The sequence below is a fragment of the Glycine soja genome, chromosome 2 (genome assembly GCF_004193775.1).
Source record: "Glycine soja cultivar W05 chromosome 2, ASM419377v2, whole genome shotgun sequence".
NCBI lineage: Eukaryota > Viridiplantae > Streptophyta > Magnoliopsida > Fabales > Fabaceae > Glycine > Glycine soja.
In genome coordinates, this window is record NC_041003.1 from 15,868,435 (window position 1) to 16,012,613 (window position 144,179).

The following is a 144,179-nucleotide window of genomic DNA, read 5'->3' on the forward strand; positions in this document are numbered from 1 at the left end:
GAGATATATATGGTTGAGAAAATAGGTTACATTGACGGAAGAAAAATTATTCTTAGGGTCTGTTCGTTAGAGCAGAAAAAAAGGAAACAGAATGAAATGAGATGAAAGTTTTAAACTTAAGGAGAGTATAAAAGTATAAGTCCCACATGATTTTACTCTTCATTTCTCTTCTTTTTTATTCTGTTTCTTTGCAAACGAACAGGTCTTAAACAAATGTTATCTCGCTTTGTGTCTATGCATGGAAGGAGACGAAAAAAGATGAGAGAAGAATGATTGTTATAATTAGTAATGTGATGTGATAAGGAAAAATATATAAAAAAATAAAATATTAATGGAGTGTTTCATGAAATACCGGCGAACATTATTTAATTATAACAAGTTTTTTTCATTTTTTGCTGTAGTAGAAAAACGGGTAGGCACGCTAGTACTACTAATAGTATACCACCAGGCAGAACATTAATTAATGACATATTATCTGATAAATGAGGTAATAGTACGAATTTAACCAGAGTTAGATAGATATGTTTTGGCGTTTCTGGTATTAGCATGATAAATGGTAACTTTAAGATTAATGAGATTGAATATATGCATAAATGAAGTACATGTCAAGATGCACTAGCTAGGTACGTAGCATGCACCATATATAAGACCCTTTTCCTTTTGTATAACGCAAATATGACAAGCAAAGAATCATCTGATAGATACGATTATCATCTGTTTTTTATTTTATAAAAAAAAATTAAATATAATTAAACGTAACACCGATGCATGGTAATGGCCCCTCCACCCGCCTACTTTTATGAATAGTTGTCACGCCATATCTTTTTCATTTGGCCGTATACTTCGAATGGAGAATCACAACCCAAGCGTGATGGCATCAAACACAACAAAGAATCAAGTTGCTAAGCAGCAAAATCAAGCGAGTGCTCTCTAAGCTTCAACCGTGTTGAAATTTTAGATGACTACCGTTGATGAATGAACATTGAAATATTAATTCTAATGCAACAAGGTGTGTGACTAATTAATATATAGGATTTTAAGTGCGCATAATCAAGGCCAAGAAGAAATAAAAATATGTGGGGATGTTACGATTATTATTAACTGGTTTATGATTGGCGTGATAAGATTGTACACAAAAGTACGGCGTTCTAGATCTTCCGCAATTGATGGCATCATTTTAGGCTCTCCAGATGATGTCCCTGAACTGCACATATATACCATAATATATGATTAAGATTGTTGAGATAAAATACTAGAAACTTATAATAAAGGAATGAATGAACAATTTATATACTAGTGGTTGCAGAAAGTTATGTATAGCACCTGCATAACATTTCTGTTATTGGGTGACTAGTGATGAGAGAAGAGTCTTCCCCATTAGCAATCCTCTGGATATATGGGAAGATTCTTTCATAAGTGGTGACCGGAACACACCTCTTAAACTCTGCTATGTCCGTTGTATTTTTTTCTCCCCTCATATACTTATTCAAATACTCAGTTTCCCTATTCTGAGTTAAGATCTGTTTCAAAAGGCCTTCTTGAACTTCAGCAGCCTTCATTGTCAACCTCTCTATCTCCTTCAGTGCTTCCTCACCTTTGTACTCTAACTTCTTTCCATCCATGGCCACAGAAAGGAACAGAAGAACTCACGCAAGAGTAGTGTAGTGTATAACACTTGATGTTCACTTGGTGTGAAATGCATTTAGTGTGTTTATTTATAGATAGGGATGTGTATATTATAACATAAAGTTTGTTTGGTGCATGTAATGTTATTTTTCAATAAAAACATGTGCATTATTTTTTAGTTACTTTTTTTTTTGTATGAATCATGATATCTCCGTCCGAATGTGTGACTAATCTGAAGTACTGAGATCTATTTTTTTATCACTTTATATATCCTTCATTTTAATGGTCCCAAAATTGAGGGTCAATAATATAATACACATATTTTTTTTATTGGAGTATAATACCATAAGTACCTTAGAATCTTTTTTGCTAGTTTTGTCCTATTATTGATATGACCAGATACAACTCTTAAAAAATATTCTCTTTTAATTTTTTTTTTTGTTTAATCCATCTTTCCTCTCTTCTTGTCACCACATCAGTGCAACCCGGTTGGAAACAATTAATGTTGATGCCATTCATTGTGTGGTCCCCATAAAACATTTACTTGATTTCAGCTTAATGATTTCAGAATTGAGGTTCTACGAAAACAATTTTTTTGGGTACATTCTATGAAAACAATCATGCAAAATGTTGCATAATGGATAACACAACTTCCAAAAGCTTAGCTGTGCCAAGTAACAATGAGAATTAGACACAGCACATGATCTGAAAAATTTTATGGTTTTATGATTATGATGCTCCCTACATCACTCGTTTCCATTGGTGTGTGAAAACATCTTGTACACGGTACTATTGTCTTCCTAGATGTTCCATGTTAGTCAGATTAGAATAAACACCGTAGCCGGTTCAATAGAATAATTTCATTGGTACATTGTCATAACTGACACCCACAATTATGTCAGGGACTTTTGTAACTTTGCATAATTTGAGTGAAAGACAAATACAACGCAAAGAATAAGCTAAAGCATAAGCGATCAGCTCATTTCTGAATAATCTACAGTACAAGGATGCGGGGTTCGATTTTACAGCTTTGATACTGCATTGGTGGTTAAACAAGGAAGTTATTATGTCTATTACTTAAGATGGTGGTATGTGTGTATAACAAAAGTATCTGGTTCTAGTTCATGATTGGGCACGTATATATTCTTCTCTACACTTTTAAAATTACGATATATTCGTGTTCTCTCCGTGTTTCAAATTGAACGTTGGTCTACAGAAATTGAAACCATTAAGTAATTTTCTTTCTATAACTAAGCTTGTTTTTAACTTGATGCTAGTCCTAAAAAGATCACTTAGGCAAAATAAGTTGCAAGCATCAAAAGATCATTGATAGCGTCCATTAATTAAAACATAAAAAAGTTATTCTTGATAGCTTACAAACATATATAGAGTGAAATACAATAAGTAGTTAGTTGGAGTGTTATTGAATTTGATTTCTTTTAACAAGGTTTTGTGTTTGAATTTTATGAATGAAAAAAAAATATAATTAGAAAAAAAGATTTCATAAAAAGTAATCAATCAAGTTACCTGATTAAAACTAATAAATATTCCGTAAAAATATGATACTGTCAAAAAAGAAATACACTTAAATGTTAGACTTGATAGGGTGAATTAAACATCACAAAAGAAATGTAGAGCACCAAACCTAGCCGACTAGAATGAAGCACGCACATATCCTTATCCACAAGGAGAACAACTAATGTCACTGTCCCAAGATGTCATCAAGGAAAAGTGTCACAACACTCTTTGCACGTCATGTCAATGCCTTTACTCATTTGTGTTTTAGTTACTTAATGAGTGTATAGTTGCTCTGCTTGTTATCCACATGAAAATTCTAGCGAGACAATATAAGGTGGTAAAATTTTCTTTCCTATTTCTAGTAAGTGTTGATGGTGCAAGGGAAAGTGATGGGGTTTAGGGGTCGGTTTTGCATGACTAGGTGAGCACATAACTTCACCATCACAAAGGATTTGTGTGTCCTCCAAAAGCTTATTAGAAATATTCTATTTGACAAACGCTTCAATGCAAAATGAAAAACAATCCGTAACCTGATGAGTGGGTTAGCATTCTTGTCCACAACTATAGCTTAGTGGATGAAACCTTTAAGATAGAGTGATGAAAGGGAAACAAGTGCCAAACGAGGAGTGTGGTGTGGCCATCTTTAATGAGAAAAGTAAGGCATCTTTAATTTGTTTTTGAATTATGGGTGTCATGCGACGTATACCATTACTTAATATGTGATACATATATGCTTACTCTTTTCTCTATCATGGAAGGTGTTTGATATTGTTGGTAAGACATGAAATGCTACGGTATATCCTTAACATCTATGACTATGATATGATATGGGTTTAGTGGAATTCATTATTTTGGGTGAAATCCTTAGAAAATACGTCTCTAGCCTTCACCAATAAATGCGGCGAACAAAGACTGTCACAAATACAACTTGTATGGACTATGAGGCTTATAACATATAAAATATTATATTATACAATTATATAGATAGGATGGAATATTAGAAACAAAAATTAAGATATTTGGTAAAACTCTTCATAAAAATATCTTTGTACGAAGATCGTCTCTGCTCTTGAATATCGTCTTCAATGTCACTCACAAAAGCATAAATGTGTTCTCCTGCAACTTTTTGTTTGAGACGTTGCCTTTTTTTTTCCGGCTTTGAATTAACGTGTATTTTTTGTCGCTAACAAAAGCATATATAAAATGTGTTCTCCGACCACGGGTAAGTTTCAAGTCATTTAGACCCATAAAGCCAGCAAGTTGCAGTTGAGAATTGAGATGCTTCCTTATAAAATTAAATATTATTTAAACTAAAAAATATAAATAAAATCAAAGGTATCAACTTTTAACATTTAAGTTGAGTTTTTTAGCAGCTCAGTAAATGGAAGATGAACCAACGCTAAGAAACAAAAAGAACATGTTAATTGAAGCAATTAATTAATATTTGCTTGTGATCTAAGGCATAGATGAATGAATTGAATATGATTCATCTAATTTGATTTAAGCAACTAGCGTCAATACGAATCTATGAAAGTTTCAATTCCAGACGCCAAGGTTTAAGAAAAGCAACTTCTAGTTTCAGCTAGCATTGTATTTGTTCAACAAAAATACCTCGGTCTCTCAAGCCCTGTTTAGTATGATTATCAGTTCTAAATTTTGAAAATTTTAGAAACGAAAATCAATTTTTAATTTCAATCTATAGTTTTTAATGTTTCAAATTCTGGTTGCAATTTTCCTAGTTTGTATTTGAAAACTAAGAATTTAAATTTGCAATCAGCAAATCACCACGGTGTGATCTTAAATAAATGATTATTGAATTAGTCCTAAAATTTAGGTGTTTGAAAAAGATTGTGCTTTCGGCCTGAAAGATTAGTCTTTAGTGATAATAGTGATGGGAAATAAATAAATAATAAAAAAAAACGTAGTTGCATAAGGGAGCACTCTACAACAAGACCGTCACCTTCAAAATGGCGAAAAATGAAGGTCCAAATCATTACTTGTCAAGGGTTGCCCTGCGCCTGCAATTCCTTTGCTTCTCAATCAAATAGGAGAACTAGAATAAGACCATCACTTAATTCCTTTCTTTCACTTCAGCAAAAAGGTTGAATTTTTACTCGCTCCACGCTCTTCTCAGACCCCAGCTGTTATAGAAACGGCAGAATCTCACGTTAATTTGGGTTTCCTAAGGACAACTGCTGACTACATATGTTTCATGCATATGCTTTGCTTAGATGGATGAGGGATGAACCATAATAACCTATACAAAATGCGTGTTGAAGCTAAGGATTTTTACCTGAATTGGGTACTATAACAGTATTGTTTATTTTTTTTAAGAGGAATATTAGCTCTCCCTATCTTTCAATAGGGCTACCTTTTTACGATTTCACTCCGGTCACTAGTCCTGTTTTCAGCATCCCCTCCTAGCATTGTTTCATAATGAACACATTTACAACCATAGGATTCAGGTTAAAAATGTTTTAACTCATCTTTAGAATACCACTTTCCTCAGATCTCAAACTAACGTAGGAAGTAAGACCTTACCCTCATCAAATATTAGAAGAGTCGGCTGCCCCTTCATTTTCGTAGTTGGCAGAATCTCACATGGTAAAATCCCACATTATATGAATGAACGCAGCGTTTTCCTCGGCAGTTGGAAAACTTCGAACATGAAACTGTGTATTATAGCAGTCGGGAATAAAATCTCATTAGCTAAGACACTTATTTTGAAGTTTATACATCAAATTTTGTCAGAGAATGAATAATTCGGCTTTGCACCATAGGGGTTGAAAGGTCAAAGAATGGCAACATATTTGAGTGACAGTGCAAGAGGGGCAGGGGTTTATCATGAAGGTGGAGCTGAACTTAAATACAGAATCGCAAATCCCGCAATGCCATTGGTAAATTGGTTTTACAATGTCTTACATAGGGGCATATTGCATACATACGTGCGTCTTTAGTCTTAGCTTTCTTTCAAAAGTTTGGAAAAGAACAAGGCTAGAAAAAATTTAAAAAAGTGAGTACAGCAACCCCTGGAATTGGGGCCGTGGATTCGTCCAACCAGAGCATGCTGAGGAAAAAACGGACATGATGGCAACAAGTAATTGCAACATAAAAGTATAGGTGTACCCATAAATCATAAAAACAATACGAGTTAGCTACAAATAATCAGATACACTCATAGCTATACAGCACATCTGTTTTCTGAACCACTACAGCAGACAAAAGTAGATGCAGAATATCAATCCTTGTGCAATACAATGCATGAATAATGAGCAACTGAAATCAGAATGCCACTTAAGCTGAACCCTCTTCTTTGGTTATCTCCTCCGTTAGCTTAGCAGGGGCTGCAGGTGATGGAGAGGACTCCACTCCCATCTCTGCTCTCAGGTCATTGATGCTTTGTTCCAACTCATTTATGCGACTTCCCATATCATCAAGTGCAGTGACGTCAAGAAAAACATTTTTTCAGAGTTTAAGTATTTTTGCAAGTCTACAATTCCCATGCAATAAACAGGAAGCAATGCCCACCCTGCCTCAGCCAATAACATGACACCACATATACACAGACCAGATATAAATTGAACTATGTCATGAGTCACAAATTGTACACGACTACATAGGTGGTTGCATTGTGTTCACGAGAAGTGGTCAAGATGCAGTTGCGCACAGTTGTAATTTATCACCCATGCTGTTGTGTATGCCAGGGAATTATCCTCCCAACAGCTTAAGTTATTAGGTGAAGGCACATAAGATGGACACTACACTGTATGCATGCCATCATGTTATTGCCTTGAGTATTGATGACATGAACCCATTTTTATGGGCATTGGAGCATAGCCAGTGAGTTACAAACAGAAATAGATTCATATATTGGTAACAAAACAGAAATAATAAAATGAAACAATGTGAACTGAAACCAAAAATAGATTATAGTTTCAACATCATACAACCAAACTTCAAGGTTCCATTTCATTCCTTAACTAAATGTCCAAATTGATTCCTAGCACAACCGTTAAGTAAAATACAGGTTAACAGAATGCAAGTGAGCTTAGGGCATTTTGTTTTAAGAAAGGTTTTCTTCTCACTTTTAGTTACAAAATCTATCTTATTTTCCCTCTGTTTCTTGTATTCAAAAATATGATCAGGAAATTATGAGAATAGAAAATAAAACAATTAAAAATTGTTTTCACTGTTTCTTATTCAAACTTTGGAAAATAGAAACAAAAAGCATTTTCTCAAACCAAATACCCCCTTAGATCTCCTATCATCCAACCATACTAACACTTTTAATCAAATATTATTTTTGGAGGGGATAAAAAAAACACACACACAAATTACCATTAACATATTTTAAGAACTTGAAGGGCAAACCAAAACAAAAGGATATTCTTTGTAACAATGGAGTCGGACATTGTCTGGAACCTATTTTGCTGGAAACAAAATTCTCCAGTTAGCAACAGTGAAACATATTATAAAAGTCAGAAATGCAGCTCTAAGAACCTATGCTACACAACTCACCATCTGCTGAAGAAGATTTTGCACCTGGAAAAAAAAAGAAATTGGGGTAGAGAAATGTCAGAAAACGATTAACATTAATTAAATCACCACGAAACTAAAGCAAAGTGCAGCAAATTGGGATAAATTATGTAAAGTGGTGACATTGACAACTTCAAGAGAAACCAGTCACATCGAGGATCAAAATTAAAAAACAGCAGAATTGAAGGGAACAGTTGCAACAAAATAAGACCAACAAGAATTAATTGATTTGTGAAAACGAAGATCAACATACAAAGGCAGTCATGTCAGCAGGGCTCTGCTTTGGGTCTTGTGGATCGTGTCCGTCCTGCAATAATGAAGGAAACCAATGAGCATAATGCGCAATGGCTCTCCTAGCTTAACAACAAGATTTATTGATGGACGAGATCCAAGATTTGGAAAACCCTAATATCAAAACTATGGAGTACGACAAGAGAAAAACATTGCATTGTATGATAGAGCCACAAAACGAAGGAGAAAAACAGATTAATGACAATAGGGGAAGGGAATCGGAGAAAAAACCCTAACCATGAGGTGATGATGATCGATGTAGCAGCAAACTCTCCGCGGTTTCAATTCAAAATGAAATGAAAATGCGAATATGACCCGTTTAAATTCGATCTGATATTCTGATCTCACGAGTCTCCATATAATTACAAAAGTACCCTTCCGATTTTTTGAAGTCTTCTTTTTTTGGATTTGGATCGCGCCAAATCCATTCTTTTAGATTTTTATTTATTTTCAATCCAAACTTGAATGTGAGCAGGAGGAAAAACACTCTCTTCTGACCTAGGCTACTTCCTCGGCCCATGGTCTCCCGTTCGGGCCTCTTCATGAAAAACAGGTCCAAAATGAACTTGTGTCTTCTAAGAAATTAAGGAAAATGTTATACTGTACAACATGCACATACTTAATGTTTAGATCGGGGTTGTGTGAATCTTATTTAATCAGGTCTTCACATGTGTTAGATCCAATTAAACATGACAATGATTGGACCTAATCCAAAAGCATAGATGATTAGGAGTCAGCGTGGTTACTTCTTTTTTTTTTTTGAAAAAATGAATATTATGTTAAATTCAAAATGATATAACAATAAACGAGACATACCCGATAAAAGGTCTATATCAAGATATTAAAATAGATGTAACAGATGCACTTGTCTATAAGAAACTTAAATTTACTAATAACTCTGTTAAAAAAAAATTAATAATCTTAAAAAATGGGCGTGATTACTTCTTTACCTTTACCTCTTTATAGCGGGGTGCATATCACACGATTTAGCAAATGGAGTTGTGTCGGTATTAGGTATTAGGTGATTTAGCAAATGTTGTACGGAAGAGGTTTAGGGAATATTGTGGAAATGGACGCACAGACATTTTTAAATTATTTTTCAGTAAATTTACTCAAACCAAATTATTTTTGATTAATAATTAATTATACAAATAATTATTAAAATAATGTAATTTTTGCAACTTTTCCAAACACACCCCATAATACGTATTTGGACACACGTTTCATAGTGATATACATGTGTTGAAGCAAGACAAAACTGCTTCTGTATTAACCTGTGCAAGTACGAAACGTAACACCAAACACATTATATTTGAGTGTGTTTTTCACAATTGATTGTCTACTCATGACAGTCGCTTGTCTTAGCAATGATAAATTATCGGTCTAGTGTAGTAATCGATTGTTGAAATTCTTCTTTTACACCGGATGTTAAAGACAATTGATTTGTCCATTGGAAATTTATTTTTAAAAGTAATTTAAAAATATTAATATGATTTTTTTTTATTGTTGTTTAAATTTTTTATGTTTTTTACAAAAATAAATTTTAAATCTTAATCTGATTTTTATCTTTGTTTCTATTCCAATACTATAAATATACAAAATAATCTTAAAAGAAATCTTTTGATTAGGTGAAAATTTGGAAACATACCTGCATAAGCTAAATAAAAGTAAAACAAAAAATCATGTATCTTAAGAAATTTTATATCAGCTTCTTTTGTTGTTATCGTTATTTTAAAATGTATATTAAAAACTAATTTATCTTCTTTATTCATTTATAATTGTTAAAAAAATATAAAAAATGATTTACTTTTACTCCCTACAAAGTACGTACGAACACTTCCGCGATTCAAAACACCTCACTAAAGTAAAAATTAAAGAATAATCAATTCCAAAAAATACCATATTAACATTATTAAAATCCAGAAACATATTTAAACTATAAAATAGTTATAATATTAATATTTTATATATGCTCTATAATAACGTATATGTGCGCGTGTGTATCAAAAAAAGACAAATCATGATAATAAAAAAATCAAAATAAAAAAAAATAAAAATTAAATGACTAATTTTTTAAAGCAATGATGATACAAAGGAACGTTATAATTCAATATGCATGTCATCATGTTTATGCAAAACCTCTAGACAGTGGGCATGCATATATGAAGAGTGCGCTTAAGGCCCCTCCTATTTTGTCCAATAAATGAACCTCATGTATTTTGTCTTTCTCATTACATACTTGACTCACTGACTCTCTTGGGAAGATCATGGACATTGAAAAGAAACAAAACAAACACGGAACCGTAAATAACTTTTTTAATGGTGGGTTTGTATTAGCACTACAAACATATATAGAACACCACACAACCAAGACAAGGGAGGGAAAACTGATTAAGTTGCTGCAAACTCTACAATGGCACTATCCATAACAAATAAAAATCACTATCCTCTTCTAACTTGTCGCAAATCCTTCCTTCTTTCCTCAAGAAGAGAAAAAATACAGTTAAGAGACTCATTAAACCATTTTTAAAGATTACATGATGTAATTAAATATTTTAATAATAAGATGATGTAATTGAACTTAATAAATAAATTGAATGACTAAAATAGTAATTAAACATTAATTTTATAAGAAACATGAGTAAAAAATTAACTAATATGACATAAAAAATTAAAATAATAATTATTTTAAATTTTATTTTTTCTTATATCATAATTATTATAAGTATTAAGAGAGCACATTTTTCTATTTGATTAGTTCAACGTTTGTCAACATTTTTCATTACTTCCTATTTATTTTTCGAATCATACAATTATGTTGCTTTGAATTTTGAGTATATAAATATCTCTTACCAGCCTTCTCAAAATAATCGGTCAAGTTTTAAAACATTTTTTTTAGGAACTAAAGGTAGAATTTCACAGTAAAGATTTTAAAATGCAAAGTTTATACAAGTATAACGATTAAATAAATAGTGAAACTTGAAAAGAATATATGTTTGTCATTAGGATGCGATTGAAATTCATTAACTAGTTATCTATTGACTACTAGACTCCATCTTCAACCGCCGCTGAATCACTGCATCTGCATGGTTGGCTGCTTGTCGTTTCCTTTCACACACTCTCTACAGTAAACACCAAACCAATCTCACTACTTACGTAAATTTTCATCTAACCATTCACTAATTCACGTTTTCAAATTGCAATTTCGATTTGTCGATCGACCTGCAAATTGCGGTTCCCATTTGCCAAATTGCAAAGTTGCAGCCTCCCGTACAACTAGCTTCTTTTTATACTCTCTCTGTATTTAAATTATTAAACTTTTGTTTATCTCTTCTTCTCTACTCCTGTACAAACACCAACGCACAAAACTTTACAACATTTGCATGATCTGACTGACCAATCATCCTCTTCATCTCTCTTCGCACGCACAACAACAGAGACCGGACCCCACCTTCCCACAGCCACCATGGTCGAAACCAGACGCGGCGCCTCTTCTTCCAAGTGTTCTCTCTCTTCTCCTTCTGCGCCCAACACCAAACGATCCAAGGTACAAACTTTCCTCACCTTCTTCGCTACCCACCTCTCGTTTCGATGCGGATTCCGTTGTTCCTCATCTGGGTGTTCGATTTCAAGCTCAATTCGAGATGGGTAGGTCTTGAAATAGAAATTGATCGATTGTTTGTTTGTGGTGACGTAGGTGTCCAAGGATTCCTTTGTGGCGGCTCCGGTCAACAAATCTGGGGAACCGGAGCTACGGCCCTCTGATCTGCCAGATACGGCGTCGTTGAAGGCCGTGGATGTTTGTGACGCGGTGTTGCCCGATAAGTCTCCTTCTGAAGGCGAGGCTTTGGTGCCTCCACGGTGTGCAGGTGCGTGTTTTTATTTTTTTATGTGCACGCATGCGGTTTTTGCACTGGTTGGATTTATTAATGTGTGGAAACCTCAGGTGAAACTGCGGAGAAATCGAAGGTGGCTGGTCTTCCCCCAAGGAGCGTGAAGAAACGTGCTGCGAAATCGTGCCCCAAGACTGCGTGGGGAAAGCTCCTCTCTCAGTGTTCTAAGGAATGACACTGTTTTGCTTTTTACAGTTTGTTTTACCGTTGATTGAGTATTTTCTGGGAATGGGATGCATGGTCTAATCGGATCCTGGTTTTAGTTTTTATGAAGTCTAGGTTTTAAACTTTGGTTGCGTCGATATCAATGGAATCATGGAAAATTAGAGGCCAAAGCTGCTGAGGCCTTCGAAACGTTAATGTTGTTGGGTAAAGGCTGTTTCCAAGGTTTGAATCTATGGCCCGAGAGTGCAAAACAGCAAACTTTCTGTTGCCCCAAGGCTCGCTCACCTTCAAATTGATGATCTTAGTATTGACAGATAGCTAATGCTTTCTGCATGATGGGCTCTCTGAAATTCTTCGAGCTAACTAAATTTGCTAAAAGCATTCTTGGATAGTTGCCTTAATTGCAGTTACCCCTAGCCTGCCTTAAGTGCAGTATCTTTGGGCTGCCTAATTTCAGTATCGAGAGGTTGTGTTTAGTTCCACATCAATTAGTGATATAGTCAATATAATTCTTGTAAAAGGCTTTGACAATCTTCCCCTTACAAGCCAATTTGTTGGGTTAAGTTAACCCTAAGCGCAAATTATAAGGGGCATTGTTTGCATTGCCAAGTGCAGTGTAAATATAAGCTGACGTTAAGTGTTTTTTTTTTGTGGAAACCTGACATTAGTGTTTATTACACTCTACATTGGTATCCTTTCTTGTTTTGAATTTTTTTGTTGTGTTGTTTTCTAGAAGTGGAAATGGTGAGGAAGTGTACAAAAAAGTGTCGTATCTGAGAAGAATATACATTAAGCAAGTCATGCAGGTTAATTCCCCAGATATTTGTAACATCTTTGCTTGTTGACGTCTTGACAACTCACACACTACAGCACTTTACACGGTGACACTTCACTCAATGTTCTTTTTGGTTAGAATCCTCTACCGGTCAAAACTCTTCGTAAGTAGCCCCTTCTGAAACTTCGACAATTTGCTTCGACAGCTTCCAGGATCAATGATTGTCACCACAAATCAACATGAGATTTCCTAGCGTGTTTTGTCCTCATTCACATGTTTTCCAGGAAACTTCCCAGAAAGTCATGCATCACATAATTGCTCTAAGTCAAACACGCTTGATTGTGGAGCTCTTAAATGATAGGCTACCGAAAAATAGATGCATCTTGTGGGTATAGGTAGATACTAATTAATTCTTTTAAGTCATCCTCAATCGTACAGTTCTACATCTGCACAATCTTTGGATCCTCTCATTCCGATGTGATTCGCCTGGAGTATTATATGCCCACCAGCTTTCATGGTGTTGTGGCATAATAAACACAAAACTTGGGAAGTTAGTGTGAGTTACCCTAAGTTGTGTTTGTTTTAACTTTTAAGGTATCAAAAAGGATTCCTCAAAAAGTGAACTTGGGAGTATCACATTTCCATGTTTGGTACAAGTCTTGAATAAATATTTTCTAGAGTTATTGATGCCTAGAATATAAAATGTTCATATTTCCCTCGCTTCTTATTCCCATGGTGAAAGTTGGGTATCTTAGAGTGGGAATGAAATTTATTTTCTACAAAAACTACCTATCCTCACTCCATTCTTCCTTCCTTTTTTTAAAAAAAAAAAAAATTAAAATTAATTAAATGTCAACCGAACATGTTCATGTGAATAATATTTCTGGGCACAATATTCCTAAGAATACAATATTATACCTTGAAACGAATACCCCCTAAGTTATAAGATTGGAATCACAGGCCTAAGTTGTCCAAGTCTTTTACTCTTCAGTGGAATAAGATGATTAGTTGAATTAGTCACATCTGTTTGGAGCTTAGCTGTAATAATGCCAATCTATGTTGGAGAAGAAAACCTAGTGGGATAAGGATTTTTTTTTTGTTGTTGTTGTTGTATGTAAGAGAAGCAAATTGGTGAGAACTGATTAACAAAATTATGTGACACAACACAGCAGTCTCAACATCCTTTTAATTTGGGGTTAAATTTTATAACTTTGGTAAATTTGGATTTCTTATTGTGCATAGACAACAAGATAAAATCTCGTTTTATGCCATATAACATGTTGCATTCACTACCAGATTATAGGATACATCATCAATGGTGCACAGCAGCACATAAGATTTGGTGCCGCTCAATGAAAACAAATGTTATATTTGATTTTAGTAAAACAAAAAACATAATGATGTTTTGTAATAATGCTCTATTTGTCAGTGGCTTAAAATGGGGAGAAGAGAACTGTGAGCTGATTTATGCTTCTGTTTTCTTATTAACTCTTACATTTCTGATGGTATTGCTGTAGGTTTGGAATTAATCTTTTTGTTATTCATGCTTCTCCAGAATCCTCATGTGTGCATGACTGAACCTATCTTCACCGTTGGTCAAGGTCAACATTGTAATTTATGGCTTAAAGATCCCACCATTGGTAGTGTTTTGTGCAAGTTGAGCCACATAGAGGTAGTGTTTCCTCATAAATTTTTTGAAACTTAAAATGATCAGCTAAATAACTATAGGTCCATCTTATTTTAGCTTTGTTATAACTGAGAAATCATTTGCCAAGTAAAAAACAAATCTATTTTAGATGTTTTGTGAAAGATATTAATGAAAAGTGTTGGAAAAGCCACCTAAATTGCGGTCATTCTTAGATAGAGAGGGTGTGTTGAAAGTCCCACATGACGGGTAACCATGGGCAAAAGGGGGGACATGTTGAAGTCTCACATTGACTAAAGATAGTGCCGAGATAAATTATAAAAGTGGGGAACAATCCTCACCTTACAAGTAGGTTTTGTAGGGTTGAGTTAGGCTCAAATTCACTTTCTGACAAAAAGAATGAAATTTTATCCCAATATTGTAGATGCTTCCCAAAATATTCCCAACCGAAGAAAATTGCTGTTAAGAATTTCTGTTTTTTTAGATTATTGACCACAGTTATCATTTGAACTCTGCACAGCGTGGAAGTTCATCGGGTGCATTACTGGAAATCACAGGGAGCAAAGGTTCTATTCACGTTAATGGGAAGACTTATAGAAAGAATGCCTGTCTAATTTTAAGTGGAGGTGATGAGGTTGTCTTTGGTTCTTCTGCCAAGTATGCTTATGTATCCTTTATTTACATATGATTCCTTGGGAAGAATTTATCTGTTTTCGCATTTAGTTCTTGCTTCCTCCTTCCATCTTTCTTGGCATGCATCCGTGGTCACTTTAACGAGGATATTAGTTAGTAATATGCTTCATGTATTTACATTATAAACTACTATATTTTTTCAATTCTAAACTTTGTTCATTGATATATTATGGGTTCCTTAGCATGGAATTTAGATCTTTCAGCAGCTGACGAATAGTATCATTAGTACTGCTGATATAGCTTCTTCTGTGAGTATCTTGGAAGCCCAGAGTGCTCCAATAAATGGAATGCAAGTTGAAGCCAGATCTGGAGACCTTTCTGCTGTTGCTGAAGCATCTATATTGGCATCTTTATCTAATAATATTTGTAAAGAATTATCTCTCCTACCACCTGCTGCTAAAACTGGCAAGAATGTGCAGCAGAACACTGACATTTCATCACTACATTCTGGCTGCGGGGATGATATCACAGACAATGAAATGAGTGATACCACCAATAATGATGAACCAGCTGGAGATTTTTCTGCTGATAAAACTGTTCTTGGATCCTCTACCACTGTTAACGAAAATCCTAACCTTGGCTCAGCAGAAGTCGATACCAATATTGATGCAGATGTTGGGAAGATGACTACTGCTACATATGAGTTGAGGCCATTACTGCGCATGCTTACTGGATCATGTCCTGAATTTGATTTAAGTGGTAGCATTTCCAAGATATTGGAAGGGCAAAGGGAATTAAGAGAACTTCTTAAAGATGTTGATACCCCAACAGTATTGGCATCAACCAAGCGACTAGCATTTAAGGACAGTTTACAACAGAGAATTCTCAAAGCTGAGAAGATTGATGTCTCATTTGAAACTTTCCCATATTATCTAAGGTTCAAACAAGTACTTCTTATTAATTTATCTCTTGATTATGCTACCTGAACTATGCTACCTTGAATTATGGTCACAAATAGCTACATTTATATTCTCTGTTGCAATATTGTTGGCTTGAATAGCTTGTAGTTACTGTTATGAGATAGATAAGAGATAATTTATAGCAACTTGATTATGATGTTTTGTATAATTGCAGTGATACAACAAAGAACGTTTTGATTGCTTCTACATTTATTCATTTGAAGTGCAAAGGCTTTGGAAAATATGCTTCAGACCTCCCATCAGTGTCTCCACGAATAGTGTTATCTGGTCCTGCAGGTAGTTCCATAATTCTTGTTTATGCTTCTACTTTCCCATTCTTGTAATAGACAAGTGATATAATTTTACATGATTCTTGTGTAGGTTCGGAAATATATCAGGAGACTTTGTCCAAGGCACTTGTGAAGCATTTTGGTGCCAGGCTACTAATTGTGGATTCTCTTTCACTGCCTGGTGTATGTTTTCTTAGATATTCTGCTTTTGTTACAATTATAGAGGTTTTGTAGAATTTTTCCTTACTAGTTCTTTGTTGCTTCAGATCTTTCTTGGCATAGTGACATTGTTTGCTTGCTTCTGTAGATTGTTTGTTGCTAAATTAGGATTTAGGATTAATATACACACAGTTGTTCTCATTGTGCAATTGGTTTTTCAGGGATCACCATCAAAGGAAGTTGATTCTGCCAAAGAAAGTTCTGGGGCTGAAAAACCATCTGTGTTTTCTAGGAAGAGAAATTTCCAGACTGCCATGTTACAGCATAAAAAACCAGCCTCTAGTGTTAATGCTGAAATTATTGGTGGACCCATGCTAATTTCTAGTGCATCATCGAAAGGCGCTACTCTTAGAAAGGGTATTCTGTTATGCCCTAAAAAATGAGCACCTATCTGCAATTTTACTTTCTATTTTCTTGTTATTTTATTTAATGTTAGGTAGCATTTTGAAGGCTTTCATGGCATGATGCTTGATTAATGTGCAGGTGATCGAGTAAAATTTATTGGTAGCTTTCCTTCGGCTGTCTCATCACTACCAAATTATATTTCAAGGTAACTTGTTGTGGCTGAATTATACTTCATCATAATATTTTTACAGTTTGAATAATATTTTGTAGTTTTTTTGTGTGTAGAATATACATGAAAGTTCTTTAAATATGGCTTTAAGAATCGTTGTGAATATTCTACAAAGAGTAATATGATTTAGTGACTGAAGTGTCCTCATTTGCAGAGTTTATAACTTTTGAAAAAAATAACTCTGGAGCCCTCTTGGTTCAGTTCAGATGTTTGGTTATATTATGATTTTTTTTTCAATTCTCCTGTGTATTTCATTGGGGCAGAACGCAATGATCTCTTCATTTACTTTCGGTTAAAATTGTTTGTGCCTTCTCTAGTGCATTGCTTGGCTGTTTCAAAGAAACTTCAATTTCTGTTATGTGGAGAGACTAGACAGCTTTGGTGTTTGTTTATTTATTTATTCTTTTTTTACATTTTTTAGTTACTTGTTTTGGTGGATATTTTATTCTCCCACTAATTGTTCTTTTCTTCTGTTCTTTATGATAACTCTTCTTTCTATTTCAAATCCATTAGTTTAATTTTTTTTTCTGGGAAATGGATTTTATTCTTCTTCTATATTGTGCAGGGGACCAAGTTATGGCTCCCGGGGCAAAGTTCTCCTAGCTTTTGAAGATAACGGGTCTTCAAAAATTGGGGTTAGGTTTGATAAATCAATTCCAGATGGAAATGATCTTGGTGGCCTTTGCGAAGATGACCATGGGTTCTTCTGTTCTGGTAATTCACTGTATTTGATTGAACTTTTGTTTCTTTAGCTGCATATTAGTACATTGTATGCTATAATTTTGGCACGAATAATCCTGATGATTTATAATGCAGCAAATCATTTACTACAAGTAGACGGCTCTGGAGGGGATGATCTTGACAAAGTTGCAATTAATGAAATCTTTGAGGTTGTCTCAGTTCTATACTTGTCCAAAAGTTGTCTCTATTCCTAAAGAAATATTTAACACCCTTCTCTGTTATAGGTTGCCTCTAATCAGAGTAAAAGTGGTGCACTCGTGTTGTTCATTAAAGATATAGGGAAGGCAATGATTGGCAACTACGAAATTTTAAAAAGTAAATTTGAAAGCTTGCCACCAAATGTTGTGGTAGTTGGTTCTCACACCCAGTTGGATAATCAAAAGGAGAAGGTACTGTTTCATTATTATAATTTGTTAGGTAGCATTTGGTTGTAGTTATCTCATTATTAGAGAAAGTTTTGTATTTGATGACTGCAATTTTATGCTTACAGGCTCAACCTGGCAGTCTTCTGTTTACCAAGTTTGGAAGCAATCAGACAGCACTACTTGATCTTGCTTTTCCGGTACAAGAATCATATCTGTTGCTCTTCATACTTTGATTTATATTAGGAAAAACCCAAGTCTCACATTGGCTAGAGATAAGGAAAAGATAGAATATGTAAGTTGGGGGCAACCCTCACCCTGTGAGTTAGCTTTTGGAGTTGAGTTAGCTCAAGCCCACATTCTAAGATGGTATCAGAATCTATCCTAGATCCATTCAAAGGGTCATCTATCATGTTATCCACACACCAAACCCAAAAGTGTTGGACGTGATGAGGTGTATTGGGAAAAACCCAAGTCTCACATTGGTTAAAGATAAAGAAAAAGTAGAATATGTAAGTGGGGGGGGGGGGGGTGTGGCGTCCCTAAATTAATGACTGGTTTAATAGTAATAATTTAAATAACAAAAAACCATGATAATTTATTTTTCTTCGTTTTCTTTTTCATTTCTTTCTCTTTTCACCATAACTAGGTTTAGAAGGAAAATCCTCACTATAAAGTCCTGAATGGCCAGTTCACAACTCTACTCGGAGTCATTTCTTTCTTACCGCTCATAATTCTCTAAATTATTTTGCTGTTTCAAAAAGAAGAATATACCAGCCATTACTTTAGGTCGTCACGTGAAAATAAAAGGATAAAGTACAGTCGGTAAATTCTTTTACAAATAAAGTTGCTAATGCTTTCTTTTCAAATAACAAGATCGATCATAAATGCAATCATCATTTAAAGCTGTCCAAAATATGGGAGTTTTACAAAATATATAGTGTCATCCAGAGCAAAGGTGTCCATAGTGGTGGCTTCAGCCACATGTATACAATCATCAAATGCCTATACATCAGGTCTACCCATACAAAAACAAAAGAGTAAACCTAACAGTTAGTCCTAGATACACCCACCCTCAAAAGTATACAAAACTAATCCAAAAAAAGCTGTCCACTAGGATGAAGAGCCCCCGCTGATCGCCATCTCCCTCGGGCCGCTATCCTCCGTAGAGTCTGCCTCAGATGCCGACATGACTTCCTCGGGAGAATCCACCTCGAGAAGTGGATCCTCATCACCCTCTAGAAAGTCAAGGGCATCCACAGCAGGCTCAGGAGGTAGCTCCTCCAGGTCCTCCTCAGGGTCTTCCTCGGATGACGTTACCTCGATCACTTGAACGGGCTCCACTAGACGATATGGTGTAGGCGTGGGTAATATCCACTCCACAGTGCGCTGAAGCGTCCGTGCAGGTTCATCTGGATGCACCAAAGAAGTAGCCGTGAATCGAATGGTGCCCCGAAATCGGCACCTCGTGTTGCCTTCGAGGGTCTCCCAAGCTCCCTCTAGGCACTCCATCTCTACTCGATCACGGATTAGCTGCGCCGCCATCACGATCTACAATAAAGAAGAGAAAGGGGTAGACTCTTTCACAAGAATCTAACTGCGCTGCACACAATGCATCTCATAACCACTACATGACGTTAAAAGGAGTATCTTAAGGCTTTTCATCTCTGGTAATCGATTACACAACCTTGGTAATCGATTACCAGAGGCTAAACTTGAATTACACAGCCTCAGGACATGAAATATGCAATAATACACTGTGTAATCGATTACACATGCCTGGTAATCGATTACCAGTGACCCATTCCTCTGTGTAATCGATTACACAGGCTGGTAATCGATTACCAGAGGCTCCCTAAGTTTCCTGACTTCGTTTTCAAGCCTGGTAATCGATTACACCCCTTGGTAATCGATTACCAGAGACCATCTTAGCCTCCTGTCCTCAATTTTAAGCCTTGTAATCGATTACCCACCCTTGGTAATCGATTACCAGAGGCCACAATCCACATATTACACAAAATTCACAGCTGGCCAGCCACCACAAGCCTCCTTGCTTTGTGGTCTTGTTTTCCTTTTATCTGTTGACTGCCAGGAGCTCGCCTGCTTAGGTACATCACAGGTTCTCACTGACCGACTATGCCCGGGTTGGGTCGGGATTGGTCAAGCTTGGTTTTGGGCAATAGCACCCCACCTGACGTCCCCAAGGTCTCCTGACCCCCGCGACATATCTCCAGGTACCACTCTGTGGTCAACAATAAAAGCAGGAAGTTTCACCCTTCAACACTTCCTCATCTCAAGCTTGTAGGATTATGGGGTACCCATCACATGTGGTACTAGGTGGCGGTCGGGCGATGGTGCACAACAAGTTTTTCACATCCACAAAGCGCGCATAAACCCACCATCCCCTGTTGCCCACCTCCAACTGAGCTCACGTACTCCCACGTAGCCCATATCCTCGTTTCTCTCAACACCGGGTCCCCATCAATCCTCCCAAGCTTCCACAACATCCAAGCAAAACAACATACACACAGCACAAGCTATCACAGCCAAGCAAAACAGAGCAAAGGCAGAGAACTCTGCTTCAACACATCAACCAAAATCACAGCTTTTCTCACTTAAAGACCACAGTAACAACTCCTTCGATCCAATTCGTTAACCGTTGGATCGACTCCAAATTTTTACTGGAAGTCTCTAGTACATAAGCCTACATTTTGACCGTCGGGATATACTAGCAAACATCCAGAACTCATTCTGCACTAGACTTTCCACAGCCAACCACACACAAGCATTTTTCTGCACTTGTGCAAAATTCTGCTGCACAATTTCACAGCAAAACTCTGCATAAATGCAGATTTTGAAAATCCCACTTCCCCTCATCCAATCTTGCTCAAATCAAATCCTACAAGTCCCAAATCATGTATCAAACATGTCTAAACCAAAGCTAAGCTTTAAACCACAGCAACACAAAATCTAGGTGTTCAAAACCCCTCAATCCAATGGGTTTTCTAGGTTTGAAAAGGTGGAATTTAGAATGAGGTAAATTTGGAGCAAACTCTCACCTCACACAAGTCTATAACATCAATCTAAACTTGCTCAAACTGGATTTACACCTAAATTTCCACCGAATCAAAATTTGACTCCTCAACACCCAATTTGGCCCTAGAAATGGCTCTTGGTTCACTTTGGTCATTTGTTTTTCTCTCTAGCTCAGCCTAACCTTTCTCACATGTCCTAAATGACATTTCAAGCTATTATTAACTCACTTTAACCTCCATTTACCACAGAATTCAGACTTAGCCTTCCAACTCTCAAAGTCTCACTCTTTTTCCACTCATAACATCACATTCTCACTTTCTAACCTTGGGTTAGTTCTACCCTTCATCTCTAACAGATTTCCATCAGCAATTTCAGCATATAAACATCACAAACATCATCACCAAAAACCCTAAAACAGAATGGGTATGTCTAACTCATCCAAACATGGCGATTTCAACAAGTTTTCAGCAAATGCCTTCACAAATAATCATCACACAGCAGAAAACTAACAAAACCACCCATCATATCTCCCAAAACCCCATACCCACGAAATTTAAGAGAGAAAGAAGTCCACCCAAACCTGGATTTTCGAAGTCCCACTCGTAGCCACGCACTTCACGACCCCGAAAATGCTCTCCTTTCACGATTTGGGGCAAAAATGATGGCCAAAGGTTGAAGCTTTGTGTGGAGCTTCAATGGAGAATGAGGGAGGAAGAAAAGCAACGTGAGGGAGAGAGAAAGCTGTCTGAAAAAATGAGGGCTGAGTGAAGAGAGAGAAAAGCTTTTTGGTTTTAAATAAAAGGTTTTCCTCTTTTTCTATTATTTTATTCAAGCTCTGCCACATGTCCCTATTTGATTGGAGCAAAAGGGCCCACTTTCTCTTTTTGACTGTGACCCATACTCAGTCACAAAAGTGAGAAAAAAATCTGACCTTTGAAACGCTAAAATCCTGCCTCGGTTTGCGTGCCGTTTCTCTGGTTCCAGTTTCTCGCGTTTCTCTGCGTCCGCCGGGGCCAGTTTTCGAAAGCAAGCAATATATATATCAAAACGCACAGAATAAAACCCCGAGCGTGGTTTAGAGGTTGGTTTCGTTAACTTTTAAGTCGCACGCAAAACGATGATTTTTAAACTAATTAATTAGGAATTAACCCATAACCTCCCAGTTATGGATTTCTCTTCCTTAATTAGTCTAACCCGCGTATCTTGCCCCTAGTATTCCTACCCTTACCAAGAACATATAGGCATAGACACTGAATAATACTTATATATATAATCATTCAAAATACATCGTTTCCAAAAATTCCGGGTAGAAATTTCCAGGGTGTTACAGGGGGGGCAACCCTCACTCCACGAGCTAGCTTTTCAAATTGAGTTAGGCCCAAACCCACATTCTAAGAATTTAAAGCATGGTAAAGTTCTAGCATGGAAGTTCCAGTGCTTTTCTTTGCCTGTACCTTTTTTTTTGGCTGAATTGGATATCTGAATATTTGTTAATACCATTATATGCATCATAGCTTGGTTTATTTCTGGTTCAATCAATTATCAATCTACTACAATTTGGTCCTTTTGTCCTCTGTTTAGGATAACTTTAGTAGACTGCATGATAGAAGCAAAGAAACCTCAAAAGTTATGAAGCAACTTAATCGCCTTTTTCCAAACAAAGTGACCATACAGTTGCCTCAGGTATCGTGTTATATTAATTTGATTTTGCAATTTATAATGTTGCTAACTTGCTATTTACAATTCATATATCTGTTTCGGTTCCAAACTTGTACAGGACGAGGCTTTACTCTCTGACTGGAAGCAGCAGTTAGATCGTGACATTGAAACTATGAAAGCTCAGTCCAATGTTGTCAGCATTCGCTTAGTGAGTCTGGCAACATCTCTTTGATAATATTCAATGCTTTATCTTGCTGCACTTTTTGTGTATATTTTCAGTTTTTGTGATTGTTCTTGGATGAGAATAGTTGTGCCTTTGGAGCATGTGACATCACATGCATTTGATTTGTGGTTATTTCGCCACTGGGTTTAACAAATTGTCTTTTTAAAGATTGTTCATGTGGGTAAAGTTCTTTTCTGTTTCTTGGTTTTCAAAGCTGCCCATCCTGGCCTCCATAATCAATTGTTGTTTGGTTCATATTCATAGTCCCTTTCTACTAGGGCCTGTTACTGCTATCATATATGTGATGTTCTATTTAAACAATAAAAAAGCTACTTATGCACATTTTTTGACAAAATGCTCCATTCTTTCATGCACATTTTTGTCTAACATTTGATGAGATTCTTCTATTGATTCAGGTTCTCAACAGAATTGGATTGGATTGCCCTGACCTTGAGACTCTCTGCATCAAAGACCACACCCTAACGACTGAGAGTCAGTTCCTTTTTGTTTAATGTTTTAAATGATTTGTCCTGCTAATTATGGGATCTCAAGCTTTGCTGTAATATTACTGATGATATTCTGTCAACCTAGGTGTGGAGAAGATCATTGGATGGGCTTTAAGTTACCATTTTATGCATTCATCTGAAGCTTCAATCAGAGATTCTAAGCTTGTAATATCTGCAGAAAGGTTGTCCTCAGAACAAATATAGCAAACTTATCTTCCCTTTATTATTAATTTTAACACTACTTTTGTTGGTGCAGCATTAAGTATGGACATAAAATTCTACAGGGCATTCAAAATGAGAACAAGAACATGAAAAAATCACTTAAGGTAATTTAACAAAAGCTATTTGACATGTTTTAAAAATTTAGAGCTAATACCTTTGTATATACTAATCATAATCCAAATCTTGATAAGATAATGAAATATGGTAATCAATCCTAATGAGATGATGAGGAAAATAAGGAAGTTACTCCTAGAGGTTAATCTAAGATTAAGATATTTTTGTATATTCTAACACAAGTATTCAGCATGCTGGTTTCTCTGGTTTATTTACACTGGAATGGTTTGAATTGAATTGTTTGCCCAGGACGTGGTTACTGAGAATGAATTTGAGAAAAAACTACTTACTGATGTTATTCCACCGACTGATATTGGGGTCACATTTGACGATATTGGAGCTTTAGAAAATGTTAAGGAAACCTTGAAGGAATTGGTCATGCTTCCTCTTCAAAGGCCTGAATTGTTTGGCAAAGGACAGCTGGCCAAGGTGAAAAATATTTTCATTTTAGTTGTTTAAATGACTTGTGAAAGACATTGTTAAGTAGATCATGCCATGCGTGTAGCACCTAATTGTAATTACTTTGGGTATAGCCTTGCAAGGGAATATTGCTTTTTGGCCCCCCTGGCACAGGAAAAACAATGCTTGCAAAGGCTGTGGCAACTGAAGCTGGAGCAAATTTTATTAACATTTCAATGTCCAGCATTACATCCAAGGTATTAGTTGCAAATTTAAACTGTTTTGCTCTACTCTGTATTTTCCTTTCATTCATTAAGTGACAGGATATTGTTTTTTTGTTGCAGTGGTTTGGTGAAGGAGAAAAATATGTCAAAGCAGTCTTTTCTCTGGCCAGCAAAATTGCTCCAAGTGTTATTTTTGTTGATGAGGTTGGTATATAACATATATCTTCCTTTTTTTTCTTGGTTTTAAATATTCTAAATTTCTTTACATTTTGACCGTTTTATAATATCCATTTGTGTTGTCGGATCAGTCAATAATTTTTTGTTTTGTCATTCTCACTATTTAAAGGGTGGTTTTATGCTCGTGTAAGTTGTAACTTGTGGGCTTGTGGCTGTTGACATGTCATGCTAATGCAGCATATCAACTCAGCATGACGAAGATGTAATAGCTGTGGATGCTCAATGGTTTAGATGATGTATATATGACCCTATTTTTGCAATTTCCCTTCATTTGACTGCTTTCTTTGTTTGGCTTTTGAAGGGGCAGCTTGCTGTATAATATATCTTGGTAGAAATACCAATGTAAACTCCTTAACATGAACATGCAACTTGGATTGTTGCTGGTGTAATTAACATACCTGATTGGTTGAGGCTCGTGATTATGGGGAAAAAATTCCCCCACTCTTTGAAGTTCCAACTGTTTTCTATACAATTCACTAATTTCACAATGTCCCAGATTTAGGTGGAGTTTCCTTGGCCTTCCAAATATATGTATTAACCACTGCAAAGACTAGATTTTACATAACAGTTTCTACTTTTCTCATATATCTTACATAAACTGTTAACCATTATGATAAGCAGCTAAGCACTTGGGGAACCCACCCTTAAAAGATAGTTGTTCAGGGAGGAGAACCAAGCACTTAAATACTCCACCAAGCACTTGGGGAATCCCATACTACTCGATATGGGGATTAGGTGCCCCATAATACCCAAGTCCCTATCAACTTATTTAAAGATCCAATTGATAACAATGAGAACACAAATGCAAATTGATACGATTTTGCCAATGGAGCCAGAGTTTTCATGTCTTCGAGGAAGAAATTAAGAAAATCACTTCAGGCAAACCATTGATGGGTTGGTTGAGAGGATATATATGACAATCAAATGCAGAGAAACTGGGTAAAGCAATCCGCAGAAGGCATTCATGGCTTGCAATGAGATAGGGAAAATAATAGAAGGCTTTGGAGTGGTAAATTAGGTTTAGCATTTGTTAATACATTGTGGGCTAAAAGAAGGGCTTAGCTGCTTAGGGAATTGTGAAGCTGATGGAGGCAATGGTACATCTAACAGTGTTTGTTATAAATTGGGTTAAAAGAGCTGGTGGGTTGTGATTTGAAATAAATTCTGAATAGTGAAGCTGATTTTTTTGCTGAATACCATAGACATGTAGTTTGTGATTGTTATCTACAAAGGTGCTTGTTTAAATCAGCTCCAAATTTTCAATTTTCCAGCACTATCTACTGAAAAGCTTAAATGAGCATTCAGAATCTAGTGTTTTTCTTTGGTAGCTTCTACAGATATTCTTGCTTTCAATTATCTGTGTTTGATTTGTTTTGTGACATTGGTGGCAGGTTGATAGTATGTTAGGAAGACGTGAAAATCCTGGTGAACATGAGGCTATGCGTAAAATGAAGAATGAATTCATGGTTAATTGGGATGGTTTGAGAACAAAAGATAAAGAGCGTATACTTGTTCTTGCTGCTACAAATAGACCTTTTGATCTTGATGAGGCTGTTATTAGGAGACTTCCACGAAGGTAAACTCGTTATGTTTGATGTTAACTTCTTTTATTTCGTGTTTTACAAATGAGATCTATGCTAATTCGTGTTCTTTGTTGAAAAATATTGTAGATTGATGGTTAATTTGCCAGATGCTCCAAATAGAGGAAAAATTGTCAGAGTTATTTTAGCAAAAGAAGATTTGGCACCTGATGTTGATTTTGAAGCAATAGCAAATATGACTGATGGATATTCAGGAAGTGACCTAAAGGTTGTATTTCTATATATCTTTTACTTCAATTCTTGATCACTGGGGAAGATGACATGAAATACTCATTGACTCATTGTTATCTTTTGACTGCAGAATCTCTGTGTCACAGCAGCTCAATGTCCAATAAGACAGATCTTGGAGAAGGAAAAGAAGGTTAGTGATATGTTTGTATGAGGGTATATCTAGTGAGAAGTGAGAGGAGTTGCTATTGGTTATACAACCATATATGGATGATTAAGATTTATTTTTCTTAAATCTAATATTGACTGTTGACTTTGGTTATACAGTCAAGATTAGTTCTTTTCACACATACATTGGGGGGGGGGGGGGGGGAGGATTTGCTTACGTTTACTCATTTTTTAAGAGGAGTATTTAGGAAAGCTACATCTTGAGTGTATTTTAAGAAAACCAAAGGTATACTTGCATAATAGTTCTGAGCTTGGCAATCTCTTGCTCACTTTGACATGAAATGTATTTCAGGAGAGAAGCTTAGCATTGGCTGAGAACCAACCTTTACCTCAGTTGTGTAGTAGTACTGACGTTCGTCCCTTAAAGATGGAGGATTTTAGATATGCACATGAGCAGGTATATTAATTCTATTTCATTATCCATGGATTTTCTGTATAATTTATTCTCTTTGGAATAGTGGCTGAGCCATTGCATAGCACAACGATAAGATTGCTGCCTTGTGACCTGACTGGTCTAGGTTTAAGTCTTGGAAACATTTTCGGGTCAATAGGGCAAGGTTGCCTATATATAACATGTGACTCTGCTTTAACCCCACGGCAGAGGGAGCCTCATTCACTGTTCCACATCTTTTTATCCTAGAAGAAGCAAGGTGACTATTACACATGTACACTACAAAAAACTGCTGAATATAATAAATAAAAACAATATCTGTCAAGTACAATAAATAAAATTAACCTAAAGTAACAACAACTTGAAGGATAATATCACAGCCTCATAAGGTCACTTGAAATTAGAAACTATTGAGTAACAATAAATTGACTCAAAACAAGACAAAGCTAAATTAAAAATCTAATCCTCTTACTACTTTTTCTCCCTAATGTAGTCATTCGCATTGTCATCTAGTGACGTATATCCTTCATTCTTCTCCTTTCACATGGACTAAAAATATATGTTGGACATTATCCGTGTCCCGATATTCGTGTCAGAGTCGGTGCTTCATAGCAAGCCACATGCATTGGGGGATGATGTTGGCTAGTTCATCTGTTATCATTGATTGTAAGCACATCTTTTTTCTTTTGACGTTGTTGAACAACTTCAGATTCTTAACATTAACTGTTTCTTGCCTTATCGATTTCTTAAAAAATTTAAGACATAGCTGGTTCTTTGTCACCATTAATTGGTTGACTCACTCGAATAAGAGGAGCTAACTTTGTATAAATCACACCAAAATGAATGATAAGTAACAAATAGAGTGATTGCATGCTTTTCCAATTCCTTCTTGTTTGTTAAGTGCCTCAACAAGCCCAAGGTATTTAAATGACTCTAGCTAAAGAATAAAGCCAACAAGAGCGATTCCCCTTTGAATTGTCTTCTTTATCAAAGGAAGCTTTTCACTGTCTGCAAGGATTAAGTGTATGGAGTATGGACTATGGAATGGACTGCACAAGGAACCGACTAATGATGTATTTTACCATCCAACATTTACTGACTAAAACATAGTTGCTTCCATCATTATGATACCTTGAAATTTTTTTCCTCCTTCAATCTTCTCCAGAAGAGAATCAAGCAGCACAAACTGTTTTTTGCCAGTCTTCACGAGTTTAGATCCATCAATCCATAATTGCTTAAAAATATTGTTCCAATGGGAGAGTTTACCAAGAAATTGATCAAACATCTTTCCTTCCCATCAGTCCATATATCTAACATAAGGGAGCAGCATTATTTTTCCCACTAATCCTTCTACAAATTTAGAGTACTCCAACTCCTTGTTGAGAATTGGAACTTGATACAGGGATCTTTTCGAGTTAGGGGGAACTCCATAGAAAATTAGGAAGAGGAAGGGAAATAGGAATCTAAACTGAATTCATTCATTTTCTACTTTTTATAGAACAATACAAGGGATATATAGCTGCATGATGCGATAACGGAATCCTAGCAAACTCAATTCTAGAAACTACCTCTCATAATTAAAAGACAACACTATTAATACTCTATTGGGCCTAACATAAGAATTGGGTCACAACAGAACTCTTATGACGTAATATCTTGTAGCTTTTGCAAATTTGACCAAAGCTTCCAACAGTTGTAAACTTTTCTTCAAAGCTCTTCAATTTGATAATATTTAATGGTATGGTAACCAAGATATATATTGACGGACCCTAGCTCTTTCTCATTTGTTGCATGCCTTTCTTATGTTAGTTTCCCTTAACCTCCGTTTTCCTTCTAGGACCGTTGCTGGTTTTCTAAGAAACAAATTCATTGGCTTTTTCTGGGCAACATTTGTACACCCCCCCCCCCACCCCCCCCCCCCTCCTTTACAATACCATTAGGTGCTTTAATTTCCGTTAGTTCCCCTTCAGTTTAACCACATCCCGACTTTTCAAGGTTGAGATCCGTCACAACTGGAATCTCTACGCAATTTGCTTCTTTTTCTTGCTCACTCACATATGTTCACAAATCACAACCCCTCTCTAACTGGTGCAAGTTGCAACATTACTTATCTTCCCCATTAGTAGTTGTTTGGCTTCTGCTTTCGTAATCCCTCTTTAATTTTTTCCACAATTTTAATTGTACACAATAGTTTTCATGTCATTTTCTTCCATTAGTGTCAATGTTGGACTCTGGATCTGTCTTGCCACCAGTCCCAGAACTCTGATTATCAACACCTTGATTTGCCATTATTCTAGAATCACTGGGTGCAAACAGAAAAGTGAGTCACTGGGAGCAAATAAAAAAAATGAGGGAGAGAGTGAACAAAAACAAATAGAATCACATAGACACAGTAAATAATGGAAAACATGAAGGAAAAAAATGGAAACAGAAAGGTTGAGAAGAACAGGCAGGAACAAAGAAAACAAGGAAGAGAAGGAACTCAGAAACAAGGAAACACATGAAGGCACAAGTGGTCAGAGAGGTTGCTAAGAAATCAATGACAGAGAAAAATTTGATGGGTTGTTTGCCATAGATGGAACTCAAACTCTGGATTATGGATATTGTTGTTTGGTTTTTTGTAGTGCACAAATTGTGGTATAGGTTGTTCCAGTTCCTTTAAAATACAGTGAATGGTTGGGATGCTTAAGTGTGTGTGTGTTTGCAATACATTCATTAAGAAAATCTAAACCTTTTCACCATTGCATAATTCAAAACGTACAATTCCAATGATACCTGGGAGTTAATTTCATGATAGTCCATTTTATGGCTAGCAAAGGTAATGTATAATGTTTCTTATGTATACTTTTATGCAGGTTTGTGCTAGTGTGTCATCGGAGTCAACAAATATGAGTGAACTACTCCAATGGAACGACCTTTACGGAGAAGGTGGATCAAGAAAAATGAGATCTTTGAGCTATTTCATGTAAAGCTTCCTGTATAGCATTTATTGGTTAGGCAATTCTTCTATCACCTAAATGGTGTGTGTAACAAGGTCAGAAGTGACCAATTGATGTGAAAATCCCATCATTGGCAATGCCTTTATTGTGTCGTGGGTTTTCCCTTTTTCCCCTCCCTCCAACCCTCACCATCCCCTGCTCTACCTCCAATTTTTTTCAAAGTATAATTTGTTTGACAATTTCACTGAGATAAAGCTTAATTTTAGGTCCCCTTCTGATCCACCTCTTTTCCTCTCCCATTACTTTTTCTCCCCATACCGGGCTTTCGGCTTGTAAATACCCAGTTAGTTTTTAAAAACAAGTCTGATTTTTTCTAATTCCATAAACAAATCCTACGACCTTGTATTTTGATTTGCAGTGTAAAAACCCCTTCGGGATAAAGAAGTGTATAACTGGAAATTATATGCACACTTTTCTGCACATCCATCATGGAAAGTGAATATGCTGTCTTTGTTCAGTCTGATTTTAAATTACCTTGATCATTGCTTTTCTATTGTCTTCTGGAAATGGAAAGCCTAGTTATACTTGATTGAGTTCATGGTCGAATATCCTGCTCCTCTTATTAGACATGGTCATTTTCCCGCAGTGGGTCTGTTCTGTCTGTCCATGAAATTGTCATTGATGATTGTGAAATACTATGTTTTTAAGTCAGTTTGATTCTGTCTCGTTTATGACTGGATTCCTCTGCTTGCTGTTTATGTCCACATGATGTTTCTAAACTTGAATTTCGGCAAGATGGTATTTGTGTTGAAATATGTGCTAAGGCAGATTCTATATCAACAATTAATGTTTGTAGTGAATTCATCATTAATGTTGTTGCCTTTGATTATGTTCTTAAGAGGCTTTTTGAGTCTACTTTAGTACTTTACTGCTTTGTGAGGTGCGTGGAATTTAGATTGCCCATCTGTGTGTGGAATCAGATTCGCTTGGGCTGAGGTTAAGCATTCTGTCTATGATGGATTGATTGGATTCTGATTAGTGATTTCCATGTGTTATGAAGTGATTTCCATGTGTTATGATGTGATTTCCATATTGTGTCCAAGTAAGAAAAATGTTAGAAAGTAGAAACACACTCTTTTGAATTTTTTAATATAGTTTCTTTCTCATTGGTTAAAATTGATAGAAAATGGGTTTCATATTATATTTAATTTGTTCTCTTTCGTATCCCTTTATGACGTACAATTTTTTTCTTTCCTAATTATGTGCTTTTTAATAAATTTTAATCAATTAAAAAAAGTGTTTGAAAAAGAGTGTTAAAGAAAATAGTTTTATTTGATTATGTTGATGTTTGAACACATTTGTTATACATGTATAATATTAATTATTGATTTTTAATTAATTATTGAGATCTATTTTGCATTTCTTAATGAGTGGACAAAATTAATATGCCTCTAAATTGAAATACTAAACAAAATCGATACCTCTCTAAGTGAAATTAATTACTAAGTACATGCATGGAAAAGTCTTTTTTTTAATTAAAAAAACTAGGAAAGGCTTTAAATAAATAGAATTAAAATCTCAAAATGGCTTTTAAAAAATAATATAATTTTAAATTAGAATACGAAATAGTATTTAAGAATCCCTTCAAAATTTTAATTTCAGAACCGAGTTTAATACATTTTGAAGAAAAAAAAAGTTGAGGGAGTAGTGTCATTAATTTGCAAATAAGGTAGTGCAACATTAACTTGAAGACAAAGTTGTACTCTCTAACACAAAAACAACTTTGGTTCTACTTTAAGCAGCCAAGTATCCACTATTACACAAAACACATTTTACGTCACCTTTACTACATCATTTCGATAGTTTACAAAATTGATGTAGTAAACTGTGTTGTGGTATTTTCATAATTAAATGCAACTTTATAATATTGATAGTTTACAAAATGATGAAGAAAACAATTTTTTATTTTAGTTCAAATTTGATCTAATGTTAAAACTATGATTTTCTTTCTTATACTAATTTAAACTCTCACTTGCCTCCTATCTTAACTCTCCACAAACCATAATTTTTCTCTTGATCCTGTCATTACCACCACGACCATGTCGTCACTATGAACTCAAATCCACCACTTCCACCTCGCCTCCACGACAAACCCATACCACTACCACAAACACAAACCCCCTATCTCCATTCTTTACTTTCTCGTTTTCTCTTGAAATATCTTGAATCTTGCATCCACAATCACAAACACGATCAAGTCACCTCAATCAATGTTGTTGTCATCATCATCAAACTTTCATTGTCATGCCACCACAACTTCACCACCATGGCACTAGAAAGTACCTTCTCATTCTCACCACTATTTCATTCTTCGTTCACTTTATCTCACTTCTTTCTCTATGGATGACTTTGTGCCAACCAAAGTTGGTGTTTTATGTTGCTCAGTTATTATATTAGAGTAACTGGTTTTTTTAACTCACTACTTGAGCTTGATTTCATCTATTTTATTATGTGATTGCAATCTTTATTATTGAAACTTTGTGTTACTATATCTATGCCTAAATATTCTTTATTTTAAAACCTAATTGGTGTTGTTAATCTAAGTTTGTTGTATTTTAAAGCACTTTTAATTCTAGTTCTCATTATGAGTGAATATAGATGCTTTGGTTTGGTGTACTTTCATTTGTGGTTTGCTGCAATTTATATGAGATAATGATTTTTGAATTTAAAACCTTTATGGTTTAATGCTTGGAGTTAGTTTCGGTTGCTTCCAATTTAGGAATGTTATATTACTTTCAGGCTTGCTCTATGATTGCTTTTCAAATTTTATGTCAGTCAAGTATAATGTTATTTGTGTATGTTTTTCAATGCATGATTTAATAGGAAAATGACATGTAACTATTGGTACTTAATATAGAAATTGTTGGTTGAGAAAAAAAGGAGATCAACTGGATTGATTTGATATGTTAAAATTTATGAAAATGCCATTTTCTGCTAATTAAGATTTGAAATGGTGCTTAAAAGTTCCTATTTTTGTATAATGCCTAATGTTTTGCTTATTTTTTTAGTATCGTACCTGGTGTTGAAATATTAATGTGGTGTTAGGGTTTTTTTTGTCATACATGTAGGGATTGTAACTAAAAAGAAAGAATGGACTTGTCATGTAGGAGGTGGAAGTAAGTAAGACACACTAGACAAGAAATGAAGGTTCGGCTAGTGGTTAGAAATGGAGGCTTAAGGGTTAAAAGAGAAGGAAGGGAAGAGGTTGTGGGTTCAAATCCCCATCATTGACATTGACATTATTAATTTTCTCACTCATATTGACCATAATTGAATCTTTTGTTTTTTTTTTCTGCAATAATGCACTTTGATGACCTCTATCTCTTTATTTCCTATGTTCTAGTGCTTTAGCTACAAAGGGCATACAGCAACTTGAACTTTCCTAGTAATCACCAAAAGACTTAGTATTAGCATTGACACTTTCCACCAATTTTGCTTTATGTTTTTGTGTTGCTTTCCAAGGTTCCTCCTTATAATATCAGAATTATTCAAGTCATAATCTTTCTTAAGTGCATCATCATCTACATGAAAATCTTTGTCGCTAGTCATACCATTCTCACCCTCTGACACCATCACTCTACTACTATTTGATTTCAATTTTGCAATGGATAGGTATGTTAAATCTCTTTTTGTTTCTTATCAAGAGCTTTGACTGTGATAATTTTTAAGTTATTTATATTTTGTCAAGTAGGATAAGCGACAAGATCATGTGTTAAATCAATTGCTTGAATCGTCGTTCGGATCAAAGGTTCAGAGAAGGAAACACTTGTTCATAGTATAGGCTATGTTGTGGGTTTTTTTTTTTTATGTTGTTGTATGTTTGTCATTTTATAATAAAGCTTTGTATTTGACTTGGTATTGTGCATTTGGAGACTCTTTTTCTATTGTGTATTGGTAATAATGAAGTTGTTTCTATTGTGCCTAGTGAGCTTTTAACTTTCAATCTAAATCTGATAGCATATAGGTCATTGTGTATAAAAAGATAACATACATAATTATAAATATAACATATGAGACAATGAATACAAAATAAAATACAATTTTTCTTCTTTAAAAGATTACATTCTACACCGATTATTAATAAAACTGGTGCAATAAGAGAAATTTTCAACACCAATTATGTTAATAACCAATATAGAAAGTGACTAGACTCATTAAAAATGTCTTATTTCCTATATCAAGTTCAAGAGAAATTAATGTTAAATGTGTGGATTCTACGTCAATTTGAAATTAATGTTAAATATGTCTACCGTTAACATTGTGTCAAATAACATTAATTCTGAAATGTGCATTGTTTATTGTAGTAGTGACAAAAAGAGGAAGATAAGATGTATGTGCTATCACTTTAGAGCATAAGCTGGTGATATGTATTTACTGTTGTAGTAAATGTTATCTAAAGCACTATCTCCCGGTTGCATGAAGAAATTCAGAAACATAGACAAACACAAAGCTATTAAAGCTCTCACAACAATCGCTCACAAGATCTCACCAACTAATTTATGAAAGGGCCTATAAATACATAAGACTTTTCTATAAAGATATAATCTTTGCTAAACAAGTGCCTAATCTTTCGAAGAAGATAGTTGTAGGGTTCTGGACTAGACACTAAGTGTAACTATCCATTTGTTAGGACGCTACTAACTAGTTAGTGAACTTTTTATTCTTACTTTAAGTGTGTGTTATATGTAGTGTATGAAGAGGTTTGTTGACAATAATACTTGAGAGTTTTGTTTGGAGAGACAACTAAAATACTAATTGAGTAAAGTAAAAAATATGATATTGATAGCTTAAAAATATTTATTAGTATTATTTTTTTTAAATGATGAAAAGGTTAACGAAAAATTAATTTGTCTTATCAATCTCTTTTTTGATAAAGTTAAGATTTAGAATTAGTTTTAGGACGATCCCAATATAGAAAATATATAACCCCACTATAAATTAAAGAAAAAACAAAAGAATTTACTAAAAAAATATATATTTTTTACTAGACATTTAGGATTTTTAAAATCATGAAGTTATAGTTTTTTTTTTTTTGTTATTTTAACATGTATCTTTTAGAAAAATAAAATTTCTAACAATGATTTTGGTATAACAAAAAAAACATTTAATGTTTAAAGTTTTATAAATTGTTTAATATTTTTTTACTCCCAGATTCATCTTAACCCAGTAAGCCAAAAGCTTATCTCGCTCATGGTACTGTGATGTCGTTAAATCAAAAGATTTTTGTAAGAATTAAACATAAGATTTCTGACTAAATAAATTGTTTAATTTTCCAGAACATGCAAACCTAAGATATCTAACAACTATGTCAATCCATTGGCTTAAAAAATGTTTATTATTCTTATTCATTAAATAGGATGTAAATCTTAATTTTTTTCAGGCGTAACAGTATATTTAATCGCCTTGAGCATTCTTCCTCTTTTTTTTAAGGCTTTGAACATTCTTCTGGTAACAGTAGATTAATTTTTTCAAAGTGTAAATACTGCTAAAATATCCTTAAAAAAAAGATTACTAGAATAAATTGTATATCTCGTAATAAAGTATTTTGTCAATACATAATCATAAATTAAATTATCATAAATTGCTTAAAAAATAAACTATTTACTAATGATTGTGTTTGACTTAATTGGTGTAAATTTATTTTCATTCCTGATCACGTTATTTAATTATAACATTAACTTAATCATTTCATTTATTTAATTATAACATTAATTTAATCATTTCATTTCTAACTATAAGATGATTTTCAAAAATTTATTTATTTTTTATAAGATTATTTAAAAAAATTCAGATGTATTAATTATTTTTTTTACATATCTTTATTTAATTATTCTCACTTTAAATATTAATAAAAAATAACTAAGTGAATAAAAGGATAAAAAAATAATAATTATGGAATAATAGTATAAATAATTGATAAATTTAATATTTTAAATTAAATAATTTTTTTAAGGAAGTTGAATTAATTTGAAAGAGTTTTACGTTTAAGGAAAGAGAGAGAATAATTATTTAAATTTTTTTGAAGAAAAATAAACACAAGAAACATAGCTATACCATATTAAAAATAAAAAACACAAGAAAAACGTGCGTGAAAGCTCTAAAATAATTTTTGAATAGTAATATTTAACGGACTTAGCCTTGGTTATCGTGAGTGCGGGTTACAATGAAAATTAAATTTGGATTAGACGCTGACCGCCAGATTAGACTCATCCTAAAACTGCCACCACCGCCTGGTTGCCTGCATGCCCTCTTTTTCATCAGTTCTCTCTCTCTCTCTCTCTCTCTTAATATGATTGTAGGAAAAACAAATTTTGACATAATTTTAAGGAATTAAAATGTATTAATATAATATGATATGATTATAAGTAGTTTTGTTTCTTAAGTATAGGGTCAAATATTAGATTATTAAAATCTGTTAAAATAATTCAGTCTCTTTAATTAAATTAAAATATTTAAAAAATAATCTTTGACTCAAAACATACTAATACAATATGATTATAGGCAACTTTATTTTTTAAGTATATACAAAATATTTATAAAAAAAGTCAATCCCTTTAAACAATTAATTTTTAATATCTCATGATTAGTCCTTGACTCTTCACTTAAATATAAGTTCATAGTATATATAATTTTTATGATAACCATTATAAAGGTGAACAACCTATAATATTACTCCCATTTATAATTGGATGATAAAATAAAATTCTATCAATGTGTTATTATTGTTATTTTATATATTATATCTTGTATTATTTTGTATTGATTGATTATCCCAACAATAACAATTACATAAAAGCAGCAACTCACAAACCTTCACAACATATACATGATCTGCCTCCATCATTCTTATTCATAAACTGCGTTTTTCTCATCTTCCCCGAAAAGGACCGGCTCCAGAACCCACCACCATGGTCGAAACCAGACGCAGCAGCTCCTCCTCTTCCAAGCGCTCTCTCTCTTCGCCCTCTCCCCCCAACAACACCAAACGATCCAAGGTACAATCTTTTCCATCCCAATTACCCTTTTCCTCATCTGGGTATCCGATTCTAATCTCAATTCGATACGTTGTTGATCGATTCTCTCTCTCTCTCTGATGACGTAGGTGTCCGAGGATTCCTCATCCACCACCGTGCCTTCGGTTGCTCCGGTCAACGAATCTGGAACCGCTAATGAATCCGCCGAACCGGAGCTGAGACCCTCTGATCTGCCTGATACGGCGTCGTTGAAGGCTGTTGATGGCTGTGATGCGATGTCGCCCGATAGGTCTCCCTCTGCGCCCGTTGAAGGCGAGGCCTTGGTGTCCCCTCAGTGTCAAGGTGAGAAAATTGACACCTTTATTCGTCGTGGTTTTCATTGGGGGTTGTTGTTCCTGTGCATGCATGTGATTTTTGGATTGGTGGGATTTATGAATTTGTGGGAAATTCAGGTGACACCGCGGAGAAATTGAAGGGGGTGCCGATGGCGGCGGCGGGTGGTCGGTCGAAGAAACGCCCTTCCAAATTGAGCCCCAAGGTTGCGTGGGGAAAGCTTCTCTCTCAGTGTTCTCAGGTTTGATTTATTGTTCTTAGTTTGTGTTTTTTGCATGCTTGGTTTGGGTTGGGTTTGTGTGCATCTGAGTACTCTGTTTTCAAATTTTGCAAGAGGAATGCATGCCAATTTTAATCCTTGAAGTTTACTACTATACTTTTGTTAGGCTAGTGATTTTGATGACTCAGGAGCTGTTGTGTTTGTGCTTTTGTACTCTTGTATTGGTAGATACTTAATACTCTCAACATTCCGCGCTTAGTTCTCAATTCCAAATAGCGGGGCGGAGTGACTGCCCCCTATCTGCTGTATAGTGGGATAGTGGAAAGCAGGATCACTGCTTAATACTAGCGAAATAGTTTATACCGCACGTATGTAATTGCTGAAAGAATTTTTTTTACCAGAAACTAAAAAGCATATTCATAATTAGTAAGAGTTGTCTTAGGCTATAGCACTATTGCATTGCGGAATTTCTTGCATCTGCATTTGCAACTCCATCTGCTATTGTGGGCGCTGTGAGTGTTGTGATTGTGGCATATATCCTGCATCCTCTTGTCATCTCTAACGAGTCTCTGGCCAATTGAATTTTTGAGTTAATATTATGCCAATTTTTATGCATTTTTATTTTTATTTGCACACAACTTAAAAATGCAACTGCAAACTTTTGATGACAAATTTGTCACAAAAAGAGGGGAGAGCACTCACTGTTTCATTGCTGGAAACCCAGTTAGGTATCTTGCCAGATAGATTGTCTTAGAGTTTACTGTGAAAATGGGTCCAACCCAAACAGCAGAGAGCTTCTGTGCCCTTTATAATAAGGGTTTGGTTAAAAGGGCTCTACCTTGGTTTTTGCTATTGATTTCCATTGTGGACCTTTTCTACCACTAGAAGCTCATCCTGTCAAGGGTGGTGGAAACCAAGACAGAGTTCAGATGGTTCTGGTGCTCACTGTTCTGGAGTCTGGGTGACACCCATTTGAGGCCAAACCACTCTTCTAGTTTTAAGTGGCTGCTGCAATGGAGGAAACTGGAAGGGGAGAAGGGAACTCAAACTTTTGGGTTTGGTAAAATATGGTGAATTCTTCTGCTTCTTCCAATGATTGAGAAGGGATGCCTTTGGGTTGTAAACAGTGTTTCTCTTTTTCACTGTTATGGGCTGCTATGCAGCTTTGCATTAGTCTCAATCAAACCCTCACACAGTTTACATGCATACGTGCAAGAGAAAGGAAAAAGAGGGTTTAGAGGTGAGGGGATTGAGAAAAGGATATGGAAAATGATCAGAGAGAAAAAAAGGAAAGGAAAAGAGAGTAGGCTGAGAGTCAGAGACAGATAGGTCCACAACTACAGAAATGAAAAAGGTGGAAGATGCTACTACTTTAACCAATCTATGGCCTACTTGTATTGCAGTTCAAACTGAGCACCACCATGTAGGAAAGTCCCTTTGCACGTGATTGTTGACAGCCTTAACAGCAATGTTACTGGAGGAGGAAGGGAGAGCACAGATAGTGATGGACCTTAGGAGGAGTGTGCTGTGAACATTTGAGCTGGAAGTCAGTGTCAGTGCACGGGCACTGGCTGAGCGTGTAGAGGTGCTGATGTGGTTTGTAACAGTAGGAGGCAGCAGAAATAAGGGGTTCGGCATTGCAGGTGCAGCTTTGCAGTAGGCATTGGAGGGAGGGAAGTGAGTTTGCAGATTGAGAAGAACATGGATGGGTGTTGTTTCACAAGATGCAGGTGAGGGAAGTGGTGATGCTGTTTTAAAGGCTGTGGGGAAAGAATGATGATGAGTGCTGTTTGGCGTAATAAGTACTAATGTCATGGGAGGTTTGTGTAAGTAGCCGTAAGTTATAAGATTGGAATGACAGGCCTTAGTCGTCAAAGGCCCATGCTTATTTGTATAATAGTGAGAGCTAATTACTTGATTTAGTCTATTTGAAACTTATCGTTGCACTGTCTTAAACTATGACATAATCCATGCAGGATAAGCAAATTAGTGGGATCTAATTAACATAATAACACAACAAAGTGTCTTGACATCATTTTTGGGGGTTGAATCTAGTAACTTTGGGAAATTTAAGCTTCTTGTGCATTACCAAAACAGAAGATTTTATTTTATTCTATATCTCACACTGTGAGTTTGGTAGAGGTGTAATAATATGACACCACGGGACATGCGGTTCTGTTGCAATTAAATTTTCCAATTATAAGATTTCTCATCAACTATGCAGAGAAGATTTGAAGTTGCTTGGTGAAAACAAATATTGTGTTTGATTTCGTTGGAAAAAAATACTATTGGTGGTATAATTGAGTAATATTCACATATTTTGAAGTTTGTCCTATTTGTTGTTGGCCTACCACGGGGAGGGGGGAGACTGTGGGCTCATTTATTTTTGTCTTATTAACTCTTCTATTTCTGATTGTACTATTGTAGGTTTGGAATTGATCATTTTGTTATTCATCTTTCTGCAGAATCCTCATGTATCCATGAGTGATCTTATTTTCACTGTTGGTCAAGGTCGTAATTGTAATTTATGGCTTAAAGATCCCACTGTTGGTAATGTTTTGTGCAAGTTGAGCCACATAGAGGTAGACTTTCCTCTTTTATCTTTTGAAACTTAAAATAAATAACTAATGATCCATCTGCTTTCCAGCTTTATTATGACAGGATAGTGATTTCTCAAATAAAAAACTATTTTAGATGTTTGATTAAAGATATTATTGAAAAGAATTAATTTTTGTTCAGTTATGGTAGATGCTTCCTAAAAAAAACTATTTTAGATGTTTGATTAAAGATATTACTGAAGAAAATTACAGTTGAGCATTTCCATGTCTTTCAATATTACTGACCAGTTGTTATTTGGATTCTGTTCAGCGTGGAGGCTCGTCTGTTGCATTACTTGAAATCACAGGGGGCAAAGGTTCTATTCAAGTTAATGGCAAGACATATCGAAAGAATGCCCGTCTGATTTTAAGTGGAGGTGATGAGGTGGTCTTTGGTTCTTCTGGCAAGCATGCTTATGTATCCTTTACATATGGTTCACTGGGAAGACTTCATCTCTTTCCCCTTTTAGTTCCTGTTGCTCTTTCCTTCTTTTTTTGCATGCATATGTGGTCACTTTTACATATTACAAGGATATTAGCTAGTCATGTGTTCTGTGTATTCATTATAAATTGCTGTTTTTTTTTCATTCCTAAATTTCTTTTTATTGATGTATTATGGGTTTCTTAACATTGAATTCAGATCTTTCAGCAGCTCACAAATAATAATATTAATCCTGCTGATATACCTTCTTCTGTGAGTATTTTAGAAGCCCAAAGTGCTCCAATAAATGGAACGCAAGTCGAAGCTAGATCTGGTGACCCTTCTGCCGTTGCTGGAGCATCGATATTGGCCTCTTTATCTAATCTTCCTAAAGATTTATCTCTCCTTTCACCTCCTGCTAAAACTGGAAAGAATGTGCAACAGAATGCTGACATTTCATCACTACCTTCTGGCAACGGGGATGATATGCCAGACAGTGAAATGAAGGATGCCACCAATGATGTAGCATCTGAAGTTTTCTCTGCTGATAAAACTGTTAATAAAAATCCTAACCTTGACACAGCTGAAGTCAACATCAATGTGGATCCCGATGTTGGGAAGGTTACTGCTGCTACCTATGAATTGAGGCCATTATTGCGCATGCTTGCTGGGTCATGTCCTGAAGTTGATTTAAGTTGTGGCATTACCAAGATATTGGAGGAGCGAAGGGAATTAAGAGAGCTCCTTAAAGATGTTGATACCCCGACAATATTGGCATCAACCAGGCGACAAGCATTTAAGGACAGTTTACAACAGAGAATTCTCAAATCTGAGAATATTGATGTCTCTTTTGAAACTTTCCCTTATTATCTAAGGTGCATACAATTACTTATTATTTTATCTCTTGATTATGCTGCCTGAACTACATGTGAACTATAGCTATGTTGATATTCTTTGCTGGTATTTTGCTGGGTTGAGATAGAAAAGAGATAATTATGGCTACTTGCTTATGATGTTTTGTATTATACAGTGATACAACAAAGAATGTTTTGATTGCTTCTACATTTATTCATTTGAAGTGCATTGGCTTTGGAAAATATGCTTCTGACCTCCCATCAGTGTCTCCACGAATATTGTTATCTGGTCCTCCAGGTAGTTACATAATTCTTGCTTATGCTTCCACTTTTCCCTTTTTGTAATAGAGAAGTGATATTTTATATGATTCTTGTGTAGGTTCGGAAATATATCAGGAGACTTTGTGCAAGGCACTTGCAAAGCATTTTGGTGCCAGGCTACTGATTGTCGATTCTCTCTCATTGCCTGGTGTATGTTTTTTTAGATATTCTTATTTTTTTTTATGGTTATAGAGGTTTTGCAGAATTGCCTTACTAGTCTAAATTGTTTCATGTTCATGGTCTTTGCTGGGATTGTTTGCCTGCTTCTGTTGAGATGGTTTCTTGCTAAATCAGGAATAGTATACACTCAATTGTTCTTAACTGTGCCATTGTTTTTAGGGAGCATCATCAAAGGAAGTTGATTCTGCCAAAGAAAGTTCCAGACCTGAAAGACCATCATCTGTGTTTGCTAAGAGAAGTTCCCAGACTACCACATTACAACATAAGAAACCAGCTTCTAGTGTTGATGCTGAAATTGTAGGTGGATCCACGTTAAGTTCTCAGGCTATGCTGAAGCAAGAGGTTTCTACTGCATCGTCAAAAGGCACTACTCTTAAAGAGGGTATGCTGTTGTGACCCAGAAATGAACACTCATCTGCAATTTACCTTCCTGTTGCCTTGTTTTATTATGAACGCTAGGTGACATTTTTTAAGGCTTCAATGACATGATGCTTTCTTAATTTGCAGGTGATCGAGTAAAATTTGTTGGTAACTTTCCTTCTGCTGTCTCATCACTACCAAATTATCCTTCAAGGTAATTTTTGTAATGGAATAATTATACTTATACTTAATAATATTTTTACAGTTCATGAGTAATAGAGGTTGATCTGTTCTTGTTGAGATATACAATTTGTATTTTACTTTTTTTTATTGAGGAGGATGTACATGAAAATTCCTTTAATATGGCTTTAAAAAGCATGGTGAACTTTTAGTAAATAGTAATGAGATTTTAATGGCAGTTCTCTTTTGCAGAGGTTATAACTTCTGAAGACTTCGCACTTTTGGACCAAAAAAAAGAAATAATTCCCCTTTTGAGCCGTTTCTTAGTACTTCAGTTCAGATATTTTTGTGTTTTTATCATTCTCCTTTGTATTTAACTAAACCTAAATGCACTTAAGCTCTAGATTTACTGTGTTATGTGTTTTTATGGTTTTTCTCTGGTGCATTGCTCATAGCTATTCAAAAGGTGTTTCAATTTCTGTTATGCAGACTGACTAGAAAGCTTTGCAGTTTATTTATTTCAGTTTCACATATTTTAAGTATCTGTTTATGTTGATATTTTATCCTCCTGCTAATTTTTTGATATCTAATCATTTAGTTTATATTTTTTTCTTATTCTGGAAAATTAAGATATTATTCTTCTTCTATATTGATCAGGGGACCAAGCTATGGCTCCCGGGGCAAAGTTCTGCTTGCTTTTGAAGATAATAGGTCTTCAAAAATTGGGGTTAGGTTTGATAAATCAATTCCAGATGGCAATGATCTTGGAGGCCTTTGTGAGGATGATCGTGGGTTCTTTTGTTCTGGTAATTCACTGGGTTTTATTGAAATTTTGTTGCCTTAGCCGCATGTTAGCATATTGAATGCTATAATTTTAGCATGTATAACTTGTTGAGGATTTATACTGCAGCAAATCATTTACTACGGGTAGATGGTTCTGGAGGGGATGACGCAGACAAAGTTGCAATTAATGATATCTTTGAGGTTGTGCCAGTTCTTTACCGGTCCAAAAGATGCCTCTATTCCTGAAGAAGTATATCTAACACCCTTCTCTGCTTTGTGCATAGGTTACCTCTAATCAGAGTAAAAGTGGTTCACTAGTTTTGTTCATTAAAGATATAGAGAAGGCAATGGTTGGGAACTATGAAGTTTTGAAAAATAAATTTGAAAGCTTGCCACCAAATGTTGTAGTAATTGGCTCTCATACTCTGCTTGACAATCGGAAGGAGAAGGTACTGTCTCATTATTAGATCGTAGTGATCTCATGATTGGAGGAATGTTTTTACTGCTGTATTTACTGACTGCATGATTATGTTTCCAGACCCAACCTGGTGGCCTTCTGTTTACCAAGTTTGGGAGCAATCAGACAGCACTACTTGATCTTGCTTTTCCGGTATAAGAACCACTGCCATTGCTCTTCTTACCTTGATTTAAAGCTTGTGTATTTCTAGCATGGAAGTTACAGTTCTTGTCTTTTTCTGTACCTTCACACTATTCATAGCTTTTAGATCTAAATCATTGTTAATATTGTTATATATAAATTGTAGCTTGGCTGCTTCTGGTTCCTTAAGGAGTTAATTATCAATCCACTATTATTTGTTCTTTTTTAGGATAACTTTGGTAGACTGCATGATCGGAGCAAAGAAACCCCTAAAGTAATGAAGCAACTTGGTCGTCTTTTCCCAAACAAAGTGACAATACAGTTGCCTCAGGTTTGATGTTAGATTAACTTCAATATGAAATTTATTCCATTGGTATATACAGTTCATGTATCCATTTTAAATCAACTTGTACAGGACGAGGCTTTACTTTCTGATTGGAAGCAACAATTAGAACGTGATATTGAAACTATGAAAGCTCAGTCCAATATTGTCAGTGTTTGCACAGTGAGTCCGGAAACATCTGATAGTTTTTATGTGCCTTTTTTGCTTTTATTATCCTATGCTTCCTCTTGTTGCATTTTTTCTGCATGTTTCAATTTTTTTCACTTGCTGTGCATTAGTGTGATTTGCCTTTGGAATATGTGGAATCTCATGCATTGGCTTTGTGAAATTTTCCTAACTGCGCTTAGCAATGCTCAATGTCATTTTAGAAGTTGTTTCTGTGGGTAAAATTCTATTTTGCTTTCTGCTTTTTCAAGCCTACCCATCCTGGCCATCCATATCCATTGTTTGATTTACACTGCCTTTCGAATATGGCCAATTACTGCTAACAAAGTGATTACTTGATTTTCATTTTTCAAATAATATAGAGCTCCATTCTGACCTGTACCTGACTTAAGTTTCATTTCTTAAATATTAAAATTCATTTTTGCCATACCATTTATCAAACATCTGATAAGATTCTTCTAATGATTCAGGTTCTCAACAGGATTGGATTGGATTGCCCTGACCTTGAGACTCTTTGCATCAACGACCAAACCCTCACAACTGAAAGTCAGTTCCTTTTTTCTTTTTTAATATTATGTATGAAATTATTTTTCCAGCTAAATATAAGATGTTTAGATTTGCTGCCTTATTGCTGATAAAATCCTATGAACTCGATTTCCTAGGTGTGGAGAAGATCATTGGCTGGGCTATAAGTTACCATTTTATGCATTCATCTGAAGCTTCTATCAAAGATTCCAAGCTTGTGATATCTGCAAAAAGGTTGTGTTTGTCATTTTTGGGCATGTTGATAATCTCAACCCTAAAAATTTAAGCAATGTCGATAATTTTATTAACACTACTTTTCATTTCACTGGTGCAGCATTAATTATGGGCTTAACATTCTACAGGGCATTCAAAATGAGAACAAAAACTTAAAAAAATCACTGAAGGTAATTTAATATTAGATGTTACAATTATAAACCTTTCTCCATCATATTTTGTGGAGATATTTTGCATTACTACTGGTATCCATCTAGTTTCTTTACCTTGTCATGATTTGAATTGTGGAATTGTCACCTGTATTCTTTGAATTGTTTTTCCAGGATGTGGTTACTGAGAATGAATTTGAGAAAAAACTTCTTGCTGATGTTATTCCGCCAACCGATATTGGGGTCACATTTGATGATATTGGAGCTTTAGAAAATGTGAAGGACACCTTGAAGGAATTGGTTATGCTTCCTCTTCAGAGGCCTGAGTTGTTTTGCAAAGGACAGCTGACCAAGGTTGATAGATTTTCTTTTTAGTTGCTTTAAATGACTTGTGGAACACATTTTTTAGTAGATCATATTCGAATCATGTGTGTAGCACCTCATTGTAATTACTTTGGATATAGCCTTGCAAGGGAATATTGCTTTTTGGGCCCCCTGGCACAGGAAAAACAATGCTTGCAAAGGCTGTAGCAACTGAAGCTGGAGCAAATTTCATTAACATTTCAATGTCCAGCATTACTTCAAAGGTATCAATATTGTAAATTACTTTTTTTGTTGTGTATTTCCTTGTATGCTTCAGTTACAAGAAAAACATGGTTTTGTTTGTTGCAGTGGTTTGGTGAAGGAGAGAAATATGTCAAAGCAGTCTTTTCTCTGGCCAGCAAAATTGCTCCAAGTGTTATTTTTGTTGACGAGGTTGCTTTATTATGTCATTTGTTTATCTTCCTTTGAATTTTTCTTTTCCTTTATTTTAAATATTTTTTTTAAAACTTTTTACCCTTCATATGAGCCATTTCTGGACTAGTTTGAGAGGATAGTATGCCCATCAAATGGGGAAAGCATAGTCATGTTTTATATAATGATGTTTATGGGATGAAAAAAGGTGTTTGTGGCTTACAATGTGATGGGGACAATAATAGATTGCTATGAAGTGCTTTTTAGGTTTACTGAAGTTATAGATTGTAGATTATAAAATGGGCTAGACCTCTTAGGGTTTTGCTAAGCTGAAGGAGAATGGCAATGGTGCCTGGAAGTCTGGAACAGTGTTTATGAAGGGTTGAACGAATTTCTAGTAGATTTGAACCAAAAGTTCTAAGGCTGGTTTTTTTACTGAATTCCTCAGTTATATTATTTCTGTGATTATTTTCTTTAAGGCAAGTGAAAAACTGTCTGAATTGAAGAACTAAACATTTAAATCTCATATTTTTTATGGTAGCTACTATGGATTTTCTTAGTTTCAATTATCTGTGTTGATTTGTTGTGGCAATTGTGGCAGGTTGATAGTATGCTTGGGAGACGTGAAAACCCTAGTGAGCATGAGGCTATGCGAAAAATGAAAAATGAGTTTATGGTAAATTGGGATGGTCTGCGTACAAAAGATAAAGAGCGTGTACTTGTTCTTGCTGCTACAAACAGGCCTTTTGATCTTGATGAGGCTGTTATTAGGAGGCTTCCTCGACGGTGAGCATGTTATGTTTAATGTTAACTTGTATTTTCATGTTTTACAGATGACATCTATTCTAATGCATGGTCTGTCTTCAATTTTTTTTTGTAGATTAATGGTTAATTTGCCAGATGCTCCAAACAGAGAAAAAATTCTCAGTGTCATTTTGGCGAAAGAAGATTTGGCACCTGACATTGATTTTGAAGCAATAGCTAATATGACAGATGGATATTCTGGGAGTGACTTAAAGGTTGTATATCTATGTATTTTTCACTTCCTCTCTTGGTTGCTTGAGAAGGTAGCATCTCTTTCTACATAAAATATTCTTATTGTTATCGTTTGATTGCAGAATCTGTGTGTCACAGCAGCTCACTGTCCAATACGAGAGATCTTGGAGAAGGAAAAGAAGGTTAGTGAATCTCTCTCTCTCTCTCTCTCTCTATATATATATATATATATATATATTACTCATGCAGAAATCTCAGTTCAGTGCTAAATATAAATCTGTTCACTTGAATGTGCTTGCATTATAGTCCTAGGATTGGTGATCTCTTACTCACTTTGATATGAAATGTCTTTCAGGAGAGAAGCTTAGCATTGTCTGAGAACAAACCTTTACCTGGATTGTGTAGCAGCGGTGACATTCGTCCCTTAAAGATGGATGATTTTAGATATGCACATGAGCAGGTATATCAATTTATTTCTGTTGTTTTCTTCTTAAAATAATGTGTTCATTTTGGAGTATAGGGTGTCCTCAAAAGTAAGATAGCTGCCTTGTGACACCTAGTTTAGGAAAATCCTTTGGACCCTGGGGAAAGGGTGTTTAAAATAAATATGACATGACCCCCCTTTTCCCAACTTACCTGCATTTTATTAATTTATTTTCGAGGAAAGGCCTTATTGGTGGAGGGCATTTGTAATCCCTGCCTGGCTTGTGAAACCATCCAAGCAATGAAATTTGGAGGTTGGGTTGGGGGTGGTGTAAAAAGCATTGTTGTCCTCCTTCAGTCCTGGGGTTTGGCTTTATAGGATGGACACTTCTTATTGTCACAGATGAAGGACTAAAGTGTAAACCTAATACTGTCACAAGCATTTTCAGCTTCTTGTTTAAACATGAGGCTTCATTATAGTTTGCTAGCTTACAAGAAATTGAAGTTTGCAAGGCTTGACTGGCTATATTGATGAGATCTTTTGGAGGGGGTAGTCTTGACTCTTGGTGCAATTGCTTCATAAAATTGGCTCAGTGAGCTTTAAATTTGTTGGGGGAATATTACTATACATGTTTAACACAGTTCAAAGATGAGCTAGCAAATGGAAGTTCAAATGGAATTATAAGATGTGTCTGGTGGATGGATGGAAGTTTTAGCCAAATAATGCTGAATCTGGCTCAGCTCAAAGAATTAGTAAAATAGTGTTACTTCATTGAACATTAAGCTACTACCTTTGTAGACAAAATTGGTTGTTTTTCATGGTGATCATGTAATTGCTCAAAGAGTCCTTTTCGTGGTAATTACATTGCTTGATGTATTTTTGTGCAGGTGTGTGCAAGTGTGTCATCAGAGTCAACAAATATGAATGAGCTACTCCAATGGAATGACCTCTATGGAGAAGGAGGATCAAGAAAAATGAGATCTCTGAGCTATTTCATGTAAAGCTCTCTCTCTCTCTCTCTCTCTCTCTCTCTGTATAGCATTTCTTGCTTAGGCTATTCTTCTATCACCACCTAAAGGGTGCAGCAAGGTCAGCAGTGACCTGTTTGATGTGGAAATCCCATCTTTGGTTCTGCCTCTAGTGTATTATATCATCATAGGTTTTCTTTCCCCTTTTTCCAACCCTCACCATCCTCTCCAAATTTTTTCAGATATTAGTAGAATTTGTTGACTATTTCAATTGAGATAAAAAAGTTTAATTTAGGTTCCCAGCTGATCCAACTCTCCCTCCCCTTATTCTTGCTTGTATATACTGAGTTTTTTTTTTTCTCGTAAAAATAAAATAATTCTTAATTATTTCTTGTATAACCTGTGGCTAAATGGCATTGTATTTCTGATTTTCAGTTTGTGTTGTGTATGATTATATATGACCGCTAGTGTATCATGTAAATGAGCCCGCGGGCACTCGGTTCCGAGGATTTAGTTTATGCTCGAATATACCTATTTTTTGTGATGAGACTCTTTTTAGTTATATTCACTTGAGTTGAGGAATGAAATTTACTTGTGATGAGGTTAAGCATCTTGGGTATGATGGATACGGATTTCCTAGTGTTATGTAAGTGTAGATAGTGAACCTAAAAATTGCAGATATCTAAGGCAAATGCATACATTGGCAAATAATATTTTTAACATTTTTAGGGATTCAAATTTAATTTCACTCAAACCAAGGACAGGTTGGTGTCTTGAGTTGAAAATGATAAAAGATTGAAAAACACAAATCATAAGGTTTTAAAAAAGTTACATAACTTTTTTAAAATAATTATATGACATTAAATATTGACTTTTTTTTATAGGTATGGTTATATAGTTTAAATTTAATCTTTTTTTTTTTTTACATATAAACTCTTTCATCGGATATGTCAGGCAAATATATATATTTATGGTTGATATTAATTAACCTAAATTCGTTATGTGTGTATTTAATTTTTATCACAATTTTAACTATATAAATTTTAATCAATGACTCTAAACGTACTTTATTATTTAAAGTGTACCCTTATCTTTAGAAGGATCATTTTTTTAAAATGTTGATAACGTTGGCATATTGTAAATGTTATCGATTTAAATAAAATTATTTTCTATAAAAAAATATTTGTAGTCATGGAAAAACATAATCATATTAAAAAAAAGATATTAGTTTAAGTTTAAATATGTTATTATTTATAACTTCAATTGTATGACATTCAATCAGGGTGAACAATTAAAATTGTAATTGGACCTAGAAATCAGATGGGAACAAACCAAAACGTGTGCCATGTTTGAAAGAAATAAAAAAACTCCAAACTTTATTTTACCTAGATTGTGTAAGATTTTAATCCTTTGATTTTTTTTATAACTTAACTCAATTTCTTTATTTTTATAATTTAGTGAATCCTAGTCCTCTCAACAATTTTTTTACACCTAAAATCTTTTAAAAAAATTATCAGTAATTTTTGCTTTGTTTTCTACTTATAAATTGAGATGATTGAATTGTGTTTTACTCAAAATTTAGTAATCAAAATATAAATTTCACCTAAAAGAAATCTTATTTTTCTTTAAAAAAAATCCTTTTCATACTCTAATATCTTTTGTAAAATCTTTTAAAGATCATAAAGTTTTTATTAATTTTCTTGTTTTTAAACTTATAAAGTTAATTTATATTTCAAAGTTGTCATAAATTTTCCAAATATATAGATAGAAAATATTAATTTAGAAGTTTTGAGTAAAAAAATGAAAAAATAACAAAGTTGCAGCGTTTTTAAAAATAAAAAATTAATTAACTTAATAAAATATTTGAAATATAACTAAGTATGAAATTGAAGATTGATTTTATAACTAACTGGACGATTGAAGTTTGTGAAAATATATGTCTCACCAAAGAATAAATATTATAATTACCGCGATTAAAAAAATCAAAATCCAATGAATAATCAATTGATTTTTATTCAATTCAATCATATCTAAAAGAATCAAATCAAGAGCGATACAAAGGTTTATATCTATTTCCCTTTCCCGTTTCTGCACGCTTTTGTTGCCGTTGCCGCTTCAGTTTTGGCGGCAAAATTTGCAGGTTTTGTGCGTCGATTTGTATGGTAGTTTGGGTAATCGATTGTGTGAAGAAGCTCCGAAGCAGCAATGGTAGTCGAAGCTCAAATCATCAAGCCTATCGGCAAGGGCATCGTTCACAGAATCTGCGCCGGTCAAGTCATCCTCGACCTCTCTTCCGCCGTCAAGGAACTCGTCGAAAACAGCTTGGACGCCGGCGCCACCAGCATCGAAATCTCCCTCAAAGACTTCGGCGAACAGTGGTTTCAAGTCATCGACAACGGTTGCGGCATTTCCCCAAACAATTTCAAGGTATTTATTTATCACTCAAAACGCCGAGAACATCGTTATTAGGGTTCAGTAGGGTTTAGCTTCTTTTTTTAACCGTTTTTTTTATTTTGCAGGTTCTTGCGCTGAAGCATCATACGTCAAAGTTATCGGAATTTCACGATCTTCAGTCTCTGACGACTTTTGGATTCCGAGGGGAGGCGCTGAGTTCGCTCTGCGCGTTGGGGAACTTGACCGTTGAAACGAGAACGGCGAGCGAACCGGTCGCAACGCACTTGACTTTTGATAATTCCGGTGTTCTTGTGGCGGAAAGGAAAACGGCACGGCAAATTGGCACCACTGTTATGGTTAAGAAGTTGTTCTCCAATTTGCCTGTGAGAAGCAAGGAGTTTAGTCGTAACATACGTAGGGAATATGGCAAGTTGGTTTCTCTATTGAATGTGAGTCTCTATTTTCTGTGTGATAATGTTTAGGCCCTATTTGGATGAATTTTTGAATAAGCACTTAGGAGAAGAAAATAACAATTAACAAGGTTAGATAAGTTAAGTTTATCCCATAAACTAAAAATAACTTATGCATAAGTTAAAATCAGCGTTTGGAAAACAATGACAGAGCTTCTACAAATTAGCTTATGCATAAGCTAATTTTAACTTATGGGAAATTTCTTTATCCCTTTTCTTGTAATTTTAGTTATTGAATGTTTCTTTAATTTGTTAATGTGAACTCTTACTTTCTTCAGGCTTATGCCCTTATAGCGAAAGGAGTTCGTTTTGTTTGCACCAATACAACTGGTAAAAATGTGAGGTCTGTTGTTCTTAAGACGCAAGGAAGTGGTTCTCTTAAGGATAACGTCATAACAGTGCTTGGCATGAACACTTTCAGCTGCTTAGAGCCCGTGACATTGTCTATATCTGATTCTTGTAAGGTTGAAGGATTTCTTTCCAAGTCTGGACAGGGTAATGGACGCAATTTGGGGGATAGACAGTATTTTTTTGTGAATGGTAGACCGGTAGATATGCCTAAAGTTAGCAAACTTGTGAATGAGTTGTACAAGGGTGCAAACTCCAAACAGTATCCCATTGCTATTTTGAATTTTACGGTTCCTACTAGAGTGTATGATGTCAATGTGACTCCCGACAAGAGGAAAATATTTTTTTCTGAAGAAAATGCCATATTGCAAGCCCTGAGAGAGGGATTGCAACAAATTTATTCTGCTAGTAATGTCTGTTACTCTGTTAATGAAGTTATGTTGCCTGCTGAAAAAGAAGAGTGTGTTGAGTTGTGTTCCTCTCATGGGAAGTCTCCTATTGTAAGGAAACTATATTCCCCAAATGCCAGTTGTCCTCAGAAAGAGCAATGTAGTGAAAGTAACAATGGTAGTGTTTCTTTAGATGAAATTGATACTGAGTGCAACAATGATACCATTTCTCAGGATGAGCATGAGGAGAAACATATTACTGATTCCAAAAATGCTTCTGAATCTATTAATGAATATCGGTACACACATATTGATGAAGGGTTAATTTGTGAAAATGATGGGAGTTTAATGAACCAGGAGTTTACACTCAGAGCACATAGCGCTTCAAAGGATGACGATAGTGGAAGTCGGTCAGCGTGTCCTAGTAGTATTATACCTGATCAAGCTACCCTTGTCTCAAGGACAGTTGAGAGTGGCAGCACTTCTAGTAAATATTCATTTAACCATTCAAGACATGTTCAGTCCACTCTTAACAACTTTGTTTCTGTAAATAAAAGAAATCGTGATAGTGTCATTAGAGCCTTATCTGAAGTGCCTGTTCTTAGAAATCAAGCTCCTCATTGTCAATTGAAGACTGCAAATACTGAAACACAGGACTTGATTACAAGATCATCACTTTGTTTTGACCAAAGTGATGAACCTGCTAGGGCGAGTGAGATTGAATCTTTGAAGCAACTTAATCCTGATAATGTCTTCTACAAAAATGAAAATGCAGTTTCTTTTAAGGGTGACTCCTCTGTTAGAGAACCTAAATCTAATATGGTAAGTGGTTTGAACTGCAAAAAATTTCATATATTCATACTTTTAGTTCTTGAAGTATAATATTGCATGTAATTGTACTATATGTCGATATTGGTTTATAAAAATATTTGATATTTTATCATTAATGACATTTCCAGAAGATTTAATTACTCATTTGGTTCTTATAGTTCAAAAAACCTTTTAGTCCCTACAAATACTATTCTTGATCCCATTTAGTCCTTGCTGTAGGGATTAAAATAATATGTATAGGGACTAAAAGGACATAAAATTATATGTCTAGTCTAGGAACTAAAAGGGTTTAAAAATGGTATGTGTGAACTAAAAGGAAATGCTTTAAGTATAAGGACTAAGAAATAGGTTTTGTAACTATAGGGACCAAATTAGTGATAAACCTTTCCAGAGATTTCTGTTTTTGAACATCGGATACCAATAAAAGAAATAACTAAATGCAGTATAATGTCTTTACCTCATTTGTTGTACATTTTTATGTTGCTTTGTCTAAGGAGAAGACCAATCCTCCTTTCCTTTATACTGCTTCATTCTTTCCAATAAATTTTCTACCTTTATCCAAAAGAAATGGAAAATTAAATAAACTTAAAAGCAGCTTCCTTTGTGCTGATTTACAGGAATTAGATCTAAAGAATAATACACCTCTAGGGGATACAGCATCAATTACTCCTTCTAGCATTGATATGATCACTACGGATGTTTTGGCCTCAGACCCTCCATTACATTCATCACCTGTGTGGTTAAATTCTTGCAAGTCTTCCAGTAACAAGATATGTTCCAACATGCAATTTTCTTTTCAAGAGCTTAAGAAAAGGAGAGAGAAGAGGCTTTCTCTGTTGCAATCCAGTAAATTTGGATGTGGAAAAGCTAAAGTCAAAAGGTTTTTATTTCTGTACCCTTTGTTTGAAATAAGAAAATATTTTTGATTACTTTTTCTCATAATTATTTTTAGTCACTATTCGGCTGCAACTTTGGAGATTTTACAATCAGAAATTGGAGAGCAGAAAGAAAGGGCCTTGGCAGCAGCAGCTACCGAACTTGAAAGATTTTTCAAGAAGGAAGACTTCAGCAGAATGAAGGTCCTTACTTAGTATGCTTCATATTGTTTTTTACTTTTTTTATAAACATGTAAGGCTTGGCTTTGCACAAATGTCAATAGTTGATGATATTTTGTAAATGTTTATTGTGGTGCGGTTTGGTTGTTTGCTATCTCAGTAATGGTGTGTTTGTTTGGTCGAAATGGAGTGGAGTGGAAAGGAAGGGAAATTTTTAAAAATCAGTCTGGACCCCACATCTTCACCACACTACTTTAATTTAAATATTTCTTCTCAATTTTATTCCATTCTACTCCACTCTACTAAGCACACCATAAATGGTCAAGCTAAGCTGTTTAGGGTTTTTTTGGGGTCCTCCATAAAACCCTAGTCATTTTTGTTTTTGCATTTGGAATAAATTGCCAGATATCTACTTTATCATGCCAAAATTAAAACATATTCTTTAACAGCTCAATCATTTCTGCACGTTCAGATTACATGTATACTGTATTTACTGATGATTACTGAGATAACATGTATGAACAGGTGATTGGGCAATTCAATCTTGGATTTATCATTTGTAAATTGGATCAAGATTTATTCATTGTGGACCAGGTAATTTCCAATATACTTTTGGAACTATTGAATATGAAGTTTCTTCCACCATTCCCTTGGAATGATTAATTCACATAGATGCATCCTTTTGCTAAATTTAATTGTTTCTTTTACCAAAACACAATTTGTATGACCATTTTCAGCATGCTGCTGATGAGAAGTATAATTTTGAGCGTTTATCACAGTCAACCATCTTGAACCAACAACCTCTTCTTAGGTGAGGAGTTTATATCATTATTCACTAACCATCATTATAAATATTATTCCTGTTTTTTTGTCTGGATTGGAGGGGAGTTTCAATAACCCGGTACAAGGAAATTGCTTATTCTGATGCAAACTTCCAGAGAAGGTAAAAGGGTCTTGTTGAGTTCAAAAAATTACAGAGTATGCTTAGAGCAGAAACCAATTGTTTATGTACAATTGCTGTAAATGGATGATATATTTCCTACATTGCTCAGATAGCACATGACAGAGCAATTTATCTCTTCTCTTTGGTTCATGATCTAAATTCTACCAATAAAATTTCATATGTAGGCCAATAAAATTGGAGTTATCCCCTGAAGAAGAAATAGTTGCTTCGATGCACATGGACATAATCAGGTAAAACTAGAGCCATGTTGATTAAGTAGTGATATGGTGATCTTACTTCCAGTTATTACTAGAAACTGGATTTCCTTAACAGGATCCTGCTGTCAATCCTGCATCGATCAAACAATTTATGTTTCCTGTTTGCTGTTGCCAGGACAGAAATGAGCTGCAACAGTATCTCTTATTTACCTTCTCATATAGTTGATTTGATTGTAATAACAAATTGCCTCAGATGGTCAACTTTGAAACTGACCAGTTTGATTATCTTTGTGTATTTAAGAATCTTTTATAGTAGCTGTGATCTAATGTCACCTTAGCAAATCATTTCCTGATGTACCAGTCATAAATTTCTCTGCTATATAAAAATCAATAACCAGATATCACTTATGGCCCACATGAAATTTGTGCTCAAAATACTGCACTATGTTAATGCTAAGTCAATTCAATAGGTGACCTGGACTACCTTAATTGGTAATAAATAGATAGTTTGAGCATTTATATCTATCTATCAAAGCTTAAACAGCTTGTATGAACAGAAATCACAGCTGTAAACTGTGGCTTGACATCTTCCAAATTATTGTTGCATGCATATTAGAAATTTTAACTTTTTCATAATTGCTGAAAGATTGTCTTGCTTAGGGGTACGCCATCGGTCCATTATGCTTGATCTAGTGCATCTTGTAGTGTTGGTTACTTTTGTCTATGGAAGTTTCAATGAAATTATGTTCAGTTTTGTAGTTACAAGGTTTCATCATGCTAAACTTTTGTCTTGTTTTAGCTTCTATAAAATTTAGTGTGGTTAGTAACTTGCATTTGCATTATCCACATTTTCAGGAAGAATGGATTTACCTTGGAAGAGGATCCAAATGCACCGCCTGGATGCCGTTTTAAATTAAAGTCTGTCCCCTTCAGTAAAAACACTATGTTTGGAATTGAAGGCAGGTGGTTTTGTAGATTTTATCCATGATTAGTTTAAGGATTTTGTTGAATGATATGATCATATCACTTTAGGTGAAGGAAAAGCATCTGCATTGGTCCTTGATACTCGACTTATTTTTTAATTTTATATTTGAAGTGGAAGATAACTCAGGCCAAAGCTGGATGTCTAGCTTAGTAAACATGGTTTAAGTTGGTATATGATGCAAGCAATATCAAGAAGACAATTTAGTATCTTAACAATTGTGTAGGTTTTTCATCTTCTGATGGCTTTGGTACTTAAAAACAGTAACTGAGTTATTGGAAACATCCTGAACTGACTTATGATACATGTTAAACCTACAATATTCTGCATGAACATACTTTAGGATGCATAAATGACGCTCACATTGAGGTTAAGCTTTAGAAAGCCCTCAACCCTTGTAAGGATCTGTTGAGCCTGGCCTACTTCACCTTGTAAATCATTATGATGCACTAACTAGTATCCTTTGAATTGAGATTTTTTCCATTCCAAATACAAGTTATATTTTCATATTTATTTATACCCCAGGGTCTAAGCTATGGTCTACAGATTGGCACATATTTGAATCTTGTGAATGTCTAGATCCCTTGTGCATAATCATTCTATTTAGAATTTCTGTTCAATCAATGCGAATTACTTGCTTGTTTGCAATGATGTATTGAAGACTCTCATTAAGGTTAAAAAAATGATGTATTGACGTTATTAATGATAAACATTTTCCCCCAATCCAACAGATGTTAAGGAGCTGATCTCTATCTTGTCTGATGGTGATGGTCATGTGGAATGTTCCATAGTTGGTAGCTATAAACTGGACACCTCAGATTCTGTTTGCCCTTCAAGAGTTCGTGCAATGTTGGCATCACGAGCATGTCGATCATCTATTATGGTTGGTGATGCACTTGGAAGAAATGAAATGCAGAAGGTAGTAAAGCACAATACTTTTAGCACCTGCCCTCCCCTTCATTAATATAAGTAACAACACACGATAAACAATGCAGGAATGGAATGATAAACATCTGTTGTTTTGGGAACTATATCTGAACAAATTGAATTCCAAATATTTCACCCTTACAGACTGATTTGTAGCTTACACTAATTGTTTCAGATACTTGAGCATATGGCTGAGCTGAAATCCCCATGGAATTGTCCCCATGGCAGACCAACCATGCGCCATTTAGTCGACTTAACAAAAATTCACAAGAGCTATGAACTTACAATGCAGATGTAATTAATAATGGACTTTTTTCCCTAATCCCCATCGTTAACTTAGAAGTTCAGGGAATTATGTAACTTTTTTGTACGAATGCCTGTAAAAATATTTGTTCTCAAATGTTACTATAAATTTAATTTAATGAGCCTAGATATCTTGACTGTCTTTACATAAGCATGCTTGATGCGCTGAAGTCTGAACTTGTTGGACAGTCTTCCTGCTTTACTTTGGTAATGGTCTTTGCATAATGCTATAGCTGCACTTTGGATTTGGATTAGGGTTATTTTAGGGAGTGGGAAAATTTGTATGGAGGGGTAGGTTTTTGTTTCTGTAAAAAAGTTTAAATAAGGGATTCATCTATGTTATGCAATTCAAAATAAAGATGATATATAGTATTTAAAATTAGAGGATATCGTAATGTATTTTTTTTTTTTCAAATCTCAGGAAGTTGAGAATTTGAGATGAATACTGGAGAAACCCAAGATTCTCTTGCAGACAATGTCCCTCTTTTTAGGTGTAATTGGTGGCAAATTTCCCCATCTGGGGTACTTTTAAAAAGTATTTCCCCAGATGGGGTTCTTTTGGTTTTATTTCCGGCAGGGGGTACTTTCGTACGTGAATAGTGTGCCATGCAGGACCCAAACCGCCATTGCCAATGGCGAGTTTGGTGTCACTGAGCAAGTTGCAAATGGCACTGGCGATACGTGCCTAAACCGCCATTACAGCTGGCGATTTGTACAATCCATAGGGAACCGCCAGTCAAACTGGCGAGTTCCATTGTCTGACGGCAGTTAGTTGCTAGGTTGCAGGGTTGCAGGAGGTGACAGAGCTTTAAAGGGGAGTTGCAACTGCCATTGGCGAGTTGTCTGGAAGTTGCAACTCCCATTGGCGATTTAGGGCACAAAATAGCCATCACCAGTGGCGATTTTATGCTTATATATACGTTTCAGCTGTGTGTTTTCTGAATGCATAAGGAGTAGCAGAAATAGCTTAGACGAAGAAAGGCTTTGAGTTTTCTGAATGCACAAAGGAGTTTTGAGTTTTTTGAGTGTTTAGGGTATAGTTTTTGAGTTTTCTGAGTGCTTAAATTTCTGTCAGTGCAGGCTTTGAGTTTTGAGTTTTAGAAGGTATAGTTTTTAATAATTCTTTAATTAAATTAGTTTTATATTTTTATTTCGTAATGTCCTGTAAAATAATTTGTATTATTATGTTTTTAAAGTAATTTTTTGTAACAGTTTCAATGTATAGTTTTTATGAAATTTTTAATTAAATTAGTTTTATATTTTATATGATTGTTTGTGTGTAAAAAATAGAAAAAATTTGTCATCATATTTTTAATTGGTTTGAAATTTGGTTCTTGAGGGTTAAATTTGTGAATGAGGTTCCTAAATTTTTTAGACTAGTTTGAATTTATAGTTGTTAATAATTTTTTAATTAAATTAGTTTTATATTTTATATCCTTTTTTATGTGTATCAAATAAAAGAAATATGTCATGATATTTATTTAAAGAAAATTTTTGAGTCATGAAAAAATTTTGTAAATATGAAATTTTTAGTATATTTTTAATTAGATTAGGTTGGTGTTGATAGTTTGTTAAAAATAACATGTTCTTATATATATTAAAAAAAATTGTAATTGATAATACGTTACTTTTCTGGAAGTCAAAATAATACGTTCCTTTTTCGAAATTAATAATTTGTGTTATAATTTTATGTAAGTAATTATTTATAGCAGTTTGAATGTATAGTTTTTATTAATTTTATAATTAAATTAGATTTATAATTTATTTTGTAGTTTCCCGTAAAATAATTTATATGATAATTTTTTTAAGTAATCTTTAATTAGAAGTAGATTTTTGCTTTAAAGTAATTTTTTTTAAGTAATTTTATTATTTATTAGTTTGCAGTAAAATAATTTGTATCATAATTTTTTTGTAGTTATTTTTAATTAAAACTAGATTTCAGCTTTAAGAAATTTTTTGTAAGTAATTTTTTTTTATTTCTTAGTTTCCAGTAAAATAATTTGTATTTGTATTATAATTTTTTAAAGTAATTTTTAATTAAAACTAGATTTCAGCTTTCAAGTTATTTTTTGTAAGTAATTTTTTTTATTTGTTAGTTTCCAGTAAAATAATTTGTATGATAATTTTTTTTAAGTAATTTTTAATTAAAAGTGAATTTAAGCTTTCAAGTAATTTTTTTATTTCTTAGTTTCCAGTAAAATAATTTGTATGATAATTTGTTTGAAGTAAATTTTTAAATAAAAGTAGATTTCAGCTTTAAAGTAAATTTTTTGAAGATTTTTTTTTTATTTCTTAGTTTGCAGTAAAATAATTTGTATCATAATTTTTTTAAGTAATTTTTAATTAAAACTACATTTGAGCTTTCAAGTAATTTTTTTTATTTGTTAGTTTGCAGTAAAATAATTTGTATTATAAGTATTTTAAGTAATTTTTAATTAAAACTAGATTTCAAGAAGTAAATTTTTTTTAAGTAATTTTTTTTATTTGTTAGTTTGCAGTAAAATAATTTGTATTATAAATTTTTTAAGTAATTTTTAATTAAAACTAGATTTCAACTTTGAAGTAAATTTATTTAAGTATTTTTTTTTATTTCTTAGTTTGGAGTAAAATAATTTGTATTATCATTTTTTTATTTCTTACATTTTACTATTTTGAATTTGTTATGAATAATTAATTAAAATATTGTTTTTGTAGGTACATGATGAATTCGGTTATAACAGTATTGTATTTCAATGGAAAGGTATATGAAGATAATGATGGTGTAATATTTGAAGGCAGCAAAAAAGCGATTCAGATTAAACGTGGAATTAGTCTCAATGCTTTGAAGAAAAAAATTGGAGACAAGGTAAAGTTAGAAAATAATGAAATTATTTCTGCTATCAGTTGTAGGTTTTTAGTGTCAGGAAAATATATTGCCTTGTAAATTTGCGATGATGAAGACGTTGAAACGATGCTGGAAAGTTTTAAACAACAACAAGAAATGTCAGTTCTAGAATTGTACATAGAAAAGGATGTGGCTGGTGGTTCAATGTTTCATTCTGCAAATTCCCTTACATCATGTGGAAATTATGTATCTAATGATGACACACAACCGCCAACAAATATGAGCAATTTAAATCTTGACGAAGATGATGATCATGATGATTATCTTGTGTCTAACTCATACGTTGAAGAATCGTTAGACGAAGATGACAGTGTTGACGGTATATCAGATACAGACAATGAAGTCCCCGAGATGATTCCACCAGTAAGAATTGTTCACCCAGCAGAATGTATGATTTCCTCTTAAAAAATACTTCACTCAATACATTTATTATTTCACGACAATTGTATTTAATGCCAAATAAGTATGATTTGAATTTTTTTTGGACTATAAGGTGTACAAGGAATTCAGAATCCATTTTGGAATGATGCTTTGCATTATAATAATATCAACTGGAGCCATCCTGATGAGGAGGACATTTGTGGTTTGGAGATGCCATCCACTTTTAATGTTGGCCAAGAATTATATGTTGGCATGGAATTTGATAGTAAAGATGCGGTCAAGAATGCGGTCAAACAATATGTTATGAGGGTGCATCAAAGTTTCAAAGTGGTTGAAAGCAAATGGGACAAGTATGTGATTTGTTGCTTGAATAGAAATGCATATTGTCCTTGCCTTTTCTACATGAGGGCAATTCTATCTAAAAAAACTGATTCATGGAAAGTCACTCAATGGGGTGGACCACACACATGTCTCAATATGACCATGACCACACTGCCTTGGGGAACTTTACTGCTGCTTTTGTCAACAAATAGAACTCCTCCTATGAATCTGAGGATCCATGCATGGGTAAACCTTTGTAATTGTTCTACGTTCTCGTCATGGATATTTATTTTTGAAAAATGGTGAGCCAGCCAACTTAATTTGACCACACTGCCTTGAAGTTCACCTTCCTGTGGTCTGACTCCCAATAATTCTTCACACAATTCAGCCCAATCAAGATTAGTCTGACCAATTAATGGTGCCCCCTCAGTATGAAGACCTAACAAGACTGACACATCTTGAAGAGTAATCGTAGCCTCTTCGCATCTCAAGTGAAACGTGTGTGTCTCGGGCCTCCATCTTTCAATCAAGGCTGTAATTAATGAAGAATTAATTTTCAGGTACCCCATTTTCATTATCCAATAGAATCCTGATTGGCGAAGCAGAGGAATAATTTCCTCTGGTATTTCTTCTTGTCCTTGATAGATGGGTACAGCTCGCCTGATATGTAGTTTTCTGTCTGCTTCCCCATTCCAAACATGTTCGGAAACATGTTTAGGTTGCAGCCATAAGACGTCTCCTTCTATTGGACCAGACTTAATGTGTATACTAGATGAAGATGATGACGAAGATGCCATTGATGCTGTAAAGTTCAATATAATACAAAAAATTGACAACAAAAATTTTACATTAAAAAAATTAACAAATTTAATAGCTACACAAATTTAAATAAATGTTCTAAAATACTATACAAATAACAAAATTACAAATTTAATAGCTACACAAATTAAAATACATGACCAAATTAAAATACATAGATTTGTTACACATACAAAAATTTAACACAAAAAAACATAAAATACTACCTAAAATAGTCTACAAATAAAAATATTAAAATTTACATACCTACACAAATTTAAATAAATTACCAAATTTAAATAGATAACAAAATTAAAAACTTAAACACATACATAAATTGAACACAAATAAAGTTAAAATAGTCTACAAATAACAAAATTACAAATTAAATAACTACAAAAATTTAAATAAATGACCAAATTAAAATACATAAGAAAATTAAAAATTTAAACACGTACATAAATTGTACACAAATAAACTTAAAATACTATCTAAAATAATCTAGAAATAACAAAATTAAAAATTAAATAGCTACAAAAATTTAAATAAATGACCAAATTAAAATACGTAACAAAATTAAAAATTTAAACACGTACATAAATTATACACAAATAAACTTAAAATACTACCTAAAATAATCTACAAATAACAAAATTAAAAATTAAATAGCTACAAAAATTTAAATAAATTAACATATTAAAATACATAATAAAATTATAAATTGTTACACGTACATAAATTTTACACAAAAAAAACTTTATTTACTAACTAAAATACTCTATACATAACAAATTTAAATATTAAAATACGTACATAAATAAATTTAATTAAATGACCATATTTTTTTTACAATTATTAAAATTTAAATTAAATAACAAATATTATACATAAAAAAATGGTATTAAATCAAAAAAATTTCATGGAATAAAAAATTTAAAGAACATATATATAAAATTAATAAAGTATCATATATTTCAATAAAAACTATAATTCAATAAACTAAATAATATTCACATTCTAACTAAAATTAACGTACAAATAATTTTATCACAAATAATAACATACAAATTTTAAAAATCTTAACAAAATTATATTAATAAATCACTAACGTACAAATAATAATATACCAACTAAATCATATTTAAACATACTACTTAAAATTTAAAAGTTTTACCATACATCAACAAACTTAGCATATCTAAAACAATTAATAAAACTAACCTAACCTAACAATTAATAAAACTAACCTAACCTAACTTACCATATCTATAATTAATTTACAAAATTATAAATAAATTATATTATCAAATTAACTAAAACTAACCTAACTAATATTATCAAAATTATATTTATAAATCAACTAAAACTAACCTAACTAATATTCTTAAAATTATATTTATAAATCAACTAAAACTAACCAAACTAATATTATCAAAATTATATTTATAAATCAACTAAAACTAACCTAACTAATATTCTTAAAATTATATTTATAAATGAACTAAAACTAACCTAACATAAACCTAACCTAAACAATATTAATATGTGAACTGAAATTATTTTAACACATGTATATATAACAGAAAAATATAGGGCAAACAACATTAAAAAAAAATTAACTTACCGGAAGCACGTATTAAGAATAGCAATCCAAAGCACGTATGGAGAATACACAGTGTAGTGTTAGGACAGCGGAACTAAGATTCAAAACTTCACCTACAATAGATAAAAAATTTCTCAATTAAAACTGAAATATAAATTAAACTTAACTTAATATATATAACACAAAAAATTTTAAAATTTTCAGTTAACATAATACTTACAAAAACACCTAATACCAACAGAAGAAGAAACAATGCAATGGAAGCTCAATATCTCGTGTGAGGAAGATAAGCAGAAGAAGATAACTAATGAGGAAGATAAGCAGAAGAAGAAGAAGAAAGCATGCATACGAAGAAGAAGAAAGCATGCATACGAAGCTCGCGTTTTATAAAAAATTTTTTGAATCCCTGCACCTGCAAATCGCCTGCACCAATGGCGATTTCCTCTCTGCTGCACTGCTGCACTGCCATGGCAGGAACTAGGCCTGTTGCCCTCAGCTATTGGAACTCGCCAGTTTGACTGGCGATTCCCTATGGCTTGTGCATATCGCCAGCTCTAATGGCGGTTTAGGCACGTATCGCCAGTGCCATTTGCAACTTGCTCAGTGACACCAAACTCGTCATTGGCAATGGCGGTTTGGGTCCTGCATGGCACACTATTCACGTACAAAACTACCCCTTGCCGGAAATAAAACCAAAAGAACCCCATCTGGGAAAATACTTTTTAAAAGTACCCCAGATGGGGAAATTTGCCGTAATTGGTTGATACTTCAATTAGTTCCGGGTTCTTTTAGCTCTTCCAGATTTAGGTTTAAGTTTTCCAAACTTTCATAGTTGTACCAAAAAGAATGTTTTATACCGTCTTATTGTCGGTATAAGTCTAGCGTTTTCTAGTCCAACACTCTGGATGCTCGAACATTGATTTGTGCAACCGAGCAAGTTAGTTCCTACCAATTTCTAATAACTTTTCACTTTTTTTTTTCTTTCAATTGAGTTTCTAAGCCTTGTATTTATTTTTAATTAAGTACCTAAAGTTATATTTGTTTTTAATTAGGTTCTTGTATTAGGGACCTAATTAAAAAAAAACCTAATATAAATAAATGAGAAACCTAATTAAAAATTTATTGTTCAAGGACTGCAGGTTAATTTTACCTAATTTTTATTTATCATAATAAAAAATTGCCATTTCATATGTACTATTTTTATAAGATTTTTTATCCCGTATACACAAGTTAAACCCCGTTAATGATTAGGACTAACTAACAAATGATTTTTTTTTCTTCTGAATATTATTATCGATTTGTTTCTCTCAATCTTTTTTTTTTTTTAATAAAAGACATTTAAGGTATTTCATTCATAATGAAAGAGGAAATACAATAAGGTATTTATGAAAAACATGACTATTAATATATAATCTTGACACTCTTGTTAAGTTATGAACTACATAATTAATTTATCGTTTTATAAAACTCATCACCGAGTTTGAGTAAAGAGAAATAATCACTTTCATAATCTTTTATCTTTCTTTAGTTTCTTATAATTTTTCTCCTCTTATTTATGGGATTTTTGTGTGCAGTACATAAAGAAAATATTTACTATCTTTTCAAAAAAGTATTTATTGTTTTATAAAAAAGAAAATATTTATCATAAATTTTAATTATAAAAACAATTATTTATCATTACAATACAAAAAAATTAAACTACTAATTTAACAAAATTTCACTCGATATTTTTTTTCTCTTTTTTGACCTTATAAAATTTTTCTTCAATTTATATAACATAATAATATATCCTTGTTAAGATTTCTCTGATTTTTTTATTTAATTATGTAAATCAAAGAAAGTCAACGTTAAAAAGAAAAGAAATCAAGCATTATAAATGTATAATTTTGTTGAACTTTAAAAAAAATGAGCGTGATTAAAAAAACAGCTGAAATTACTGGTGAATAAATAATAAATACGCTAATATATATAACTAATTTGATAAACGAAATAGGAGTAGAGTCGCCTAAGATTCAAAAAGGAAGTTGGAACACAAGAGAGGTCTGATTAATACTAGTTTTCTGTAAAATCGCGAAGAAACACACAGTTAGCACCGTCAACCTCTGCAACCACCGATTCCAACCATGGTAGTAGTTCTCTCTCTCTCTCTCTAAGTTCGTTCCTTTCAGCAATGGATACAAAGATCTCGTCAATTCATTCCTTTTCCTCATATATATTGTTTTTAACCTAAAACCTTAAAACCCAATAACAGGTTTCAACTTCTCCCTGACTAATCATGCACACCAATGCCCTATTTGTTACTATTAGGGTTGCATTCTCTCACTGTTTACTCTTTTTTTGCTGCAGCTTCCCCTTTCCCTTCTCAAGACTGCCCAAGGCCACCCCATGGTGAGTCAAACCCCCTGTGCTTTATTTTTACCCTCTTTTTTTTTAGGGTTACCTTATTGTTATTATATGTGTAGAACTTGTGTTAATACTGTTTGATTTGTAACAGCTGGTGGAACTGAAAAATGGGGAGACTTATAACGGGCACTTGGTTAATTGTGATACATGGATGAACATCCATCTCCGAGAAGTCATTTGTACCTCTAAAGTAACGATCTTTTTTCACTGCTCTCCCTGCATTCAATCTCAAATATTGTCTTCTCATGTGTGAATGTTTGTTGCTACTTAACTTACAACTTGAAATTGGCAATTCAGGATGGAGATAGATTTTGGCGTATGCCTGAGTGCTACATTCGTGGCAATACCATTAAGTACCTTCGGGTTCCTGATGAGGTGTGTGCTGCTGCTTCAGTATTTTTGTTTTTTGCTCTTTCAGTGAATAAGGTTCAGAACTTCTTAGGGAATGTCGTAAGCTCTCGGTGATGCATGCATTTATCCACTGATTTAAATTTACTTCCTGTTCATTTAGGTTATTGACAAAGTCCAGGAAGAAACAAAGAGCCGTACTGGTAAGCCTTGTTTTTTTTTTTTTACAACTAACTGTTATTCATATTGATAAAAGAGCATTTTTCTAACTCTGTTGCGGCCACATCATCAAGACATGTGATTTTTCTTCACTCTGAAATATTAATCCATTTCGGTATCATTGTGTTTTGTTGTGGCCTTTTTTTGTGTTTTTGAATGATTTTTAAAACCTTTTTATGTTGAAGATGCATATGGTTTTATGCTTGAACCTAACAGTTTCAGAGTCAGACTTATCTCTTACTCTTATATAAATCAGCAATGGAAGTTTCATCACTGTGAACAAGTTATTTTTGTGCATATAGCATGAGCTGTTATGTGTATTCTTATTCAGTTACCAAAAAACTAGAAAGTTCTTTGATTAATGTGACCTTTTTTCAGATCGCAAACCCCCTGGTGTGGGACGTGGAAGGGGAAGAGGTAGGGATGATGGTCCTGGTGGACGTCAACCAAAAGGAATTGGGCGAGGTATTGATGAGGGTGGAGCTAAAGGACAAGGAGGACGAGGCCGGGGTGGTCCAGGTGGAAAACCCAGTGGAAACAGAGGTAAATCATTCCTTGCTTCATTTCAAAATGCAAGTATTGCATGTATACCGATTATTCTTTTGTTGGTTTCTATCCCTCAAATTCATCATGAAATATGTTCCTGCTATTATGCTATTATTTTCACCTGGATGATCTGCTGATGGAGCAAACATTTCTTTGATGTAAAAAGTTAATTATTGTTAAAGGAACTTGAAGAGTCTTACTCTTCATTGTTTGGGTGTTTATGGCAAAAAGAATTTCAAAGTTCAGGTTATATTTGAGAGAGGTTTTAAGTCAATAAATTAAGTTTCTAAATTTTAGTATAGTCCATGTTGCTAAATTTTATAATACAAACCTAGGGGTTTTACATGTTATTATAATGATTACCTGCGATACAACTCTGGGGGGAAGGAGTAGCTTCCCTTCCTGTCCTTAAAAATCTTCCTCAAACAAGGGTTTAGACCACTTTTTTTCATTTGCATCCCATCCAAATGTATTGTGTAATAACAGAGATATTGTGATTGAATCTCATCCAATGTTTTTTCTTCTGTGGTAGGTGCAGGGCGAGGTAGAGGTTGATTTGGGTGCTGATATGGAACTACAGATGGGCCAGTTGCTGCTTTTAGAGGCATTGGTGCCCATTCAAAACATTTAGTGTTTGTGTTATGTTTCCTGTGCATTATTTGATTTTAGGTTTCCAATTGTTTTCCTGCATTTATAGTCACAAAAATGGTGATATTATGGACCTCATCAAAAATCTTCTATGCCAACATCGTTTTCCAATGCCTTCTCTGTTGAAAACTTGCCTTTGTAATCCTTTTTCCTGAGGCTATGTTTAGATATCTAGTGATGAGTGAAATGAAATGGAAAGGAATCATGGGGTGGAATGAAATAAAATTAGCATTCTATTGTTTGGATAGTTTTATTGGAGGGGAAGGAATAGAATACAATGCATGCTTTCATTCCATCCTATTCTAATCCAAACTACCCAAATAATGGAACCTAGTCTTAATTCTTTTTCATTCCACTTTATTACATTCTTTTCCTTCAATTCAAACGTAGTATCGGGGAGAAGTAATCATGGTGGTACATGTTAATTGTTGAATAGTAAATACCTCCGAATCTTGCTAAGTTTTTAAATGTTATATTGAATCCGAAGTTTGTTTGTACATGTTTTTAACTGAATTGTTTTAAAAAATTATAATGATTGTGTAAGTCTTATTTAAAAAAATAAAATCATTAAAAAGTTTTTAGTGATTTTCTCAAAAGATAAAAATAATAGCTTGTCAAAAAAGAAAAAAAAAATAATGCCACTGATTGATCCAATTATCATGAAAGTAACTGGCTTAGTATGTTCCTTATATGGCAAAAATGCGATGTGATGGGGAAAAAAATATAGCAAGATTTGTCATGGTTATTTTGTCTGTATTTCTTCACTTGATATCGTTATCTTGTTACCGTCTGGATTTCAAATTCTTGACTTGGATTACACCCTTAACTTCTATTTTTTTTTTTTGCCTCCAGTCCACCAGTTATGTGTGCTTGGGTGGGTCATGGGTGTTTATTGAAACACTGAAATGGCATTCATGGGTCATGCTTGTGAGTTCTTTTAAGCTTTCATAATTAGGCAAGGCCTTGTTTATTTCTTGAAGGATTTTTCTTATGAAGTGGTCGACCCATCCCTCATGATTTTCTCTTGAAATCCGCGATTGATTTAATAGAGGAGTCATCAGGCCCAGGCAGCCACCAACATTATAGGCATCGTTTATTTTATGTTTACAAATTTAATTCTTAAATTTTTATTTTAATAAAAAAATATTTATTTTAATGTGATTTTTCTCAGTCTTTTAAAATTTAATTCTAACCTAGGCTAGTGTTGAAGTCTTGATGTTGGCCACACGCTGGCACCCTGAAGAATTCTTTCTTGACACATACATATTTTTATATGGAAATTAAAACAGAAAAATACAGTTGATGTATAAGTATAATACCATTATAACTTAAATAAAGGATGGAAATTTATTTCAAAATAATTTTTTATGGAATTAAAATGTAAATTTTTTGCATAAAAAAGAAATAAAAACAATATTTGATGTGTAATAACTAAATTTTTATAGTAATTAAACTTATATAGAAATTCAAATCAAAGTCACTTTCTAAGAAGTCATTGGTCCAAGTGAGTTTGGTGTCCTCAAGTAAGGTCTTGGATTTCAACTTTGTAGATGAAAAAATATATGATTAAAAGGAAAGACCCATTAAAATTTACGACAAAGATCAATTAACAATAAAATTGATAAATACTTTATAAATGAAGAAAAATAATAAATAACTTAACTAGTTGCGTAAAAAAAACTTAACTAAGAAAATAGTTTTAACAATATATCTTTATTTTGTTTCTTAATTTTATAAATACACTATTAATTACTTCAACAAAATATTTGTATATAAAGTAATTATTTATTGTATTAAAAATACAGTAATTATTTATTTATTATAACTTCTTTGTGAACTGACAATATTAACCAATGTCACAAATGGAGGGTTTTTGTGTTGGTGGTTGAAGAATCGATAGATATGGTAATAAAAAATTATAGTGTTGATTATTTATTTGGCAATAGATTATTGTAAACAAAAAATTATTGGAAATTGAAAACATTAGTCAATATAATTTTAAAAAAATCTAAAATGTGTCGGTTTGAAATGAAGTAATGTTTATCATTTTATTTTTTTTCCTTAAAAACATAATTGCTTAAATTTTCATTTCGTCGTTATAGTTTTGTTATAGTTTTATGATTGTACAATTATGACCTCTAAATTTTTTTTATAGCACATTTGATCTTCACGTTATCAAAATTTAATAATTTTGTTTTACTTGTATCATCAATTTTTAATGGAAATTACTAATATGACACATTAGTGATTGATATTTTTTTTCAGTTATTAGTGATAATATGGCATTCACCTTTTAACATGTCAGATAATCAAGGCTAGTCCTGGATCCTAACCAAAGCTGTGGCTACGTAGGATGTACTGCTAAAAGGGGTCAATTTTTTTTTAAAATATGGCTGTGGAATAATATTTCTGTTATTTTATGGCTAGATTAAAGTTATTGTGTTATTTCATTTTTTAAAAATAAAATGTGACATGATTAAAAATATAACTATGTTGGTTGTTAATTTTTTTTTAATGTGTTACCTTCATAAATCCATATTAAATAAATTTTTATCTCATTGTGACATATCAACATGTACACCTTATTTGCAGAGAAGAAGAAAAATGGAGTGGATAGAAATAAAACTGATAAGTAAAAAAATGTGAGAATGAGCAACGCTTGTGAATGGTTTTCTAATTACATTTGGCTTAAGTAGCTCTAGTGTACAAAAAAAGTATAGCCATTTTAGGTCCTAATTTATATACCACAATGCCCAGTGTACAATTACACAGTCGCTCCACTGCCTTTACATTATATTGAAATAAGCACCATCAGTAATATACTTTGTACTTCTCGTTGAGCATTAGCTTACAGCATATTAAATATTGATGACCTTGTTCATGTGGCGAAAAGAGTTCTAAATGGAAGATGCATTTTAGATTATCTTATAATTTATGGGACTTTATTAATGGTAAAATTCTATTGTTGATTTTGTTTTTTTTTTTTAAAAACAAGTTTATAGTTACTTGGGAAGAAATTAGATGCATGAGATTCTAAAAAATGTTGAAATGTGTGAGTTGATTTTAATCTCACACACACATCGATTGATATACTGGGTATCAAATTTTTATATATACTTTTACCACTTAATAATATTTTTTTTTTAAATCGAATACAAAATTCTCAATTAAAACATTGTTGAATTATTTGGTATTATGTATATCAAATTTTACATAAATCGTATTTATTGGTATGTTATTTATCAACGAACATTTACTTATATTCTGAAAAGCATATAATATTTCAAAATAAAGTACGGCATAAAAATAGCTGTTAATTTTTCATTTGCATGAAATTTTATGAACTTGATACACATTATAAGAACTTTCAATTCAAGAATTTTTCATTTTCTTGAAAATAATTTTCATTTTAAAATTTTCAAGATTTATAATACGTATGTCGAGAAGAAAATAATCTAAAGTATCATAGTATATTTTTACTTCTTCAAAAATAGATGGAAAACATTAATTTATTATTTTGAGTTTTGGGTTTATTTTTTAAAATATTTTTAAAAAATATTTTCTAAATTTAAAATAAATACATTTTTACTCTTACTTTTTAATTCTTAAATCTCATGTCACATGTCACATGAGATGAGGGGACCAAACTAGAGTAGAAGATCATATACAATACTCTATATTTTTTTAATGATTTGATTTTTGGTTATATATATTGAAACAATAAGTGTCAGAAATTTTTATTTTTTTAGCAATTTCAAACCGCTGTAAACTAACTCTAGACATCCAATTATAAAAAAATTAAGAACTTAATTGATTTTTTTAAAGTTAAGAACCTAATTAAAAATCTCTAAATAATTCATTGTCTTACCAATGTATTAAATATGCTTGGTATTAAAACCATGATATGTGAGATATATTTTTTCTGTTTTGTTTTAAGATAAAAATAAGAAGGAAAAAAAATGTATTATGCAATTTGCTCAACTTTTTCTGTCGCCTACTTTTTTTTATTATTAAAATTAAAAGGTGGAGGGGGCCATCGTAATCGCAAAGTAGAAGCCCGAGAAACGACGTCGCTGAAGCCGTGTTGAAATAACGAGACATTTTATGCCCTAATAATAACCTAAGAAAACCTAAACCCCTCGTTGGTGGTAGCGGCTGTGACAGACTCAGAGGCGGAGCAAGGAGAATGGGAAGGTCGAGAAGAAAGTACAAGCAATCGAGAACCAAGGTCCGTGTGGGACTCCCTAAGAAGAACCCTAGGCTTTTCAAACCCTCTTTCTCCGTTCCACCCAAGCTCTTGCGAACCCTCGCCGAAGAGCCCCAATGGGACGACCAAGGCACCGTTAACAGCAACTACTCCTCCTTCGGCGTTCTCTCCGACCCTAACTCCCTCACCGAGCCTTCTCCCGATCCTCAAACCTTCGATTCCGGCAGCGATCTCGAAGAAGACGGTATCTTTTCCTTCATTCACCGAATCGAACAGTTTATTATAGCGCAATTGATTTGAAGTTATTGTTATTATTTTGAAATGCGAATAATGTAGTATTCTATTTGGTTGTTGTAGACTTGAAATCAGCCCTAGGAAAGAAGCGAAGGGATGGGAGAAGCGCGCCGCCTCAGCCTCTGACTGCAATGCAACGGATTCATATTAGTCGCCTTGTCGATAAATACGGAAATGATTATCAGGTTCAATGTTTTCGATATTTTACACTGTTGTTTTTGTTTTTTTTTGTTTGTTTCGGGTTTTAAGGTTTTTGTTATTGTCGTTGTTGTTTTTGCAGAGTATGTTGATGGATATAAAGCTGAATCCGATGCAGCATTCAATTGGAACTTTGCAGAAGCTATGCATGAGGTATCATATATACCAAAACAAGAACCCTCTCCTTAAGGCCAAATGAAGTGGGAGCTTAATTAATTAATCCATTGACGGAACAGTTGCACGTGGAGGCCCAAATTTTTGTCACAGTGAGGATGTGTTTCTCTACCATGTGTCATCGTTGAGAAATTTTGTTAATGCTTTTGAATCTATGAATTATATTATGGGGATTTTTGGTTGTGGTAGATGAGGCATTCTGGACTTCTGGTCTTCCTACACCTGCTGCCACCAAGATTATGTAGCATTTTTACATGCATGCACTTTTGGAATTCTAAAGTAATTATTATAAAATTGACAAATTTATTATATAAACTCTCGTTCTATATAACAGTTCCTCGTTTTGTAGTGTGGGTATTTCCTAATGTAATGAAAATAGCCTACTTGTTTAACGACGCGTTACTCGTTAGGATTTTGCTCCATTATAAGAAATCGAACATTAACGAATCGGCTTATGGATCGTGTGAAGGTAATTGACCACACGAAGCTTTGTTGTTTGGTTTGCCATCAAGTCAAGCCGTTGGTATATACTTGGTGTTTCTTTTTAGCCTTTTCGTGCCAGGCTTCATGGAGATAAGAGGGGGTTTGCATTTGGGTTTGTTTATTGGTGGTGCTGTGAGGCAGTGTTATCTTCTTTGCAGCCATGGTGAAATTAGTAAAGGGGGGAAAACATTTTCTGCCTGTTTAAATTACCGTAAATGGTTTTAATACATTTTAAACCTTTTAACAAAATAATTTCTGGTGATTTTTAAAAAATTACCCAAATTGTTTGACGGTAATAGTTGACGAGGGAGGGACTAAAATTATTAATGGAATAAAAGTTCAGAAAAGAAGACAATTCAAAATTTAGGTTAGGGGACTAAAAGTGGAAATTCAAAAAAAATAAAATCAAAAGACTAAAAACATAATTAATCCTTTAATTATATAAAGATGTTCCTAAGGTAGAAAGCCTTTATTTACATTGAACATAGTTAGGTACAAACAGTACCAATAACAACTTTTAGAAGTGCTATCGCTAAGATACAAGATTAAATAATTCCTAAAGTAGAAGGCGTTATTTACATTGAACAGAGTTAGGTACAAAGTACAAAACACTATCAATAACAAACTTAGACGTCCTATTGCTAAGATACAAAATCAAATAAACACTTAAGTCTTAGTCTATAGCAAAACGGCCATAGTAATCATTCCTAAAGTAGGAGCCTTTATTTACATTGAAGATCAGGTACGAACACTACCAATAACAACTTCTTAGAAGTGCTAATGCTAAGAAAGATACAAAAGGTCAAATAATCGAGCAAAAACATTTTAACCGAAAACTACTATACCCAAAAGAGAAGTTGGTTGTGTGTTTAGATGTTGGGTAACAATAAACTTACATCCCAAATGGGTGTATTAGGTGGAAAAAAGATAGATATTGAAAGAAAAACGAAACGAAAGAAAGAGCGTCATGAGATAAGTGTGAAAACGAGATGAATAGGGAAATGAAAGAGAAAGTGAACATATGTTTGTATTTATTTTTAGATGCCCATGAACGCCCTACACTGCGTTTCCCAGTGCTCCTTTACTTGCTTAACCCTCTCTACCCTCTCCATCTGAAGCCTTTGCTCCCAGTACTCCCGCAGATTGAAATTTATTGATTAGGTTAAGGGATTTGCAAAGCATATTCTTTATTTTGTTGAAAAGATCAAATGCAGAGTTTATGTGAATTTTTGCATCCATCTCTTCCTTGGCCACATGGCATAACATTCTAATCTCACCCACTTGCTAATGGAATAATTGGTATCATACCTTCGGCCTAGCAGAGTATTTAATTCTTCCAAATGCACAGCATCTTCGTAAACTCTTCCCTGCAGTCAACAATATAAAAAGTGTAAGTTGCCGACCCTTCTAACAGGTTCAAATTCAATAAACAAGTAAATAAATAATGCATTAGCCCGTTCTTAGCTGCCCCACTCTTTCTAGAAGAGAAGAACTAATCAAATATAGTTGGTCAGCATTGAAATGCCTAAAATAAGCGAACATTTAATCCTCTAAACTGCAATTTATCAATAGTCACGATATTAAAAAAAAAAAAAAAAGTTGAAGAATTGCTGAAGCCAGAAGGGCTACTTAGATTATTGCAGATCTAGAGATTCAATGTAAGAGTCAACTATTAAGCCTTAACGAATCTTTAGCAAATTTTACATACAATGCACTGTGGTCATTAAATTGAAGGCTAAATGAAGCTGAGAACAGAACTAGTCTCGCGAGCAGCTGGTATGGTTATTAAATTTTAGCAGTTGTTTTGGGCTTTTGGCATTGTAATTTTGCATCATAATTAAGTATAAGTGTATAACCTCAGGAATAAGGTCAATGACCATTCATTAGCTCTATTGCCAAGTAAAGGGTTATTTTACAAAGAATCGAAATTTATCATATGTAATGAATAAAAGAAGTTATGGATGTGATCAGAAGGAACACTTTTGTGCGTACATTCCCGTTGAAAATAAGTTGTGGGAAGGCTTAATGCTTACTACATTGGGTAGCTTACCTCTCGGCATAGAGGACATTTTTCTTTAGGATTTGCTGCCTTAAGTCCTGTCGTGGAAGAGTCATATGAAAATTAAGTGGCAAAAAAGGTGAAGAACTGCATAACTATATGAGAGATGCTTTCACATAGAAAAAAGTATATCTATATTGAAGAAACCAAGGTGATACTGTCAATGTGATCCAAAACCAAAGTCAAGTGCTTTAGAGCTATTAACAAACTTAGACGTCAATGGAGGTTTGGATTCTGTCAATGGAGGTTTGGATTCTGAAAACCATTGGCACACCTAAAATATTTGAAACCATATAATAAGAAGATAGTTTGTAAGTAAGCATGCTTTTTGGTGGAAACATTCAGTTCAAAATTCCGACGCACAACCATTAAATTGATTAGATTCTACTTGCATCTGAGCAGCAGTAATCTTAAAATAGACAGCCTCAGTATATGCATTCAATTCAAATGAAAACATACAAAAATTGGTTTAATGCACATATATGAGTAATTCTTCCAACAAGTGAAACCAAGTAACTTATAGAGCAGGTCAAGTCAAAATCAATTTTGACGGAATCAAAGAGCTCACAAGTGAGTGATGGTTTTCCATCGTTGAATGTGAGATAACATCCATAAAACAGTGCAGATGCCTCCCTTGGCTTGGCTTTCGTTTCCCTTAAGTTAATGTGTAAGGCAATAAGCTCACAAAGCCAGGGACTTTGAAGAATTTCCTTGTGCATGGTCTGGACTTTCGACTTGAATAATTGGCCTTGCTTGGAATAATGAATCTGCAGCGATAGTAGTAGCGAGAATATATATATAAATTAAAGAACACATACGGGCGGATATGAAAACTACTGGCCCAAAAAAATCACAAAAAAATGTTCAGGCTCAACAAACTAAATGGGCTAGGGCGGATATGAAAACTACTGGCCCAAAAATCACTAAAGTGGGGCCATTGAGACAGACAGTGGGGCTTAACAGAAGCATTTATCATCGTCAAATATTGCTTACCATGTATCACATTAAAGTCGGCGCACACAGATTTGCTTTGTGAACGATAATGACATCACCTACACCGCCAAAACCAACGTTACAAACATTTCAATTCTATCTTTATTTAACTGTTAATATTAATTAGTAATTATAAAAAAATAATATTTTTAAGGTAAGTCAGCAGTCACCCTGAAGGCGTGAACCACATGAACAAGTAATTCTTGGCTCATTCGAGATTTGAATGAAAGTATCGTACGCTACATACCAATAAAGGGGAAAAAAAAAAGTATCTAACTCTACAATTATTTTAAACAAATTTAGTTTTAATCTTATCTTAGGGAGCATATTCAGCGTGCTTCAACTTGATTATCATTCGAGTGGTTTTGTATATATTGGCTAAGAAAACAAAATTAAAAATAAGTTATTATATTTTAAAATAATTCAAAGTATTGAAGGAAAGCTATTTTATAAAAACATTAAATTCTGGCCTCTCTGGTATCCTACATTATCCGCAAAGGGCGAGAAGCCGCGACGTCGTTTTCAGACACGGCTTCGATAGTGAAGCAACGATTCAATAGTTGACAAGTGGTTTTGGTTTGATATATAGATGTGGTGCGCGTCGTGTTGTTCGAAGGAAGTGAAGTAAAGACTAAAGAGAGTTGTGGTGTGGTGGTGGTTGTCGTTTTTGAAATGGCAGCGTCGTCGTCAGAGAAGCAAGTGGTGGTGATAGGCATAGACGACAGCGAGCAGAGCACGTACGCGTTGAATTGGGCTCTGGATAACTTTTTCCCGAGCCCAATTTTCAAGCTCGTTCTCATCCACTCCAGGCCCACCGCCACCTCCGCTGTGGGCTTCGCCGGCCCTGGTAGGTTCATTCTGTTACGCTCTTCCTTTTCACGCTTTCTTCGTTAATTGAGAATCCCTTTCTTAGTGTTTGCAGGAGCCGCTGAGGTCTTGCCTATTGTAGATTCCGATTTGAGAAAGATTGGCGCCAGAGTCCTCGAAACCGCTAAACAACTTTGCATCAACAAATCCGTAATTCTGTTTTTCTTCCTCTTTCCATGCCTTTTCGTTAATCTCTTAATCCTTCTTCTGCATGTTTGTTTTTCACGTTTAACTTTACCGGTTAACGTGATTTTAGGTAAATTTTCGTATGCATGACTCCACATTAAGGAATTAATTATGTGTCCATAATTGCTTCTCAATTGAAGTGACTCCTTCGAATGAAAAATTGATTTTTACTATTGACTTACTTCTATAATAAAACATCTTTACTTTTGATAAAATATATTTTTGTTCTATAATAAATTAACAATTTTTGTTTTAAGGAAATGCGACTTCTAAAGACTAAAAAATCGGTAGTATTTATTTTAAAATTTAAATTACAAATTTGAATGGTTAAAAAAATTATTAGAAACTAAAACTAAAAACAAAATTTGATAATTTATTAGGAAGCAGCTAAAAAAATATTCTAACCCAAATCATATTCCTTTTAAAATTAGTTTTATGAACGTTCTTTAAAACATACATGATTTTTGTCAGGTAAATGATGTGACAGCAGAAGTGGTGGAAGGTGATCCTAGAAATGTTCTTTGTGATGCTGTAGATAAGTACCGTGCTGCAATGTTGGTTGTGGGTAGTCATGGTTATGGGGCTATAAAAAGGTAAAGCTTCGTTTTGCTCTCTGTTATCATCCTTGCTCCGCAATTTGCAGTGATAGTTGATTGCATTTGGAGAATGATAAATACCTTTCTGAAACGTGTGTGAATGGGGTCTACCATGAATAAACTGAGTTGAGTTCTAGCATTTTCAAATGTACCAATGTGATCACAATCATAATTAAATTGGTAAAGAACATGAGCAAAATCTAATGTCATACTAAATTCAGAGTCCTGAAAAATTATTAGATCAGCATTAGTTTTTGTGTGTTATCTGTATGCTACCGTGACATGCATACATTAATTTTCTACTGATTACAAAATCTGTATGATCATTTTCTTTTTAACCTATGGTAACACTTTTTTGCTTTCTCAAGTTCGTTTGTTTTTTGTATCTTTTTTTATTATGGAATGGAACATGTGAAGTAATTGTTGCTAGAAGCGAGCACTTCACTGCAAAATTTCTTAATTCAGTTATACTTGACAACTTTTATTAATTTTATTTCTTTTTTCAGGGCGGTTTTAGGTAGTGTCAGTGACTATTGTGCTCATCATGCTCACTGCACTGTGATGATCGTGAAGAAGCCAAAAATCAAACACTGATCTGTAATGGCTGCGTCTATATAGTACAACAATAAACATAATCCTTTCAGCCAAAGAAGAGAGAAAGAAAATAATGTTCACAGAAATTCGTAGCTATGCTTGTTGTATGGATATGGCTTATTGACTTTATGGTTTGATACGTTGAGGCACAGTTTATTTTTAAAGATGGAACCATCAGAAAATATGTACGTATCAGGACTTTACCTTACATTGTACACGAAAAGTTCTTGAACTGATGAGTTCAATTCCATTACTGCTCTTTTCATCCTTAATAAAATAAAATAGTAAAAAAATATTGTACTAGTTTATTGCAATGCACTACTAGCCTGAACAATTTCTAGTTATTCATTTGTTGGCTTGAATATGATTTTGGTTATGGAAAGATAGGGTTATTTTGATTTTAGTCCCGTAATTTTTAGTGTACCAATGTGCTGGTTAATAATAATAATAAAAAAAGGTGTACTAGTGTGCTGCGTTGCACTGTAATTTTTAGGTTGAATTTCTTATGCATTTAAAATAATTTATAACGTCAATCTAGTTGACGGGTAATTTAAAAACAACATTTTATTATAAAAAATACACAAATATTTTGTCAGATCCACGTAAATCACGTTATTATGTCTTATTTATCGAAATTAAAAAAATATTTAAAGGATTAAAATTATATTTAAATCTTATTTATTTGGTGTGGGTGTGAAAGGAATCCTACTATAATTCTTAGTTTTGTTGTTTTGCTTTTGGTAACAATCCTAATTAGGATATTTGTTTTTCCTATGATAACCCAAGATATTTCTCACTAGCTTCAATCTTTTGGGCGAATTATATGATTAATCTTTACACTTAAACTCCTTATCCCTTTCTAATGATGTATTTTATGTAGAAATTGAAGTCAAGTTCTCTCATCTCTCACAAACTCTCAACGTGGTTTTTTTTTTCATGAGTAGTGGAGGATCTGTAGTCTACTTGTGATTTACAAATGGAGATGACAAAATTGATTCAATTCATTGGGTTGGTTCCTTAATCTCCTGAAGGGGTGTTTTTTATTTTAAGTCTTAGAAAAAATATTTTTAATTCTAGATTTACTGATGTCAATGAATTAAAATATTAATGTTAATAAGTTTTGGTCTTTTAAAGTCATTGGTGATGTATTTAATGTTTAACTATTGAAATATTTTGCATTGCCATTTTTCAGATAAATGTAAAATTAAAAAATAAGAAAATTTTGGAAATTGGTGGAAATCAAGGATGGATCTATTATATCGAATTTTCGTCTGAGTCAACCAATTTTGTACTACGGATTATTTTCTCATATTATAAATTTAAGGATTAATTCATATTAATAATAGAATTCAGAAATAAATTATATGTGAAAAATAATTTTAAACACAAAGTTGCTAATTTACATATTATTCTTACAGAAGGAGAAAGTGAAGCACAGGGCACACCATTACCCAACGATGCTGCAGTGCAAACAAATTATAGGGCCTACTGAAATAAATGGCCAACAGAAACAAGTGATGCATCCTTCTGGAGTTCAATACTTCCCTTCAAAAACCTGCTGTACCATTTTGCAGATAGTTTTGGGTATCTCTTCAGTTCTGGATCATTTCTATCAACATAGTATAGTCCGAAGCTCGATTTATATCCAGCCAACAATTCGAATACGTCCAGAAAAGACCATGCAAAATACCCCTTTATGTTTGATCCATCTCTGTAGAAAAATTTATGATGACTTTGAAAATTAGAAAACAAATCATCATAATCACTATTCACAAGTGTGTTTTACGGACTTATTTCAGTTGTGTTTTGGATATTGTTTCATTCATCAGACAAGTAACTTGCTCTCAAGATGAATGAGAATAACCCAATAAAACTTCAACAGATTCGCAATCCTTAATTTTCCAAGACACTATAAGCTTTTTGCAGTAGTGATGAAAATTATTTGTGTGATATGGTCGCCAACAACATAAAATGGAGCATCAACTGCATACCTCAAGGCATCAAGCACCCCACCAATGTATCCATGCAAGTATTTCACCCTTGACACATCTTGAAGTGATGAATTTGTCCCTGTCCGTTGACCTAACAAGTCAAGCCAAATTTTCATCAATAATTCAATCCATTTAACTCAACTTGTGCAACATTGACAGCGTGTGTTATAAATGGTTCACCATGTCTTGAATAAATGGCTTCATATACAAATGAGGTAGGATTGGCCAATATGCAAGAATCGCCATGATGATTAAGACGCCAAATTTCTAGTGCTATTTAATGGCTTTATCTATTTTAACAAAGGATTGTTTGTTATTCAATCACAAAAGCAGTTTTCTCAAAAATATAAATTGCAATTGTAAGAAATTCTACGAAGAGAGAGAGAGAGAGAGAGTGGGACCATTTTCATGAATGAATATAGGAGGATTGCCATAATGGAGCTTGAATTTTTTCAGCTCTTCCCGTAAACTCCATGGTGTGACAGGATACTGAGTCATGTAAAGCCAAATATTTATACAGTGAGTGAAGTAATCTAAATAATTGAGCCAATTAATCAAGAGAATAATTCTGGTTTATTTTTCAACTTTACCTCTTCCTCTGAAAATAGATCCTGTAAAACTGCAAAACCCAGGAAAGACGGTGAATTATTCAACTTTCTCCACCAGTTATTCAAGAATGAGTGATAGACATGATTGAGCAAATTATTGGAGAATCAGATGCCCAATGAAGTTAAAGTTCAATCAGTTGAAAATTTCAAAATAGCATTAAAAAAGATGTGGTGAATGCAATTAGCACAGCATGCTTATATAGTTATATGACCAACTCCAATCTTTTAAATCCAGTATTCTCAAACATAACAAAATACGTACGGATTAGCTGTGCAGCCATGTCTGCATTGAAATCTCTCAGTTCTGTCTTCAGGGCATTGGGATTGTCTGTGACATTAGCATTGTTGTAGTGAATTATACCTATAAAGCCATATGAACCCTTAACTTGTTCAGATTCACGATTTGTGAAGGCTGGAATTCTTGCACCTGCATTTGTTTTCATGGAAATGGGATAGTCTCCATGCACCAAGGGTTCCACAATCCTGCAATAAAGCAGGCACATAAAACTGTCATATCCTTCACCTGAAATTGTTATCATAGTCATCACCAGCAAGGTAGCAACTAAAGCATTAGAAGCTAAAAAGTTTAGGGTTATAAGTAAGGAACTACAAATACTTCTGTCACATACATAAAGTTTAGTAAATGAAAAATTCAGTCATATTCATTCACCTGTCATGACTCTTGAGTACGGAGCAAAAGCAACAAACATAGGGGGAAGAGAAGTACAATAACTAATTTTAGGGTCTGTAACTTACCAACCAATGAAAAAATCACGGGCTCTTTGAGAGGCAGCCCTGTCTTTCTCTGTGTTTGTTAGAGGAATGAACCCAAGTGTATAGACAGAGATACCAACAAATCCATGTTGTTCATCCTGCAATGTAATTTTGTTTCTATGGAATTGTGAACATACTTTGCTGATGAATTTTTCCATATACACAAAAATATTTAAAAATCCAATAAAAGAAGATTAGGAATCTAAAAAGGATTAAGTTTTTATGTACATAATATGAATCCTTTGACATTTGACACTTGGAAAGTGACAATATTTTAAAAAAATCCATAAAGTAAAATATAGATATGGAAAAGGATTAGGTGATATACCCTATACTTTCTTCTATACAATCTCACAGCTGAAGAATGTGATAACAAGATATGATGAACTGCCAAGTAGGCTTCATATGTTGAGTTTCCCCCTCTTGTGATATTTGTAACGCAAAATGGGGGAGAACATCGCTGAGGTGGGCAGCTTCCCTGATCATAACCACTTAAGGCAAAGACATTGGCCTCATTCACAGTAGTCCAATACTGCACTCTATCACCAAACTCTCTAAAATACACATCTGCGTAGTTTGTGAAGTCTCTTCTGCATTGGCATTAAAGTCATTTCTTTATTCAAGTCATTTCTTTATTCATTTCTTTATTAAAAAGAATTCTTCACAGTATTGAAGTGTGCTAGGCCAAGGATCAGATGAGCAAATGGAACGGGAATAGTAAAAGGAGAAAAAAGAATAACAAATATTAGCTATAGAAGCATAAAGTAGCATAATTACATTGTGCCTGCTTTTAGAGACCTAATGACAAGAGTCTTATTTCAAACAGCAATTGCCTTGAGCCCCTTGCAAGGGTGTAGTGCCTAATTTTATACAATGTAATAGATATACCAGAAGTTTCAAGAATTAATTTTAATAACATTTTGATTGAACTGCAATCGCACGGGAACATACATGATATCACGACTAATCCATCCTCCATATTCGTCTTCAAGTGCCTGTGGAAGATCAAAGTTGTGCAGTGTGACATGTGGTTGGATTCCTGTTCAAGGGACAGTTGGTTGAAGAAACAGAATGGGCTTCAAGACATGTTTTATCTTGCAATTTCCAAATTAAGAAACTTGCAACTAAACTTTGGTAATAAGTTCATTAATGAGATTGTTGTAATACTGCAGTCCCTTGGGGTTGACAGGTCCTCTACCATCTGGGGAGAAATAAAAGTATTTTCAAAAGGCATTCAGAAAGGAGTTACTGGGAAGGAAATAAAGAACATTTAGAAATGAATGCTTCCCATATTTAACTCAAGTCTAAGTGTAGTAAAATACTTGGTATGAGTCTCGACCAAGAAATGGAAAATCTATAGGCCTCGAGGCCTGTTTCCACCATGAGTAGCACATCTTCCTGCATTACAGATTTTTTGTATTTCCATAAATTATTGGTTGAGTTGAAGAATGCATAACTGGGCAAAAGCAAAAAGATGGAAGCTTATTGTATTATTGTTTACCTTATATTTGTGGTACCCATCGCAGGCTACATCTCCATTTTCACCATGGTCATACACTGTTTATATGAAATGACAACATGAGAGTAAGGAATAATCCTTATATTGGAACAACAGAATACTGCAACAGATTCTGAAATCTGTTATCCATAACAGTGCAACAATTTTCTGAATTGTAATCAGTTGCTAAGTTATTATCTTTCTAGTGCTTTATCCTTCTAGTGCTTTATCTCTAATTTTCTTTATCTGTAATTTGAATTCTTGATTTGCTTTATCTGTAATTTGAATTCTCAGCTCTATATATGTAACTTATATCAACATCAATGAAACTGAGCTCTTTATTCTATTCATTCTCTCTATTCTCTATACCTCACACGATAGCCACTGGATTAAAGAGCAAAAACTGGGTAGTTAAAGTGTACATGCTATTCTAATATTCCCCGTTTCTGATAATTGATTCTCACTTCAGATAAATTGGTAAATACTGCCAATAATCCATAATTACTAGTGGCTAAAATCATGGAAGACCACCTAATTAGAGATATGTAAACTTAATGCACTTGGTATATTAGATTTTGTGATGTGATAAAAAAAATAAAATAGGCATGAACCGAATATGCAAGAGCTTAAACTGAGTGAAGGCTCACGAAAAGGATGGTTTTTTTTTTTTTTTTAATTATTTGATAGATCCCCTCACGCAACAACCGCTAGATAGTCACATATATGTTCTAATACCTTGTTATGAATAAAACTATTAATAAGGCTTTTGAATAATTTTAATTCTAACGAACTAAGTAATTTCGTGCGGCATAGAAGCCCAAATGGTTGCAACTAGTTAACAATTGGAAACTGACTGAAAGATAACTTTAGAAGGTGCCACGTGTAAGGTTTGTGTCCAGAGAATCATAACTCTCATCTGTGTCCTTGTGTGCCGGTGAATAGTGATGTATCTGTTAGGAGCAGAGGGGAGGGGAAGAAAACTACACTATTTGGTTTCGAGGACCAAGACCTCCTTACAAACTAATTTTCTAAATTCTTCTCTTTCTAACTTATTCATTGATTCTTAGAGCTTTTATACACAATTGCATGTCTATATTCCCACTACAATAACCGCTACAATAACCGTTATAATAACCACTACAATAACCGCTATAATAACCACTGCAATAACCGCACCCCCACTACAATAACCGCTACTAGAATGATAACTACCCCTATGACAAGTTTCCATGGCAGAGCATCTTCTTCCTAACATTCCCTAGCCCATCAAAAACACCTTGTCCTCAAGGAGTTGGGTGTAGAAAACAGAACCTGGATCCCAAATGAAAATGGGTGTAATAATTAGTGCCTGAAGATGATTGTGGAGACAGAGCCCTTTGGCAGCGACGAGAATGACGAAGATGAGGAGGAGGAAGGGGTGGTTGAGATTTGTGTCCCTGACCGTGGCAGCAGACACAACAGAAAGGGAGAAGTGGATGTCAGAGGGAAGGATGCCACGACTAGAGGACTTTGTGTGGGACCGATGACTGGCGACCGAGAGGGATTCGAAGGAGAGTGCGTGGTGCTTGTTAACGGGAAGGTGAAAAGTTGCCATGGGAAGGGGAGGCAACGTGGTTTCTGCTGTTGGTGGTGGCTTAGCAGAGGAAGAAGTAGGGTTGATTGTCTTAGGAAGCAGAGGCGGCATGGGTGGTGACTTCGCAGAGGCAGAAGATGGAGAGGGTTGTTTAGGTACCATGGTATTCAATATCCGAATAATGGCATCAAGTTTGGAAGTAATGGAAGTTTGGTCTGCAGCAATGGAAGTTTGAATTGCAGCGAGTTTGGCCATGGCGGCCTCGAGACGATCCACACAGGCGATGGAAAGTTCGGTGTCCGCCATTGAAGAGTGGCAGGTTGGACCAATTGTTAGGAGCAGAGGGGAGGGGAAGAAAACTACACTACTTGGTTTCGAGGACCAAGACCTCCTTACAAACTAATTTTCTAAATTTTTCTCTTTCTGCCTTATTCATTGATTCTTAGAGCTTTTATATACAATTGCATGTCTATATTCCCACTACAATAACCGCTACAATAACCAATACAATAACCGCTATAATAACCACTACAATAACCGCTATAATAACCACTACAATAACCGCACCCCACTACAATAACCGCTACTAGAATGATAACTACCCCTATGATAAGTTTCCATGGCAGAGCATCTTCTTCCTAACATTAATTGTTAGGAGCGGAAGAAAACTACACTACTTGGTTTCGAGGACCAAGACCTCCTTACAAACTAATTTTCTAAATTCTTCTCTTTCTGCCTTATTCATTGATTCTTAGAGCTTTTATACACAATTGCATGTCTATATTCCTACTACAATAACCGCTACAATAACCAATACAATAGCCACTATAATAACCATTACAATAACCGCTATAATAACCACTACAATAACCGCACCCCCACTACAATAACCGCTACTAGAATGATAACTACCTCTATGACAGGTTTCCATGGCAGAGCATCTTCTTCCTAACATTCCCTAGCCCATCAAAAACACCTTGTCCTCAAGGAGTTGGGTGTAGAAAACAAAACCTGGATCCCAAATGAAAATGGGTGTAATAATTAGTGCCTGAAGATGATTGTGGAGACAGAGCCCTTTGGCAGCGACGAGAATGATGAAGATGAGGAGGAGGAAGGGGTGGTTGAGATTTGTGTCCCTGACCGTGGCAGCACTCACAACAGAAAGGGAGAAGTGGATGTCAGAGGGAAGGATGCCATGACTAGAGGACTTTGTGTGGGACCGATGACTGGCGACCGGGAGGGATTCGAAGGAGAGTGCGTGGTGCTTGTTAACGGGAAGGTGGAAAGTTGCCATGGGAAGGGGAGGCAACATGGTTTCTGCTGTTGGTGGTGGCTTAGCAGAGGAAGAAGTAGGGTTGGTTGTCTTAGGAAGCAGAGGCGGCATGGGTGGTGACTTCGCAGAGGCAGAAGATGGAGAGGGTTGTTTAGGTACCATGGTATTCAATATCCGAATAATGGCATCAAGTTTGGAAGTAATGGAAGTTTGGTCTGCAGCAATGGAAGTTTGAATTGCAGCGAGTTTGGCCATGGCGGCCTCGAGACGATCCACACAGGCGATGGAAAGTTCGGTGTCCGCCATTGAAGAGTGGCAGGTTGGACCAATTGTTAGGAGCAGAGGGGAGTGGAAGAAAACTACACTACTTGGTTTCGAGGACCAAGACCTCCTTACAAAATAATTTTCTAAATTTTTCTCTTTCTGCCTTATTCATTGATTCTTAGAGCTTTTATATACAATTGCATGTCTATATTCCCACTACAATAACCGCTACAATAACCAATACAATAACCGCTATAATAACCACTACAATAACCGCTATAATAACCACTACAATAACCGCACCCCACTACAATAACCGCTACTAGAATGATAACTACCCCTATGACAAGTTTCCATGGCAGAGCATCTTCTTCCTAACATTAATTGTTAGGAGCGGAAGAAAACTACACTACTTGGTTTCGAGGACCAAGACCTCCTTACAAACTAATTTTCTAAATTCTTCTCTTTCTGCCTTATTCATTGATTCTTAGAGCTTTTATACACAATTGCATGTCTATATTCCTACTACAATAACCGCTACAATAACCAATACAATAGCCGCTATAATAACCACTACAATAACCGCTATAATAACCACTACAATAACCGCACCCCCACTACAATAACCGCTACTAGAATGATAACTACCTCTATGACAGGTTTCCATGGCAGAGCATCTTCTTCCTAACATTCCCTAGCCCATCAAAAACACCTTGTCCTCAAGGTGTTGGGTGTAGAAAACAGAACCTGGATCCCAAATGAAAATGGGTGTAAGAATTAGTGCCTGAAAATGATTGTGGAGACAGAGCCCTTTGGCAGCGACGAGAATGACGAAGATGAGGAGGAGGAAGAAGCAAGAGCAAAAGATGGATGAGAGGAAGAAGCAAGAGCAAAAGAAGGAATTGACCAGAATGGGCAAATGTATCCCAGATGCTAGGAGTTCTTCCATCTTCATTAGCAGCTCCTTCCACCTGTTTAATTATAATAATAGTAATTTAGAAAAGTGAAAGGCTTTGGTATAAAGGAAAAGACTAAAGAGAGATGAGCATTGACCTGATAAGCAGAGGTGCCTGAACCAAAAACGAAATCAACAGGGAAGTCATCTCTCTGAAAACGTTCAGTTACTAGCACTCCTACGACCAAGTTCACAGCTAACAAAATCAGTATCAAGCGTGGCTCTAACATGTTTATTTCTGTTTCTGGTTCCTCCGAAAATCACCCACGTTCATCAAGATAAGGATAAGACACTGCGTGTTTCTCGTGCTTCTTATCTCATTTTTTTCGTTGTAATACTTGTTAGAGGGATTCTATTTTAAATGGAAGGATTTTCATATTGTTGGTCCTAGTCTTGTCTTGTCATTCTGTTGGTCCTGTTGGTCCTGTCTTGTCATACTGTTGGTCCTGTCTTTTGATTCTATTTTAAAAAGAACCTGTTATGTGATTTGAAAACACAAAAAATATAGTTGGAATTCGGCTTGTTTAATTATAGAGAATTATGTGGAGCATCATTGGAGGTTGATAAATTTATGGGTGGTTATGTCATATTATTGCAGTCATGGACTTGGTACCGCATGTCTTTTATTGCACCAAGAGTTCCACGACCCAAAACAACTTTTCCACGAGCTAAAAGGTTATTTACATACAGTGAAATGTAATTTTTTTTATTTCAATGAGGTGTATTATAACATTACAATGAATACTGATTTTGTATGTTTTACATTTCAAATGGAGTGGTGGTAGATTAGAATATAGGGTCGCACCTCATGGTGACTTGATCGGATATAGGTCTCGTATAGATCATATGGAGAGCCATGAGGTATAATACTATCATGATCTGCACCTTAAATATGTACATACATACTAACATGTTGCCTTGTTGGCATATATTTCAATTTTCTTGGGTCCTATATAGAGGATTTGAAGAACACCTACCTAGACGTACATATAGAGACATGAAAATTTGGTCTGCATGTACTGCAATTATTTGTTTGTCGATTGTTGAATGGCATCAAACAAATTGGGTGAAGCTACAGTTTGGACTACAACAAGATATACCTGTTGATCCCATGAATCTTGATCTACTTCACCAAACTGACATGCGAGGCAATCATTACACTAATTGGATGGAATACCATGCGGAGTGGATTAATATTTGGAAAAACAAACACATCGATGTTTTAGCTGGGCAATGGGTTGAAGGAATAGAGACACATACACCAGCGTACATGGAATGATATTGAAAAAACACTACTTTGTTCTTGTCTGTTGCACAACAACTACATGATCCACGCATAACAATTACCCATAATGTTGCAGGGTCAGGTGTTGAACAAACACATTTTGAAATTCCACATCCTCAGTCAATGTATTCTACTCCTTCACATGTTCATCAAACTTTTGGCCACACTGGCGAGTCAGTCGCCGCAACCACCCATTAATGGATGATCGATTTATTTGACGTCGATTTCAATACACCAAATTCAGCGACATCATATTTAGCTACTTTACAACAGTTTGATGCACCGCATTCGTTTGGAGAACAAGGTCAAATTTCTTCAACTGCAACAACCAACATTGAAAATACTAACTAACATAGAACAACAACATCATCATGACGTGGGAGAATCAGTCATATTGAAAAGAAGAAATATGTTACGTAATCGGCGTCCACCACCTTGTGGGACTGGTCATCGTCTTGGTCATTGAAGTATAAAATGTTGTGATAATGGAATCAAATATGTTTAAGTACCCTTGTAACGATATCATCAAATATGATTTGTACCCTTGCAACTATGATTAAGTACTCATGTTTTGTATTTTTTTTCAAATTATGTCGAAAACATTAATGATATTCGCGACACACTTTTTCTATGTTTTGAACGTCAAAGAATCCAAAAAAATTATATCGTGCACCAGTTCCATGGGATATCATCTCAAAATACAAGCACAAAATAAAAAATAACTATGATTTGGACCCTTGCAACTATGCTTAAGTATCCATATTCTGTATTTTTTCAAATTATGTCGAACACATTAATGATATTCGTGACACACTTTTTCTATGTTTTGAACGTCAAAGAATCCAAAAAAAATTATATCGTGCACCAGTTCCATGAGATATCACCTCAAAATGCAAGCACAAAATCAAAAAAATTATGATTTGGACCCTTGCAACTATGCTTAAGTGTCTATGTTCTGCATTTTTTTCAAATTATGTCAAACACATTAATGATATTCATGACACACTTTTTTCATGTTTTGAACGTCAAAGAATCCAAAAAAAAATTATATCGTGCACCAGTTCCATGGGATATCACCTTAAAATACAAGCACAAAATAAAAAAAAAACTATTATTTGAACCCTTGCAACTATGCTTAAGTGCTCATGTTCTGCATTTTTTTTCAAATTATGTCGAACACATTAATGATATTCATGACACACTTTTTTCATGTTTTGAACGTCAAAGAATCCAAAAAAAATTATATCGTGCACCAGTTCCATAGGATATCACCTTAAAATACAAGCACAAAATCAAAAAAACTATTATTTGAACCCTTGCAACTATGCTTAAGTGCTCATGTTCTGCATTTTTTTCAAATTATGTCGAACACATTAATGATATTCGTGACACACTTTTTCTATGTTTTGAATGTCAAAGAATCCAAAAAAAATTATATCGTGCACCATTTCCATGAGATATCACCTCAAAATACAAGCACAAAATAAAAAAAACTATGATTTGGACACTTTTTTCATGGTAATAACGTCAAAAAATCCAAAAAAAAAAAGTTCATAACACATTCTGGAATTTGCACAAATCAATTTTTTTTTACTCTGAAATTATAATGGACTTCTGCTGGATCAATTACCAGGGATAAATTAAAGTTGAAATTGACAACACTTGACAATTTGCACACGTCTCTAAAAAAATAAATGTCGCACCAGTAAAACTGACATGACATGAACAACTCAATTTTTTTCACTTTGATCATTACAATGGGCTTCTGCTCCATCAATTACTAGGGATAAATCACACTCAAAATTTACAACACTCGGTAATTTGTACATGTCTCTAAAAAAAATAAATGTCGCACCATTAAAACTGACATGACATGGACAATTCAATTTTTTTCGCTCTGATAATTATAATGGACTTCTGCTCCATCAATTACTAGGGATAAATACAAGTTGAAATTGACAACACTCGGAAATTTGCACACGTCTCTAAAAAATTAATGTTGCACCAATAAAACTGACATGATGTGGACAACTCAATTTTTTTTCACTCAGTTGTCTTTTTCACTCTGCAATTTGCACATTATGGACCTTTGTAAATATGCTTAAGTGTTCATTTACCCGTTCATCTAAATGCCCAGTTAACTAGTGACTCACTCAACTATAACCAAATTCTATAAATACCACTACAACTAGAGATTCGTAACAATTTCAAGTTTTCATCTCAATCCCTACCACAATGTGTCACCTAACTGCATATGTTTGTGTTTACTATGACGACCAAATTTGCAATACTAATGAAGGCACCACCTTCGTTAGTAACAACACAAAAACTTTCATGGTTAACAAGGTCATAAACTTTACACAATTGCTTGAACTTGTTCACCAAAAACTAAACATTGACCTAAAACAACATATCCGACATCTCCACTTTCGGTGCCCTATATTTGAGTCAGGACAACGTTATATGTACACATCTTTTATTCTGCGAGATGATGCTGATGTTCAACAAATGTTCAACATTTTTTACAACAACCCATCACTACCATTTATGGAGTTATTTGTCATAATCTGTCACAATAATATCCCACCAGGCAACGAACATGACTCAACCTCTAATCTTGAGGACTTGTCAGATGAATACGAGACTTGTTGGGTCAAAAACCATGATAGTGATACTGACTCCTCTTTCGGACCCGAAGGAAGTAACATGTCTCCATCCCACGAACCTATATTCAAACGGAATTGGTAATCTACAAATCATTCATGTCTAAGTTATTTCTTCTTTGAGATTTTCATGTAATGTCTTATGTTCATCTTCAGTTATCACTTTACGTATTTAAATAATTTTTCCTTTAAATTTAAATTAGCAATTTTTAGTTTACCCACTTTTACTGCAGTAGTTGACATGGTAACATAACTGTCAAAATTCACAGTACTTTGCCATTTACACTACATTGTTTCTAAAAATTAAATGTCTCATCGACAAAACTGACATGAAATGAACAACTCATAATCTCTTTGTTCACTCTGAAAATAATCATGGACGTTTGTTGCTTTAATTACAAGGGAAAAATCACAGTCCAAATTGACAATACTCTACAATTTGCACACGTATCTAAAATTTAAATGTCTCACCTGCAAAACTGATATGAAATGGACAACTCATAATCTCTTTGTTCACTCTGAAAATCATCATGAACGTCTGTTGCTTTAATTACATGGGAAAAATCACAGTCCAAATTGACAACACTATGCATTATGAGTTGTCCATTTCATGTCAATTTTGCAGGTGAGACATTTAATTTTTAGAGATGTGTGCAAAATTGACATGAGATGGAAAACTCATAATTTCTTTGTTCACTCTGAAATTATAATGGACATCTATTACATCACTTACTAGGGAAAAAAAAACATTGGATTCCAATACACATCAACGTGGTAGAATACTCATACAACTATAAATAACACAACACACACAATACTAACACACAATCTCACACAACATAATTTCACAAATCAAATTTAATCTTATTACTATGTCATTTTTGGGAGAAACAAGCCGTCAGACCATTGCTAACTCCATATTAACTTTCATTTTTTCAAATGGATCAATCACTCACAACCAAACTGGTGTTTATTTGAAATATGATGAAGACGTGTTAAAGGTGTTAGCACAATCCAACTATTGGAAACGATTCTGCACAATAGAAATTTTGGTTATTTTTAGCAAATCAATAATCCAAATAGAAGAAAACATGTATTTTGCACAATATATTTTAGATCCTCATTAGTTTTGTTATGTTTGCATTGTAATTGTAATTTTTAATGTTTTATTATTGTCGAATATCATTTCAGTTACTGTAATTTGAGTATTTTGTCTACTTTATAAGACAGATGTGTCATATATTTTTTTGCGGTATTTTTTTCTTTATTTTAATACTACTAACTAATTTTATTATTTTTTAATTATAAGAACATAAAAAAATTAACAAAACATAAATTTAACTACACAATTACATATAACATAAATAAAAAATTATACTCTAATTTTATCTAATTTTTATATTTTTCTTTATATGTATATTTTTGTTAATAAAAAAATTAATTTAATCAATATTAAAAAATTAATTTAGTAATTAAATAATTTTAAAAGTAATTAAAAATATTTTTATATAATATGATATTTAATTTAAAAAATAAAAGAACACAAAGGAAGCAAAACTGGTGCACTTTGAGAAATAATTCTCAAAGTAGTGTACTTTGAGAATTTTGATGAGAGATAACAGAATTGAAAAATGACGAAGACATGCTAAAGGTATTAGCACAATTCAACGATTAGAAACGATTTTGCACAATAAATGTTTTTGCTATTTTTAGCAAACTAGTAATCCAAATAAAAGAAGACATGTATCATACACAACATATTTCAGATCATTATTAGTTTTGTCATATTTGTGTTGTAATTGTAATTTTTGATATGTTGTATTATTATTGACTATTATCTCAGTTACTATAATTTGAAATTTTATCTACTTTGTAAGACAAATGTATTAATTATTTTTTCACGGTGTTTTCTTTAATTTATGTTAATATTACTAACTAATTTTATTATTTTTTAATTTTAAGAACATAATAAAAAAATCAACAAAACATAAATTTAATTACAAAATTACATATAACATAAATACAAATTTATACTATAATTTTATCCAATTTTTATATTTTTCTTCATATTTATATTTCTCTTTAAAAAAATTATAAAATAATTTTTCTAAAATTAATTTATTAAATAAATAATTTTAAAATCTATTAAAAATAATTTTACATAATATAATATTTAATTTTAATTTATAATAAATAATAAATAAATAAAATAAAAAAAAACTAAGAAGTCGGGGTGGCCAAAACCCAAATTTGTGTCATGAAATTATCCTCCTGCATCACTGTAGATCCCATTCAATAAAAATCTTATTTCTTGTCATGTAACAGAATTATACCATTTTTTTAGAATTGACATGCATATACTTAACAATAATGGCAATTAGCACGAGCAAACAATGACTACTTAGTGAGGCTAATGTTAGTTTGTATTCTCTATTTAAAATATTATGTTAGAATTTAATATTTTTTATCATATATTTTTATGCTTACTATAATTATTTTTATAAGAGTTTGAATGAATCTAATACATAATCCTTGCCTTCTACTTTTTTATTCTTTTATTTAAACTTGACGAAATCAGCATAATATGTAGTAATATAATATGAAAAAGCCACAATATTTTTTAACTATTATTGTTATTTAGAAATGATATAAATAAATCTGATGTATAATCAAGTATAAAAGTTAAATGTGTTATAGCACTAAGAAAACAATATGTTATAGGAGTTATGAAATAAGAAGAAGAAAAAAACAAAATAGAAATCAAATTTAAATTATGGAATTACAAATAAAAATTGTTTAATACAATAAAACACTCAAATGCAGAATATCCATTTATTACATTATGTCAATAAAAATATAATAAGCGTTTAATGGATGAATTTGGCCGTGCTTTGTTGCAAATACTATTGATTAAAATATAAAGTTAACTTGCCGAAATCATCATCATGATAAAAGCGTGTCATTTAATTGACCCAATTTTATAAAAATATCAACTACGACAACTTTATTACTCTCCCTTGTATGTTACAAAAAGGTAAGGAAACTTTGATTCATCATCAGTGACCAAAGAAAGACATGGTATCTCTTTAAATCTTAATATTTAACTTGCTGCCACCCAAAACTGTTGGAGATAGATAAATATTTTATATTTATTGGAATTGAGATAAATAATATTTGAACTTAAAAATTATATCAACCTTCTTGATGCATATGAATGAGACTTCTTGCAGCATTGTTGAATATATCAGATTGAAATATTGCCTTTGCCTAGACATGCTGGTTCCAAAAAAAGTTATCTTTCCTCTTTCAACTCTCCCCTTACTGCTCCCATGCAACAACATTTTTTGAGCTCGTTGCTTTGCTGAAGGCAGCTCCCTTACTATCCACATAAAATACACCATTCTCTGATGTCCATTAGCCCAAAAATATAAAATGAAAGAAATGAATATATTTATATTATAATTTAATATAAGTTTCAATTTTATTTTATGCATAAAAATATATTTTTAATTAATTTTAAACTCTTGAAATTTTTTATTTATTGATAAATTATTTTCATCATGTTTTTATTTTCAATTATTATATTTTTCATATTATATATTCTACTATTAATCATATATTATATCTTAAAATATTTTTTATCGAAATTAAAATAAAGTAAAAAAAAACACACTTAAGTACGTTAAAATAAATCATATAATATAAAATTATTCAAAAGTTAATAGAAAATTAAAATAAAATAAATTTAACATTTATTATTATCAATTTGGTGAAATATAATAATATAAAAAACGTGTACGAGGAATGAGTGAGAAAAATAAATAAATAATAAATCTGTTTTATTTAAAAAATGTAATAAGAAAATTTAATAAATATTTTAAGAATAAAAGGGAATAAAATATAAAAATTAGAAGTTAGGAATTAACGTATTTAAAAACATTACTTTATTAAAAAATGATAAAAATTAGTAAAAAAAATTATTTATCAAATAATCAAATAAATTTTTCAACTCATAAAAAAAATGAAATTAGTTAAAATAACTAAACATAATCTCTTTTAAAAGCATTACAAATTAATTTGGAAATAGCAAATAAAAATATTGAGTATACAAATACTACAAATAAAAGGAGAGTAATTTAATATGATTGAGAGAGAATTTTTTTTTCAAAAATAATATGCGAAATTAATGTAATTTAGAGGAAAGGGCAAAAGTAATATTGAAATTATCAAATTGAGAGAGTGAAAATGATGAAAGCTTTTACTCTAAATTACATTTCACATATTACTTTTAGTAAAATATCTTCAGAAAAGGAATATCTCTTTTAAACATTACCAATATTTGAGAGGAATTTTGCCCGGGCAGCTAGGCTCCCTCCACATAAATTCTTATTTTATGTATGTATACAAGGAAAAGTAAGCATAGCTAATAACACCACTAAGCATGATCTTGTGAAAAGAAATTAATAAAGAACCTACTCAAATAATTGGGAAACAAAAACAAGTGATGGATCCTTCTCAAGTTCAATAGTTCCAACTATAGAGGTCCTTCTACCCTTCAAAAACCGGTTGTACCATTTTGCAGAGAGCTTTGGGTATCTCTTCAACTCTGGATCATCCCTATCAACGTAGTATAGGCCAAAGCTCGACTTGTATCCATCTAGCAACTCGAACAAATCCAGGAAAGACCATGCAAAATACCCCTTTATATTTGATCCATCTCTGAGAAAATTTGGCAAGATATAGAAGATCAGAGAACACATTAGAGGTGTTTATGTGGACACTTTCAGGAAAAGAAAATGTTGTATTAAGTTCTAATGATAACCACTTTGTTCTTTCTATTTCAAGAATTTGTATTTTTTGCGTGTCAGTGTATGTTCTGGTTTGATTAATTCTTTGAGTAAGTCCCTTCTCAAGATGACTACAGAAATTAAAAACTTCATATATATAACAATATAGTTCAATAGATTTGTTATCCATAATTTAGATTCCCAAGTCATCCACAAAACTTTTGGAAGTGATTAAGAAAATATTTTTTTGATGTGTTGCATGAACTAGAGCAGGACTGCAAACCTTAAGGCATCAAGCACGCTACCAATATATCCATGCAAGTATTTCACCCTTGTCACGTCTTGCAGTGACGAATTACTTGCTGTCCGTTGACCTAACAACCCAAAATTTGATTCATCAGTAACTCAGCCCATTTAAGCTCGCAATGTTCCACACGAGCACCCTAGCTATCATCAGCAGAACTTCCTAATAATTTACCATTGGTACATGTACTATAAGTATACTGTATGGTTGAGTTCAAATTCCATGCAACTTAGGATGGCCATACATAGGAAAATACAAGTTAATAGCAATATGCTACTAACTAATGACATTGTTGGATACATGTATTAATGAAGTGGGAAAAGGTTATAAGAAAGAATTGACATGATTGAAACATTAAATGCTACCAAGTTGCTTTGTCTATTAGGTACATCAAAACTCTGACTCCAATTTAATATTCAACCCTCATAACAACTAGAGATGATTTTACTACAAAATATCCACCGGAATTATGTAATCTTCTTCAACTGTTACTCACTTTTGTCATTATATAACACTGTCATTTGGGAGGGGGTCATAGGAGGGGAAAACAAACCCACGCACACACATATAAATATATATATATATATATATATATATATATATATATATATATATATATATATATATAGAGAGAGAGAGAGAGAGAGAGAGAGAGAGAGAGAGAGAGAGAGAGAGAGAGAGAGAGAGAGAGAGAGAGAGTGAGTGAGAGAGAGAGAGAGAGAGAGTGAGTGAGAGAGAGAGAGAGACCATTTTCATGAATAAATATAGGAGGATTCCCATAAAGGAGCTTGAATTTATTCAACTCTTGACGCAAACCCCACGGTGTTATAAGGTACTAATCAATCAAGTAAAGCCAGTTAGTCATACAATGAAGTAATCTAAAAAATTGAACGAATTTATTATAAGACAAATAATTTTTATTTTATTGTTACCTCTTCATTTGAAAACAGATCCTCTCCAACTGCAAAATCAAGAAAGTGATGAGGCATTACATTACTTAGAAATGGATGAATCAGGCAATCGAGTTCATTATTGAAATTGATAAATTTAAATTATTCTACAACATTGTTCACATAATTCCCCAAAACCTAATTACTGAATAAATAATGCATTTGGTTTTTTTTTCATGTTTAAGATATTAAATACATTTATCTTTTTATTTAAATTTTTCAGATGAAAAGTATCAAGAGATTATTAGGTTATTGTAGAGGGATATTACATTCTTGTTAGAAATTGAGATGGTAAATGATGTGTAAGTTCAACAGGTTGGAAATTTCATAATGACGATGAAAAGGCGTCGTGAATTCAATTTCCACAGCAATCTTATATGACCAACTTTAATTTTTTTACTAAATATATTATCCTTAAACTTAACGAAGTACATACAGATATTTGCCGCCATGTCTGCAGTGAAATCTCTCAGTTGGTTCTTAAGGGCGTCAGAATTGTCTGAGACATTGAGATTGGTGTAGTGAATTACGCCTATGAAGTCAAATGAACCCTTAACTTGTTTAGATTCATGATTTGTGAAGGCCGGAATTCTTTCACCTGCATTTGTCTTCATGGAAATGGGATAGTCTCCATATTGCAGGGGTTCCATAATCCTGCAATATTAAAACAGGCTTATAATTAAATCTGCCATTCTTCAGCTATGTGTATGTCCAATGAAAGAAAGCAAGCTTTAGTGCCTTTAAGGAACTGAAGAAAGAATAGAAAAGCAGAAAGTTTAATGGATAAAACTTCATTTATATATATTCTTCTGTCTTAAGAGAACAAATAAGGAACACAAGGGGTAGAAAGAACTAAGAAGTAAAACTAACCAATTGTAGGGTCTGTAACTTACCAACCAACAAAAAAATCACGGGCTCGTTGAGATGCTACCCTGTCTTTTTCTGTATTTGTTTGAGGAAAAATCCCAAACGTGTAAATAGAGATACCAACAAATCCATGTTGTTTGTCCTGCAAAGCCACTTAAGTTACTTAGAAAATGGGAACATTCTTTGCTATCAGTGTCCGTATGAGAAGAATAAATGTCAAAAATATTAAGATTGAGAAGCAGATAAGGATCCTAAGTTTATAAGTTTAATTTTTATGCGTGCATAAAACCTATTACATTGTCCGCTAATAAAAAAATTATAACATCACTTTTAAGCTAGTCGGAGTAAGCAAAATCTTAATTAACAAACTTATGAAACATAATAATATGTAATTGGATAACATTACAAAAACTCATTACACTAACATTGCAAAGACTATTTTTTTTAAGTTTAATGCAAAGTATATAAGTGGCTTAAATACTTTTTTACTTATTGTAACTCAGCAGTTTTTTATAATTTTTTCGTCCTTACAAAATTATTTTTTTATTTTTAGTTTTTGTAATTTATGTTTGTTTTATTTTATTTTTTTATAAGGTTTTAGAAAATGTATTTTCACATTTCAAAATATTATCTTAAAAGAGTCTTTTAAGGATTAATAATAAAACAAATATAATTTATAATAATTAAAAATAAAAAAATAATTTTACAAGAACCAATAGGAAAAAACACTAAATGAGAAAGAATAAAAATATATTTAAACCTACATAAATTGAAGCTTTTGGCATTTAAACATATATATGTAAGATTAGGTGATATACCCTATATTTTCTCCAGTACAATCTAGCAGCCGAAGAATGTGATAACAAAATATGATGAACAGCCAAGTAGGGTTCATATGTTGAGTTGCCCATTGTGTCGTTTGTAGCACAAAATGGGGGAGAACATCGTCGAGGTGGGCTGTTTCCCTGATCATAACCACCTAAGGCGAAAACATTGGGCTCATTTACAGTGGTCCAATACAACACTCTGTCACCAAACTCTCTAAAACATACTTCTGCGTAGTATGTGAAGTCTTTTCTGCATTTATATCCAAGTAATTTATCCATTAGTATTTCTCGATTTTGTGCATGATTTAATAATATAAGGAGCTTGTTTGCTAGACAAAAGTTAACGCATGCACACCCATTTGTTAGGATAGCTACAATTTCAATATGCGGTGCAGGGGATTTTCATGAATTAATTTTAGTATAGGAGATATAAGGTTTGCTAGTTAAAGGATGAGGAGAGGGAGAGATAGGTCGAGGTTTCAAATTCTTCCAGTAACAAAAATTAATGAATTATAGTGCATGTTAACTGTTTGACTCTTGAAACAAATTTTTTAAATTGTTGCTAGTTTTTTTTTAGGATATGCTGTTATGCTGCAGATATGTTGTTAGGTTGTTATGCTGTTCAGATATGTTGTTAGACTGTTATGCTGTTTTTAAATTTATCTTCTATTTTTTAGGCAACAACCCATAGGAGTTTTATCTATATATTTTAGCATCTCTTTGTAAAATGCACTCTGCTTTTCAGATCAATAAAACAGCCTTTCTTCTGCAATAATATCCTGAGTTTCTTTATCTTTTAATCATTCGTATCTTTCTAAAAACAACAAATTGGTATCCTGAGCCTTATTCTGAGGGATCTGAGAGATTGAGAGAACCCATACACATTCAAAACACAAACACACATAACCTGGTCAGAATGAATCCAGAAGGTTCATCCATTCCACTTACACTTTCGCTGTTTGATGGTAAAAGTTATCATCTCTGGGCTTTTAGAATGGAAGCCTATCTCGAAGCAGGTGATTTGTGGGAAGCTGTTGAAGATGTGTACGAAGTCGAACCCTTGCCGGACAATCCAACGGTTGCTCAAATCAAAAATCACAAAGAAAGGAAGCAGAGAAAGTCAAAAGCAAAAGCAACTTTGCTTGCAGCAGTTTCATCCACCATTCTAGCCAGAATAATGACACTTAAAACAACCAATCAGATTTGGGACTTTCTGAAACAAGAGTATGAAGGAAATGAAAAGGTTAAAGGCATGCAGGTGCTGAATTTTATCCGAGAATTTGAGATGCAGAGAATGAAGGAATCAGAAACGATTAAGGAATACTCTGATAGGCTTCTTGGCATAGTCAATAATGTAAGGCTCCTAGGTACTGAATTTTCAGACGCTAGAATTGTTCAAAAAATTCTAGTCACAATACCTGAAAAGTTTGAAGCCACAATTGCATCTCTGGAGAATTCAAGGAATTTGTCAAGCATTACATTGGCAGAATTGTTGAATGCCCTACAAGCACAAGAACAAAGGAGGCTTATGAGGCAAGAAGGGTCTGTTGAGGGTGCTTTTCAGGCCAAATCACAGAATTACAAAGGAGGCAAAAATAACAAGAAGAAGCAGAGCAACAACAAAAATGGCCAAAGCAGCAAGACACGTGTCTTTTCACCTTGTCCTTATTGCAAAAAAATAATCACCCACACAACAAGTGTTGGTGGAGACCAGACATAAAATGCCACAAGTGTGGTCAATTAGGACATGTGGAAAGAATATGCAAGACTCAACAACAACAACAAGGAGAAGCCAAGGCTGTTGAAGATCAGCCTATGGAGGAGCAGCTGTTTGTAGCATCATGCTTTGCAACCAACACCACTACGGAGAGCTGGCTTATAGACAGTGGTTGCACAAACCACATGACTTATGATCGTGAACTTTTCAAAGAATTGGACGAGACAACTATTTCCAAAGTCAGAATTGGAAATGGAGCACTCATTGCAGTAAAAGGCAAGGGAACGGTTGCAATTGAAGGCCACTCAGGTTTGAAATTAATTTCTGATGTATTATATGTTCCTGAAATTAATCAAAACCTTTTAAGTGTTACTCAACTGCTGGAGAAAGGATATAAGGTGCTGTTTGAGGACAAAAACTGTGTGATTAAAGATGCAAACAACATAGAAATGATCAAAGTTCAAATGAAAGGCAAGAGTTTTGTCTTGGACTTGATGAATGAGGAGCAGCAAGCAACTGTACACAAAGAGGATGATAATACAATGCTTTGGCACAAGAGATTGGGGCACTTTCATCATGCTGCACTACTTTTCATGAAAAAGAACAACATAGTGAAAGATATGCCAGAATTAGACGATTTACCTCCAAACTGTGTTGCTTGCCAATATGGAAAGCAAACCAGACTGCCTTTTCAACAAACCAAGACTTGGAGGGCTTCACAAAAGCTACAGTTAGTACACACAGATGTGGGAGGACCCATGAAAACACCATCATTGAATGGCAGTAAGTATTATATTGCATTCATTGATGATTATTCAAGAATGTGTTGGATTTATTCTATGAAGTTTAAATCTGATGTTGCTGACATCTTTGTGAAGTTTAAAGCTTGGGTTGAAACTCAAAGTGGATGCAAGATGCAGGTGATCAGGTCCGATAATGGAACTGAATATACCTCTGAAAAATTTAACAAGTTTTGTGTAGATGCAGGCATTGAACATCAATTGACAGCACCATACACTCAGCAACAGAATGGTGTTGTCGAGAGGAAAAACCGAACAATTATGGAGATGACAAGGTGCTTACTTCATGACAAAGGGCTACCAAAGGAATTTTGGGCAGAGGCTGCACACACAACAGTTTTTTGCTGAATAGGTTACCAACAAAAGCTTTGCAGAAAAAGACTCCATTTGAAGCATGGCACGACTACAAACCAAAGCTAACAAATCTGAAGACATTTGGCTGCCTATGTTTCTCCTACATACCTCAAGTAAAGAGAGACAAGCTTGACAAGAAAGCAGAACCTGGAATTTTTGTGGGTTATAGCTCAACTTCAAAGGCCTACAGAATCTACCTACCACAGAGCAACAAAGTAATCGTCAGCAGGGATGTCAAATTTTTGGAGTCAGATAGTTGGGACTGGAAAAATGATAAGAGGTCTGAGTTTCAGGAGGAGAATGAAGATGTTGATGAAGAACCCATCAGAGGAACCAGATCACTTTCAGACATCTACCAAAGGTGTAATGTTGCTGTAATGGAGCCTGAGGGATATGAAGAAGCTACAGCTGATCAGAAATGGAGAAATGCAATGAAAGAGGAGCTTATAATGATTGAAAAAAATAAAACATGGGAGCTGGTGGACAGACCTAACCACAATAAAGCGATTGGTGTCAAGTGGGTTTATAGAACTAAGCTCAACTCAGATGGTTCTGTAAACAAATACAAGGCAAGGCTTGTTGTTAAAGGATATGCTCAAGTGTTTGGTGTTGATTTTTCAGAGACTTTTGCCCCAGTTGCCAGACTAGAAACCATAAGAATGTTGATGTCTCTTGCTGCACAAAAAGGTTGGATTATACATCAAATGGATGTGAAATCAGCCTTCTTAAATGGATACTTGGAGGAAGAAATTTTTGTTGAGCAACCTGAAGGGTTCGTTGTTCAAGGACAGGAGGAGAAAGTATATCGATTAAGGAAAGCTTTGTATGGTTTAAAGCAGGCACCGCGGTCATGGTATAGCAGAATTGATGCACACTTGGTGAACTTAGGCTTCAAAAAAAGTTTAAGTGAATCTACTTTATATGTGAAGAAGACTAATGGTGAATTGCTTGTAGTATCTCTATATGTTGATGATCTACTGGTTTCGGGAAGCAGTGGGGAGCATATTGACAAGTTCAAGGAAGAAATGAAAGATGCTTTTGAAATGACAGACCTTGGAAGGATGACATTCTTTCTCGGTATGCAGGTGGATCAAAAACAGAATGAAATATTTCTTTGCCAGGAAAAATATGCAAATGAAATTCTCAAGAAGTTCAACATGGAAGGGTGCAAACCAACTGCAACTCCAATGAATCAAAAGGAGAAGTTTTACAAAGAAGATGGAGCTGAAAAAGTGGATGAAAAGCTGTATAGGAGCCTTATAGGCTGCCTAATGTATTTAAGTGCATCAAGGCCTCACATCTTGCATGCATTAAGCTTGTTATCAAGGTACATGAACTGTGCTAGTAGAATTCATTTTCAGGCAGCAAAAAGAATTCTTAGATATGTTAAAGGCACAATTGATTTTGGAATTAGATACCATTATGTTAAAAACTTCAGACTTCATGGTTATTCTGATAGTGATTGGGCTGGATGTGCTGATGATATGAGAAGTACGTCAGGTTATCTTTTTAGCTTTGGTTCTGGAATTTTCTCATGGTATTCAAAGAAACAGGAAGTAATAGCTCAATCCACAGCAGAAGCAGAATATGTTGCTGCAACTGCTGCTGTAAATCAAGCTCTTTGGATCAGAAAGCTTATGACAGATTTGCATATGGAACAACAGGACAGTACGCAGATATTTGTGGATAATCAAGCTGCAATTTCAATTTCAAATAATCCAGTGTTTCATGGCAAAACAAAACACTTCAAGATAAAGCTCTATTTTCTCAGGGAAGCACAAAAGGAAGGAGAAGTGAAATTAATTTACTGCACAACAAAGGAACAAAGTGCTGATATCCTAACAAAGGCGCTTCCTAAAGCTAGATATGAATTCTTGAGGCAGAGGCTTGGTGTGTGCTGTTCCAGAGTCAAGGAGGAGTGTTAACTGTTTGACTCTTGAAACAAATTTTTTAAATTGTTGCTAGTTTTTTTTAGGATATGCTGTTATGCTGCAGATATGTTGTTAGGTTGTTATGTTGTTCAGATATGTTGTTAGGCTGTTATGCTGTTTTAAAATTTATCTTCTATTTTTTAGGCAACAACCCATAGGAGTTTTATCTATATATTTTAGCATCTCTTTGTAAAATGCACTCTGCTTTTCAGATCAATAAAACAGTCTTTCTTCTGCAATAATATCCTGAGTTTCTTTATCTTTTAATCATTCGTATCTTTCTAAAAACAACAGTGCAAGAGATCAGGAACATACATGATGTCACGACTAATCCATCCTCCATATTCATCTTCAAGTACCTGTGGAAGATCAAAGTTGTGTAGCGTGGCATGTGGTTGGTTTCCTGCTCCACGGAAATAGGGAAATATATCAGTTTTTTTATTTGGAGTGAATACGAGGCATGATTAATTTTGTAAGCTAATTAAGAAACTCGTATTTAATTAAGTTTAACCATTGCTGATAAGTTCGTTGATGAGATTGTTGTAGTACTGTAATCCTTTGGGATTGACGGGTCCTCTGCCATCTGAGGAGAAACAAAAGCATTTTCTTAAGTGTTGAGAAAGCTTTTACCCTAAAAAGAAATATAGATACATAAAATTCCAAGAGTTTGCGTTCAATATTACAGTACTTGGTAACAATCTTGACCATGAAATCGAAAATCTATAGGCATCAAGCCCTGTTTCCAGCATTAGCTGCACATCTTCCTGTATTATATATTTTCGTGAAAACAATTAATATCTTTTCAAGTCTTAAAGGGCATTATAAGTATAACAAAATAATGACTAAGCTTGTTTTCTTTGTCCAGCTTATGCCTCAATCTTTTTTATTTTCCACAAATGAGGTGCAGCGTATTCACCTTGTACTTGTGGTACCCATCACAGGCTACATCTCCATTTTCTCCATGGGCATATCCTGTTCATTAAAAATAATTGCATGAGACCCACGTTTCCTAAGTAAATGATCAGTAAACATGACATGCATCAGTGCTACGAACAAAAAGTAGTAATTTAAGATTTTGGAGGAATGAAAATTAAAGAATTTTTTTTACTAAGACCAAAACTAAAATTCACTCATTTTATAGAAATTGAAAACATATTTAATCATATTTTTTAATAGATTTCAGAAGAAATATAATTGTTAGAAAATAAAATTTTCTCTCCTCACTTTCTCAATTAGACATTTATAATATTCTCTTATTTGGATGCGCATTTCACGCACAATTTCCAACTAGCCAAAAACAAATTAGACGGGATGCTAGGTCCTTTTTATAATTACTCTTATCTTTATTTAGATCCTTTTAACAATTTATCCTTTTTAATATACTATCCTCCTTCAAGTCCAATTTATAAAAATCAAATTAGACGGGGTGCTAGGTCCTTTTTATAATTAATATTTTTTTAAAAAAGAATTAACACATAAAATGTCACGTTAAATATCTATTTCTTTGAGGAAATTAAGAAATTTTCCAAAATTATCAAAGCCTATAATTGGTAACCACCAACCAGCGTAGGCAAAGGTGTCCCAGATGCTAGGAGTTCTTCCATCTTTGTTAGCAGCTCCTTCCACCTGTTTATAATTTATAATGATTATAACAACACCACTTTATACTATACTATATATTAATCTTTGCACAATACTTGCTAATCGGCTAAATTAAATTGCTTTTGGGACATATAAATAGAGTGATAGAAGAAATGAAATGATTCATAAGATACGAAGAAATTTGGTGAAGGGAAAACTGCAAGGAAGCTACGTTATAAACAGAACCTCGAAGAGAGTTAAGCTTCGTTCTCAGAAGGAAACAACACCAGAAAATTAGCCTTCCATAATTTCAACGAAAACATAGAACATAAATGAAACTAGAAGCAGAAAAATAAATAAAGATAAGAGCATAAAACGTAAATGAAACTAAGAACAGAAAACGTAAATGAAACTAAAGGCAGAAAGAAGAAACAAGAACAAAATTGTAATTAGAAGCAGAAAATGGAAAATTGCATTACGTGAACAATAGCATTAGAACAGAAAACGTAAAACCCTCAACCCTATGCTTTGAATAATAGTCTAACAGAATAGTCTTGCACGAATCCCAAGGCTGCTATTTAAAAGAGTCACTCAAAGTCACTGGGCCCTATTACATTATTCTGGCCCAAAACGAAATAAACACTGAACCACATAAAATAAAAATGCAATCTCCTAATTAGAAATTAACTAAGGTAAGCGCTATTTTATTTGCCCTCTTCAAGTCCACAACCAAAATCCGGATTAAGCCCAATGTTTCATTAATTCCTGAAATTAGATTAAAAACATCAAATTAGTTAAATGAGTCCAAATAATAAAACTGCCTAATTAATTTAACAATTAAGACTAATCAATAATTAAAATGGTGCAAAAAGAGTTTAAGAAATAGAAGAAAATGATGGCACATCAGAAGCAAAGCAATAATGATAGTGAGAAAGAGAGTTCTAGTTTCCATCACTTGGTGAGAGTTAAGAGAAATTGTAAACCATCCTTGTTGGGTGAGGTTGAGAGATATTCTCTTGTATTGAGAGAGTCTTTGCAATCCCACTTTTAATAGTGAAGATATGTATTGACATGGTCCTATAGTTTTTACCTTTCACGTTAAAATTTTTTGGTGTCATTTTTCTACTCTCTATCACTACTACAATAAAAGTATACTACATCAGTTATTTGTAGCTTACTACATCGGTTGTCGACTGTCGTTGAATTAGGCATTGTAGAAAGTATGGACGTTTACAACGACGGTTGTATTGAACTGTCGTAGAATGTATAACATTTTAAGATTGGTTCCTGCTCAGGACTGTCTTAAAATATACCACGTTCTAAGAAGGTCTTAAGGACAACCGTCTTAGAACGTATTATTTTTCTTAAAAAATAATAATTTCATTTTTTTGTAGTTGTCTCCATGTCAGCTATATTACAATGATTGACACCAATACACTGCTACTTAAGTGCCACGTAATAATTGATAAAAATGTGTGACCATTCAACTAATTAATGTGTAAGAAAATTCTTTTTGTCTATAACTATATTATAACAATCATTCATTCAGACCATTCTAATATGTAACAAAAGAAATACTAAAAGAATTATATATCCTTGCATACTTAAAGATGACTAAAAGACATGAAGAAAAAAAGAACCTTGTCATTTTCTCTGTCATACCTTAATTTCATCAGGGGACCTTCCTTTGCTAATGTTTTGATTCTTGCTAGCCGAATTGAGCGGCTTGATGCCAGTTGCTACTCAATCCGAAAGGTTTTTCGATGTTTCAGAAAAGAATGCGAAAAATACTCAAAAGGGATGACAAAATGGTCATTTTAAAACTTTTTCTGACCTCTAGCTCACCTAGACTAGCCTCTGGCTCACCTGGGCCACCAAATAACTTCATGATGAAGTAACCAGCTCGCCTGGGTGAGCAAGGTTGCTTCAAAATGAAGTTAACAGCTCGCCTTGGCGAGCTGTCATGATCCCAAGTGGCTGCTTTTGCTATAAATAAGCGTGAAGAGGGGCTAAGGAAGGGGTCCCAAGGTCCAGAGGTCTAGAATTGAGAAGAAAGAAGAGAAAAGAAGAAGAAAGAAGAGAAAAAGAAGCTAAAACACTGCCAAATCGCGACTACAATCGATTTCTAAATCGTTCTTCGGTCGTTCTTCATTTGTTCTTCATCCGGTTAGTGGTTGCTTTTAAGAATTTGAACTTGATTTATGGACCCATAGGGGTCCTCTCTATTGTTTTGTGCGTCTTCATCTCCTTCTTCGATCATCGGTAATCGCTTTTCTTTTGTAAAGTAAGTTTTAACTGATCATTAGCGTCGCAATTTATCTTTAAAAAATGATTGAAGATTAATAGGCAAAAACAAAATAAAACCAACTCATAAACTTCTTCATTTCAGCAAAAAAATCAAGAGATCGTTTCAAGGTCCAATGCCTTAACGATTCTCTCCTCTCATAAAAAATCAAGAGGTCGTTTCAAGGTCCAACGCCTTAAACGACTCTCTCCGCTTGTCAAAATTTAAAAGATCATTTCAAGGTCCAATGCTTTAAACGACTTTTGTTCGCAATAAAAATCAATCTTTCAAAAATATAAAATCAATGTAACACACAAAATTTCAGACTTAAAGAACTACGTAGGTCTGAATTCCTCATCGCACCTGAGGATAGTAGGAGGAAGGGCAACACCCTAGTCGACCCCAAAAAATAAAAAACATAAAAAAGGAAAAATACATAATTTTGAAGTCATGTCTTGCACACTCGATTAGAGGTTTCCGTCCCTTGTGACGGGCACGTGGGGTGCTAATACCTCCCCCCTACGGAAACAACTCCCAAACCCTCATTTTCAAAATCTGCAGACCATCGTCTTTTTGGTTTTTCTAGCATTTTCCTCAAATAAACATTAGTGGGGACTCCGCTTGTTCTCTCCCTCAAAGACAAACACTTTGGCCCATGATTTTGGCCTTTTCGCACCCCCGCCGAAGGGTAGGTTGCGACATTCTCCACCAATATTCTGATGAAAAAAGCTCTTGACAAAATCCTGATCATAGGCCAATACCAGAGAATTAAAAAAAAATCATATTAGTCTTCTAATACAGGACATATAACTCAAGAAAATTTCATACAAATTTATGTTAAATTATAGAGCAAATAATTTATAAAATTTATTTCTCCTACAATAAAAATTGAACTTATCTGTCAATAACTACCCATGGGTGGCATACCAAAAAGGTGGCATTGGAGGCATCCCCAATCCACCCATTGGTGGTGCATGCAAAGCAAGAAGCAACAACTGAGCATACATATTGAGCATACATATTTTGTAACAGGAAAACATTATATTCAATCAGTATTTGATATTACAAAGTTCCATCAGTTAATGAGTGTTTAATAAGGAGATAGAAGTTATTCACTAAGTTATTAGAGCAGGTAACATAACCTCAAAGTCCAGCTAACGCTGATCTATTTTCAGCATCTAATTCTAATTTTTTTTTAAATCTAATACTTTAAGTTAGTTACAATTTAAACTATTACTATTTCATAAAAAAACAGTTAGAATATTTAATTTCAAAAAATAAAGAATTATGATAAAAAAAATAAATTTAAAAGTAATTTTATAGTAAAATAATATATTGTGGAATGATATGTATTTAAATTATATCATCATACAATAGTAGTGTGCAATGAAGCATGCATTAATGAATCCAAGATCTCTTAAAAAAATGAATCCAAAATAAATGTAGCATGCATTAATTGTTTTTCATGCAATATTTGTGAGTGTACATAAATAATTTAAAAATTTCTTCCAAATAAAACTACTAATCAATTATACGAAAGAAGAAAAGCAAATTTAAGTCCATTGACTAGTTTTTATGTTCTGCCAAAATTGAGTTATTGTCTCTAACTTCGATATCGTGTTACTATACAGTTTTGGCTTATTTAAGTTGGATGATAAAAAGGGCTACAACGTCAATCATCAATTGAAATACATGCATTATAGCACTCGTGAACAGAACAAATATAATTATACTAATTATCGGTACATAATATAATCTGCACTTTATCTAGCTTATCTATGAAAACATAAAACAATTTGGAGGATAAAGGTGAAATGAAGATGCAGAAAATGATATAGATATTAATTGAAGGATATCTAATTAATCATAAGAAAGTACCTTGCAGCCCTTCCAGATGTAGTAAAACAAATTATAATAGATACTTTCACCTTAATCACTGCTCCTACGTAACAAGTAATCATTAGCATGTAAGAAGCACACCTAAGAATCTACCACACCATGCCAATAAAGCAAAATGTAAATTACCATAGAGGATGCAATACATTCCAAGTGAGTCATGGGTTCTCCAACATACTTGATTGTCCTTTAAAAATAAAGGTCTTGATTGAAAACTTTCTCATCCTACAAGGACATGAAATGGAAGGCAGAGACTTGAGCCAACGTTTTGTGGGACATTTCAAATAGGATAACAACTCATGATTCAAAGGAATTCCCAACAAATGATTAGCAGGAGAATGCCACACTGAGATAAACCACCATAAGATAGAAAAAAGTAAAAATGGGAAAAAGGAAAGGGAAGTTAGGAACCCAGAATAGAAAACAGAAAATATAATGATTTAGCACCAACTTTTTAATTAATTAATATTCAAGAATTCTAAATTTCATCTAAAATTAAATTTCAATTAATTAATATTCAAGAATTCTAAATTTCGTCTAAAAATAAATTTCAAGAATTTCATATTTTTCTCTTCCCCTCAATTTATTTTTCAACATGAAAAATAATACTTATAAAATTTATCCACAATTGCTAGAACTATATCTGATAAGAAACTGCATTTTGCATAATCATAAGGAGTGATATTAATCTGGCCAAACATGAAAAAGAAATGTAAGAGTTACCACATTTCTTACTTTTTTTCACCTATTCCCCCTTTCTCTCCTATTCATCCATTTCACACCCCATTCTTCTGGCGTGAGAAAGAAACATTGCTCAATAATTAAACAGTTTATGCAGATATAAAATGTAGAAAAAGTGTAAATAAATAATATACAAAAACCAATAACTTGTTCGGGGTTTAATATCGGAGATGGAGACAATGCCTCTTGGCTCTTGAATAGATCCTGGTCTACAATTATTATTCTTTGAATCCTCTTTAAGCCGAGGTGCAAGTTCTCATTATAATCAAGTGCAGAAAAATTTAGGTTTAGAAGCTACAATTTTTTTTTAAAAAAAGAACAGAAAAAAAATTAGGTAACAAATAATTAATTTTAGTCATAAAAGCAAAAAGTAGCATACAACTAGTTTCGGTACACTATAATTGCTTTTAAGCATGGAAAAAATATCTACCTAAGTAAAATACAAAAGACCATCAATTCAAATGCATTTAACACCAATTGTTATTTGAAATGGAGTAAATAAAAGACGAAAGTACGTAATGGAACCTAAGCTGGTTTGCACACAATCACAATCATGAAACCAACAAAAAAATGGGAGATAAAATAGGAGTAAAAAACAAACTCAATATTAAAAAAACTTAAAAAGCCAATCAATTTGAGCTATTTTTGTTAACTCAATTCCGATTAAGATATTGATTACTACTGAAAAAAGATTACCAATGTGCAAAATATCTTCATTTACTCTACTAATTTTAGATGTTAAGCACCCAATTAATATTATGCCAGCTGGACCTAAACTAATGTGTTCCAAATCAACGATTGCCAACTCATATCATGAAGCTCTAGAGGAACTTAGCACAGATTTCAAATGCATCTGCCCCTCCAGACATATCATGAAGCTCTAGAGGAACATTCTCAAAATCACTAGAATCTGAGCAAAGCCTTCGTACAAGGCCACATTTTGGAAGAAGCGAAGACTGCAGCACACACAAATAGAACTGTAGATGTCACTAGAATCTAAGTTTGTTATTTTCTTTTATGCACACATCACACTCAATCTAATTCTAATACCTGGTGTAGCATATAAGTAGTGTCATAGATTTTTATCACAAGGTCAGCTGAAATATCTGAAACAAGAGTCCTTCATTTATGATGATAATATACGTTAATTTATGAATACATATATATAGGGAGGGGGGGGGGGGGGGGGGGGAATAGGTTGTGTACCACTCTTGGGCCAAAGATCAATATAAATACCTGGTAGCTTGTTCACTGTAGAAAGTATCTGGCCTTGTTCCAAGTTTCATGAACTTCATATCTACTTATTGAGATCTATCCCCAATAATCAAGAAAAACCTCTACTTGAAAGCCTGCACAAATTCTAAACACTATAACTTGAATGCTACTACAGATCCCATAAAGTAAAGGTCAAGATACTATGCTTAAGTAATTATAGAGAGAGAGAACAACATTATGTGTTTTATATTAAACAACCCTTTTATCAGGTGTGAATCAAAAGAGTTTTTAGTTGTTGCAAGATATTGAAGAGCATGCACACATGGATTATATCATGGTTCTGGTTCATGATTATGCAAGGTTCTGGTTCATGATTATGCAACACCCCAACATGATAGTAGCACCTTCTATTTCAAGAAAGCAAACTAAGAACTGGAGGAGAGGGTGAAGAAATCACTATATATGAAGGTTGAAGACCAGGACATGAAATTCACATAATATCATTCTTCATACTAATATGTATGAGAAAAACCCAGAAAATAAAGAACAGAAAGAATTGTGCAAAAAATGCTTACCTCAACTTTCATATAACAATGGCCCTCACAACCTCATTGCTTTGCATATAACTCTGCAAGAACTTCAATTTATAGATGTGGTGTCCTCATCTACAGATGAAATAAAGCAAGAAACAATAAATTCCAAATTTTGCCTTCATGCACTGAGAAAGAGTACATAATACAATAATTGTATAGAGAAGTACTTGTGCTAGATGCCATGCATTACAATAAACTGTATAGAGAAGTACTTATGCTAGATGCCATGCATTGATGCAAATTTGTCTCTACCCCGGTGCCTTTGGAAGTTACTTCCAACTTCAAGCTAAACTACGTAGGTGAAGCTAATAAATAAAATTAGATGGATGAAGAAAATAGTCCCTATCCCAGCTATAAGCCTTATGGTCTCAAGCCAAGCACAACACCATGAAGAAAATGGTCCCCATTTTGGACCAGCTAAATGGGCAGCCCAAAAGTATAGAGAACCAGTCATCTGTTAGATTGAATTGCAAGTCAAAGTTAGCACTCATCTTCTGCCAGACCTGCTCTCTTCAATGCCTTATCTTTCAACTGTTGCAGAACCTGATGAACAAATAACAATAACAATTGTTAAACATACAATGGCTTTCCAAAAGAGTGTCTTTTACATTGATTATACAAAACATGTAAATTAATTAAGCTCTTGTTAATAAAATGAGTCACCTCAACATAGGATTTAGAAACAACAATCCTAGTACGTCCAAAACTTTTCCAACCACTTTCTCAACCTCCAATAAGGATTGAATCAATTGCAACAGTGCTCTTTTCTGCATTTTCTTATGCAAGATAGACAATATATTTCATGAATTACAGGCACAATTCCAACACATGAAAATGCTTGTAGCACCCACGCATGCAATACAAGAAACTAGTTCCATTTACATACCTTCAACATCTTCAAAGAAGTGTTCACAAATTTCAAGGCCTCTTGGAGAGCACCAGTTAGAATCACTGGTGTTTGCAAGTCATCTGACATTTTTGTTTGAAACTCAACATTCAACTTCTTAATACATTCCTTGGTAGCCTCATTAATTTGAGGTACCTTTTCATTCTTCTTAGTTTCCCCTTGATGTAATGCTGATACAACATCTTTACAATCTTGAAGAGTCTAACAACCAGATGAAAAAAGCACTAATTTATGGAAATCGTAGAAGTAAAAAGAAGTTGTTTTGAACAATATCCCTAAAGTAATGTCATCAATTAAACCTAACAAAATTACAGTATTGCAAACAAGTATCAGTAGCTTTAATACTTTATGCCAATAGATTTAAATCATAGCAAAATTGTGGTAGAGTTGAGACACAGAGGAGAGATTAATCAAAAGAAACAATAAAAAACATTGTAAAGGTGTGAATCAGCTAATACACCAAATCAGGCTGTGAAGCAACTAGCTAAACTGACATATTGAATATTGTTGGCAACCTAATATAAAGGTACAATGGTTATCTCTGTTGGAGAACCTAATACACCATATAAGGCTATCAAAAAACTAGCTAATTGGGTTAAGTCAAATCAAAATAAGTAGAAGTTGTTTGAAATTTTGGCCAATAAGAAGCATTTTAAGTCACCTGTTGTAGTATATGTTGGCTCCAGACTTGGGGCAGATTGTTCACTTCCAGCAAGTGCATCGAATCACACAAGTAGTATAAAACGGTAAGAATCGAGTATCGAACTCTCGGGGAACTTGTGTTACTTGGTAAGCTGTTTCAGTGAATAGGTGTCTGGTGTGAAAATCTAAGTGTGAATATGAACAGGTATATAAACTATCTACGCAAAAAGGAAAATCACGCGAGAGAAATGATGTGTAAAAACAAGTAGAAAACGAGTTGGTCTTCCTAATAGGTGCCTGATGCTAAAAAGATATTTTCTATCTAACAATGCTCATATGTTCTTATGGTGTCTCCTGAGATGCTAAACCCTGATTCCTCATGATAGTTTAGCCTAATCTTGATTAAGCATCGTCCTCAGATTCCTCTTGTTGGACTAAACTCAACCAAGACCGCATTAAGACAAACATACTACAACTAAATTATCACACCTCGATTCCTCATGATAGTACAACAACTTAGCCCTGTCCTATCAAGGTCATCAGAATTAGGCCAGTTTCCACTATTGAATGACCCTAACAAAGCATGCATCAATGTGATCAAGGTAAAGGCATACTAGAATAAAAAGTTGATAGCACAGAGAACACACAAAACATCATTAAATAGATAGAAAGATATTTACATCAAGTACCTACAAGGAAGATCCAACAAAGGATTTTAGCTTTCCATAACCAAGAAGCCTCCTTTATAACAAAGAGAAGAACAAGATGAAAGATTGCAAAAATACAAGTGGTGAGGATGTCTCCTTCACCTCTAGGATCTCACAACCAGTCACAAACTCATCTCAAGCTCTCAGAACGGCTTCCGCTTCCAACTCTAGTCTTTACAGATCTTCACACAACAAAATCTCTCAAAACTCTCTGGAACTTGGACCTTTCTCTCTCTAGAATCACTAGACATGCAAAGCTTCAGCTCTCAGCCCAAACTCCTTTCACAAAATCTGATTTCAGGCTTAAATAGGTGGCCTTGTTTGTGCTCATGCGCTTAGCACAATTCTGAATCGCTTAGCGCACATTAGTGAATTTCGGCTTAGCGCATGCTTTTCTCGCTCAGTGGATGGACTGAAACAGTGCGCTTAGTGAGATGAAGCGGTGAGCTCAACGAACCTGTACAGCTCATCTTCCAGATTCTTCCTCGCACTTAGCCAATGAGTGTTCCGCTTAGCGGACGCTTGCTAAGCTAGCAGATTGGCTTAGCAAGAAGGTGAAAAATAACACTTTTCAGAGTCGCCTAATTAACCTAAAATTGAGAGAAAATGATTATTAAACACACAAAATGGAAGTACTAAGTATTTATTACCTATACTTAATAGAAAGTATTTATAACACTACAAAATAACCATAAACTGGGGAAGTTTGATACAGTTTACACAGGTTTTATACACAAAAGTTAGTTGTATTCATCGCCTAACACAGATCTCCTAGCTTATGCAATTACACTTTCCATAGGAATTAAATTAGTTTCAATTCACGAGGATAAGTTTGCATGACTTGAGACTCAGAAACAGACTTGAAGACATGCAAGTCGGGGTCTTCGAAAAGCTAGTTACTCTTGAGTACAAGGACAAGTTGTAACATTACAGGTGAAAAAATCAGCCAAAACATGCGTGACACCCTCTACCCCTCACATATATATTAATAAAGGAATAAAAATTCAAATATTAATTAAAAATATTTTTAAAACATTTTTAAATACAAGCCTTTCAAATGGGTAAAAGGCTCACATTCACTTTCTTCTACATCATATTCAAACTTGTCCAAATAAATAATAAAGTCATCTCGGCTCAAAGAAGGCCATCTAAGTTTCATACAATTAATATAGAACTTATATCCTAATGTCACATCCAATCAGAGCGTGGTGTTCCCGTGTCCTCTAGCATGAGGTTCTTCATAGTCATCCACCTATTCATCTGCTCCCCCGAACACAAAGTTCAAGATCATCACAGGATCCAAACACAAACAACAAACCGGGAGTGAGTTATCACATTTCTAACTACTAGAGAGAAACAACACAACATATAGTAGCCAAATACAATTTACTTAGCATATCTCACACTATTTCATCACTTTGTCATTCATCAATCACACTTTTCAATCATCAATCACAATACACAGGAATCACCCACTCCGATCAAGACATAATAACACATCAATTTTATAATAAACAATTAGCAAGCGTATGCAACAATTATGCTAAGACTCAAGCCTATATGCAATGTGGTACCATGTCAGTGAAAAACCTCGTCGGGCGCCTAGGAGTACATGACAAGACAAACCACACAATAGTAAGGCAAGTCACTCTCACTAGGTAATATCATAGGGAGACCAGTCAGGGTCACAGTGTTTTGCGAGAATGCTCTAACCATATGGGATCAACATAGGCTTAAAAGAGCACTCAAACCGTGTGACCCCCAAGGCCTACACTCCAAAGAGTCCGTCAGGGCCTCTCCCTCCTGATTCAGGTCCAACCCAGAAAACATTTTAGCACACAGACTCTATCTATGAACTGTACAAAACACACGACTCCTCAATTGTTCTCAAAAATAGTTTTAACTCGTCGCCCTAAAAGGGACTTAACATTAACTCGTCGCACTTAAAGGGACTTAACATTAACTCGTCGCACAAAAAGAGACTTAAGATTAACTCGTCGCCCTTAAAGGGACTTAGCATTAACTCGTCGCCCTTAAAGGGACTTATAGTCGTGTGATTGTACAATTCATAGTTAATACTCAATGCACACAACATCTCAATCACATACATACACAATTTATCACATACACTCGATCTCAATCACAATGGTATAATCTCAAAATAGCATATTATCACATCTCATTAATCATATTCACTTTACCTATGAACTATGCAATATACACAACTACTCAATTGTTTTCAAAATCATTTTAACTCGTCGGGTTCCCACAATGGATCCCATCACAATACTCGTCGCCCTTAAAGGGTCTTACAATTGTGTAATTGCACAATTCATAGTTCACAACTCAATACACACATCTCATCTCAATACACATGTATTTCATCATCCGTCACATGTTCAATTTATCACATAATCACAGTTTGAATCATCATTTCATAACCTAAACATAACAATTTATACAAAATATTTCATCACAACATGGGGTGTAAAATCCCTGAAATAGTTTCTCACAATTATATCAAAATCAATTAATCAAATTCATGGGTTAAACACAAAGACATCAAGAGCACTCAAGTTTATCAATCAATTCTCATCAGGACATCAATTGGTACATAGAACACAATAATATTGTATTTATAATCATAAAGGAAAAATAATAATTCAATAAACATCCTAAAATAAACCCAAATTTAGTTCTCTAAGGATCCCTACACATGTTCATTCTAACTCCCAATTGTGAATAACTCATCCCTTACCTCTGAGCGGACTCACGTGTCTTCAGTCAGCGATAGTAACATCTCTAGCGGTTTCCTGAGATTCCTTCAGTTATTCCTCCGACTGCTCCGATAGAATTCCCAAACGTCAGAGAGACGGAGAAGAGATTGAAACCTCCACTTGTACTGTCTTCATGCGATTCCTTTTTCTCCCTCCACGAATATTATCTCGAACATCCCAACGGTGGAAGTGGGAAAAATTGAATTTCGAACAATATATCCAAATTTCATTAAAATCCAACGGTTAACGAAACCGGGATCGTAGTTTTACCGAGACAGTTTTGGGTTTCTGCGGGAAAATAAAAGGTTACAATGCGATGGGTTTTCCTCTAAGCTCAGACATAATATCGAAATTCGCAACGGTGAGAATGCTCGAAATTAGGTTGCGAACGGGGTGCTCATATTTCACGACGATCCAACGGTGAACGAGCCCGAGATCATCTTTTTGCTAAGACAGGTTTGGTGGGCTGCGGAAAAAAGAAAGGGTTTTGAGAGAAGAGAGAAGAAACAAAATTGTGAGGCAGACTGGAGTAAGTCTGAAAACTGACCTAGCATGTTGATATTTATAGCTAGGGGCATTTACGACCTATTAGTTACTCTATTTATTTATTTATTATTTACTATTTTATTAAAACAAACTTTATTTTATTCTCTATCAAACAAATAAATAAAATACCATTTTTATTTTCTCTCAAATTATTATTTTAATTAATAATTATATCTCCTTATTTATTTATTTATAAATTCTCATCATTTTTTTATGAAACTCTATTTATTTATAAATAACAATCTTTTTTTAATTTAGTTTACGAAAATTGGGATGTTACAACATGAGCATGAACTATGGAATATTTAGGTAGACATTATGGACTTCATATGAGATAATTTTACCCTTTCGAACAAGCAGTAACAGATGAAAAAAAATAAAGAACTTTATATAAATTTTATTCGTAATTTATTCCATTCTTCACTGTTGCTTTTTAATAAACGATTGCTATATACCCTTCAAACTTCAAAGAGCAGGGCCTCTCCTTGTTTCGGTAATTATTATTTTGTTTTCCAATGCTGACATGATATCATACGAGGGAAGGAGAATAATAAAGCTGTAATGTTGTTTTTTATTCAGGGATCCTCTGTTCTTCACATTGATCATAGTAGAAACATCATGCAACATAAGAGGAAACCAAAATAATATTCATGTCAAAATTTCAATATATAACATTAATCAATCTAACTAGAAAATTCATCGTTGTTTCAAAGTTTACAAGCAATTCAGTTTAAAATTTCTTTTCATATGGGCACAGAGCTATTAATATGAAATTAAAATCATCTACTAAAAGGTCAACCTAAGATTTCATTGATTACCAACGCCCTCAAATAATGCCTTCCGCGGTGAGGAAGGTAACTTATCATCTTCTTTGCACACCACCAGAACTTGGTCCACGCTGTACAGCCTCACCGTCTCCCTCCTGCCTTCCAATGCCTCTTCAGCAAATATTGGAGCTCTGTTGAAGAAAAAAAGATTAGTTTAATTAGAAATACACAGTATGATGTTAAAGATAGCAGGTTTAATATTGTTCATTTTTGGATTTCTGATTATGTCCTGAAGCATATGAAAATTAAACCAACAAGGTATCTCATCAAATAATCAACGTTTGTTTAGCTTTAGTTGAATGAGTTTAATCCTGAGAGCAAATTTTCCTCTAAACCAAATAGATGGATGAGTTGGTTACTTAAGCATCTTAACAGCATTTGCAAAATCAATAACATAAGACTTGAATAAGCAAAATATAGATTGATTAGAAAACATTTGAACATTCTATGACAATATAGTGTGTTTCTATGACAGCAACATGAACTAGTGCACAATCCAACAAGATCTTTGCCAATTGAATAACACTAACTACTACTGGTTTAGAGATTCCATTAAATAAAAAGACATTACAGTGCCTCTGATTCTATATGCATTTGGCTACTGCTATAATAAATTTCAAAACCATAAAGCTTTAAAGCTAATAGCAATTAATGCAAACACATATATAGAGGAAGAGGGTTTTATATTAGCCCTTGGAAAGTTGCAATACAATAGGGGATAAAGATTGAGATTATGCAGAGAATTTCAACATTATAAGAACAAGTAACAAATAATAATTTATTGAATTTAAAAGAAGAGATTGGAGTGAGGGGTTACATGTTTTTCTCTGAGCAATTTAGTGAGTGAGGGAGGCAAGGTGACAAGGGTTCCATCCAAATCTTCGGTTGATGGTAAGATAAAGAGGGCATCTGCGATAGCTTGAACCAAGTGAGTGCCTTTCAGTAAACACTGCTTAATGAGGTCCTCCTTGTGTTCAATTAACTTGAGTAAGGGCAGTGTCAAAAAACAAAAAGAATAAGAAGAAGAAGAAGGTACCTAGAAAGAAATGGTTGAGAAAGGAAGGTGTCATAGGAGTTGAAAGCCATGAGGTTGCTGAGGTCCACATCAAACTTGTGTTTTTTCTCACCCTCCATCTCCATCAAATTAAACCAATAACAAACTACGGCGGCGTTGAAGGTGCCTAACGGCTTAAGGGTTTTGTGCTAATGAAGAAAGTAACGTTGTCTTTGTTTTTACTATTTTGAAAACTAGGTAGCTTAAAAGTAGTAAAAAAAAAAAAGGAAAGAAAAAGTTAAGAAGAAGCTAGAAGACAGCAGAAGCATCACCAGGTAGGAAGAGCAAGTCTGAAGGGCTACCTTCGCCACCGCGCCGTCTTAGTCCTTAGCGGAAATGGTTTTGTCGACTAGTAGCGTCTGTCGCCACCGTCGTCGGGTGGAAGTGGTAGTGGTTGGCACAACTACTCCATTTTGGAAAACCTAGAGAAGAGTCGAAGAGGGAGAGGGGGAGACTAAGACTCAGAGAGCAAAAAGGAGGAGTGGAAGACAAGGAGTCGCAGATTAAATATTAATTAAAAACAGCGAAAAGTCTTCTAAGGCAGTTTTTACAAAACCGTCTTAGAATGACAACCTTATAATACGATTTTGTAAAATCATATTCGTTAAAAATTCCTTATTTACAAAATTGACATTGCCTTTTATACTAAGACGGTTCCTCATCAACTGATGTCATTTCCCTGTTGTAGAAAGTGCATTTTATAGTAGTGTATTCTTATTTTTTTTGTTTATGCTAAATGTCTATTTTGAGTCTACAGAGAAAAAATAGTGTTAGTGTTTTCCAACATAATTGGGAGGAGAGGAGGTGTTGAACTAGCTTGTGGGTGACTTACTTGGACATAGTATAAGTATATGCTCAATTTGGTCACACTGTTTTAGGGGGAGAAGGGTTCGGAGATATAAGCATTTGATTTGGCACGTCACCTGTTGGAATTGTGGCAGCTGCGCAACAAGGTTGTTTTTAGACAAGCAACTAGCTGTTGATTTTTTGCGAGTTTTATCACAGATTAAGGAACTCTCTTGGATCTGCTTACTCTACGCCAGTGGAGCTAAACCTGGTCTAATGTTCTCACCGTGGTGCATGGAGCCTGTGGGTTGTTTCTATTCTTAACTGGCCTTACTCCTTATAGGATTTTTTTTTGGTTAACATACATATTGGTTAGGCTTTTTGGTATACTTCACAGCTTACACAGTTAAGCTGTACCTCTATTCTAATTTTTTATAATATTATTTTGCTTTCAAAAAAAAAAAAAAACTTATTTACATCCTCAACAGCTGATAAAGCTAAGGATTATTTTCCATATTTCATTAATTCCATTTTATATACATTAATTACTGTACTATTGTAATTTATGTCTTTACTTTTCATATCAAAATACCCAGTAATACAAATAAGATGCCAGAGGACAGTGTGACTGACTCACTGGTTTACACAAGTTAAGTTAGGGTTTGTACATAATCCTTTCTCTCACAACACTTCACTCCAGCTTCTCTAACTATAAACTGCTGCAACTGTGTTTATGCTGGTATAAGCATAGATTATTAGCCTGTCGAATAAAAAAAGATGTTGCATGATGGAGAAACGTTGATTGGACCGAGTAAAGGGATTACGTATCGTTTTTAATAGCAGCCCCAACTGACTATTATTTAATACTTAATATATACGATTTGAGGTTGAACAATCTTTTGTTTCCAGAAACTCCACAGGATAAACTTTTAAAAATAAAGAACAGGTAAACAGTGAAATCAGCATTAATAAGGTGAGTTTGAATAAATAAATTCACTAAATATTTATTTCATACAGTATATTTTTATTACATGAAAATTTATGTTATAGAATATTTATAAATTAATAAAGAATATAGCAATGAATTTCATAAAAATAAAATAAATTACCAAATTATAAAATCATAAATTATTTTGATAAACGTAAATACTTTTGTTTTAGCGACCTCATCAAATACCTTTTGTTTCTACTACAAACTAACGTATGGCATTTCATTAATAATCAAATGAGCAATATAAGAAGGAGCGTGACTAAACACTTGGGGACTGGGCTGCAGTTTCTTTTATTTAATTATTTTAACACCTTTCCTAATCAAAATACGTTTCAAAAATATAAAATTCAAAATCTGGTCAATTTCTCCTAGGCTGCGGTTTCTTTTAATTTCAAGTATCACAATTATGCAATTTAGTCTCTTAAGTTCCCGTTGAATCTCTTAGGTATAACATTATGCGATTTTATTCCCTGTGTTTAATAGACTAAAATAGTACTTAATTATATATATCAATATAAAGTAATATATATACCTAAGGTCTAAAATGGAAAAATTGTAATACTTGGGATCTTAATTGATGAAATTAGAAGATGAGGGACTAAAATAGTATATTTATGATACCTAATAGATCCAATTGACTCCATTGTAATTAAGAGGATTAAAATCACATAATTGTAATACTTACAGGACCAAATGAACATTTAAGCATGAAAAAAGATAGATTTTGTTACATATAGTTAAGTCTTAGATATCAATTTAGTCCTTAGTTCATGTTTGTTCAATATTATTCCATGCAAAAAAAATTTATTTTTAGTTCCGTTAAGCTTGTGTTTTTTTTTATTATTTTAGTCTATGTAAGTTTTTTGTTCGTTTTTAGTCATTGTTAATTTGTGTTTTTTCTTTAGTCTCTAAAATCCAAATTTACAAGGCCTAAAAAATGAAAAAAAAAAACTTAAAAAAATTAAAATTGAAAAAGTCGCAAACTTATAGAGATTAAAAATATAAATAACAAAACTTACTGGACTGAAAGTGAAAAAACACAAACTAACAAAGACTACCAATTCAAGTGATAATTGAAATTTTTATATAATAACTAATTAAAATATATTAATTTAATTTATTTTAAACCTTATTCAATTTTATCTAAAATTTAAAAAATATCAACATGATTGAACTTATATTATTCATATAACTTTATATTTTCTCTGAATTAAAGTTGTCAAACTTGAATTGACAACTTACATAACATAAAAAAGTTTTATTAATCATATTTAAGCAATTGATATCGAATATTTTTCTTTAAACATTAATTAACTATAATAAGATACTATATAATACTATTAAAATAATCCTTTTGATTAGACTAGCCTTTTAAAACATTCTAAAATTAAGAGTCGTAAACTTTTTTAATAATTTTAAAAATATCTGACTTTAAATTTTTGAATATTTATTCCATATTACCCGTGTAGTGTTGGATAATATATGGTTTGAAATAAACAAGTAAATTTCTTCTATTCAAACCCTTCTTTATTTATTTATTTGAACCATTAGAGTCAATGTAGTGATGATGGTTGAGATAAACGCATGAGGACTTAGATTGTATCTTCATTACCGTCCTTGTAAGAAAAAAAAAAAACCTCTTAATTTATTCATTAATTCGTATTACAGTGATAAGGAAGATGTCGTATGAAAGTGATATTAGATTCAAGAAGGAAAAAAAATTTGAATGGTCTAACGTTCCTTTAATTCAGTCACATTTTTTAGTTGTCATGTTAGAGGGTTGACATGGGACCTAATGAAACTCCCCGCAAAACGATAAAAAAACTAGAAAAAAGAACCTTCAATGGTCAACACACTTGCAAGCTTGAACGAATTCTATTAATTGTTTTAATATGGTTAATTCGATCTTTGGCCATATATCTTCAAGTTTACATGCATGTGAAGGATTAAATATGTATAAAATAAAATAAAGGAGATAAATATGTTAATTCCTCCTTCCTTTTTCTTTTTCTTTTCAAAACAGATGAATGAACATTCAAAAAGTCACACGTGTATGTTGGTGTCCAATAGCAATTAAAGTGCAACGACAATTTCTATTTTGACTTAGTGTGCAACAGTTAGCAATTACAGCTTCAACGGTCAAGGTTTTCCCGACCATATTTGATGTAGTTTCATATGAAGCTTGTAGGTCTTGGATCTTCTTCATCAATGAAGTCCTTTGCTTTTTGAATTTTAATAACAGCGGAATGGAAAAGAATAAGAGTTAAGAGGAGGCGCCACTTCAAGGAGAAGATGAGTCAAGAAGAAGTTCACCACCATGAAGTCATGGATAAGAACTTGAAGGTAGGAGAAGATGAGTGGAGGGAGAAGGAGAGAAGTTGTGCCTCAAAAGAGGTCTGAACTTTGAAGTGTAATTCTCAAATGATCAAAGTTGAAAAAATGCACACAGATGACCTCTATTTATGGCCTAAGTGTCCCACAAAATTGGAGGAAAATTTAAATTTTTATTAAATTTTACTTGAATTTGTGGAGCCAAAATTTCACTAATTATGATTAGTGAATTTTAGTTATGGTTTAGTTCACTAATCCAAGATCAAGTAAAAGATTCTCCACTAAGTGTGTTTAGGTGTCATGAGACATGTAAAGCATGAAAGACATGCACAAAGTGTGACTATATGATGTGACAATAGGGTGTAACAAGCAAATATTCACCCCCCCTCTAAAATTTAATTGGAATGAGCTTCTCCCAATTCAATTAAATTTATTTTCCAACACACACATCAAATATTCACTTAATGCATGTGAAATTACAAGTGTCATGGGCCCGAAATCTATCCTAAGGTTCATGAGAATCCTAGGGCCTTCTCTTGCATCTCTGGCCCAATCTTTTTGGAGTCTTCTATCCAATGCCCTTGGGGGTAGGATTGCATCAATATTAATTATTGTTGCACAAGTGACATTTATCGATACGATATTACACAACTAGTCTTGGACCCATGCATATGCACGCGTTGTTTTGTTTAGTTCTGTAATTTTTTTTGTGTAGTATAAAAAATTATTTATATTTTTTAAAACTATTTGTTTGATGAATAAAAATGCGCCTTTTGTGTTGTTTTATTTCACTTGTAAGTTTCAAAAATTCTCATTTCACCCTTATTTAAACAACGTGTCAACAATATATGATAGCTGAAGCCATATAATTGGACCACCGACAATTTATGCTTCTAAAATATAAATAAAAATAGCTTATAAAGTTTGATAACTTTACCTTATTTAACTATAATTTAATTAATGAATAAGATGTACACAAATGATATTGTTATTTGATCACAAAACTATCATAATAAATTTATTATTCATTTTAACAATGGTTTTATAAGTTATACTCGAGAAAAATTTTTGATTGATTAATGATGCCAAGAATTTTACAAATAAAATAAAAAAGTGAGAGATATAAAAAAGAATAATAGTAATATCACATAATTGTTATGAGTTATTTTCTCACTACATTAAAGAGGTTTTATGCACTTTTTTCAATGCATGCCAATTGTGAGCCTCACCAACAAATATTTCATCCATTCATGGAAGTGTACATTATCATATTTTGTCTTTGGGGTTGGATAATATTGTCATCCGGTGATATTAGAAGGCTATATGGTTTCAAGTCTTAGCAATATTTATATATTTTTTTCAAAATGAATGAAAATGTCTTATAAACTTTGATAAGTTTATCCTCTTTAACTATAATCTAATAAATGAAGAATATATGTACATTTATAGTGTTACTTCATCACAAAATTATCATATGTGGTAAATTTATTAATTTTTAAAGTAAGTATATGGAAAGTTTTTCATAATGTTTTATAATAATTATTTTATAAGCTATACTAAAAAAATCTATGAATGATGAACAATTAAAATTTTTTGAAAAGAAATTAAACTTTTGAATAAATGTTCATATAAAATTTCTTACACTACTTGAATTGTTAATTATATTATATAAAAATTTTCATACCACTAAAATTGTTGTATCTATTATTATATTGTATCATTGGATTTGGATAAAGAGATCATCCTACTGTGGTATTAGAACTTTTTGTGTTTTTAGTAAACTATATTTTTAATATATTTATATATAATTTTAAAGTGAATGAAAATACAGAGAAAAGGAATGGTGAGATTTTGGATATTGACCGCTATTGAATGTTAGCATAAGGTAGTAAAGAAAAGAAAGAATAATGAGTTGTGCATTTCCTCCCGTTTGTTCCTTTTGCATTAACTCCTCAATTCTTTGTTGTTTGGTATAAGAAGTTTTGTGTATTTATAATACAATTTCTAAAAGAATTTTTAAATTTTTATTTGGTTGTTGTTTAAGGAATCTGTCAATAATCTAAAATAGTTGAAGCTATATAATTGGATGGACATTGAATTTATGTGTAAAAGAATTGAAAATAGTTTAAAAAATATGAAATTTAATTTCATCCAACTATAATTTAATTAATGAATAAGTTGTGCATAAATTATATTATTATTGATTCGCAAAATTATGATATGTCTTTTTATAAGTTATATCGGGGGAAAATTATAATCGATTGATCATGACAAAACTTTAACGAATAAAATAAGATGTGTTATTGTGTCTGAGATTAAAATATATAACACCTATTATATAATTATGTATACTATAAAATTTAATTTAACAATTGACTGAAACATAGTTAACACCTCTTTAAAAAGGCATTTACTAATCCATGGTTACTCTTGGTAAATATCATCATGAATGTAGATAGATATATGAAACATTTTTTCATAGCAGTTCCCTGTTATTTTGCATTCCATAGATTTAAACCGTGAAGTAGATTTAAACCATCAAACCCTAACACAAACCCATAATACAACACCAACCAAAAGATCACGAAAAATGGAAGCTTAGAGTTGAGGGAGAGAAGAATGGTGAGATTTTTATTACGTAAGAGAAAGAGAGACTTTTTTGACCTTTCTTTCCTATCTCAGAGAGTCTCTAATAAGGATAACTTGCAAAGGTACTGTTGTTTCCCCTTTTTTTAGTGCTTTGCATCTTTGATAGGACAACTCACTAGAGGGCATAGTAGTAAGCAAGTGGCACCAGACTGTAGACAAAGGATCAAGCTGAATGTTTTGATGATGCCAAAGGATCACATGTTTCTCAAAGCTTTATTCAAGACAAAGAAATTAAAGATATTCAAGATGGATGATCAAGACAGTCTCTAGAGTCTTAGGAAGGGTATATTAAATAGGAAGGGAATTCCTAATTGAACTAGCAAAAGGTTTGGCCAATAAATTTAAGTTAAAAAGTCATTTTCAAGAGATTTACTTTCTGGTAATCGATTACCAGAGGATGTAATCGATTACCAGTGGCCAAAAATGCTTTACAACAGCTATTAAAATTTGAATTCAAAATTTGCACTATGTAATCGATTACACATATATGGTAATCGATTACCAGCAGTTATTGAACGTTTTAATTCAAATTTTAAAGCTTGTAATCGATTACACACATACTGTAATCGATTACCAGAGGAGATTTTCAGAAAATATTCTCAACAGCCACATCTTTTCATTTGGTTCTTGAATGGCCATCAAAGGCCTATATATATCTGACTTGAGACACGAATTTACTAAGAGTTTTTCAGAACAACAAGTGTTTATTCTCTCAAAAAGCAACATCGTTTTATCCTCTTAAGAATTCCTTGGCCAATTCAATTGCAATTCATTAAGGAATCATTTGAGTGCTCAGATTGTAAAATCTATCCCTTTCAAGAGAGATTCATTCTTCTTCTCTTTCTAATTCACTAAGGGATTAAGAGACCGAGGGTCTCTTGTTGTAAAAGAATTCTAAACATAAAGGAAGGATTGTCCTTGTGTGTTTAGAACTTGTAAAAGAGATTTACAAGATAGTGGAACTCTCAAGCGGGTTGCTTGGGAACTGGACGTAGGCACTAGGGTGTGGCCGAACCAGCATAAATCTAAGTTTGCACTTTCTCTTCCCTTAAACTCCTTTATTTATTATTGTTTTATATTCATATTCAAATTGTTCTATTTGAATCAATATTTAAGAAGTTCATTATTAAGGGAATTTATAACTTGATAGAATTTTAATTGGGGAAATAGTTTGTAATATCTTAATTCAACCCCCCCTTCTTAAGATATCTGAGGCCACTTGTCCAACAAGTGGTATCAGAGCTTCATTCTTGTATAAAGTTTAGAAGCTTCAAGAAAAATGGCTTCAGCAAATTCCTTATTTCCAGAAGGAAATTCTATCAATAGACCTCCAATCTTTAATGGAGAGGGTTACCACTACTGGAAAACCCGAATGCAAATTTTTATTGAGGCAATAGACTTAAGTATTTGGGAAGCCATAGAAATAGGGCCATATATACCCACCACAGTAGAAAGAATTACAACAGATGGTAGCACATCAAGTGAAAGCATAACAATAGAAAAACCTAGAGATAGATGGTCTGAAGAGGATAGAAGACGAGTTCAATACAATCTAAAAGCCAAAAACATAATAACATCTGCCCTGGGAATGGATGAATATTTCAGGGTTTCAAATTGTAAGAGTGCTAAGGAAATGTGGGATACTCTACAATTAACACATGAAGGAACTACAGATGTTAAAAGATCTAGGATAAACACACTAACCCATGAGTATGAACTGTTTAGGATGAATGCAAATGAAAGCATTCAAGACATGCAAAAGAGATTTACACATATAGTAAATCATCTGGCAGCCTTAGGTAAAGAATTTCAAAATGAGGATCTCATAAACAAAGTGTTAAGATGTTTAAGTAGAGAATGACAACCTAAAGTAACGGCCATTACTCAATCAAGAGATTTATCTAACATGTCTCTTGCCACTCTATTTGGAAAGTTACAGGAACACGAGATGGAATTATTGAGATTACGCCAACATGAAGAAAATGACAAGAAAAAGAAAGGAATTGCTCTTAAAGCATCATCTTCAATCCAAGAAGGAAGTGATAAGGAAAATGATCTAGATGATGATGATGATCTAAGCCTTTTTGTAAAAAGATTCAACAAGTTTCTTAAAGTAAGAGGAAATCAAAGGCGACCCAATTTTAAATCTAAGAGAAGGACAGAAACTTCATCCTCTACTCTAAAATGCTTTGAGTGCAATCAACCTGGACATCTGAGGGTTGATTGTCCCATCTTCAAGAAAAAGATGGAGAAGTCTGAAAAGAAAAATCTTAGTGAAAAGAAATTGAAGAAAGCATACATCACATGGGATGAAAACGATATGGAATCTTCTGAAGATTCAGAAAATGAAGAGATAAATCTCTGCCTTATGGCTAAAAGTTATGAAAGTGATGAAGAGGTAACATCTTCAAATAACTTATCTATTTCTTTTGATGAATTGCAAGATGCATTTGCTGATCTGCATAAAGAGTTAATTAAACTTGCAAAGTTAGTTTCATCTTCTAAGAAAATAATTTCAAATTTAGAAAATGAAATTTCAAAATTAAACAAAGAATTAGATCACCTTAGAAATGAAGTCTCAATTTCTAAAACAAATGAAAAAGTTCATATCTCTACTATTTCTTGCAAGAAAATATCAGATTCTTGTAGTTGTTGTGAAAAATATGAAAAAGAAATTAAAGAGTTGAAAAACTCACTTGCAAAATTTTCTTATAGTAAAAATAATTTAGATGTAATATTAGGAAAACAAAGATATGTTTCCAATAAGGCTGGACTAGGGTATAAATATGAAAAACAACAAAAGTTTCATAAAAACTTCTCTACTTCCACACAAAAATATAATTCTAGTTCTATCACTTGTTTTTACTGTGGAAGAAAAGGACATGGCATATCTACTTGCTACTTTAAGAAAAATTATAGCAACATTAAAATGATATGGGTCCCAAAAGGATCCTCAGTTTATACTAACACACAAGGACCCAATAAAGTTTGGGTACCTAAGTCAAAAACTTAATGATGTAGGTGTCTTTGAGGAAGAAGTGGTACATAGATAGCGGATGCTCAAAACATATGACTGGAGATGCATCAAAGTTTACACATATCTCTCCAAAGAAAAATGGGCATGTAACATATGGTGACAACAACAAAGGTAGAATCCTTGGAGTTGGTAAAATAGGTACAAATTCCTCAAACTCCATTGAAAATGTTCTACTTGTTGAAGGTCTTAAGCAAAACCTGCTTAGTGTTAGTCAATTATGTGACAAAGGCTATCTAGTATCATTTGATTCTCAAAAATGTCTTATAGAACATAAGCATGACATTAATATAAAGCATGTAGGACATAGAGTCAACAATGTTTACATGATAGACTTAAGCCTAAAACTAGAAAACAATCATTGTTTTCTTAGCAAAGATGATGATCCATGGTTATGGCATAAAATAATGGCTCACATAAACATGGATCACTTAAATAAATTAATTTCGAAAGATTTAGTAGTTAGTTTGCCTAAATTGAAATTTGAAAAAGATAAACTATGTGATGCATGTCAAAAGGGCAAACAAACTAGAGTCTCATTCAAACCTAAAAATATTATTTCAACTACTCAACCCTTACAATTATTGCACATGGATTTATTTGGTCCATCTAGAACCATGAGTTTTGGAGGAAATTACTATGCCCTTGTTATAGTTGATGATTTCTCTAGATATACTTGGACATTATTTATTACTCATAAAAGTGATGCATTCCAAGCATTTAGAAAACTTGCTAAAGTTATACAAAACAAGAAAAATCTTAAGATTGCATCCATTAGAAGTGATCATGGGGGTGAGTTTGAAAACAAAGATTTTGAATCATTTTGTGAAGAACATGGTATTGAACACAATTTTTCTGCACCTAGAACCCCTCAACAAAATGGAGTTGTTGAGAGGAAAAATAGGTCATTGGAAGAAATTGCTAGAACTTTATTAAATGATACTTTTCTTCCAAAATATTTTTGGGCTGAAGCGGTCAATACTGCATGTTACATCATGAATAGGGCCTTAATAAGACTCATTTTAAAGAAAACCCCATATGAGTTATATAATGGTAGAAAACCCAACATTTCACATCTACATGTTTTTGGTTGCAAATGCTTTGTGCTTAATAATGGTAAAGATAATCTAGGAAAATTTGATGCAAAATCTGATGAAGGCATCTTTCTTGGGTATTCATTACAAAGCAAAGCATATAGGATATATAATAAAAGAACTATGAATATTGAGGAATCCATTCATGTTACCTTTGATGAATCTAATGCTATCTTGTCAAGAAAAAATATGCTAGATGATATTGCAGATTCTTTAGAACAAATGCATATTCATGGACAAGATTCTAAAGGAAATGGTAAAGGAAACAATGAAGATCCTCCAGAAGAAGTCAAATCCAATGATGAACTTCCAAAAGAATGGAAAGCTTCAAAAGATCATTCCCTTGACAACATTATTGGTGATATCTCAAAAGGGGTAACAACTAGACACTCTCTTAAAGATTTATGCAATAATATGGCTTTTGTATCTATGATTGAACCTAAAAGTATAAAAGAAGCCATAGTAGATGATAACTGGATCATTGCCATGCAAGAAGAACTGAATCAGTTTGAAAGAAACAATGTGTGGAAACTAGTAGAAAAACCTGAAAATTATCCTGTCATAGGAACAAAATGGGTTTTTAGAAATAAATTATATGAACATGGCATAATTATTAGAAATAAGGCTAGGTTAGTAGCAAAAGGGTATAATCAAGAAGAGGGAATAGACTATGAAGAAACATATGCTCCAGTTGCAAGATTAGAAGCCATTAGAATGCTCTTAGCATATGCATCCATAATGGATTTTAAGCTCTATCAAATGGATGTTAAAAGTGCTTTTCTAAATGGCTTAATTCAAGAAGAAGTATATGTTGAACAACCCCCAGGTTTTGAAATCCCGGATAAACCAAATCATGTTTATAAATTGCAAAAAGCTCTTTATGGTTTGAAACAAGCCCCTAGGGCGTGGTATGAACGTTTAAGCACTTTTCTCCTAGAAAAAGAATTTTCTAGAGGAAAAGTGGATACCACATTGTTCATAAAGAGAAAGCATAATGATATTTTGTTGGTTCAAATATATGTTGATGATATAATTTTTGGATCCACTAATGATTCATTGTGCAAGGAGTTTTCCCTTGATATGCAAAGTGAATTTGAAATGTCAATGATGGGAGAACTAAATTACTTCCTGGGATTACAAATCAAGCAAACTCAAGGAGGTATATTCATCAACCAAGCCAAATACTACAAGGAATTGATCAAAAGATTTGGGATGGAAAGTGCAAAACACATGGCTACACTGATGAGCACTAGCTATTACTTAGATAAAGATGAATCTGGTCAGTCTATAGACATGAAACAGTATCGAGGTATGATCGGATCTCTTCTCTATTTATCTGCTATTAGACCTGATATTATGTTTAGTGTATGCATGTGTGCTAGGTTTCAATCCAACCCCAAACAATCACATTTGAGTGCAGTAAAGAGAATCATGAGATATCTATTAGGTACAATCAATTTAGGATTATGGTATCCTAAGAACTCAACATGTAACTTAATAGGATATTCTGATTCTGACTTTGCTGGATCTAAAACTGATAGAAAAAGCACAAGTGGAACTTGTCAATTCATTGGATCTGCTCTTGTCTCATGGCATAGTAAGAAACAAAACAGTGTTGCTTTATCCACTACTGAAGCAGAATATATCTCTGCCAGCAGTTGTTGTGTACAGATTTTATGGATGAAGCAACAATTATCTGACTATGGTATCCTTCTTGATCGCATACCTATTAGGTGTTATAATACTAGTGCCATAAATCTATCCAAAAACCCTGTACAACATTCTAGAACGAAACATATAGAAATTAGGCACCATTTTCTAAGAGACCATGTTCTAAAGGGAGATTGTTTGCTAGAGTTTGTTGATACAAAGAAGAGAATTAGGCCTTTTAGACCTTAGTGATTTGGATAGGTAAAGTTTATGATTGATTGATTGTGTTTTGATTAAGTATGACGCTTGTTTCTGTTTAATTTATTTTACTTTTCTTGTTGGTATAATTAACTCTTAAGATAGTATAAGTTTTAGACTTAGAAATAAGTTTTCTTTTAGGAAAAGGCTATTGTTTTGTTCTGGTAATCGATTACATGAATACTGTAATCGATTACACTAGAACAGATGGCCTGTAATCGATTACAGTCTTCATGTAATCGATTACCAATAGGCTGCCTCCACCTGTAATCGATTACCAGTACTTGTAATTGATTACAATGCGTCTTGGTCTATAAATACCACGTTTTTCAGAAACCCCTGTGCAGCCTCTTCCTCCTTGCGACGTCCCTCCATTCCCAAACCTTCAAACCTTCCTACCTTACTCATTTCTTCATCAAATCGACTCCCGTAACTTGCAATATTCTTCTTTTTTCATTTTTCGTTTGATTTCACCGATTGCAATTTGCAAAAACTCCATCATATGGTAGAATCATCAAAGAAACGTAAGGGTTCATCCACCTCCACTTCGGCTTCAAGAGCTCATCGTTCCGGAGCCACCAGCGCATCCACAGCACCAATTCCACCCTCCTTATCCTCTTCCACACTGTTTTCTTCCGAAGAACAGCAGATACGGTACTCAAACCGTTTCTCATCTCATTCCATTATCGACCCTAAGTTCATAGATATGGATTTCTTTTCTGCTGAAAGTTTTGATTGCATTCAAGCATTTCAGAACTTAGGTCTCATACCTTTCATGTCATTACAATTGCCTGTTTATCCTGGATTGGTTAAAGCTTTTTATTGTAACCTTGAAATTTAGGAAAGCACTTTGATTTCTGAGGTTTTTGGGATAAAAATGGTCATTGACCAATCCCTTTTCCATAACTTAACCCAATTGTCCAGTGACGGTGTACCATTTGAAGGTACACTAAATGACGATTGGAAATTTGATTTCTCTGCATATGATGCCCGCCAGTTGGTTTGCACCAACCATGCGGATATGACTGGACGCCTTCTTGCCGGTTCATTGGCTTTTGAAAGCCGCATCCTTCATTATCTCATTGTGCGTATTTTGTTCCACGATCTTCCAACCTTGCCCAGGTTTCTGAAGAAGATCTTGTTATCATGTGGGCCTTTCATACCGGGCGTCAACTTGACTGGGCACACTTAGTCAGATATCGCATGCATAAGGCATTGCGATTAAATGCTCCATTGCCATATCCACACCTTGTCACTCTCTTTCTTCGCCGTTTTCAAATTCCTCTTGATTCTGAACCTTATGTTCCAATCAAGAGATCTTTTTGAATTGGTGCTGTTGTGATTGCCTCCTTTGGTTATCGCAAAGAGCATGATGGCTCTTGGGTCAAAAAGGGTGCTCAACCCGCTGATGATGAAGGCAACCTACCAATTGAAGATAATTCCTCTCTTCTTCGAAGGCTTTTGGACAAGTTCGATGGTCTTCAGACTTTTGTTGGTGACAAGTTTGATGCCATGGAATTGCAAGTCGACATGCGGTTCGATGCCATGGATTCAAGGATCACCAAGGTTGAAGAAGATGTCTCCTTCATTCGTACTTGCTTTGATCCACCACCACTGCCTCCATCATCATCTTAGCTTATTTTTTATTATGATTAAGTATTATTAGTACTTTGTTTTATCGCCATGTATTTGGCTTTTTGTTGCTCTAGTGATCGTAATCTTGCACTTCTATTATATTTCTCGACTTTGCTTTGCTTGGTTATGACAATGTATGGACTTATTTTGGTTTAATGTTTGGCTCTGTTTAGATATTGATTGTTTTGCTTAGTTCTTTTTGATGTTGCCAAAGAGGGAGAGAACTTGGGTTAGATATCAATTAAAATCAATTAGAAATCTATCATTAAAAATCAATCCTTAAAGTTAGGCATACATGCCAAAAAGATAGGGGGAGTAAGGGTTGTGTGAACGTGCTATCATCTTGTATATAGCTTGTCTTGATTTCAGGGATTGTTATCATCAAAAAGGGGGAGATTGTAGACAAAGGATCAAGCTGAATTTTTTGATGATGCCAAAGGATCACATGTTTCTCAAAGCTTTATTCAAGACAAAGAAATTAAAGATATTCAAGATGGATGATCAAGACAGTCTCTAGAGTCTTAGGAAGGGTATATTAAATAGGAAGGGAATTCCTAATTGAAGTAGCAAAAGGTTTGGCCAAGAAATTTAAGTTAAAAAGTCTTTTTCAAGAGATTTACTCTCTAGTAATCGATTACCAGAGGATGTAATCGATTACCAGTGGCAAAAAATGATTTACAACAGCTATTAAAATTTGAATTCAAAATTTGCACTGTGTAATCGATTACCAGCAGTTATTGAAAGTTTTAATTCAAATTTTAAAGCTTGTAATCGATTACACACATACTGTAATCGATTACCAGAGGAGATTTTCAGAAAATATTCTCAACAACAACATCTTTTCATTTGGTTCTTGAATGGCCATCAAAGGCCTATATATATCTGACATGAGACACGAATTTGCTAAGAGTTTTTCAGAACAACAAGTATTTATTCTCTCAAAAAGAAAAATCGTTTTATCCTCTTAAGAATTCCTTGTCCAATTCAATTGCAATTGATTAAGGAATCATTTGAGTGCTCATATTGTAAAATCTATCTCTTTCAAGAGAGATTCATTCTTCTTCTCTTTCTAATTCACTAAGGGATTAAGAGACCGAGGGTCTCTTGTTGTAAAAGAATTCTAAACACAAAGGAAGGATTGTCCTTGTGTGTTTAGAACTTGTAAAAGGGATTTACAAGATAGTGGAACTCTCAAGCGGGTTGCTTGGGGACTGGACGTAGGCACAAGGGTGTGGTCGAACCAGTATAAATCTGAGTTTGCACTTTCTCTTCCCTTAAACTCCTTTATTTATTATTGTTTTATATTCATATTCAAATTGTTCTATTTGAATCAATATTTAAGAAGTTCATTATTAAGGGAATTTATAACTTGATAGAATTTTAATTGGGGAAATAGTTTGTAATATCTTAATTTAACCCCCCCCCTTCTTAAGATATCTGAGGCCACTTGTCTAACACAGACGTGACACATGCAAGCGCCGCCATGCCACTCTCTTTCTCCATGCAACAATGACCGGAAGAGCCTTCAACTTCACGTGTTGGAATTGTAATAAAGTACGGGGAGTTGGAAAGACAAGTTCAAGGTAAGCGTGTAATGTAAGGTAAATAAACAATAAGAATGAATATGCATTAATATGTGTAGAAGGTGAAAAGTCTGTTGAAGCTGAAAAGGCAGATATAATTAGTGCATTTTTACAAAGTATATGTTTGATGAATAGAAATCCGTGTTTGGTGTAATTTTTTCTTTCCTAAGATTTCAAAATTTTGATTTTGTTCTCATTCAAATAATGTGAACACGTGGCTTCTTTGTCATCAAACTTGGTACACTTGATCAATATTGAATTGGTTATTAAAAGAAGTTTTTTTTTAACTAAAATAGTCAAGATAAAATTATTCTATCTAAATTTTTAAAAAATAAAAAAGATAACATTGGTGAATTTATCTTTCTCACTCTGTTTTCGTGTTGAATGTTTTCCTATGTCATAATATATATATATATATATATATATATATATATATATATATATATATATATATATGATGTTTTTTATTGAACGATTTTATACTGTGTATAAGTAACCATTTGATTGTAAAAATTCAATATATAAATAAGCATATAATGCTATTTTTCAAGAGTTTGCGGTAATCTTTCTTCTGCTTAACATTTTTCCAATTATAAGAATAATCTATTTTTGTTTTCCCAAAACTGCATTTTTTGTGATTGAGAACTAGGCTATTGTCTTGGAGGAGTTGTAATGTTGTACTCAAGTAATGAATGTGCTCTGACCAGGTTTTTGTATATACCAGAATATCATAAAAAAATACAAGGATAAACTTCCTGAGATATTTTTTAAAAATGTCATTCATCAAGTTCTAGAATGTAACTGGTGCACTGGTTAGCCCAAAAGGCAAAACCACCCATTCATAGTGACCGCTATGCGTTCGGAAGGATGTCTTGTGAATGTCCTCTTCTACCATTCGAACTCGGTTATAACCACTCCGGAGGTCCAACTTGGAAAAGTAACATGCATCATGAATTTCATCTAATAAGTCTTCAATTAATGGCATGGGAAACTTATTTTTGACTGTTAGAGCATTCAATTTTCGAAAATCTATGCAACACCTCCAAGAACCATCTTTCTTCTTAACCAGTACTAGTGGAGATGCATAGCAACTAGCACTTTGTTTAATAAATCTAGTGCTAAGTAATGATTTCACCAGCCTCTCAATTTCTTCTTTTTGTGCATGCGGGTATCGATAAGGTTTCAAGCAAAATGGTTTATCATTGAGCAATGAAATTTTATGATCATATATTCTTTTGGGAGGTAGAGTGGTAGGTTCTTTGAAGAATTGTTGATAAGTTGCTAATAGAGCATCCAACTCATATTGTTGACTTTGAGTTAGGCGTTGAAAATCAATAACTGAAGAATCATTGTAGCAATATGGTCCTCTTATAGCAAGCAACATAGCTTGACATTGTGTTGTCTTCAGCTTGCCAGTGAGATCACTCATATCTATTGATGCTTGCTCACCCTATAAGCAAACTATCTTCCCTTGATGTTCAAATTTCATGGTTAGCTGAGCACAATTCCAACTTATTTCCCCTAGTGTCCTAAACCATTGCATTGCTAGGATCACACCAAAAGTACTGCTCGGCAAAACCAGGAAGTCAGCTACAAATACAAGATCATTAAATTTCCATTGTACTTGACTACACTTCTTAGTTATCATAAGTTGCTTATCTGATGCAACCGTGACCGAAAAAACTTGAATATTTTGAGATTTGAGACCTAATGTTTTTACCCAATTTGCACTGATAAAATTGTGTGTGCTTCTGGTGTCCATCAAGAATGGCATAGCTTGTTTCTTAATCATGCCTTGCATTTGCAGTGTACTACCACTAACTACACCTTGTAGAGCATTAAGGGAAATACAAACATCTGCATCCTTGACTATATCTAAACTGTGCTTTATGAGATCATTGTTGTGATCCTCATCAGATTCGGATTGTATGTCAATAGTCTCTTGATCTTGCGAGGAAAAAATAGCATTTAACTTACCCCACACCTTAAATTTTTGCTTATGATCTCGATCCTATTTTTCACCACAAAATTGACACAACCCTCTAGCAATCCTGTCACTAACCTGCTTCCTGGAATTATTGTTGGCAGTAGATACCTTAGAATTGGTTGGATGTGTTGGCTGAGTTGGGTTTTGAGTCTGTTGCTGATGCAAAGATGTAATTGGAATCGTTCTATGATGTTGTGATGTAATAGATCAGTTTCTTGAATACTTGGCCTGTGAATCTACTTGAATCAGTCTCATTGGAGAAAATTTCTTGGTCATCTCGTGAAGAACCTCATCTTGAAGTCTGGCTATTCTGATAGCTTCCTAAATTGAAGAAGGTCTATGAACCCTGACAGATTTCTCCAATTCGACAATCAAACCAGAGAGAAAGAAGCTCAATGCCAACTCTTCTGATATAGAATGACGAGCCAAAAGTATGTCAAACCTCTCAAGATACTCAATCAAGGAATCTTCTTGCTTCAGTTGAGCAAGTTTTGCCACCGGGTCGTCAAATGCACCAGTGTCAAATCGACTGCTTGCGTCTTGCAAAATCTGCTGCCACGTCTTGTGTTTGTGATTCATATTCTGCATGTAATGCCTTTGCCAAGCAAAAGTCTTACCATCCAAGGACAATACCAACAAATGACTTTGTTACTCTTCTGGTGTTCCTTCCAATTCAAAAAATTGTTCGGATTTTTCCTTCCATTCTCAATAGTTAGAACCATCAAAAGAGGGAAAAGGGATTTGCGCCCTATCCACCACCGAGACAATGGGTTCATGAGTCCCACTATGATTTTCATCTTCAGTTGTGATTTTAGGTCCCTTATGTTGGGTTGCAATCGAAACCATCAGTTCCTCGATAGATTTCTGCATCATCTCAAATGAATTTTCCATTGATTCTTGAAGATCAGAGAAGATCTTCTCATAAGAATCCATGCGTGTCTCAAGCTCTTTTGTTGTCACCATCATCACCTAGCAAACTGATACCAATTGTTACAATTAGAAATAAATTTCTAATATAACTTCATTCACTCTTTACTCACACAGCGAAAGAGGAAACATACTAAATAAATTTTATTTTCTGAATGCCTTCTATGAGTACATATTGATATTTATACTCTCACTTCCTAATCTTTTCTAATTGTTTAAGATAAAATCCTAATCATAACTTCCTAATCTTATCTAGTTGTCTTTTTAAAATAAAATACTAATAATAACTAACTACTAATCTTATCTAATTACTAACTAATTGACCCTTTATTTTTGACTTATTACAGAATTAAAGACATAGAGGTCGCCATAAGGGTTTTGGGTATGATGTTAGTGTAATGGAAGATAACAACACTAGGGAAGGCTAGGGGACTAATTTTGAGGGTTTCATTGAGGATTATGGGCTGACCATGAGAGGAGCCAAAATTCGAGTGTGGTGAGAGAATTATGGTAGGAAGTTGATAATTAAGGAGGTAATTTTTTTAATGAGTGAGAGAGGTCCAAGAAAGCATGGCAGAGGCGATGTTTGTTTCTTATGCAGTTGCCAAGGAGGCTATGTCAAGATTAATAGACATTCATTATTTTCTACGTCATTGTGAATCTTGCTCTCGCTCTTCTTCATGCCATCATTAGCTTGCATCAACCAATTTTCAAATTAAATTACTTGATCTTATGAGCTGTTTTAATTTTCAGGTTTTTTTTTGTTGAAATTTTTGTTTTTATTGTTCAATTGACCATTTTAGGAGTATGGTTGGAGAAAGCATGGGATAAGGCGTATCAATTAGTGAAGTTTTTTTATATCTTTAATAGGAAGCAATTTTGCTTCAATAGCTAGTATTGTGAGTTTAATCTTGATTTGATGGAGCCATAATGCTTTGGAAGCTCTATGATCTCATGAATAACTATTGAAACACAACCAAATTACTTGGATACATATTCGAAAATGCAAATTCAACAAGTTTGTAAAGAATTTGTGCATAAAAAATAAGTGAGTTCTTAATGTCATTAGATTTTCTTTATTTCATTTTATTATTTATCATGAACAAAGATATATATTTCTTGCAAATTTTAAACATTAGGAATTCCTTAACTTATTGAGGAAAATTCAGCCAACTTTTAGCCACTAGAAAAATAATTGCCACAAAAAGTAACTGTCACATCAACACTTATAGGAGAAACTTGACAACAAGGACTAAAAAAATAACGAAAAAATAGTTTATAGATACTAAAAATGAAAGTTGTTACAATGATTATTGTTACAATGAATATTGAGGGGTTAAACACATAATTTGCCAAATATGAATATTGTTACAATGAATATGCTAATTTGTAAATTTGCAATAATTCCATACTAGATGCCAAGAGCCATCTAAATGGCGACCTCCATCAATGTGGAAAAATAATTGAAGTTGATCAGTTGGTCAGTAAAATGGGGTTGAATTATGACACAAGAACTGACCAGGTTATTTCCTACACAAAATACGTTTGCTTCTAATTTTTGTTTCTCAAGCTTCTTGCTTGAAAATCAGAAGATATTAAGGAGTTTGACTTTTTGTATTAAAGTAATTGGATAAATGAATAAGACAAAGTAAAATCTCCAAGTAAACTTGTATATTGCTACTTCCAAAGCTACTCTTACAATCTCAAATTTTGATACCCAACAAACCATGGTTTTCACTTTTGTTACTCAGAGTAAGTGTTTTTTCTTAATGTTGTGCCAAGATCAGATTATAATTCACAAAAGAATGAGTTTCTTGTATGAACAAGAATAAGCAAAATGCAGGAAAAAGGATGAACAGAAAAAATTGCATTGTGCTTACAGCAGCCCCTTTTTTTCAATCTCTGTAGGATTTTTTCTAAGTACAGAACTCTCTCTCTAGTTACAGAAAAAAAACTCTCTTGATCTAGGCTATACAAGAAGAAGAAATAGAAGCACTATTTCAATCCTAACTAACCTAACCAACTTAAAACTAATTATTTGTTACATGTTATAACAGAATAACAGAAAACATAAAAATACAAGTTGGTAAAGAGCAAGAGAACTAACTAATGGTTGTTAATGAACCAACATACAACAATTTTCCACCTTGGTTCAATAACAAAACATTAACAAAAACAGTGGTTGCTGTAGAAACAGGATTTAATTATCCTTCAGTTGAATTAAATCCAAACAATGGACAAACTTGCTACTTGGAAGAGCCTTTGTGATCATATCAGAAGGATTGTGATCAGTTGAAATCTTCTTGACTATAACTGATCCTTGACCAATAACTTCTCTGACAAAAGGCAGCTTAATATCAATGTGCTTTGTCCTCTCATGATGCACAGAATTTCTGGATAAATCAATGGCACTTTGGCTGTCACAGTGTACTGTGATCACTTCATTTTGTATCTTCAGCTCCTTTGCAATGCCTTCAAGCCACATAGATTCTTTCACAGCTTCTGTAAGAGCAATATACTCAGCTTCAGTGGTTGATAGCCACTACCTTTTGAAGGCTAGCTTTCCAACTAATTGCAGTGCCAAAAGCAGTGAACACAAATCCTTGAGGGATTTCCTTGAATCTAAATAGCCAGCATAATCAGAGTCTACAAAACCTTCAATAACAACTGTCTTTCTGCTATTCCTAGCTCCACCATAAACCAGAACTCTTCCAAGTGATCCTATGATATATATGAGTATCCATTTCAGGGCCTGCCAATGTGCTTTGCCTGGATTTGCCATAAATCTACTTACTAAGCTCACTGCATGAGCTATGTCAGGGCGAGTACATACCATAGCATACATCAGTGACCTTACAGCATTAGCATATGGAATACCTTCCATGTAAATTATATCATCATGTGTCTTAGGTGCTTGACTTGTACTGAGCTTAAACTGCTGTGACATAGGAGTAGTTACAGGTTTAGAATTTGACATTCCAAACCTTTCAAGAACTTTTCTGAGATATAACTCCTGGGACAAATACAACAATTTCCTTTTTCTGTCCCATTTGATTTCTATTCCCAATATTCTCTTGGCTGCTCCCAAATCCTTCATTTCAAATTCCCTGCTCAACTCAGATTTCAATTTTTCAACCTCACTCTTGCTGTTACTTGCTATCAAAATATCATCAACATATAATAGCAATATCACAAACTCAGCTTTAGAAGGAAATTTGAAGTAAACACAGTTATCATAGTGACTTCTATGAAACTGTATGTGAGCCATAAATTCATCAAATCTCCTATTCCATTGTCTTGGGGACTGTTTTAGACCATACAGGGATTTGTTTAATTTTCAAACATAATCCTCTTTACCTTTGACTTCAAACCCCTCGGGTTGTTTCATCAATATCACCTCATTAAGCTTCCCATACAAAAATGTTGTCTTCACATCCATCTGTTCTAACACAAGATCAAATTCTGCCACCATAGCCATAAGAATTCTGATTGACCTGTGTTTCACTACAGGAGAGAAAACTTCATTGAAGTCAATTCCCTCATTTTGAGTGAACCCTCGAGCAAGAAGTCTAGCTTTAAATTTGTCTGGTTCAACTCCTTGGATGCCTTCTTTTTCTTGAAGATCCATTTGCACCTGACCACTCTAGAACCAGGTGGTTTTTTAATCAATTCCCATGTATGGTTGTCATGGAGAGACTTAATCTCTTCATTCATGGCACTTAGCCATTTTTCTTTCTCCTTACTAGCTAAGACAACTTTAACAGTTTTTGGATCTTCCTCCAAAACTTCACTAGCAGCTACCAGAGCAAATGCTATTAGATCAGCATATCCATACCTCTTAGGTTGTTTGATTTCCCTTCTGATTCTATCCCGAGCCAGCACATAGTCAGCTTCTTCTTGTTCCTCTTCTTCAAATTTTTCTTCATCAAGAGGCCAATTAACAGTTTGTGTTTCAACATGTTTATCCTCAGTCTCCACCTTAAAATTTAATTTTTCAGAATCAGTTTCCTTACTTTGATCAGTGCTGGACTGAACCATGCCGAGCTTAGTCTTGTAGGCCATTTCAGTTTCATTGAAGACAACATCATGACTCACCAAACACCTCTTAAAACCAGCCTCCAAACACCACAGCTTATACCCTTTCACTCCTTCAGGATATCCTAGAAAAATACACTTGACAACTCTAGGTTCCAATTTATCTTGCTTGATGTGAGCATATGCAACATAGCCAAATACCTTTAGTTGTTTTAGACTCGGTGGATGGCCAGACCAAATCTCCTCAGGGGTTTTAAAATTCAGAGATGTTGAAGGACACTTGTTGATGAGATATACAGCAGTCATTACTGCTTCAGTCCAAAAAATCTTGGGTAATCCTGCACTCAGCAACATACATCTCACTCTCTCCAAAATGGTCCTGTTGAATCTTTCAGCTAAGCCATTTTGTTGAGGAGTGCCCGCAACTGTCCTGTGCCTTGCAATGCCATTCTCTTTGTAGAAATCATTGAAAGGTTCAGAACAGAACTCAAGACCATTATCAGTACGGAACCTCTTGATCTTTCTGCCTATTTGGTTTTCCACAAGTGTTTTCCAGCCTTTGAAATTATCAAAAGCCTCATCTTTTGTTTTCTGAATGTAGATCCACAACTTCCTTGAGTAGTCATCCACAATGCTCAAGAAATACCTTGCTCCAGAATGAGAGGGAGTCTTGGTTGGACCCCAAAGATCAGCATGATCATAATCAAGAGTACCTTTTGTTCTTTGTTGTCCAGCATTGAATTTGGCTCTGCAGGCTTTGCCATAGACACAATGTTCACAGAACTTTAATCTTTCCATTCTGTCCCCACATAACAGCTCCTGTTTTGCCAATTCAATCAATCCCTTCTCACTTACATGGCCCAACCTCATGTGCCATAACTCTGTTTTTGATAAAACTCTTCCGGTTGCAGTGGCTGTAGAGCCAATTACAACTTCACCATCAACAGAATAAAGGCCATTCTCCAAAATACCCCTCATGACAACCATGGAGTCTTTAACTACATTCAGTATTCCTTTTTCACCCTTGAACACATACCCTCTTTTATCAAATTCACCAAGAGAGATTAAATTTCTCTTCAACTCAGGTACATATCTGACCTCTATGAGAATTCTTTCAGCCCCATCATGAAACTTGAACCTTATAGATCCAATTCCTTCAATTTTGCAAGGCTTGTTATCTCCAAGGAGTACTAACCCATCTGCTCGATCAGAAAATTGTTCAAACCATGATCTGTTTGGTGTCATATGCCATGAACACCCTGAATCCATTATCCATTTAGTTTATGGATTCTTTTCAGACACCATAAGTGCCTCTGCAGATTCATAGCCATCATCTTGAACAATTGCAGCATTTCCTGAGTCCTTCTTCCTATTGTTACTGCCACCATTTTTCTGCCTTTCAAGACAAACTTTCCTTGTATAACCCTTCTTTTTACAGTGATAACATCTGATTTTGAAGATGTTTCCTTCACCATTCTTCTGATTTTCTGGCTTTTGCTTCTTCTTATCAAATTTACTATCTTTCTTGAAGGTCTTGCCTCTTGCTGTCAGCCCTTCACCACTTGCAGAGGACTTCTTTTCCTTTCTTTCATTCAATTCCTTTGAATTCAGAGCAGCCTGCACTTCATCAAGAGAAACAGAATCTCTTCCAAACAATAAAGTCTCTTTGAAATGAGAGTAACTCTTAGGCAAAGAGCACAACAATAACAAAGCTTGATCCTCATCATCAATAGTGACATCAATATTTTCAAGATCTAGAATCAGTTTATTAA

General features: G+C 33.8%; 9 protein-coding genes, 2 long non-coding RNA genes and 1 pseudogene across 21 annotated transcripts in view; 6 read left to right on the forward strand and 6 right to left on the reverse strand.

Annotated features, from left to right (window-relative positions):
* The window catches only part of LOC114390790 (putative indole-3-acetic acid-amido synthetase GH3.9), a 4,190-nt gene extending 2,516 nt beyond the window's left edge, over positions 1-1,674 (reverse strand). Inside the window, exons 1-2 of the mRNA XM_028351675.1 lie at positions 1,324-1,674; positions 1,103-1,204 (exon numbers count right to left, since the gene is read on the reverse strand). Of these exons, the coding sequence (XP_028207476.1) occupies positions 1,103-1,204; positions 1,324-1,622 (401 nt within the window). The 5' untranslated portion in view covers positions 1,623-1,674. The remainder of the gene's footprint in view (positions 1-1,102; positions 1,205-1,323) is intronic.
* Positions 1,675-6,245: 4,571 nt separating this feature from the next.
* Positions 6,246-8,360, reverse strand: LOC114390800 (heat shock factor-binding protein-like). Its single transcript, XM_028351684.1, has 5 exons — positions 8,209-8,360; positions 7,934-7,987; positions 7,663-7,686; positions 7,532-7,574; positions 6,246-6,581 (listed from the first exon to the last, which is right to left on the reverse strand). Exons 1-5 carry the CDS (start codon positions 8,209-8,211, stop codon positions 6,439-6,441), a joined length of 267 nt encoding a protein of 88 aa, XP_028207485.1. The 5' UTR covers positions 8,212-8,360; the 3' UTR covers positions 6,246-6,438.
* A 2,611-nt stretch (positions 8,361-10,971) lies between these two features.
* On the forward strand, positions 10,972-30,889 carry LOC114390814. Of its 4 annotated transcripts, XM_028351714.1 has the most exons (28): positions 10,972-11,098; positions 11,409-11,518; positions 11,669-11,840; positions 11,918-12,033; positions 14,360-14,476; positions 14,970-15,116; positions 15,337-16,019; positions 16,217-16,338; positions 16,423-16,514; positions 16,712-16,907; positions 17,034-17,100; positions 17,690-17,838; positions 17,941-18,014; positions 18,090-18,254; positions 18,356-18,427; positions 22,845-22,946; positions 23,041-23,130; positions 23,562-23,637; positions 23,737-23,833; positions 23,908-23,977; positions 24,237-24,416; positions 24,521-24,643; positions 24,731-24,814; positions 26,239-26,423; positions 26,518-26,656; positions 26,750-26,809; positions 27,137-27,241; positions 30,091-30,889. In XM_028351714.1, the coding sequence occupies exons 2-28, from the start codon at positions 11,438-11,440 to the stop codon at positions 30,202-30,204; spliced, it is 3,678 nt and encodes a 1,225-aa protein (XP_028207515.1). In that variant the 5' UTR covers positions 10,972-11,098; positions 11,409-11,437; the 3' UTR covers positions 30,205-30,889. The 4 variants fall into 4 exon arrangements, with proteins under 4 accessions (XP_028207515.1, XP_028207507.1, XP_028207523.1 ...); XM_028351706.1 differs by lacking the exon at positions 10,972-11,098 and having other exon boundaries at positions 11,112-11,518; XM_028351722.1 differs by lacking the exons at positions 10,972-11,098; positions 11,409-11,518; positions 11,669-11,840 and having other exon boundaries at positions 11,918-12,835.
* Positions 30,890-37,026: 6,137 nt separating this feature from the next.
* Positions 37,027-49,028, forward strand: LOC114390806. The gene is made up of 27 exons (XM_028351695.1): positions 37,027-37,229; positions 37,337-37,550; positions 37,661-37,782; positions 40,227-40,343; positions 40,630-40,776; positions 40,999-41,654; positions 41,810-41,931; positions 42,013-42,104; positions 42,294-42,516; positions 42,642-42,708; positions 43,332-43,480; positions 43,585-43,658; positions 43,742-43,906; positions 43,996-44,067; positions 44,285-44,386; positions 44,471-44,560; positions 45,034-45,109; positions 45,226-45,322; positions 45,423-45,492; positions 45,646-45,825; positions 45,936-46,058; positions 46,144-46,227; positions 46,808-46,992; positions 47,087-47,225; positions 47,325-47,384; positions 47,558-47,662; positions 48,514-49,028. The coding sequence occupies exons 1-27, from the start codon at positions 37,143-37,145 to the stop codon at positions 48,625-48,627; spliced, it is 3,732 nt and encodes a 1,243-aa protein (XP_028207496.1). The 5' UTR covers positions 37,027-37,142; the 3' UTR covers positions 48,628-49,028.
* A 1,603-nt stretch (positions 49,029-50,631) lies between these two features.
* On the forward strand, positions 50,632-57,573 carry LOC114390841 (DNA mismatch repair protein PMS1-like). 2 transcript variants are annotated; one of them, XM_028351742.1, is made up of 11 exons: positions 50,634-51,021; positions 51,114-51,437; positions 51,737-53,017; positions 53,644-53,906; positions 53,979-54,105; positions 54,607-54,675; positions 54,819-54,892; positions 55,210-55,275; positions 56,098-56,201; positions 56,956-57,143; positions 57,327-57,573. In XM_028351742.1, exons 1-11 carry the CDS (start codon positions 50,800-50,802, stop codon positions 57,447-57,449), a joined length of 2,841 nt encoding a protein of 946 aa, XP_028207543.1. In that variant the 5' UTR covers positions 50,634-50,799; the 3' UTR covers positions 57,450-57,573. The 2 variants fall into 2 exon arrangements, 1 of the variants encoding a protein (XP_028207543.1); XR_003662019.1 differs by lacking the exons at positions 56,956-57,143; positions 57,327-57,573 and having other exon boundaries at positions 50,632-51,021; positions 54,819-55,024; positions 56,098-56,169.
* A 7,850-nt stretch (positions 57,574-65,423) lies between these two features.
* LOC114390850 lies at positions 65,424-68,102 on the forward strand (annotated as a pseudogene). Its single transcript, XR_003662020.1, has 7 exons — positions 65,424-65,567; positions 65,788-65,829; positions 65,936-66,034; positions 66,142-66,219; positions 66,356-66,395; positions 66,790-66,954; positions 67,490-68,102. The product of XR_003662020.1 is annotated as a sm-like protein LSM4 (transcript).
* A 3,610-nt stretch (positions 68,103-71,712) lies between these two features.
* Positions 71,713-72,806, forward strand: LOC114390859 (nucleolar protein 16-like). Its single transcript, XM_028351770.1, has 3 exons — positions 71,713-72,056; positions 72,170-72,291; positions 72,387-72,806. The coding sequence occupies exons 1-3, from the start codon at positions 71,792-71,794 to the stop codon at positions 72,501-72,503; spliced, it is 504 nt and encodes a 167-aa protein (XP_028207571.1). The 5' UTR covers positions 71,713-71,791; the 3' UTR covers positions 72,504-72,806.
* A 700-nt stretch (positions 72,807-73,506) lies between these two features.
* Positions 73,507-75,943, reverse strand: LOC114390869. Its single transcript, XR_003662021.1, has 3 exons — positions 75,589-75,943; positions 75,012-75,058; positions 73,507-74,328 (listed from the first exon to the last, which is right to left on the reverse strand). It is a non-coding gene; the product is annotated as an uncharacterized LOC114390869 (long non-coding RNA).
* Positions 75,944-76,418: 475 nt separating this feature from the next.
* LOC114390875 (universal stress protein Slr1101-like) lies at positions 76,419-78,600 on the forward strand. 3 transcript variants are annotated; one of them, XM_028351799.1, is made up of 4 exons: positions 76,419-76,860; positions 76,936-77,030; positions 77,538-77,659; positions 78,169-78,600. In XM_028351799.1, exons 1-4 carry the CDS (start codon positions 76,686-76,688, stop codon positions 78,254-78,256), a joined length of 480 nt encoding a protein of 159 aa, XP_028207600.1. In that variant the 5' UTR covers positions 76,419-76,685; the 3' UTR covers positions 78,257-78,600. The 3 variants fall into 3 exon arrangements, with proteins under 3 accessions (XP_028207600.1, XP_028207592.1, XP_028207607.1); XM_028351791.1 differs by having other exon boundaries at positions 76,442-76,860; positions 76,927-77,030; XM_028351806.1 differs by having other exon boundaries at positions 76,498-76,860; positions 76,963-77,030.
* Positions 78,601-79,630: 1,030 nt separating this feature from the next.
* LOC114373152 (hydroxyisourate hydrolase-like) lies at positions 79,631-87,422 on the reverse strand. Its single transcript, XM_028330688.1, has 13 exons — positions 87,291-87,422; positions 87,145-87,208; positions 83,131-83,186; positions 82,952-83,027; positions 82,765-82,830; positions 82,581-82,674; positions 81,958-82,219; positions 81,612-81,727; positions 81,118-81,338; positions 80,838-80,866; positions 80,649-80,736; positions 80,248-80,338; positions 79,631-79,967 (listed from the first exon to the last, which is right to left on the reverse strand). The coding sequence occupies exons 1-13, from the start codon at positions 87,420-87,422 to the stop codon at positions 79,742-79,744; spliced, it is 1,521 nt and encodes a 506-aa protein (XP_028186489.1). The 3' UTR covers positions 79,631-79,741.
* A 7,964-nt stretch (positions 87,423-95,386) lies between these two features.
* Positions 95,387-108,549, reverse strand: LOC114373160 (hydroxyisourate hydrolase-like). The gene is made up of 13 exons (XM_028330693.1): positions 108,470-108,549; positions 105,240-105,337; positions 104,594-104,649; positions 104,366-104,441; positions 104,189-104,260; positions 103,993-104,080; positions 98,867-99,125; positions 98,075-98,190; positions 97,618-97,835; positions 97,164-97,192; positions 96,979-97,066; positions 96,211-96,301; positions 95,387-95,859 (listed from the first exon to the last, which is right to left on the reverse strand). Exons 1-13 carry the CDS (start codon positions 108,547-108,549, stop codon positions 95,613-95,615), a joined length of 1,518 nt encoding a protein of 505 aa, XP_028186494.1. The 3' UTR covers positions 95,387-95,612.
* A 9,473-nt stretch (positions 108,550-118,022) lies between these two features.
* Positions 118,023-120,030, reverse strand: LOC114390895. Of its 4 annotated transcripts, none has more exons than XR_003662027.1 (3): positions 119,430-120,030; positions 119,211-119,360; positions 118,023-118,524 (listed from the first exon to the last, which is right to left on the reverse strand). It is a non-coding gene; the product is annotated as an uncharacterized LOC114390895 (long non-coding RNA). The 4 variants fall into 4 exon arrangements; XR_003662028.1 differs by having other exon boundaries at positions 119,211-119,311; positions 119,430-120,026; XR_003662029.1 differs by having other exon boundaries at positions 119,211-119,302; positions 119,430-120,025.
* Between the last annotated feature and the right edge of the window lie 24,149 nt (positions 120,031-144,179).

What these genes read in the sequence shown, in the direction of transcription:
- LOC114390800 (XM_028351684.1), bottom strand. An exon ending in CTGCTGACATGACTGCCTTT is followed by an intron (nt 7,687 to 7,933) that starts GTATGTTGATCT and finishes TTTTTTTTCCAG; the next exon opens with GTGCAAAATCTTCTTCAGCA. An exon ending in CGACTCCATTGTTACAAAGA is followed by an intron (nt 6,582 to 7,531) that starts ATATCCTTTTGT and finishes ACGTCACTGCAC; the next exon opens with TTGATGATATGGGAAGTCGC.
- LOC114373152 (XM_028330688.1), bottom strand. Translation starts at nt 87,422, where the DNA reads ATGTTAGAGCCACGCTTGATACTGATTTTGTTAGCTGTGAACTTGGTC. An exon ending in CGTGATTTTTTCATTGGTTG is followed by an intron (nt 81,339 to 81,611) that starts GTAAGTTACAGA and finishes GCTTTATTGCAG; the next exon opens with GATTGTGGAACCCTTGGTGC. An exon ending in GGGGTGCTTGATGCCTTGAG is followed by an intron (nt 79,968 to 80,247) that starts GTATGCAGTTGA and finishes ATTTTTCTACAG; the next exon opens with AGATGGATCAAACATAAAGG.
- LOC114390875 (XM_028351791.1), top strand. Translation starts at nt 76,686, where the DNA reads ATGGCAGCGTCGTCGTCAGAGAAGCAAGTGGTGGTGATAGGCATAGAC. An exon ending in TGTGGGCTTCGCCGGCCCTG is followed by an intron (nt 76,861 to 76,926) that starts GTAGGTTCATTC and finishes TCCCTTTCTTAG; the next exon opens with TGTTTGCAGGAGCCGCTGAG. An exon ending in AACTTTGCATCAACAAATCC is followed by an intron (nt 77,031 to 77,537) that starts GTAATTCTGTTT and finishes GATTTTTGTCAG; the next exon opens with GTAAATGATGTGACAGCAGA.
- LOC114390859 (XM_028351770.1), top strand. Translation starts at nt 71,792, where the DNA reads ATGGGAAGGTCGAGAAGAAAGTACAAGCAATCGAGAACCAAGGTCCGT. An exon ending in CAGCGATCTCGAAGAAGACG is followed by an intron (nt 72,057 to 72,169) that starts GTATCTTTTCCT and finishes TGGTTGTTGTAG; the next exon opens with ACTTGAAATCAGCCCTAGGA. An exon ending in AATACGGAAATGATTATCAG is followed by an intron (nt 72,292 to 72,386) that starts GTTCAATGTTTT and finishes TTGTTTTTGCAG; the next exon opens with AGTATGTTGATGGATATAAA.
- LOC114390841 (XM_028351742.1), top strand. Translation starts at nt 50,800, where the DNA reads ATGGTAGTCGAAGCTCAAATCATCAAGCCTATCGGCAAGGGCATCGTT. An exon ending in AGTTGGTTTCTCTATTGAAT is followed by an intron (nt 51,438 to 51,736) that starts GTGAGTCTCTAT and finishes TACTTTCTTCAG; the next exon opens with GCTTATGCCCTTATAGCGAA. An exon ending in GGAAAAGCTAAAGTCAAAAG is followed by an intron (nt 53,907 to 53,978) that starts GTTTTTATTTCT and finishes AATTATTTTTAG; the next exon opens with TCACTATTCGGCTGCAACTT.
- LOC114373160 (XM_028330693.1), bottom strand. Translation starts at nt 108,549, where the DNA reads ATGTATGCTCAGTTGTTGCTTCTTGCTTTGCATGCACCACCAATGGGT. An exon ending in CCTCCAATGCCACCTTTTTG is followed by an intron (nt 105,338 to 108,469) that starts GTATGCCACCCA and finishes TATAGTATAAAG; the next exon opens with TGGTGTTGTTATAATCATTA. An exon ending in TATATTTATTCATGAAAATG is followed by an intron (nt 96,302 to 96,978) that starts GTCTCTCTCTCT and finishes TTGGGTTGTTAG; the next exon opens with GTCAACGGACAGCAAGTAAT.
- LOC114390814 (XM_028351714.1), top strand. Translation starts at nt 11,438, where the DNA reads ATGGTCGAAACCAGACGCGGCGCCTCTTCTTCCAAGTGTTCTCTCTCT. An exon ending in CCAACACCAAACGATCCAAG is followed by an intron (nt 11,519 to 11,668) that starts GTACAAACTTTC and finishes GTGGTGACGTAG; the next exon opens with GTGTCCAAGGATTCCTTTGT. An exon ending in TGGATAATCAAAAGGAGAAG is followed by an intron (nt 18,255 to 18,355) that starts GTACTGTTTCAT and finishes TTATGCTTACAG; the next exon opens with GCTCAACCTGGCAGTCTTCT.
- LOC114390806 (XM_028351695.1), top strand. Translation starts at nt 37,143, where the DNA reads ATGGTCGAAACCAGACGCAGCAGCTCCTCCTCTTCCAAGCGCTCTCTC. An exon ending in TTCTCTCTCAGTGTTCTCAG is followed by an intron (nt 37,783 to 40,226) that starts GTTTGATTTATT and finishes ATCTTTCTGCAG; the next exon opens with AATCCTCATGTATCCATGAG. An exon ending in ATTCTGGGAGTGACTTAAAG is followed by an intron (nt 47,226 to 47,324) that starts GTTGTATATCTA and finishes GTTTGATTGCAG; the next exon opens with AATCTGTGTGTCACAGCAGC.